This window comes from Amyelois transitella, chromosome 15, assembly GCF_032362555.1.
Source record: "Amyelois transitella isolate CPQ chromosome 15, ilAmyTran1.1, whole genome shotgun sequence".
Classification (NCBI taxonomy): domain Eukaryota; kingdom Metazoa; phylum Arthropoda; class Insecta; order Lepidoptera; family Pyralidae; genus Amyelois; species Amyelois transitella.
In genome coordinates, this window is record NC_083518.1 from 6,208,782 (window position 1) to 6,352,960 (window position 144,179).

At 33.9% G+C, this 144,179-nt stretch overlaps 9 protein-coding genes across 15 annotated transcripts; 3 read left to right on the forward strand and 6 right to left on the reverse strand.

Moving 5' to 3' along the window:
* The first annotated feature begins 5,078 nt into the window (after nucleotides 1-5,078).
* LOC106138060 (activating transcription factor 3) lies at nucleotides 5,079-53,352 on the forward strand. The gene is made up of 6 exons (XM_060948043.1): nucleotides 5,079-5,579; nucleotides 39,607-40,095; nucleotides 42,857-42,946; nucleotides 45,746-45,901; nucleotides 48,126-48,284; nucleotides 48,898-53,352. The coding sequence occupies exons 2-6, from the start codon at nucleotides 39,820-39,822 to the stop codon at nucleotides 49,417-49,419; spliced, it is 1,203 nt and encodes a 400-aa protein (XP_060804026.1). The 5' UTR covers nucleotides 5,079-5,579; nucleotides 39,607-39,819; the 3' UTR covers nucleotides 49,420-53,352.
* A 163-nt stretch (nucleotides 53,353-53,515) lies between these two features.
* On the reverse strand, nucleotides 53,516-63,499 carry LOC106138059 (histone acetyltransferase Tip60). 7 transcript variants are annotated; one of them, XR_009657159.1, is made up of 14 exons: nucleotides 63,369-63,499; nucleotides 63,165-63,291; nucleotides 62,010-62,162; nucleotides 61,053-61,196; nucleotides 60,202-60,359; nucleotides 59,171-59,368; nucleotides 58,610-58,693; nucleotides 58,176-58,377; nucleotides 57,796-57,918; nucleotides 57,310-57,472; nucleotides 56,803-56,911; nucleotides 56,305-56,408; nucleotides 55,699-55,791; nucleotides 53,516-54,308 (listed from the first exon to the last, which is right to left on the reverse strand). XR_009657159.1 is itself a non-coding variant. In XM_060948041.1 (14 exons), the coding sequence occupies exons 1-13, from the start codon at nucleotides 63,411-63,413 to the stop codon at nucleotides 55,785-55,787; spliced, it is 1,593 nt and encodes a 530-aa protein (XP_060804024.1). In that variant the 5' UTR covers nucleotides 63,414-63,499; the 3' UTR covers nucleotides 53,516-54,308; nucleotides 55,739-55,784. The 7 variants fall into 7 exon arrangements, 6 of the variants coding, with proteins under 6 accessions (XP_060804024.1, XP_060804021.1, XP_060804025.1 ...); XM_060948041.1 differs by having other exon boundaries at nucleotides 55,739-55,791; nucleotides 62,034-62,162; XM_060948038.1 differs by having other exon boundaries at nucleotides 55,739-55,791; nucleotides 56,305-56,396.
* Nucleotides 63,500-71,419: 7,920 nt separating this feature from the next.
* On the forward strand, nucleotides 71,420-73,381 carry LOC106140547 (mitochondrial import inner membrane translocase subunit Tim9). Its single transcript, XM_013342147.2, has 3 exons — nucleotides 71,420-71,635; nucleotides 72,374-72,469; nucleotides 73,168-73,381. Exons 1-3 carry the CDS (start codon nucleotides 71,591-71,593, stop codon nucleotides 73,297-73,299), a joined length of 273 nt encoding a protein of 90 aa, XP_013197601.1. The 5' UTR covers nucleotides 71,420-71,590; the 3' UTR covers nucleotides 73,300-73,381.
* A 190-nt stretch (nucleotides 73,382-73,571) lies between these two features.
* Nucleotides 73,572-76,246, reverse strand: LOC106138057 (uncharacterized). Its single transcript, XM_013339070.2, has 4 exons — nucleotides 75,170-76,246; nucleotides 74,858-74,902; nucleotides 74,574-74,713; nucleotides 73,572-74,246 (listed from the first exon to the last, which is right to left on the reverse strand). The coding sequence occupies exons 2-4, from the start codon at nucleotides 74,883-74,885 to the stop codon at nucleotides 73,701-73,703; spliced, it is 714 nt and encodes a 237-aa protein (XP_013194524.1). The 5' UTR covers nucleotides 74,886-74,902; nucleotides 75,170-76,246; the 3' UTR covers nucleotides 73,572-73,700.
* A 316-nt stretch (nucleotides 76,247-76,562) lies between these two features.
* Nucleotides 76,563-79,245, reverse strand: LOC106141678 (UDP-glucosyltransferase 2). Its single transcript, XM_060948222.1, has 4 exons — nucleotides 78,045-79,245; nucleotides 77,578-77,800; nucleotides 77,110-77,326; nucleotides 76,563-76,849 (listed from the first exon to the last, which is right to left on the reverse strand). Exons 1-4 carry the CDS (start codon nucleotides 78,924-78,926, stop codon nucleotides 76,579-76,581), a joined length of 1,593 nt encoding a protein of 530 aa, XP_060804205.1. The 5' UTR covers nucleotides 78,927-79,245; the 3' UTR covers nucleotides 76,563-76,578.
* A 1,646-nt stretch (nucleotides 79,246-80,891) lies between these two features.
* On the reverse strand, nucleotides 80,892-83,622 carry LOC106141728 (UDP-glycosyltransferase UGT5-like). Its single transcript, XM_060948251.1, has 4 exons — nucleotides 82,703-83,622; nucleotides 82,065-82,287; nucleotides 81,627-81,843; nucleotides 80,892-81,168 (listed from the first exon to the last, which is right to left on the reverse strand). The coding sequence occupies exons 1-4, from the start codon at nucleotides 83,522-83,524 to the stop codon at nucleotides 80,910-80,912; spliced, it is 1,521 nt and encodes a 506-aa protein (XP_060804234.1). The 5' UTR covers nucleotides 83,525-83,622; the 3' UTR covers nucleotides 80,892-80,909.
* Nucleotides 83,623-84,809: 1,187 nt separating this feature from the next.
* LOC106141729 (UDP-glucosyltransferase 2-like) lies at nucleotides 84,810-88,484 on the reverse strand. Its single transcript, XM_060948084.1, has 4 exons — nucleotides 87,411-88,484; nucleotides 86,455-86,674; nucleotides 85,767-85,983; nucleotides 84,810-85,431 (listed from the first exon to the last, which is right to left on the reverse strand). The coding sequence occupies exons 1-4, from the start codon at nucleotides 88,230-88,232 to the stop codon at nucleotides 85,113-85,115; spliced, it is 1,578 nt and encodes a 525-aa protein (XP_060804067.1). The 5' UTR covers nucleotides 88,233-88,484; the 3' UTR covers nucleotides 84,810-85,112.
* A 4,934-nt stretch (nucleotides 88,485-93,418) lies between these two features.
* LOC106138061 (brachyurin) lies at nucleotides 93,419-95,957 on the forward strand. Its single transcript, XM_013339078.2, has 5 exons — nucleotides 93,419-93,673; nucleotides 94,014-94,281; nucleotides 94,780-94,878; nucleotides 95,176-95,369; nucleotides 95,691-95,957. The coding sequence occupies exons 1-5, from the start codon at nucleotides 93,461-93,463 to the stop codon at nucleotides 95,790-95,792; spliced, it is 876 nt and encodes a 291-aa protein (XP_013194532.2). The 5' UTR covers nucleotides 93,419-93,460; the 3' UTR covers nucleotides 95,793-95,957.
* Nucleotides 95,958-130,684: 34,727 nt separating this feature from the next.
* Nucleotides 130,685-131,485, reverse strand: LOC106138058 (tyrosine-protein phosphatase non-receptor type 23). Its single transcript, XM_013339071.2, has one exon. It carries the CDS (start codon nucleotides 131,483-131,485, stop codon nucleotides 130,685-130,687), a length of 801 nt encoding a protein of 266 aa, XP_013194525.2.
* Nucleotides 131,486-144,179: the final 12,694 nt, after the last annotated feature.

Here is a 144,179-nt window from a genome sequence, read left to right on the forward strand (position 1 = left end):
GTGTATATGTGCTAATCTCTGTACCTACGGATTGTGTTTCTATTTGAAATGTTGGAAAAATGGTTTTCTGAGGAAGGTTTATATCTATAAATACTGCTTTTGCGAAGCCGGAATGTGTCGCTAATGTAAAAATAAAATAAAAGCGTTGCTTTTGGAGCAAAGTCTATAATATAATAAAACGAAACGGATGATAAGCAAACCTGTGAAGCGTAAATGATCGTAAAATTTATTGATCATAACACTTTAATAAAGCAGTTATTTTCACTAATTAAACAATATATGTCATTAATTTTAATTATTGTGGTTCTCGGCATTTTAGAATAGAGCAATTTCCCATGGATGTCGTAATAAGCGACTAAGGGAATAAGCATAAACATGTAGGCAACTAAAAACTTACATGCTGGAAAAGCATATGTCGACTGCTTATTTTCTTAAAAGTATATAAACTTTAGATTGTTCTTTCAGACAATAGCAGTCTAGAATAATCCATCTTTACAAGACTACTGGATCTCTCTGGAGCAGACATATAGACGTGATAATATGTATAGTAATAATTAAACTAAACCACTAAGTTCAGTTACACGGAGCATCGGTGGTCGAATCGGTAAGGTTAAAATGCGAGATGCGCAGAAGGATTGTGAGATGGATGCAGCTATGGAGATCTATCCCCTGATGTGCCATTGGGATACACTAGCGGACAGTTTCCCACATCTGCCAAACTATTGCCAGGGCTTTACAAGATTTGGGTCTATTATTATAAGGTAAAACACTGAAGAAAATATTTCCATCTCTTTCCCATAGCTGTTGTAAAAGGCGACTATGTGATAGGCTTACAAACTTGGGATTCTTTTTTAGGCGATGGGTTAGCAACCTGTCACTTTTTGAATCTCAATTCTATCATTAAAAAAAATAGCTGAACGTGGCCATTCAGCCTTTTCAAGACTGTTGGCTCTGTCTACCCCGCAAGGGATATAGACGCGACCATATGTATGTATGTAGAAAATATTTCGTAGCATATTTTCTTTATTTACCTACAGAAATCGTATCCAGAACGTAAAAATATTATTAAGGCTCTACACCGCTACGGTCGTAGCGGGCAGTCGTAGCACGTTCATCAGCCGAGTAAGATATCAAAGGGTAGGTTGTCCCGTTCGAATTGTTCAAATACATATATTATACTGTACTAACTTTCAGGCCCTTCTCCGTACTCCACACTATATACAATATACATACATATATTGGTTTAGTAGTTTTGACGTAAATGTAAGTTTTTTTATTAAAAAAAAAAGAATAATCATTTAACACCCAGGCCAAAGTGAAAACCTCTATTCCATAATGACCTCACCGAGAATCAAATCCTACAGTCGTTTCTAGATAAAAGAACACAACCGCTACGAAATTTAGAAGCCCTATAGAATTCTAATTAATTTATTATTTTTAATAAATATTAATTATTTTTATCGACTTAAAAATAGGGGAGCTTCTCAATTCGACCGTATTTTTTTTCTGCATTAATATTTTTCATATTTATAACTTACTAGCTTTTAACCGCAGCTTCGCCCGCGTGATTTTAGCGCCACCTACACGCGCGGATTTAGCACCAACTACAAAAAATACTACATTCATAAATCCCACGGGTCCTATAGATTCTACCACGATGAAAAGTACCTTTATCCTTTTACAGATTCCTAATTATATGTACGAAGATTAGTTCAGTTGTTAATGCGTGACGAGACAACAACAAACAAATAAACTCACATGTATAGTGAGTTATTATAATATTGGTTTTTTTAAACTCAAACTCAAAAAGTTATTAGTTATTTTAAACCGACCGAATTTGGATAACTTCTAGATTGTTTTTCGAAGTAAGTGACATAAGTTCTTTATCGAATTTATCAGTAATGTATTAAGGTATTCATATCTTAAAGTAGGTACTAATAGGATACCAACGTATGTTAAGTACCTTATCATATTAATAAGAACTAATATTTATTCTTAATTCAAATTGTCTTTAAGTAACGCCATAGACTAAAAGATTGGTAATAGTAAATGTTTCTTTATTGCTTTCATAGTGTGCATATATTGTTTTTATTATTGCGAGCATAAATTTTATTTTTTGTAATTGTAAAAAAGGACATCGATGATTATAAAGCTATATAATGTCATTTTCAGTTACTGTATAAATAATTGGTTGCAGAAACATACAAAGAAAATACATAAATTTGTAAATCATTTCAAAATTCAGAACAACTCAAGCGCATTTTCTATAACATGTTGCAAGATACTCGTGTATGTATATACTATTTTTTACCTTATCGTCCATGTTTTCGTAACTTAGTCTTTATATCTTGTATATTTTTATGATATTAGCATTAAAGTCAAATGTTATCACAATACAAGACTGACTCATTTTATCGGATACTGTTTAATGCATTACTCGTATAATTACGATCTACAAATAGGCTTATATTTATTTATTTAGCTCACACTACAAGATCTTTAGTCACTTATAAAAAATATGTTATTAAAAAAAACAATGAAAAATACCTATAAATGGCAGACAGAACCAATTGTAAAAAACAAACATACCGTACTAACCCCAGGTAAAGATAAGAAGCAGAGGAAGAAGTATAAATACAAATGAAAATATAATTTTAAAAGACCATACGAAGTTGATTAGTTAATCAATTTGTCTTAAAAAGTTTGTTTTTCTCAGTAATTTAAATATAGTACTAAATTCACGTAACCAAGAAAAATAATATTCATTAATTATTTTAAAAATAGATATTGTTTCGTATTTCATCTGTGGTTGTACATTTCCTTTTTTGAAAGCTGAGGGCGCCGTCGGGAAAATGTTTGGTCGGAAGTGCCTTTCGTAATTTTCGCCGACGTACGGAAAAAGATGCGCTAGCACACTCGTGCTTCGAACGCTTCCCACAGTTACCATTGAAACTTTCAATAACCATTTGTTTTAAATGATTCTGGACAGAGTTGTGCGTGTGATATATCTTCAATTACCCGGAGGCCTCCGTGAGGAACTAGGAAATCTGGCGTGCAGTGGAAAGGTGAGTCTTACTCAAATTTCATTGAGCATTTGTCCGACCCGGCAACTACGTTATATACTCTCCTTTCTCTCCTTTTTAAATACAGTCCATTCGATATCCTACAGATATTTATAATAATTATCTTTCACTATTATTTGAATCTCAAATATTGACATATCATATAAATATTGATATATAATACAAGCCAAAAAGCTGAGCGTGGCCTATAAGTATTTTTAAGACGTTTGGCTCTGTCTACCCCGTAAGGGATAGACGTGACTATATGTATATACGTATAATACTACACTTTTTTACAATTATACACTAAGTATTTCATCTGCAATATAAAAAGGAAAAGTTTTTAACTTAAAAAAGTTTTTTGAGCATGAAAGGTGTAAAAATAGAAGTTAAATCCTACGTCCTTCTTTCTATCTATAACATTGGTTATGTAACCAAACCAGATAATTGGTTTAATTTAATAGTAGGAGTGGGCCCTACAAAACTAATGAATATTTTATATGGATAGATAATTTTTGATGGAATTCAGATACAGAGCATCTAGGTCAATAAAATTATCTGCGACAGCAAGAATATAGCGTTTGAATGAAATGATTTAGTATGACAGGAACATTTAACATCAATTTTCAAATTTCAAACAGAATAAAAAATGAGATTAAAAAACTAACTTGAGATTAAAAACTAGCTTTTGTGTTATGACTGAAGTATATTTTCCAGAGTGCATTGAAAATGCCTTTCAGTCTACATGTTATCAGGCTCAATTTTAGAATTTTTGGGTCTTGACAAGAACGAACTTTCTAGAAGGACCTCGTTGTAAGTTAGCTTTTGGCTAATTGTCTTTTATTTATTTCTAAAATACTGCTTTGCTAAAAATAATACCATTTCTCTTAATTTTTTATTCTATACGATATAAAACAGTAATTTCGTATGTGAAGTTAATAAATTTGAGAGTAATTATCACTTCAATTTATACCATCAAGTGTAGTATACTTATGTAGTTGAATATTTTTTGGCGATTTGAAAAATTAATGTGAATCAAGTAATACAGCGTATATCTGAGTATGAGGTAGGTTCACTGTGAAAACTTTTCAGAATAATTTCATTATTATATTATCATTTAAATGCTAACTAGCAAACCCGGTGCTTAGAAGTGCTGAAAATGTAACTAGAAATACGACGTATCAGAGATATGTTTATCTATCGTATTTTTACTAAGACTTAATTGAATATGTTAATACTCCTAATCCATTAAGTCGGCAAAACACGTTTTTTGGTGCGGTTGCTACGGTTCGCCGGCGCGCAGATCACGGAACTTCGCAAGGGCGCTTCACTGCTCTGTTCACCAAAGAAATATCCACTCTTACAAAACAAAACATTTTGCATTAATTATAATTATTAAGATCCCTTACTAGCCATGAGTGTTCAGATTAAAATAATACTTACGAGTATGACAACATACTTATAACTTATAATTGTACTTAGTTAGGTACACACTATTATTTCTACCTACTTACATATTTTTGACCTATTCGTTACCTATTTATATCTTATCCACATAAATCAAAACATTATCTTATATCAAGTTGTATCCAGTTATTCAATTGAACACTTGCTATGTAACGACCGTTTGATTAAAATTCGCGCCAAGTTTAACTACGTTGCTCGTTTTTTAACTATATCTACAGCGATGCTAATCTATTCATCCGGAGACCCACTATATTGCTGATATTCGTATTATTTGATTATGCCTACTACTTTTATCAAAGATTCAATCTGTCAAGATTTCATATCAATTGTATTTTATCGAAAACTTTCAGTTAATCGCGAATTGAATGCCTTCTGGCCGGCAATCTATCAATGGAGTCTTGGCGAATAGGAAAGCAGTATCACGTGATGACGATGATGTATGATTGGTGGAAGGTAACGCGATATTCTATTTTTAGCGGTCAGAATATGCGCGCGCCGGGTTTCCATGTGTGCGTTCCGCGTCGACGGCAAGCCGGTACGGCGGGCGTGTGTGCGTGTGTTGTCGAGGCGCGCGCAGTGTTTACCGCGCGGCTCTCTGGCCGGCAGCGCTCGCATTCACGTGTTTGTCGTGCGAAATCGAGTTTTCCGGCGGCTGTCGAGCTGCATTAACGTCCCATGGTGTTTTCCTTCCAGTTTATTGGTGCTAATTCGTGCCGGATAACGATAACATTCGGGGGCCAGGCCGTTTTTAAGCGTACATTCGGCGCGGCTCATAAAAATTATAGGTGTTTTTGGCGGATGCGATGAATAAATTTTGCAAATCGAGTCGTAGTGTCGAAAAGGCTTGTGAGAGCTATGTTTTGATCCGCCGGCGTTTGGTGGATGTGCCGGGTGTTGCGGACGCGGTCTGCCTTGCGGTGCTTATCTTGATCTCTGTGAAACTCCGGTTGTGCAGGCTGATCGCGCAGTGGGCGCTCGTGCCTGGCGACCACACTAATATCACCAAGGACCTTTTGGAGAAGCGCTTTTCTGAAGCGAACGTATGCTAAGGTAAAATTTGGTTGTCCTTGGCTTGCGACTGCGCAAAGTTGGTCCGCAACTGTCTTCGCTCTTCACATGTCACTGCTAATTGATCATCTTATTAACTTCAGAATGTTTTACTCTTAAGTGCTTTCTGTCACGTGAATGCTTTCAGTGTTTTCTTTCCTAATCGTCTATAATGTTCCACATCTTTCAGTATAATTTCATTTTCGTTTTCTTATTAACTGTAACTAAACTAGTTTCCTGAAAATCTGTTGTGCAGCTGTAGCCGGTAATAACTCTCATAGTTTATGATACCTATATTGTCACACCATAAATATTTGGGGCGCAATTTATTACGTTCCAGAACTTGGCTCTGTCTCAATTTCAGACAATAGGGCTATTTAGTTTTTGTCTATAACATCCTTTGAGAACCTACGCATATGATGCCTTGATATCGCTCTGAGATTCATGTATCTTAGTTTCTGCATCTGACAGTTCATTAGTACTGAAATGGTCTACTTTCTTCTTAATCATTTTTTGGGTTATCATATCAATCCAACCTACCGATCGGGTAGTTATGTCTTTATTTGAATGAGTGAGTGTCTGATAATATAGTTGTTATGTGAATTAATCCAAATTCTTCATTTTAAATGATAACCAGAAACAATACGAAATGTTATATGGTAATAAATAAAACATCAAATATAGCTTTTTTTCATTGTAGTTAGTTCCTTTCCTTAATAACATCAAATGTTAATAAAACTGTTGATAAAACTTTTCAATATGATAGATCATCCAGTTCTTCAATTAAATAATTGGTTTTTATTATTAAAAAGTTAATTTCAATCCATTTTGCTTGTTTTGATTTATAACTTTATGAAATACCTACATAAAACTAGGTTATACGGCTACATTTAAAAATATTTTCAAAAAACGTTGCTTATGCGATTACGACCTTAACGTGATATTTTACTGTTATGTTTATAAAGTACGGATACTATACATTTTTTAATATTAAATACTAGTAAGATTAACATCGTTTAAAACTATATTTACATTTTAAAATAATATTTACAACGCATAATTTACAAAGCAAATAAATTAAAACATAATCTTAATGATTTTGATAATATTCTCAATTACTAAATTGTTTTGAAAAAAAAGCCTTACAATAATGTTGCTTTCGTCTACTGGCTATATATGGATATTAATGTTGAACCACTTTGAGATTTAAGGCTTGATTTAACGGGAGAACGCCTACGATAGTAACTTTTTATTATTAAAGGAGAATTATATCGATCGTAGAGCAATTTAAAAGCCATTCTTATCAATTTCTCACTGAATCTTAAACTTTTGATTGCCTTGATGAATAAGCATTAAAAGCGTAGAAACTTTTTTATGTTAAGTTATATAAAAATGTAAATTGTGCGTCTTTGTCAAATATAGCCTTAAGCCTTAAAGCTAATAGTCAGGAATACATGATGCAAGTAACAAGCCGTGAAAACTTGGCAATGTTTCTATGGTTGGCTGCTCGCCCGACTCCTACCAAAAAATTAAGCTAGTTCAAAAGATAAAAAAAACATATGAAAATTACAAATTCGTATTATGTAAATTACTCAACATACAAATATAATAACGCATTACGGAATTGAATATGAATGGGCTGCCGCCTACATGTAGCGTGGTTTTTAAACACAACCGGACAAAAATAATCGTTTTAACAGTGCACCGAGCGACCTCGGTCTCGATAGAGGTCACTTGATAAACTCGTTCGGAGACGATTCGAAAGAAAAGAAAAAGTCTGCAAACTACTCGAAAAAACACAAGTGATCACGATGTGACAAGTTGATGAAAATTTTTCGATGGTTTGCAGTATTTTTAATTATTATTATCACCACTGATTTTTGTGTATAAGTCTGAAATTGAAATGTGAAAATAAATGAACGAAAACTTGATGCCATATGTGATAACTTTTTGTTGGAGAAACAAAATATATTAATAAAAGCACTGATGCATATGTTGAATATATACAATTCGGAGCAATAATTAATGTTTCTGAAGAGCACGTATATAACAGACTTAGAGTGCACACATCCGCGATAAGAAGCATTCAGCAGCACCGCACACGACTCCACAAGGCCTCCACACAACTGAATGGATGTTAATTAGTATGTTTGTTTTAACACTTCCACGTTCGTGTATACGCCTGCATACCGCCACAGTCTGTTACACTGTTCTGCATAACAAATCCTTACAATTAAAGTCGCCGATTAGACACAAATAAATTGGACAATTGAAATGTTTTCCCAAACAAAAGTAAAACCATTACGCGTATCTACGTAAGTTTAAGTTTCAGAGGAATAAGGACAATATAGTATACGACATACAGTTTCCTTTACTTCACACATACATATATGCGTTTGGTTAGAGCGGTCGTGAGAATAATATGTTCAAACTTTTGTTATTTTTTATAGAAACTACAGCACTTAATCACTTCCTACAGCTCAAAGGGCGGAAGTCATGCGTTTACAGAAATAATAAATTAACGCATTTGGTGTTTCAAAATGAAGTTCTTTAGTGCCCTTGACAGAAGGTCAATTGGGCGTCTACATTTGGAAGGAACTCATTGCGACACGCATCTTAACATTAACTAACCACTGTTTGTTTTTTTTTACTGTGTGTTCGGTAATTTTCGAGTGCTTGTGGAACATTTGAAGTAGGCATCGAAGGACAACATCGGCGCCTACGCATGGATTCGCACACAATGCAAAGATGGCAGCTCAATTGGTTTTTGTTGATTCTGACCCTAAGCCTAAATTTAAAGGCTACAAATCTTACACAACATGAACTTTTGAAAATTCTAGTACTTAATAAAATAGCTTCAATAAAATATTGATAACGTTGTATTACTTTCTAGATATTATACCTTTTAATTGGCAATTGGAGTTTAATATCATCTTTAAATTATCTTTGAACGTAATGTACTTTGGTATTTCCCACGTATCTAGGTAATTAAAATATCAGTAAGACGTCTACATTCCAGCAGTATCAAACAAAAGATGAAATATTTAAGGTATGTCGAACATACTCATGTCATGTTTCTCAAATTCATTGTTTGAATTATTTTTAACACATATTCTTGGAAGCGCAATTCAAAGGTACTAACAAATATAAAAACTACGCTTGATAATGTGATTGATCAATAAAACAATAACAAATTATTTGTATACCTTAATGCGAAATATTGGTTAATTTATTCATCTACACAACAAAGTCATCATTATTCTCTGCCCAAATAAAAATTTTAAGACTGAAAATGTTTTAAAGATTTTCAAACATAGGTACTTTCTACAAATGGCTAATGATGAGTAACGAAACAAGATTTATTGGTGATAATAGTAATCCGAAGAGTTTATTTTATCGGGTGTAAGAAAGAATTTCCGCAAAGACAGCAAAAAACTAAATTTGCAGAAAACTTTGTCGTTACCTAGCGCACATGCGTTAAGTTTATATATGTATAAAAGATATCCATACAATATATGTATAGCGAAGTAAACGGACTCTCGGATAATGCTGTTTACCGACGTTCAAAGCCAATATTTGAGATCTCACAAACGGGTCAGGCGGAGACGCTGGACGGCCATTTGCAACTGCAAATTTTCCGAGATAAAAATAATCTAGGGGAGTTTTATCAAGATTAAGTGATAAAGATACGACTAATGAATTAGTGCGCAGCTTTAAAACGAAGGCTAATGAAAGACATCCCTAATGGGATCTTATTGTGTGTGTGTATGCTTGTGTATGTACCTATTATTTGTTAATAAAATTAAAATTGAGGTAGTGTGTAGAATACAAGGTACTCGTATATACTGTGATTCTCATTAGTTTTGATAAGCAAGTACTTATTGAGTCCAAGCCTAAAATAAGAACTCTAAAGTATAGAGTTCTAACACTGGATCTAGTTTAATAAATCTTTAGAATTTCTTTCTGTCACCTTTCATTTTCAAAAAAAACATTCATTGAAATCGATGGAATTTCACCTGTCTTATATACATATATGGCCACACCCCCAGCAAGGTATAGATGGAATAAAAACATTCCTTTATCGATAAAAATACGACAAATCTAGATTGCCTTATACGTGATCTGATGACAATCGATCACTTACGATTATAATCGTGTACATAACATATCTAATCGGAATTGTCTGTGTGTATATCTGATTTTATCACTTAGTTTTGAATAAACAAATTTCAACTTAATTTCTTACAAATCTTATGAGAGCTTAGTTTTTATGATTTTTTTTATATAAATAAATATATGGGTTGGTGAGTAAAGTAATGAATGTTATATTGGTGTTAAAAAATATTGAAATCATTCAATCAGCATGTTCTGTAACTACTGACGGCGTAATTATTTGATTGGCAGCCTAAAACTAGGTACTTGAACCGGGTTCAATCTCCGAGCGAAAAAATAATTGAGCTGTTAGTCGTCAATGCTTCAGTGGGCTGTTTTTATGTATGATACAATTATAGTTTTAGGTGGTATGGTAAAACAACTTGATAGAAGTTGTACTCCCTTATAACAACGCTGTTTTTATGTATCGTGTATGCTAGAGCTAGTTGTTCATGGTATGCTAAAACAACATTAAACTTTGACTCGCGCGCAACCTGAACAGTCAATGTAGACCAAAATTCTCACCTTCACAGCTAAATCATTAGAACATTATATGCTGAATGGTTTGGAAAATATTTTTCCTTTAGGTTGATAGCCTGACTCCAAGCAACTTTGAAAATTGTAATTAGTACTTAGTGTTCATCTTTTGCAACAGTCTATGTTGCTTCTAGTTGTTCTGCTCGTCATTGTGTGACTATAATGATAATGTTAAAATTATGCGAAAAACAGTGTTCACTTGGACGAAGTCTCGGGCAGATGCTGGTAGTGACCTGAGTCTGCGCAGTAATCAGGTTACAGGTCGAGCGAGGAATGCGCGCTTCTTATTGACGCGTTCAATGTAGTGCAATCCATTAGCCTTGTTCGCTATTTAGAGGATTCCTGTCAAATTGTTTATAACAGTCATTAAATAGAATTATATTATGTTATAAATAACTCTTTGTGTTTCGGTTACCCATTGCTAAACTTTATTTCATTTCTATAACAGAAGTTCTCAGGTACTAGAGGTATATCTAAAGATGGTTCGGTAAGACTATATAGATGCCTGTCAAAATACTTTACTATAATAGATAAGAGAGAGAGTTACATATCAACAATAGCCTAAAGATTTTTTTTATAATAACAATGGCCCATATATGTTTCACCCAAATTTTTTAAAGATGTAATGAAGTTTAAGAGGGGAATACCCGAAATATCTAAAAGTGGGGTACAAATTTATCACTTTTGGACGTCTGCTTCATTATCATATTATAAACATTATTGTACGTATTTTCAAGTTTTTTATTTATGTGGTGCTAAATTAAACGGTTTAACGAAAAAAACTTATATATCAAGAGGTTTAACTAAAGCCTATTGATAAGATTTCGTGTGATATAGGTAATATTTAGCATTTCGAATGACCTTGTGTTCCCAAAATTAATATTAACGACTTTGTACACGAGTTAGGTAATTGAACAGTCAAATTACGTTTATTTAAATTTATACGCAGTAGACATCGGTACCTATACTATGCAAAACATTATGTTGTTGTCATGTGTAGTTTAATTTAAATGGCCAAATAGATATCGTAAGAGGTCCTTCCAATTTGCATGTTCCTTTGCACAAGGTTAATTGCTCCTAACAGCATAGGCCTGACCCCGTAGGCAATTCGGCAATTCACTAAATCGCAGGCTATTTCATCAGCTCTCAAGGTCGAGAGATGCATCGTCTGAACTAGGTCGAATGATAACTGCATATCAGGTGCCTTATGTAAGGTTCCAATAGGAGCGAATTTCGTGTGTTAATTTAAGCGATAAACCTTCTCTGTATAAAGTCGTTAATTCTGTAATTATCGTCTCGTCTACACATCAAACACACCGCCTGACGCGGCGACAAACACGCACTGTACCGCCGTCCATGATAGAATGGCCTAATGATGTTTGCTCCTGTTTAGGGCTCCCATTATTTATAGCGTGTAAAGTGATTTATAAAATGATAATGCAACAGGTAAGCGAAAAATAATTTTATATGGACAGGTTTCGCGACGTGGACAAGTTGAATATGTTAGACGGAGATTTATGTAAGCACTTGAACTATTAAAGCTGCATTCAGTTCAAGAGTTTATGGGCAATTTACTTGGTTATTACAAGTCATTCTAATTGAATTAATTTTGTTATTAAAAATAAATAATAATATGCAATCGTAGATTATGTTGGTATTGAATATATGCATTTCATACGTTTATTACGATGCCATTACGATGCATTCAATATAATTCTATAGTGAAAGAGATATGTAGTAAAAACTAATGACGGTAAATAGTTTAAACAAAAAATTGATTAGGAGTAGGTATTTTAGAAGACAAGGTGGTCGGCTCTATCGTAAAAGCTTAAAAACGACACGGAAAATTAGAAATTAACTAGGTTCTTGTAATTGTCAAAACATTCTTAGTTTTACATACATACATACATAAAATCACGCCTCTTTCCCGGAGGGGTAGGCAGAGACTACCTCTTTCCACTTGCCACGATCTCTGCATACTTCTTTCGCTTCGTCCACATTCATAACTCTCTTCATACAAGCTCGGCGGTTTCGGGTACTTTTGACCTGACCCTTTACCAGGACGTCCTTAATTTGATCAAGATACGTTCGTCTAGGTCTTCCCACTCCGACCTTTCCCTCCACACTCTCCTTGTATATCTGCTTAGTCAATCCATTCTTAGTTTTCCTTATAATTTTATGTCCAAGATAATAAATTGACCGACTTTGATGCATCAATTATACATATTTAATTGGAAAGTAACTGGCCGTCGCGTTGATAGTAAAGTAAAGCTCCGCCAAGTGACCGAGGGGTCGAGATAAGGAATGCCAATTGCCAACAATTTGTCGGCAGTATAAACGATTGATAAAGAGCGTGGTGGTCTTACGGTTAAGGTACAGAACAGGACAAAAAAGCGTGATGGGTTCAAATCTCACCGCGGCCATGTATACTTATAATATTTCTGAGTGATGTACATTCGTTTGTTTGCTAAAATTTTGTCATACGCTGAGGGAAAACATCGTAGAGAAACCTGCAAATGATGGCGTGTTACTATGCTACAAATGTTGTGGAGGTAAAACAGAGTAGCTTCATGTGAAATCTGATTAACCAAATCCAGAATCGTGATTATAGGCATTCTCCGGGCTTCGCGGTATATACTGGTGATAAATGTTTGTAGGTACTTATAAATCATCCCATTGTAAATGATATTTAACATAGCTTTTAGCCTAAGCTTCCTGCCCGAGTAATTTTAGTTTTACATGTTAACAATATTTTTATGACCAACATATAAAAATTATCATATTTAAAAAATAGCAAAAACATAAAAACACAATCTCTAAATATTCAATGAATTAAAACCCTTTATTGGAAACATTGTACTACCCATGGTGGTCTTGAACTTGATTAAAACAAATGAATTTATTTTTGTTGAATGAAATTACTTTTAATATACCTGTGTCCCAAATTTCCGAGAAATCATTTTAACGGTCTGGGCGCTGACAATAGTCATGAAAAAATTCCATTTTCAAGTGTATAAAAAAGTCATGATCTTTTTACTGTATGCACACTTCAATTTCAAACCAAGACCTTTTAAATCAGTCTTAGACTTGAATGACGGTTTGACTCTAATAAATCTTAAGTATGTATTTCTAGAAACGTGATAATCGTGTCCAGGTGTGTGATTGAAAACTAAACTTGTCATCAATCGGAATGATTTGACGTGTGGTTAATTTTTATACTTATTGGATTTTTATTGTGAAGGTTATACTAATCACGCATACACAGTGTCCTGTCATACTGTAGAAAGATAGACTGTTTATTGCTTGAAATAATAACTGTTAAAATTAATGAAATTAAAATTGTTTGGACCTATACTTACCTATACCAAAAAGAAGAGTATTTTTACTGTAGTAAAACTACTGAATGAATTTAATTCTATCACTATCTGAATTTCAAATCCGTTAGTAAGCTATGCAGCTGACCGTGGCCTTGTCTTTTCCAGACCAATAGGTTCTGTCTACCTCGTAAAGGATTTAATTATGTCATTGATATTATGTTAGTATACTTAGGGGTATTTTTAAGGATATATATATAATTTGTGCATGTATTAGAAATGGTTGAAATCCGTATTGATTATTAGAAACTTGGGTGCGTCTTATTACATGTAGTATATTGTACATTACTATGGGGTTTTAACATCACTATGAACAATATATTTTTAAAACTTGTAGGTAGAGAGAGCCTCGGGCCACATTTGCTAATGGGAACTTTAAATAGTTAAGAAATAGCGGAAATAGCTAAAGGTTTTCTTGTCTATAAAATAACTGTATTGCTTAATATAATAATAATAAAACATTTCATTTTAAATATACGGTATATTGCTGAAACCAATTCATAATATTAGGTATAGACAGGTAAATAATTAATAAATTTATCATTGAAATTTATTGTATTGTTTGCAAATTAGAGCAAAACTAGTATGAAATTTGACGCAACTTTGAATAATTAGACAACAAATCCTTTATTAATAGACAAAATACGAAATAAAGAAAAAAAATTCAAAGAAAGAAAGAAATAATTTCTCTCAGATCTCTATTCAGGAGTAGGCGGTATAAAACAAAAATTTTATGACCTCAAATTTTCTGAGCCCTACAAATCATTATGGTATGTGGGAGTTACCACGGCTGATAGTTGTATCGAGTGTTGTATAATATGTTATGTTGAACTCACCGTATATATGTTAATGGTATGTTATTGATCACCGCCTTGGCAGGTTAAGGTTAAGATGAGCCTAACCCACTCCTTATCTTATTCAAATTTAAATCTATTCGATATCCGGATATATGACGAGTTTATTAGACGTTGCTTCATAATCTGCTTATTTTTTAATCATAAATTATATTTTAATTTAATTATGTGCGACGTCTTTTTCGTTATTTAAAATCTCGAGTGTTATAATATATGCTATTTTATATTAATAAAGTTTGTGTGTTTTAGTAATTCAAAGTACCTAATATGTAATTACTTTGAAAATGGGCACTTATCAGCGAAATTTGTTTAACATACCCATATAATGATAACCTCTTTGGGGAAAAAGTACCTAAGGTATAAAAACTAATCACGATTACTACAAAACAAAATTTAAATAAATATTTGAGCTTTTATCAGTTGTTGTAATTACTCGAGTTTCTTCACACATAAATTCTACCCATCACATAATATTTGAATGAGGCACGGGATGAATGTGGCCTTGCAGTCTCTTCCAGCTTGTTGGCTCTGTCTACCGCGTAAGGAATCGATACGGTTGAGATATAAAAAACTCCGAGCTAATAAAAATAAGAATCATAGGTGTTTATGAATAAGCAATAAGATATGAATCGGACACCTTATTTTGAAATGATTTTTGTGATTTAATTAAGATAACATATTTTATCTGTACCACTTACACGGTAATTATTACGTCACATTTGGATCATATTCAAATAATCACTATTTAATTGGTTTACATATATTTAATGAGTTATACTTAAGTGATAATAATTTTATAATCAATGTCATCATCTTATGAAAAATCATCGCGGGCTTATCCTGTAACAAATACGAAAAAGATTCAAGTTATGTATTTTTTTATGTAAGTACCTATCTTATGTTCAAAAAATCATAAATTAATAAAAAAAATAACTGGCCCTGTCAAAACAGCGAGGCAGCCTAATTTAATTAGTGTCTCTAGGGCGGCTGCCTCTTTCCATTTCGCTAGTAAGTACATTGTGGCACGCTATTTTCTAACTAATTAACTTCATCAACTAAGTATATATTTTTCGTTTACGCCTATTTACGTTTCAGTCATATTTTATTCTCATTTTATTTATGACTAACTTTTGCGCAGCGCTTCGCTCCCGTGAGAATTTCCAGAAAAAAGTCGCCTATGTTACTCCTGAAGGTATCTCTGTGCCAAATTGCGTCAAAATCAGTTTAGTAGTTTTTGAGTTTTACAAACAAAAATCACAATCTTTTCTCTTTGTTATAGTTATTTGTATGGATTTAAACTTTTTTTTTTTATTAATTGAAGATGGAATTAATTAGACGTATTCTTGTACTTGTGTCATAAAGTGGTCTAACCTAAATTCTGCATTTATACTCTATCGTATTGTCCCAAAGAGTTCTGAGAATTCACAAAGACAGCGCACGCACAGTAATACCTCGCATATTTTATAGCGGCTAATTATACGTTCCAAAACATTAAATCTGTTATCTAATGTTACATAATCATAGTTGTGTACGTCACATTACAAAACTCTGTGTTTCTTAAATGTGGGGTTTTAAAGACTTTAGCTCACACTTTTCATGGAAATAATATCATGATTATGGCAATTTCCGAGGTAATTTAAGAAATCGTCAAAAACTAAATATTGACAATGTAGCGTTTCAAATAGGTATCCCAATTAGTCTCTCTTAAAGTTTTTTTTTTTTTCAAGATTTCATAATATCTCTTTTCACAAGGTTTATTATCTAAGCCAAATAATAGTGCAGTAGTATGACAATTTTTCCTCTTACTACATTGTAGATACTTCTTATAATTTTAAGTTGTAAAAAATATGTATGTATGCACCAGGTGGAACAAAAGTGTATTTCTTGTAAGAAATTTCAAAGTCAGTTTCAAAGAAGTATATGCGTAATCCATTTTCATGATTTTTTTTCTCACGATGTGACCACGGAAAAACGTGTGAAAAATAATTGCTTTTTTTTGTTGCAGGTAAATTAATGTCGACGAACAAAAACATTAAAAAATTGTGATAAAATAACTATGTGAGTATCTGTTGTAAATATACAAGTGTGAAAAGCCTTTCCCTTGTATTAGGAGAAGAATTATAAGTTTTTTGCAAGATAGCAAGAACAAAACAAAATAATTGAATTACCTACTGAAATAAAGCAAGATCTTAGATACCTACTAGTATTCACTTATGCACATATTAAATAAGTAGGTACTATGAACATATACGAATAAGTGGCTTTTAAGAATAATTTTCTTAATCATCTCAGGCATATCAATTTAATTCAAAATCGCTGAACATGAAATATGACATAAGATTCTAAATCTAGATCAAATGTAGTAAATTTTAGAAAACATATCGTATTTGCTGCACCAAGTCGTAATAAAACAAAAATACCTAATGGGCCTTGGCGTTTCGTTTTAGTGTATGTCAGACCAAGCGGCGTGGCTTGTGTGACACCCACTGGGCCCACATCTGTACGAAAACATGACAAAATTCTATCTATGCTAATAATAATGGTATCGTTTGCCTATTTCCTGTGACAAAAACAATAAGAAGAACACTCCCACCTAATTTAAAACATCTTAGTAGGTATCGCTCGTAAGAATATTTCAGAAATAAAGTAGGATTTATACTTTATCAGTAGGTACTATACTTTGATAAGGCATAGGGTTATCTTCCTTCTTTCTTTAACTCAGCGATTAGCCAGAGAGACAGAGACTCAAAGACAGAGAGAGAGGGATGTTAAAGCAGATGCATTGTCAACGGTCTTGAATAGGGGGGCAGACCAGCATTTAAGCAATTTGATCATTATTTTGCCCATCATAATCTTTTTTAACCCTTAGCTCTCATTCGAGTTCATTATATGATTTTCTACTCAATCGATTTATATTTAAGGGAAAATTTTGCTCAGTAGTGTACCTAATGGTGGGTAACAATATTCCGTCTTATCTCGCAATATTTTTTTTATATTAGGACCATTAGTTAGAATAATAATTATATATTTTTTTAACAAGAACCGCCAGAATCATTCTTCTAAAAAAGAATGAAAATACATACCTATTTATTGATTTTTTCTATACTTATTTTGATTAAATTGACAATGTTATAATGTGGTACAGTTTGCTGCGGGCTTTGCTATTATTTAATTCACAAGATGGTTTTTGAAAGAGAGATTGGAGATGTGCCAAAGCTATTGGACCAATATTAGCTGATATATATCACCGACTCTTTCCTATATTTCTATGTGTATGGAAGGTGTATTGGTCTTAGAAACGAGGGCAATGTGTTTCATCAAGATGTCAAATATACTGTAGTGTTATTTCATTTTCATATATAAACACTCATTTTTATATGAAAGTATATCATTCATCTCACAAAAGAAATATGTGCAAGAATATATTCTGTTTATTTTAAAATATAGTAGCTACGCTTCGCGGTTTGCTCTCGAGGAAATTTCGGTAAAAAAATACACTACGTGTTATTCATTTATATTATTTTTTTCCATTCTACTACTTAATTTCATCAAAATTCGTTAAGTAGTTTTTGCGTGAAAGAGTAACGAATACATACACTTCATACACATCCTTACAAACTTAAACATTTATAATATTAGTTGGAAGGATAGGACTTCAAGCATTTTATGCCCTAAATGTAACGTTCTACGTTAATCAGACTTTCGTTTTTGTGAAACGACATTGTTTACGATTGTCTTTTCGTTGCTAAACTATTTAGCTAAACATTTTATTCATCAGCAACATACTATTTTGCATATGCAATGAATTTTTCTCGACCTCCAAAAGCTGCCTAAATTACTGATAAGCAGCTGTCGGAAACTCGTAGTTTAAACGTTTGTTTTGACTCGGGAACCCCATTTAACTAATTATTTACAAAACATCTAATAAATGTCGCATTCAGTGAATTTCAGACGCGGCGAGAGTTATTTTTATAGAGTTGATATATAAATAAAGGTATTAAATTTAACTATAGGTTATTTGATGGTTCAATAAACGAAGCAGGTAGACTTTGGGTGGTCGGTTTTGGCTGGTTTCCAGCGCGAGGTGTGAATTGAGTGTCAGTAGGAATTAATCAATGAAACACGGTGAAATGAGAAATTGGTACGTCAGACACTCGGGTAAGACAGGGGTTTCTTAAATTCTAGGTATATAGAGTCATTTATAATATTGTTGGTGTCCCAACTACAATTTGATCTTTTAGTAATTACAGTTTACAGACATTCAAACATTGGTGCAATTTTATCCACATTAATGCATACTAATATTAAAGTAAAAAGATTTCTATATTTTTATTTCTACTACTTGTAAACTCAAAAAATTCCGAAACGATTTTGGTGAAATTTGGTAGGTACTAAGATAGAATAGACCTTTAAGAATAACATAAGCTACTTATTTCTGGAAATCCCCTCGGAAACGAAGCCCCGCGCAAAAGCTCGTTAGTGGTATAAAGTGAAAACATACCCCTAGTTCAGCTAAAGCCTTGGAATGAAACTGCTAAACTACAAAATCTTCAGTATGTTTTAGAATAGTAACCTGTAAATCAACCTGCCTGTCTGAACGTTGTTAAAACGTAAGCGCTATGAATGCAATCAGAAATAGGTACAATCAGATGATAATGAACCTTTATCATTTAACTTTCAACAGATAAGTTGAAAAAAGAATGCTAATAGTCGACAGATAACCCGCTTTCTGTATACACGGCGGTTGCCAAATGGAAAACATTAAGCCTGTCAATAGTTTGGCACGGCGATGTATGACGAAACAAGCGGATTTCCGCTAAACTGAGACTGGAAGGCATAGAACTGATGGTCAGACAAAATGAATGATTATCAGTCGTCTCCGTGTGAAAACCGCGGGCATTTTGCCAAGAGAAATAGGTCGATTTGTGTTAGGTTCTCCAGGGATTTTTATTTGAAAAACACTGTTTGTAAACTGTTTTACTTGTACTTTATTTATAGCAGCTCCGATTTAAAGTAGCGCAATGCGCTTGCGCTAACTGGTATTGTAAACAAAATTACATTATGGTGGCATAATCCTGAATAGTAGAAAATCACTCTGTATTTTCTTTATTACAATAAATATGCAGCTTTTGTCACATCGCCAATTCCGCAAAGCTTAAACGTTTCACACTACCGTGGGAAATTTTTGTATCACCCCTTAACATGTTTTGGCTATTATAGTCTTGGTTTTAGTCAGACTCATATGTGGTTAACATTCAATAACAACAGATAAAAAACGATGAACGAAAGTTTACACATTATTTTTCATTCATAAGATTACATGCTTACCATTTTTCTAACACTTCAATGTCTTGTTGTACATCAAATATTGAAAATCTATAAAAGAAAAAATTGATTTATATAAGTACCGACTGAATGAGTAACTGACATCATCACAGGATAGATATTGGAATTTTGTTTGTAGGTCTTTTTATGTGGTCTAAGGATGTTGTACCAAATGCGTGTAGCCGCGAGCGTAATTAAGTAATGATTACAAAAACAATAGAGGAAGTGTTATGTAACCCACATTTCTTTATTTATTCTCGTTATAAGAGTGATTTATTGTGACTTTTTGCGACACTGGCTTGTTTATCTTTGTAAAAATAATAGTTTTTTTCACTGGCAAAGTTCCAGGCTTTAAACTAATAATAATGTTAAATATTACGGTATCAGAACTTTCGATGTATCCTCTATACTAACTTATATTAAATTCTATAAAGTGAAATAAAATTTTTGAAAAATAAGCCTCGATCCTGCTTTAAAAATGATAGTCCTCAACCTCTTTAATGAAGCACGATAGTATTTTAAGTAGCAAAAGCCATTTCTAATAAAACTTAAAGTAAGATGCGAAATAATTTAAAAATAACATTAAAACATTATACTAGATGGCGCTATTAAATTTTACAACGCGCTATGGTTTCTTGTCAGCGCATTCTCATAGTGGAGTTATGATCGCTTTAGTAGATTTTGAGGCATTTTTAGAGTCTGCTAATATGTCGAACATATTCGTGAGTTCGTTTACAAAATAAAGAAAAGTAAAACTATTGTCTGTACAACGTACATTTAGTAAAAGCAAAAAGAAAAAAATGTTTGTGTCTGATGTGATTTTTATTAATTTTATAGTATTGCATTATGTGGGTAATAAAAATCAAATGTATATTTCTTCTTTATAATGAGAAATTGTTGCAACACACAGATATATAATTATGATATTATTTTTTACACTCAATCAATAATTGTTAAATATGCAACGCGCTGCATCTTGTTCTATAAACTATAAATAAATAGCAATTGCCTTATGATTGATGTTATACAATAATTTACCCATAAAGCAGTGGAATAATGATACCTATTAAATTTCATGACAAGTATAAAACAAATCCTTACAAACTTTTGGATGTAAATTATAAGTAGGATAGAATTTAAATCGTGGGTCCAATATTATACACCTAACTTTCCTGGTAAACTTATGAAGACAACATATGAAAACTGAAGGATTAAGAACTCTTAAAAAGCCGGCTTAAAAGTAACAAGAATTTCTAAAGAATGCATTGTAAGATATCAAATTTCAAATCTCTCAAGTTGTATTGCTGACAACATTTCGTGCTAACTGAAAGAATTTCAAAGTCTGCAATTTTTTATAATAACAATGCGATTTAAATGAATACACAGTCATGAACTTTTCACCTCGACCTTAAGAGTAGTAGATATACTGTTATATAATATTATAGTATAATAGTTCTTAAGTGTTATTCCTTTTAGAAAATGTATCTAAATATTATTATGTATCGAAAATAATTTAAAGCAAAATAATTATCTTTATATAGGTATTATGTTAATTCAAGACTATTTTTATTTGATACATAAATAAAACCAAGCCTCTTTCCCAGTGGGGTAGGCAGACTATACCTTCCCTGATTTACTATTCGTATTTATGTCAGAAACTTACCATTAACATTATACAAATAGTTGCGCGCCGGGACTTTGCTCCTGTGGAAATTTTCTACCCGTGTAAAAAAAATCATCAAAATCCGTACAGTAGATTTTGCTTGAACGAGTTACAAACACACATACTTACAAACTTTCGCCTTTATAAGATTAGTAAGATGATAGTACCCTTAGCATTTATGACTTTAAAATTCTCGTGAATCTCAAGAATTGAGCAAAATTTAGTTGCTAACTGCGAACATTTCCGTGTGTAGCATTCATTAAAGAGGCAAGTTTCAATTAGCAAGTTCAGTCGTTTGTTCGCCATTACTTCGGAGTTTGCACGATCTGGCGAATTGCAGTCGATATGAACATTCAGGGTCATATGTCGGAAACTAGAAAGTGTACTTCAAGCTTGATAGGAAATAAATTAATATTATTTTTTGAGAAAGATTTCAATAAAAGATCTACAACAAGAAAAAATGTTTTGAAATTCAACATTTGTCAAATAATATAAAGCTAGGTGTCGGTAAAATAAAGAGTGGATCTCTTAGATTAAATTCGGACCAAATAACACGAGGGTTAAGATAGAACGGACATTATTAATATAAAACTCCGTTTAATTAACCATGTATACTTATATACAACAATAACTTTAACATGTGCCGTGTGGTTTCCGGCACTGTAGAATAGAACCACTCCATATCTTTCCCATGGTTATGGGAAAAGGCAACTTAGGGATAATTGTCACTGTTTAAATTTCAATTCCATTATAAAGCCATACAGTTGAACGTGGCCTTTCAGTCTTATTAAGTCTGTTGGCTCTGTTTACCCTGCAAGGGATATAGACGTGACTATGGCACAGTAACAAATGAAACACCTATTCAGAACGAACTAGAAAGAATGCTCGACTACAAGCGTCGTTGTTTAGCTCGAAATATTCATAGATTGTTTGTTTTGAATTAATTAACTCCATTCTCTATTGGAACCCTTTGTTCTATTCGTCGTCTCATTGTGCAGCTAAAACAGCCCGCGTGTTTTCGTCTCGCCTTCAAGGGATTTTGTTTTTTGTTATTAGTTATTCAAATAGTTGTTGTTGAATTTTTACTTGCGATAGTTCTAGGCTTTGTATGTATCTATCTTTTATGTTTTATGTAGATATTTGTCGGAGAGATTTTGTATAATGAAATATAGAGGGAGATTGTCCTTTTTTCTCTCATCTTGAAACATACAATGTTAAACTATATAAGGAAAATAATCAACTGCATTTATTTAAAAAAAAAATGAGAAATCCGGTGAAATTTTAATTGATTTGACTAGTAAAGTATTTATTCTCACGTTCTGGGATGACATTACACTAAATTGACGATTGTTACTTAAGAAGATAAATTATAATATATCAATTATAGGGGTATTAAAGTAATGCGGGAAGTATTTAGTACATTTTGACGCACGCGTGACTGTTTCACCGGAGGTCTCGGGTTTGAATCCCGGCCAGAGCATGATAGGAAACGAACTTACTCCGATTGGCCTGGGTATAGGATGTTTATCTATATATAAGTATTTATTACAAAATATACGTAGTATAGTTAAGTTTTGAACTTACTTCGAGCCTTACTTAATCTATGTAATACATATTAACTTAATTACATATACTTAAATACATATACTTTCTCTTTGAACTATTTTAATTCGTAGTAGATATGTTTGAACAAATATTTACATAGGTACAGAAAATTATTTCTAATGTTGTAAAAAATATAATAGGCAAGCGCGAAAAAATACATCACAAGAGTCATTTGTTTCCACAATACAATGTCACCCGTAGTTAAAACTTATATAAGATTTCCTTGGAAAACATATTGTAAATAAACCTACACAACTCTTTTAATACCAACAAAAAATCACGTTTTTACTCTGACCCGACAACCCACACAATGTTAAACTGAATGAAATCTTTCTTTAAATTTTCTCAACAAATTTACGATGCCAATTTATATAGGTCCGTTACATAACTAGCTTATATTTTAAATTGGTAGCAGACGTGATCAAAGTGTTGACATTTTTTATTTGTTCAGTAATACGAGAACTACTATTTCGTTTAATGGTTTGTAGACCTTTCATGTTTTTGACTACGATGTTTTTATTTACCCAGTAGTTTACGTGATAACTTTTTAAGTTCCTGGTCGTGGTTTTTTTTTTCTGTGAACACCTCCGAAGTTTATTGCTGCACTAGCAGTAGTGACTGATATAAACTTATTTTTTACTTTTAACATTTTAACAATTTTCTATGTAAAAATGTTAACATAAACTGATAGGTGGATTGGATATAATATTAAAAACAATCAAAACCGAGCAATATTCGTGTCGGTCCTGAGATCGGTGTATATTTTGTGGTAATTGTGTATAGACTACAGTAAAAAATGAATTTAAAAATTGGCTTAAACTTTAGGAACCCAGGAAAATAGCACAATAAGGCTCCATAATATACCGAAAAAAGTGTCTTTTCACTAGCATTTATTTTTCTATCTTACTGTACTCTGCAGAGTAGCTAGAATCATTTTGCATTAGCGATAATGTGCTGAAAGTAAGCACATTATCGAATACCTGTAGTTTACTAAAATGGCTATCCAATTAGTAACCAAATCGTGTCCTAAGTGAAATGCAACAGCCTTTTGAAATAAGCCAATCAGCGCTCGTGTGTCTCACACCGAGGCCACGCCCACACTTGATGCGCAAGCGCACCTGACCACGGCCACGGAACACTATCGATAAGGCAAATCTATGAATTACTTGTGCGTATAATTGCATAATTTCGGATTTTGTATTCTATGCAAATTCACTTTCAGTAAACCTTTACGCATTATAATTTAATACGCAATAGTTATTTGATTGATTCTGTGGAGTGATTGCAGTTGGGAAGTACTTACACGAAACATGTTTTTAGATATTTCACATACAAGGTGACATCTATCATATGTTCGTCTATCATAGAAATCTAAAAATGTTTCAACTCTCGTGCAGATTGTGCGTGTTCGACGGTCATAAGTAATTAATATTTACCAAACCGATGAATAAATTAAAACCTTATGAATTAGTGGTATCGCTCGAAACCTATTAATAAGTGTCAAATTCAAAGCACGCCTTAATTTTTCCGTGATCTCCTCATCCGTGAGAAGTATTCTTCGATTAATCAATGGGTAAGGTGACGGCCTTGACAATAATTATTTATTCAATCTCGGTGGAAACACTAGGCGAGTTGAGGCTTTATGCGCAGTTCGAGTTAGATTTTGTTGTTATTCAAAAAGGTGTATTAAAGCAAAATAATCCTATGATTTATGAATTAGAAGTTGACATGATGCATCATAAATTTCATATTTATGTGTGTGTAAGGCGATATTATATAGGTTTACACTTATAGATGAATAAATGTGTAACCATAATCCAATATTTGTAAGATTTTCCCGCAATGATTTCGGAGAACAGACGGGAGTCTCTTCGTGCCTTACACGTTAGGATCACGGCAACAGGTGAACCCTGGGCTTATCTTATCATCTTGAGGTATGGACTGAGGAATAAGGACGCGACCACAACTAACGCCAATATAATGAAAATTAGAGTAGGCTAAATAAATACATTTTCCAGAAATGGCATTAAGTACTTTTCAAAGTTACAAAACATAACATTGTAAATGCATCTCGTCGTTATCCATTGTTGATACTCGTGACCTGGTAATAATCTCGCGTCGACCACGTAGGCGTTCTCTAATGGTTTTCCATTACAATAAGAACATATTTCTCGTGATGATTTGCTTAATAGCCTAACTTGGAAATTGGTCGTTTCATTCTGTAGAGTACGTATACAAAGGATCAAAATGTTCGTCTACATATGTACTTACATACACCGTGCATACATTGCATTCTTGTTTTCCATGAAAGAAAGTCCCGACTAGGCAAAATACATGGCAAAATACCTACTAATAAATTTAATATCCAGTCAATGAACAATACCGCCTGATAACTATTAATGTTTTAAAGTATAATATTATAAGTATTCTATCTTAATATTCGTCTTAGGATATCGTAAAGAGCGACTAAGGGATAGGCTTATAAATATGGGATTCTTCTTTAAGGTGACGGGTTAGCAACCTGTCACTATTTGAATCTCAATACTATCATTAAGCCAAACAGCTGAACGTGGTCATTTAGAGACTGTTGGCTAGGTGTTTGTTATTTTTACGGCTAATGTTAAATACGACGAAAACTATGACCAAGGCTGTGGTGCAATTCACAATAATTTTTTTTATTTACAATAACATGCAGTCATGATTTTTTAAATATAACTTCGACCGCGCTACTTAAAAACCCAGCTTTGAAAGCTAATGGCGTGTGTAATTTAACACCCCGTGTGCCGAGTGCCTATAAATCGTTATAGCCACCACAGCGGCGTCAATGGGCTTCGCTTATGGGTTAAAGCTAACTGGGTCAGTGCGACACCATTGTGAAAAAGAGAAGGAACGTAGTATGTTCCATCCTTAAAATGTGATTTCTATGGTATCACCTGTTTGTAAAAGTCAAGGAAAAGGCTAACGTTTATTTTAGGCATTCAATTCCGAATCTCAATAACTTAAGTTAAGCGTGATGTTTGAATCTTGCGATTATGGGGCCTGTGTCCTCCCTTGTATATATTTTATGTACATACATATATCGAATAATCACTTGAACTTTCGTTAAACCATATACTCGTATCTCACTGTTACCTGTCTGTCGGTAGTACAAAGATGGCTTCGTGGTGGTTAAGATTAAGAATTCTATCACTAGGGCTTGCACTATCAGTTCGTCTCCCACCTACTCAATAAAAAGAAGATAGAATAAACCTAGATGTTATTCCAAGCGATGACGGCCACCACTTCACTAGTATTGTGTATCACAGGCGCAGACAGAGTCGTAAACAGACAAAGTGGCGTATTACTAGAAAATGGCCTCGGCTTATAGGCAGCGGTCATAAATTGTGTGATTGGTTTGAAGGCTGAGAGTTCATTGCAATATATTAAGGTATACATATGTACAAAGTAAAGATTTAAGTATAAGAATTTTATAATAATACCATACATTTGTTTTTTTTTTACAATCTAAACGGGAAGGGAAGCTGTTACTACACATTATGTTTTCCATCGTTGACGTACATACATACGTAAATGACGCCTCTCCGGGAGGGATAGGCAGAGACCACATGTTTCCTCATGCCACAATCCCTGCATACTCCTTTTGCTTTATCCATTTATCGCTTCGTTAACATATATTTTCAATAATTGTTTATGTAAAAACATGTCTATAACTATAGGATCCAATGTTCACATTCTACTTTAGGGGTCAAGTTAGAACTATTTGTATGACTCCATTCGTACTTAATCAGTTTTGATTGACATAAAATAACACTCAAAATGACCGTGTATAAATTTGTATTTGATAATATGTGTGTAATATGTATCGAGGATTGTCCAAAACATATTGAGATACTTATAACAATAAAAATATGTTGGAGTAAATTAATGTTAAGCACATCAGTTTGCAGTTGTCCGTTAATGAACTTATGTAAAAATAGTTGTGTTAAAATGTTAGTTAACTATTCAAGAATTGTTAGAAGTAATAATTAAGATAAAAATGTAATTTTTAAAACTGATCAGTTGTAAATTCATACCTACAACGTTAAATAATTTAACTTTCACCGAAATTCGATTCATCCTTTGATATGAAAGTGAACCTTCAAACTTCTAAAATATATACAAAAACACTATAAACAAAAAATATTTGTATATTTTTGAAACAATTTCCGAAATCATAATTATTCAAACTAAAGAATAACAAAAGAAATCAAGATCAAAAATAAAATTTCACGTATCTGACTGCTTTCGCGTCTAAAATAGTATTTTCCAATGCATTCTCTCTTACTTTATAACAAAATCCGAGGTTTCATCAATTCATTCGATGACATTGCCCGGTCGCCAAGCACGTCCGAAGAGGGCAGACATGATTGGTCATATCTATATAGGTCACATATCTACACGGTTGGCATTAAGCAGTTTCATGTTAAGCCTTAAAATATAGTCGAAAATTCTGGCTCCAGTACCATTAAAATAGTTCCAAACATCATTTGATATCTGGATGTTTTTTGTTGGGAAATTTAACAGGTACCTACTGAAATTTCGATTTTTAAAAGGCGTGGCAATTATTTTTTCATTTCAATTTAGTAATATATCATTAATGTGTTAAACTGGTTGGGTTTTAATTGTGTGCTATATCATGCAACACCCGGTTTTTAACAAAACATTTAGGTATTTAAAATCTTTATTTTTAGAGTTGATGATGATGAATAAAAATCAATTTCACATTATATTAGCTTTGTTTCGTTGAGCTTAAGTTTCATATTACAAATGTTTAGAGTAAAACTAATTGCTACGCGTTTCTGAAGCCGAAAATTCAGTATTAAAATTCCCAAAGAAAAAGTAGGTCGATTTTAATATCGAGCAGAGAGACATCTCAATAAGTGTCGAAACCGGGTGTCTGAAACATTGTATACATTCGAGTCAAATAAATCCATAAATCATGCGTTATAGCAATATTTACATTACCCGGATACCGAAATATCACACGGGCGACATGATTTTTACTTCTTTGTATACTTTCAACAGGCAATTTGTTAAAAGTTGCAACGACAACAAGCTTAATCATATTAAAGTTGTAAATAATAAAACTAAACTATAACTTCCTTATTGACTAATATAATGAACCTCCCGATAAGAGGCGATTTCCCTTAATTACTTCGAGAACGAAAATTGAAGGAATTTTTCTCGTCTCAAGTCTATCATATGTATGACAAAAAGAAACTGTGGATCTTACTGGTACTATCACTTTCTTATTTGTTTAAGCAAACAATTTTTTTGATAGCAAAGGACTATATTTTTTTTTATCAGATATCTGAAACACTGAATTATTTGGTCATGGTAACAAACGAAACAAAAATGCGCTTCATATAAAAAGTACCTTATATTCACGCAACTCATTAAGAGTTGTTAACACATTATAGCATTAGTATGATTTATCGTGACAGTAGAAAATTAGGTCATATTATAATCCCAAAAGAGATGAAAGTAACACATGAACACGCAGGTTTTATTTTTCAAAACAATAAGCATTAAAAGCCTTATTGTTTTATTTTATAGTGAATTAAGGCTTTTTGGAAAAAGATCGTTTTTACAACATATATTTCTATCGTGCGAACGTTTTTTTTTTCAATAGTACCTACGACCGGCATTATGTGCGATATATTACACTTTGGTACTCGCAGTGCTGGTGCCTATTATAGCAGCCACATTTATACTAAAATGTATCTATTTTTATGTCATGGCCTCATATTTTTATTTATTCACTCTGGGATGACATATAATTGTGGTTTTTTAATCTGTGGTCAAGTCGAAGCTGTCTTTTGTTAAGTGTAAATTTTACTTAGAATTCTTTTTTCCATTTGTTCAATAACTTATTTTTACTAACAACTGCAAATTTTTTGAACTTTACTTACTAAAAGTAATAAAACTTTCGTATAAATTACCTAATACTCGTACATAACTACGTTTTCTATGTAATATCTTTATTACATAGAAGCGAAAACTCAATCAAAACAAAATTTGGGAAACAGCTTGACGTAGGAAGATGGCATTTACTCAATGAGTAGGTATATTTACATACCTACGTATTTATATATATTGGAACAATATGTTAGGAATTCACACGGCCACAGAGTTAATTAAATTACGAAATGATATTGGATATTTTTCATATCGAAGTGATGTATTGATATCATTAATTATATGGACGCACGTATCTAAATGTGATACGAGCCAAGATACCATTACGACACTAGCAGCGGATACTACATATATAAAATATTAAATAAACTAGGTAATTAAAGCTAATGAGTATTTATCTTATCAGCATTTAAAAACTTTGGGTAAAATTTATGCATTTTTGAATATAATGTCTTGTCACGGGACTAGATCTTTTTACAGAAATTATGAAAATAAGAGTGACATTTAGGGATTCTTATTTTTTTTAAATGTCATGGGAACTGATTTAACTTTTTGTGGTATTTCCTAAATTATTAATAGATTTATACATTTCTATACAATAAAAAATTAATAAAATTTCACGAAACTATTACATACTCTATAACTAATATACTAACTATTAAATACCAAATTATATTAAAATCTGAAACGAAGATATCATAAACTACACAAAACCGCAGCAACAACAACAAGTTTGTCCCGTTAGACTTTATTCGCAAGGATGGTCCGTTCAGATAACAATACCCATTGCCTTTATGGCTTCACTCACTTATAAAAAAAGGTTTCATAAAATACGTGTACATATACACGTCGTTATACAAAAAAAGCCTTTTTTATATGAGATAAGATTACTGTGTGCACTTTTTTATATGAGATACTTGTGTGTACAAGTGTTGTGTATAACATGAATTTTAAAGTAAAGAAATTAAAGTATTTATTTCACTTGCATTTCTTGCGCAGTCTATTATTGCATTGTACTGTATTCCCAGTATATTGCACATTTTTATATATTGTGTCTTCTCGTAGCGGTCGTAGCCCTCGTAGCGTTCATTTTCGTAGCACAGAATTATTAATGTCACTAAACCAACGTCGTAGCGCCTACGACGTAGAGAATCAATATTTATGATCACTTACATCTAAGTATTACATGTTAGAAAAAGATTATATTTTTTGCACTGATGTAAATTGTATTTATTTAGGTTAAAATTTCTTCAAAAATGTAAGAAATTTTTACGATATGCATACTGTTTTTACCTTTGAGACGTTTAAAGAAAATATCGATGAGGTGCAACTTAATATCGCAAAAAAAAATAACTGGAGAGCGAATGCAACTCGCACAAATCTTTGAAGGCTTGCTGTTGGGAATGTATAAAAGAGAAAGGTGAATGCCTAAAGGTAAGTTAAGTACATGAAATTCCCATAGAACAATGCAGACTCCAGGCATTATTATTTTTGATCTCTGGCTACTTTAAATATAGTCAGGGCAACTCTATATTATATTTATCTCTGCATGTGTAATACGAATTTTGAAGTTCACCATGACAATGGAATGTCGTGAATAATAATGAGGAAAATTAATTAACCGAGTAACCGACACCGGTGTACTTTTGACAAGCGGAACACAAACATATGCTGTTCTTTTATGAAACAGTTTGTTGACCCTATCCTGAAAACTAATGGTGTTAGTAAATCAAAGAGAATTACAAAAAAGACGACGGCCGACGATGTAAATAATATAATTTTGTCGTTGATTAGGTATAATTTTGCACAACAAAGCTTATAAATATAAGCGGGCGTTCGAAGTTATATGTCTGCTTTCGAAAGAAAGCCTTGGAATGGTCAAAGTGGTGACAAAAATATCCGAAAATGAACAAGAAACGGTGCTTATTTTGACACTCTCGAAGATAGGATTGAGAGAATTGTTTGCTTGTTTCGAATATTGAAATCTGAGTAAGAGTCGCCTGATGACAAATCTGAGTAAGCCGAAATACATAAATACTTTATGGCAGTTATAAATTTTTTTTCAAGAATTTCCAAAATTCCTTCGGCAATTCGAAATAGAATTAGCGCATAAAACCTTTTAAAACAATCTATGCTAAATTGAAAATGACAATGGAACCGCTGAAATCAGATTGACGCTCAGTCGGCGAGCAATTAACATTGCGCTTAGAGCGTCCAGGTATTATCATTTTATTGGTTTCCTGTCGTAAAATGAGCGAGGTCGTATAACAAAGTATAGCTATATACCATTATGTATAGTTACTGTGTAGAGTAGATGCAGTTTTCCGCGTACAAAACAGCTGTAGGTGCGGTTTATGGTTGGGCTATTTTAAGGTTATGTCTATGAGTATTAAAATAGGTTTTGTTACTTAATGTTTTACATATATAAACAGAACACAATCTGCTTTTCTTAATCATCATACAATACTGAAAAATATCCTTGATAATGACTTTATAATCAAATACAATTTCATAATCTCATCCATTGCAGAGTATCGTGATTCCTGATTTTGTCATCCAACTGTTTCCATCGGTGTTTTTAACTTATCAAAGATCTGATCCGACAGCGCTTTGGACTACGGCCTCTAGGCCTTTTTCTCTCCAATTTTCCCTTATTCGTTTCACATTAATATCTAACCGCAGAAAAAATTGATTCTCTCTCCTCGACATTCAACTGTTTAAAGGCAAATCGTGATTTGCTAATATTTTGTATACCCGTTTCCCACATTTTTCGGACTTAGCGCTTAAAATGAACAAAAGTACAATTTACAATTCCATTAGCCTTTTTATCTGTAAAATGTTATTCTCAAACCAGTGAGATATTTATGTAAATATATTCATATTATTTAGAGGGACATATAAAGCATCATAAAATTACCATATAGATATTTTTATATGTAAAAATATAGTTATATGATATATCATTCGTGACTGCACATACTTCAAACGCATTATATGTGTACTCATATATATTGAAGGCTAACGCGTTATGTTAGGATTGTTCTCTGCATATAAACTGTTAATAGTTTTAACATTAAAATATTTATAGTTATCTTAACCGAATCGTGGCCACAAACAACTTGACAATGTTATCACTTTAGCTCATCAGTATGTACAATTTTATGGTTTTATTTATAGCTAGCAAGTTTGCATTGGCTTTGTTCGTAATGACAAAAACTACTTTAAAACCATCGGTAGCGAGGATTCTCAATAATTAATTCAATATATTCAGACTACATAACCTTTGCATTACTTTTCATTAACCCTATCAAAATTTTTAAAATAAAAAAGCCATTATTTGTTCATATAGAACCTTTTTCGTTTGTAGATTTTTAATAGTCCTTTACTACCTTATCACAAAAACCCCTTGATAATTTCGTGGGCGTCAAAATCGTACAAGTGATTGAATTGCAAATTTTTCGTCTACAATTTACCAGACGTGAAAAAGAACAATATGTTGCCAAACTTCCTTTGTTCCTTATACGCGGATACACACACACACACATCAACGACGCAACTTGTAAAAATCAAAAGACTAAAATATATCAGAATAGATCGTAACTAAATTATATTTCCCACTTTTTCACAATTATAAACTCACAAAGTAAAAGATGAGAAAATAAAATCAATAAGACACAATTTTAATTTTTTATTTGAATAAGGGTTTGAATAAGGGTTTATTTGAATGTCATTTAGTTTAAAAACACAACCAGTTATTGCTTACCATGCAGTCTGCATGAAAAATTTACTGAGAATTTTATTTCATTTTGCACAATTAACTATATTTTAGTCATAGTATTGTTTACTCTATTCATTTATATTTCTAAGTAAATCATTCATTGATAGAGTCACACGAGTATGTGGGTAGGTATTGCTAATAGTTTATTGAAGCCTCAGCGATAATTTATTCAAGGTTTGTGGCTAGTACGTTTCGTATTAACACGGTTTGCAAAAACCATTGTAAATATTTTCAAGAAAAAAATCTTCATATGTTCAATTTACGATTTGGATAGCGAAAGAATACAGTTATACGCTTATGATATTAGAACAAGTGGATTTTCCAAATTGTGTGTGTTTTCCTTGAAGATAAATTCCACGTAGTTTTTAGTTAGAACTAAAGTTTATTGGTTACCTATATGTAACGCAGTTTAAAATTTAAAGACTAATGAACTAGACAAAATGACTCTAATCGGAGAAACATGCATGAATGTAGACGATAGAAAATAAATAATATGCCATCACTCTGCCTACCTCTACGGCAAAGTGATAAAAAATTTGTGAAATTAATAAAAGTACAATTAAAAATGTTGGATATCCTCTCTTAGTGCATCTCTAGACCACATAAAGAATCTACACGTCAAGATTTAAGACTCTGGGCTATGCGTTGATATGTCAGTCAGTAATTCACTTTCTTCTCTTATAAGTATATTTAAACCTCACGGCAAAATTACTCACTCTTACTTGACAGGTAGGTATGTCCTTTTCAGTTATACTCATTTCCCATTTGTAATACTTACTCGTATTTAAGTATGGATAATATAATAAAGCTGTAACTGGTTGAATTAAAGCCATAAATAATTCCATAGAGCCTCCCAGAGACAGGTTCATAGCGTGGGTACCGTAAAGTATCATAACAGCCGCTCACGATGCGTACGATTTCATAATCTATGGTCGGGATTAAACTTCTCTGTGTGAGTTATTTCGATTCCAACACACCCACCGCCGTCGGCGCAAATTAATTAATGTACAAATTCAACTCTACATCAAATAATCTTGTGTATTCAATAATATTAATATATCTTTTTAGTAACTCCATATGTTATTTTTATATTTTGTAAAGCATATTTAAAAAGATTACGTTTTAAAGCAGTTAATATATGTACGTACGTGTACCTAATTTTGTTAATTTGAACGTATACTCTCCCAACAATTATAAATTTACCTATTGACCTTTGGTGCTTAATAAAGTTTTAAATTAACTAAAATAATATTTGATACTTTTAGCTTAACGTAAAAATTAAAATTACTTTTTGACCATGACAATAAAACATTAAAAGTTTGTTATGGTAAAAATTGAAAACTAAAAAAAAAAATGATTTATTGGGGAGCTTTTAAATACCAAAAAAAATAATATATTATATGTGTAGCTAATAGATATCAAATTTTAATGAAAGTACATATTATATTAACACTTGAAGCGTTCTGTATTCTCGTTATTTTGTACCGACACGCTGAACTGAAATTGTGGCTTGCGGCGCGGCCGATAATTTTTTGTTCGCCGCTGAGTGTCAAGGACAAGCAAATGCTGTTTGTTGCTACGTTGCCGAGCGAGCCTCTTTTCTGCTGCTTTCTACGTTTGAATTTAAAATTATTCTACTATTTTTAGTGAGGCACTCATCGTGTACCATTACTTCTTTGTAAGTACATCGTAAACAAATGAAGTTCGTTAACTTCTTTTTAAAGCGCTTATGATTTTTCAAATCTTATTATTGCTTTCGTAATTATGTAAGATTACGAAAGCAATAATAAGTACATTCTTTGGAAACATAACATAAAACATAGCCTTATTATTTCCGTCATCATTATCTCTTACCTTGTTATATTTTGTAACCTTATTTTTAGTTATTGTTCTATAAAAACTATTTTTTATAAATTGTGTACCAAAACGGCATTGACTTCAATATGTTAATCATTCATTGCATTGCAGTCTGCAATGGAATTCAATAAAAAAAAACCATAAAATATAAATTTTACGTGTCCGCCATTGGCCTTTATACCTAAAAAATAATAAATTATCTCACAATAGCATCTAACTACCGATAATTAAAAGCCTACGCTCAGTTCAAATTTACATTCCCATTTAATCGAGCGTATCAAATTTAAAATTGGATCGTTTACTTTCGCTAAACAAATTCGACAAACAGTTAGACATTTTATAGGTATTAATAACACCCACGAACGCAGCGAAAAGTTTAGTGCAAAAAGAAAATATGCCATGCGACTTACATTTTTCTCAAATTTTGGATTTCTTAATTGAAAATTTGAGTGCGTTCAAGTTTGAATCTAACTGATGGTAAACAGGATGAGGTCTAAGATAAAAGAAGGTCACGTTTCAAATAATGCCTTTTCACACTTGCCATCTTATATCCTAACTAATAGATTTAAAGTATGTAAAAAAGGAACCAATATCTTATAAGTAAATGAAGTTACATCCAGATAGCACTAAATATAAAATCTGTGACAATTAACTGTTTTTATTTTCAAAACAAAATATACACGTGTAAGCTTCGAAATCTAAAAACAGCCAATTGCCATAAAACACAGAAGGAGCAGTATTATTAATAATAGCTACGTAAGGCAACGACCACTTAAGTTTTGACATGCATGCATTGATAAATGAGAACAGTGCTAATCTATCAAGCCGCTTCTAAATGGCTTTGTCAAACAATTAAAAGAAGAATATAAGAGGTTTTTAAAAAGCTAAATATTTTTTACTGAGAATTAAGGCATAAATAGATAACTGCTACTTTAAACCGTAGTTTAAATTAGTCGGACGTAAAGTGTAAAATACCTCTAAGAATTAGGATAGAAGTCAAGTAATTAAATCAATTAATACCTACCAACGATTAAATTAGCAACTTTTGCTGCAAAAGCAGAAAACTATTACTAACTGCTACAAACATATGATAATTAAATTTTGCCTTTGTATTTGCAAGTATTCAGTTTATTTATTCAATAATTGTTTAAAAAATAAGTAACATTTTAAGAATTGTGTCTCAATTTTTTAATATGTTCTTGGGTTTTACCCCTCTTCTTCCTCCTGGCGTTAGGCCTAGAGATACATCCTCTGAAGAGAGGAGCTGGAGCGCCTTTTGACCACGATCAGGTGGCAATCGACCAGGTTTAGGTGAGTCAGGTTTTTATACGAAGCGGCACCTTTGGAGAGAAACCTAACCCAAATTGGACCTCTCTCTAAAAGGAATTCCCAGTTAAACTTTTAGCTTAAATGAATAAATAAAAAAGTAAAAAAAATGTTTTAACCTGTTATTGTTGTCTACAGCTGGGCAAAAATTTTAATATATCTCTGGTACTAGCCTCGTTAAATTTATAAAATGCTTTTGATGTCTTGATGTCGGCTACACATTCTGACCTAGGGGAATAATAATCGAAATATGTTAAACCTTATTATTCCAAAAAATATCGAAGAGGCAAAAGGGACCTGTTGTACATGCGTAACAATTGTATAACTATAAAACGTCTAACAAATTGTCTATGATACCTATTTATACTATCAGATTATCGTGTTGTATTTGACAGTATAATTAATGGCTTGTTTCTATTCACCTTCGCACAGGCAATAGTGTAGCTATTGTTCAGCTGGGCTATGGCCATTTAAGGTGTGTTTCTGAATGAGAATGCAAACCGCAGAACAGGTTAACTTCTATCTGGCTGTATACCTACAGATGAATTCAAAATATGTTTTATATATTTTTTTACATATTTAAATGTTCTAAAAATTAAAACACGCCGATGAATTAGAAGGTACTTACCTACATTTTTGACAAAACGTAAAATTGCATACATTAGGTACTGGGTTATTGTCTCTGAATCTGTGATCAATGACAAAGAAGAAAAGACGCTTTTGCTCAGTCATAAGACAGTAAAGTACCCTGACAAAAATGTTAACTTAAATAAGTGTACTTAAAATAACTTAAAACATTTTAAATCAATACGATATTGTTATTTATTATAGGTACTTATACTTTTTATTTTTTGTAGTTCATTTTTTGCGGTCTCATTCTGAACAACGTCTTTAATTTTTCTTTTTATTATGAGTTATTAATATTAGTGGTTTCCGCTCTATACTAATGGACTCTGCATTGTTTTAATTTAGAACAGCTGTTAAAAAAATACGTCCTTGGTAAAGAGCCACAATGAATAAACATGATGCATTCAGATGTACTTACATACATATTTACATATAATGACGTCTATATCCCTTGCGGGGTAGAAAGAGCTAACCGTCTTAAAAAGACTAAAAAGCCACGATCAGCTTTTCGGTTTAAGATGGAATTAAGATTAAAATACTGACAGGTTGCTACCCCATCGTTTACAAGAATTCAATTCAGAGTCGAACAATAGTCTAGGGTATAACCATTACCATAACATTACGAAATAAGGTTAATTAGTATTGCTTCAAAGCGCCAATCGATATAATCAACTCCGTAGATTCTAAACTTGGTCGTATACTATAGTAATAAAGAGACAAAATGCAATTAACTTGACACGCATTATAAGTCCGTGGCGCGCGGCGGGCGCGGTCGCAACTAGGTCACCCATTTCTCGGGACAAAGAGATGTACAAAACTACACTTTCCTGCGATTCAGACCTTTATAAGCACATACTGAGTACAAATTTACCCTAATACTGGCTCCCCTTTTTCTACGTCTTACGAATTCCCCTATCGAGATTTAAGTAGTTAAAAAGTTTGCTATATAACCATTTATATCGAAATAACATACCCGAAACTACGCAGTTGTAGTTTTATTTCCCATCGAAATCATTTGGGTTCTACAAATGTATTCGATTGTATTTATTTTTAATTGAATAGTTAGTATTTCAATACGGGTGAAACTAAAGTTTAAAACAATTTTTGATTTTTATTTTCTAAAGGATTGCTGGAAGCTGAAAAACTATTTTTGGAGAGCCACATCTTTCTCTTACCAAAAAAACTAAACGGGAATGCTATATGTTGAGAGATTATGATTTAAGTACCTAGTGCAATACAATTAATATCACCTTATAGATAACCGTAAGAAGGCAGTGATATAAAACCTATCGGTGAACATACATCTTTCAAGACCTAATCTCAAGCCTACGCAGAATTGAGCGGATACATTTATTTCTTTTCCCTTTTTTGTTAACGGACGTCCTACTGCCTACTTGCTGGATTTGCATATGCACCTCAGCCTACGCGGTCAACAATCTCATTTTTAAGTTTATTATAAACAAACTTGTATTAAAATAAAATGATAATTTTATCTATGAAATAAAACGATGAGTCGTTTTGTAAAAAATTTATACAATATCATTATGGAAAAACTCTTCGTGACAGGAAAAGGGATGGGAAAAGGCCTCGTGGTCTCAGCCCAATGCATTTGTCTCATCAGATCAGCACCACTGTAGATTCCACTGTCCAGAACGCCCTCCGCACCGCCAGAGACTGAGATAGATAGATGGAAGATCGTGCGAGAAAAAGTGATAAAGAAAAGTGGTTAGGACCGTTAACATTGAGCGAAGGAGGGTACAAGGAGGAGGTATATCCTAATTAAAAAGAACTCCTATAGTTTCCTCTGCTTAATAATAAAATATCACATACAATAATAACAATGAGAACTTTTGGAAGTTCATCCTTTTTTCCTCCAGTAAGAAAATTTAACTTAAAGAACCAAAGCCAAATGGACATACCCACATCAGATGGAAATGAATTTTCCGCATACACTTTCTAATGAGGCGCGGCAGTCAGTAAAACAGCATAAAATCTTTGGCAACTCGTCCAGCTGTTTGCACAGATGTTTGATTTACTCACCAAACAACGAGAGCTACCGACTCATTGGATATTTAACATTGCGTAACATTTGTCTTATGTTTTTTACATTACGCTTTTAGAGCATCTTGACAAACATTAAACATGAGGCGTTTATCCCGTCTCGTTGTTTAACATCTAAGAATAGGTACCTAAGGCTGACCTTGTCAGATTGTAGTCACCTAAGCGCATTTTGTGGTTTGGTAGTAAATTTTCCTCAGAATCCGCGAGCTGAATAAGCAAAACCGTCGCAACTAGGTTACTCCGGCTCAGTGCTTTATTGTATTTACGTGCCACAGATATGAGATATACAGATATACGGCCCGGGTCAAGGCGACGGACAGCTTTCGACTCCACTCACTGTATAAGGAGCCAAAAGAATTAGCTCCTGTTTCGATCGAATGAATTGTCATTGTCATGCATGTTTACCGCTCATAAAATTAAGCCACCTAATTTCCACATAATGTTGTCTGATCCCGACATCGTCTAGAAGCTTGTTTAATTTGTTAATCCGTACATGTCCTTGTCCGGCCAGCGCTAATCCGCACGAAGCAACATGCTGCGAACAATAGCTGAGCTGAGGCGTCGCGTCACGCGGAAGAGCGTTAAAATGTGTCGTAAAAAGCGCGTAGTATCGACTTTATGGCTCGTATTCAATTGGGGCCCGTAAAAAAGCGTTTTATTGGAGTCGCATCCTGGCTGCGAGGTCGCGATGCCCAGATAGCTCTAATTAAAAACTCGCTGCGTGCACTGTTGCGAAAGCGGGGCCGCGCGTACAAACCATTGCGGCATTATCTGCCCTTTTGTAGCTAATTTGCCAGATTTTATGAACACACAAAAACGACTTGTTGCAACCGTTAAGTCCTTTTTATTCATCCATCGTAACATTACTTAGTGGTTTATATGTATATTGACCCAGATTTCTCTCTTGTTACAGGACTAAACTGAAGTGAAACGAACGTTACCCGTGAAGACTTCTAGCATAGGAACCTTATGTGCCATTCGAAACCAGATTACCACAAGCAGTGATATTTAGTCTTATCTAGTGATAGTGAGTAACCGTGATAAACTAGTAATAGGTGTTAAAGCCGTTAGTTTTAGTGTTGAACGTAACCAAAAAGAAGCGAAGCTGGCTCCTTACAAGGATATAATGAACTCATCCAGCATGAGTTCGACGGTGCCTACGATTAAGTGCGAGGATAGTTCTCCGTCGCCGTCTGCGCCGGTGGGGACGGACGGAGAGGCGGGCACTGGGGCATACAACCTGAGCGTGAACGTGAACCTGAACGCAGCCATGATCAACCTCCTGAGCGTGGAAACACCCAACACCACCACGCTTCACACGCCTGAGATCGTTAACGACGTTATCACCATGACCAATCCTCTCGACCAGTATAACTACAATGAGAAAAATTCCAGTTTCAAGGTGAGCATCTGATTACAATTCGCGTTCACATATTTTTTTAATGTAGCAGTTGAAAGTAAATTGTCTTGAAAGTTAATTTTGTCAAAACGTTACCATCCCCTGGCGACAAAACCCGGTTACACTCTCACTTCTCTGAGTCAGATTTTTACATGAAGCTACTCGTTTATTCTAACCCGTATTGGATCATGGTTTCGGGACAAGTAGCTTAGAAAAGCAGATTTCCTTACGATGCTTTCCCTTACCGTAAGAGCATCGGTTAGCACACAAACTAATATAAATAACTCACAAAAGTTATTCGTACATGGCTGAGAAGCGATTTAAACCTGTGCTTCTAAGCACATTGCCGATTTGACCATAGACATCTTCAATTTTGGCAGAACGTTAACTGATATCATACGGGTCTTTGACATAAACAGAAAGAGTAATCAGGCTTAAACCCAGAACGCCTACGAGTTGGATCGCCAAGTCATCCCCGTGACCACATAAAATACATACATACCATCACGCCTGTTTCCCATTGGGGTAGGCAGAGACTATGGATAGCCATTTGCTACGATTCTTATCCTCCTGCTTCCTCCACACTCATTACTCTTTTCCGTGACCACATTATGCGGTGTTATTAGAAACGCATCCTGTTTCAATGAGCTGAAGCCATCAGCATGCGAAGTCTAGCTTAGTCCTTAGGTCACAACCACGGTTGCGGTGCCAAGAATGCAAAATAAGTAAGGGCCATCTCACACGAAGAGCTTTATATCTTTAATATATAATATCTAAAAATAGCTTAACGTCTTTTTGATAATGGGGATTAAAGATAAGAGGGTGAGAAATGGAAGTAATAATGGGGTAATATATAAATAAAAATAATATATTTATAAATAAATTAAAATTTATTCATGATTAAAATTTATATCTAGGAATTTGTAGGTACATCGCGATTCCAAGGGCTAATTTAGATTACTGTCTATGAATATTCATAGACAGTAATCTAAATTAGCCCTTGCCTCTAAATTCTTATTACAGGGATCCCTGTAATAAGAATTTGAGAGAAAATAACTATTGATAACATTTAGGATTATCATAGGTACTGATATAAAATAGCATTTAATTCCAAAGATTCACATCGTGCCATATATTTTGTTTTTAAATACTTGATTCAACAACGTTTTATAACTTATGTTACAACGACGTCAAATGAAATTGAGCTAAACGTATCAATTTAATGCCCAATTTATCTTGACATCACGTAGCTTCTATGTACAAAACATTATCTTCAGTAAGGGCTATGTGTAGGGAAACCACAGACATAGATTTAGGAAGACCCTGCGGGTGTTCTTACTTCTCGTACCATAGATCGTGGAAAAAGAGTGACGAATAAATCTCTTTTCCAACGGTTTAATCCGATGATAATCTGTTGTGATCGGTATTAACAGAAGCAAGCGAATGTTTTATCATACTGTAGGAAGATTTACTAAACAAGTGCTAACAAAAATTTCGACACTCTCACACGAAGAATGAACTTGTGGTATCTAGCTAGATTTATATCTGTGGGTAAAACCCAAACCTAATATCTTTTGAACAGTTGCCAAGTGTCAAGTAACACGTAATGTCACGTGACGAACCATCGCTGCCCCATTATAAACATTGTATAACAACGTGGCGCCTATTCCCCATGAGGTCAGGCACCTTATATTATACACTTATTTACACTGTTCTAGACTCAATGGCGCCTTTCTGCTATCGAGTAATCTATATTTAGTTATCGCTACAGGTAATTATTTGCAGTGTAGATTATCTTAGCATCAACTATGTCATTTTATGAATGAGTTTTATTACTATGTGAATGCTGGAATTCAGAGCGGAACGTGACAATGAGGCAATACATAAAATCATTATCACGTCTTATTCGAATGCGGATAGGCAGAGCCCGTGGATTGTAACTAATATAAACACAAGGAATCTTTGTGTTCTGTGGTAACGATCCTTAGGGCTGTTCCCGTCTAGGTATATCGTATCGTAGATAACTAGTACCCAATCTATCCTTAATACTAAATCTTTTCATTGCATCTTCCAACATTTCTTTCTCCATTTTGTCCGGTTACGACACATTTCATACTTGTTTTTCGTGTCAAGCTTGAAGAAAATGTCCATAAGATTGTACTTGTAACGTGACAAAGGACTATAGGATTTGTAGATTTTTTTGATTATAGGATTTGTAGATTGCGGTGTTGAAGATATTTTTCCTGATTCTTTATTATGTTTATACAAAATTTTACAACATGGCCACCTAATTAAACTCGTGACCCGGAAGGATGTCCAACTATTGTTTCTCGCAGCACAAGCGCCGGAGTGGAAAGTGGTCCATTACTGCTGTATCCGGTAGGCGTTGATTATTGTGCGTATGCGCACGTGAGCCTTTTCCTATACATGTGTAGTTGTAATGAGTTCTGAGTCCGAACATTACTATATTTACCAAAGCTTATCGCTTTTAAGCTGTTATTTTAAAAGTTTGTGTGTTTTTTTATTTTATTTATTACACATGCACAAATTGCACACATATTCATTCACACTATTGACTGGAAACAACACATTCTACGTTTGTTTAATTTTTCATATTTGACTGAAACGTTTAGCCGCCGGAACTAAAAACATATGTGAGCCTAGAAATATTTCAACCAGAGATATAAATATACTTAGAAATATCTTTAACTTTTCTCAGTTATTGAGTAGAATTGAAGAAGACTCATTGGTTGGATGTTTTCAGAGCATGAGCGGAAATGACTCCAACTCCTCGATGTCCAATGGCTCTTCAGCCACTTCACCAGCCTCTGGCACTCCACCAAGCATACAAAAGGTTAGTACAATTTATAATTTCATTTAATACTTACTTTCGCGCGGGCGCTTTTAGTAATTACTCCTGAAGGTCTAAATTTCATCAAAATCGAATAATCGTGAGAAGCAAAAATAAAAAAGTTCATTAATAGTATGTACCTATATGATACAATAACTTCAGATTTTGTAAAATCTATAAAAACACCGTAGAAATTCAATGTTTTACATAACATGTATTTTCACCTTATGAAAAAGATGAAGTCCCTGGTCCGAATACAAATTTAAATTATGACAGAAAATTACAAACGAATAAGTACAGCGCAGATAATTAAGTGCAAAAATGTAGTTTATATACACCTGTGCTACAAGCTTATCTCTCTTATCTCACTTGTAGAATTGACTCAAAGATAACGTGTGGCGAGTGCATTGTACTTAAAAGGTATGCAACACGAAACGTTCAGCTTAGTGACAAAGATTTGCATGCCTTTACGTATCTACTGAAAAAGTAAACAAAGTAAACAACGACAAACAATTGACACGTCCTTTTGTTAAAAACAATATATAAAATAATTTGCAGCCATGAGAAGCAAAAGCAAAAGGAAATATCAATTTTCATAATGAATTAATTTTTTTATTTAATAATATTTATTTCAGGAAATTAATTTTCAATTAAAAGACGTACTAATATTGTTTATCGTTGTTTTAATACCTAAAGAAATGTCTCTTTACAAATAAAATTTAACATTACCTATTGAATTCGGTTGCCCATAATATGGTCATTCTGGGAAATTTTTTTCCTTGTAGCATTTCATCGTCCACAAACAAACAATAGAGATCTTTATGCTATTCAATCAGCAAATTTAAATAAATGCAGCATCATATAATGGAGTTTGTAGTCAATTTGCAACCTCATATCAAATTACAACCGAAGAATGTCATGAATAATAATGAGGATTTTGCAAATATATTCCATAAGAAAGAGTCTATGAGTAAGCAACAGGTTGTACATAAAATGACACTCCTCTGAATAACAAGACTATAAACAAGAGAAAGCCGACTTATATGACCCATCAACAATTGGTAAAATATTTTATATCTAAACTTACTAGCTAAACTTCAAGTTACTATACGATACTAGGTACCAATATCTGCCAATGTTATATACACCTCAGTGTACTCATAACACAACAAATGAGAAACGGGCCCAATCGCCCTCAAGAAAAAGACGTGATAGTACATTAAACTTTAATCTTGAATTTGTAGCTGAAATAAAAACAGGTTTTTTGACCACATCCACTTGCCGACACTTCTATCATTTAAAATTATGAACTTCCGATACCTAACAGAATAGAGACTAGACTTTTTCCTTCTACTATTCATTACAATAACCATTCTGTGAATAAGGCACACTTGATAGACAATGGGCGGACATGTATGATGTGGGAAAAAATCCTTCACATAGTGGCAAGCTAGCAGGTGTTTTAAAAGAACAGGCTGCAATTTCCGTAACCATTCATGCTTAATTGGTTCACAAGATAATTCCGTGTATTCCTAAAACTACTCGTAGAAGTACAAAATTACCACCGACGCAATACCAAATATAAGGATTTTGCTTATAACAAAACTTAATGAAGAGACAAAGTGACCTGAAGATTGAAATAGTTCTTATTACACCATCTGACAATGTAGGTATACTATCAAGTTTTCAAAGTGTGTTTATTTATGCATAAGTCAGCCGCTGTTGCATGCTCAGGGTTTGAGTTGCAAGGTCCCAGGAACGATACCAAGTCGGGTCATGATGAAAAACGATCATTTTTATTAGCATCCTCTTACTCCAGTTTCGAACTTACTTTGGAGCTAGCTCAATCGTTGGAATTTGCTCGTCCTTTTTTAAGTTTATAAATATATAAGTAGGTATTCAACGATTGATAATTACAGTTGCAAGATTTCTCGTGTCAATAAATGACAATGTGATGATTGAAATTAAACTAATTATTAACATAATTAAAATCAATCATAATAATCCTGTTCTCGCATTCCATTGTTTAATTTTTTGCAATGTAAGTAATGATATAGAATCACAATGATCGCAATTATTCATGCGTATTCAATTAAAGTTAAGAGCAATAAAATGATTTACCTACTTACCTTGAGTGTGGTGATCATTAAAGATGAAGACCATGAATCATTTGATAAAGCATTACATGAAAGATTAACTCACGATTGTGTATAAATTCTTCACCATAGTTGGATAAAGGCATAGTTTAATAAATAAGCATTTATCTTAATTATACCGTCATTCAATAGTATGAGGTACCTAGTAAATTTATTTGTTTTATTGAGTACGTTTACCTCTATAATTTCAAAACATTAAATTAAATAGATGGTTTAAAGCAAAAGTGTAGCAATATAATAATACAAGTAATTTTTAAAGATATTCACAGACAGTCATGTAAAAGTTTACAAACACAAATATTAAAATGCATAAAAATATTTAACATTAAAAATATTCGCAAATCTTTATGGAATCAGTGTCGAAGTCTTGTTATGTTGACAAATTGAAATGAGAATTCTTAAAAAGGAGAAACTAGGTAATTCAAAAATATTTCAGTTATATTTTGTTAACCAACTCTTATTTTGTACCACTTTTATTGCATATAAATTTTCATTTATTCATTTAAAAGATATATACTTTAAGAGAGAAAACATATAACATATAAAACATTCTAATATAAGTCTATCTTTCAGTCAGTTTTTGCACTAGTTCTCTCTTATACATTCTCGCGACTTTTATTCTACATAATGCTTTTCATTTTTTCAGACTTGCTCGGAGCTGATCAAGGCCGGCTTAAAGTTGTCTATAGAGTCGAAGCGCAAGATGTCTGGCAGTGACACCGACATGGGCATCAAGAGGATGAAGAAGGAAGAGAGTGATGAGGACTACGACAGCAGTCATACGGTCACCAAAAGTGAAGGGGTGAGTGTAATTCATACATACATACATATGGTCACTTCTATATCCCTTGCGGGGTAGACAGAGCCAACAGTCTTGGAAAGACTGAATGGCCACGTTCAGCTATTTTGCCTTAATGATAGAATTGAGATTCAAATAGTGAAAGGTTGCTAGCCCATCGCCTAAAAGAGGAATCCCATGTTTATAAGCCTATCCCTTAGTCGCCTTTTACGACATCTATGGGAAAGAGATGGAGTGGTCCTATTCTCTTTAGTAATGGTGCCGGGAACCACACGGCACGTGAGTGTAATTCTACTATAAGATATTGTTATAGGCGACTATCCTGAGAAGATTGCAACAAAAACTGTGCCGTATGGTTCGTGGAACTTTAGAATGGGACCACGCTACCTGTTTCCCATGGATGTCGTTAAAGGCAACTTAAAGAATAGGCATATTTACATAGTGTAGCTCTTACTATGACTCAGTATGGATTAGGTTCCATGATCATGGCTTAAGGCGTACCCCAGAGAGTTAAGGATTGAACCGGAGGTGGAAAAAGTGAAACAACAAGTCTTATGACGCATTACTGTCAGGCAGAAATATAATATAAAAAACTTAAGGTTAAGTCATATCTAGATATTCGGACAGATGGAAACGGAATTTTGCTCGATATGCAAGTGGAGTTCCAATATTATATTCGATTTATAAACATACGACTGTATTTACTGACTTTCTTAGTAATATCGTGCAATATCTGAGCCCGGCCAAGTAGATCTAGGACACTCGCTCACAAAGTCGTTAAAATGTTAATCTCAACACTTCTCCCAGATAGGTTTAGGTATTCATGAGTATTTTATCTACTCGACTTGTTTTTAAATTTTATAACAAATATAAGAACTTACAAAAAACGTGAGAAAATACATCATAAACATGTGTATGTTTATTATATAACACAGTTCAGTAATGTGTTACCATGATTAAGACAAGAGTCACCCCGAGCAATAAGGTATCAGGCTTTCGTACTTTTGGATCGTGTTTATTTAACTGAACCACACCAAGGTATTAAACAGGGTATTATAAGTAATACTTGGTTCACCGAGCTGTGCTTGGTGGATGTCACAAAACAAAAATCAAATCCCACCAAAAAAAAAAAAATATATATATATATATATATATATATATATATATGTATCATATATACCTACATATATTGCTCGTTTAATAGTACAGGATATAGATGATTTTTGCATTGGGAACTTGAGTGCGTTTCACCACAATCTGCCTAATGGTTAGTTGGTGGTACCACAAGATCAAATAATGACTGTTCATTCTATTACGGAAAAGTTGTTTAGAACTATTAACCCACGGACACCCTTTAAGGCTTTGTACTCAATTCGTGAGGATCTTGTACTAACTATAAAAGTGCATGAAAACAATTCTTGGCAACGACATACTTAAATTCAACAGTTATTATACTTCGTATTTAGCTTATAAATGGCCGTAATAAAATTTACTACTTATTTCTAAGGTAAAGACAAAGTAGGAGCAACATTGTATGTGGTCCAGCTTTTATGGACCCACGTAAATTATAATTCAACGGCTTGATTGAAGTTTTATAGCCAGCAGGCAACGCATTGCAAATGCTGTGCGGATCGTGACTTTACTTCCTGATAAAAGTTATGGCAATGAGAAATCGCTCCGTGTGAATAATAATTTGGATAATCGGAACTCAGTAAATCAGCATATTTTATACAGAGCCCGAAGCAATTTGATCTAAGGGCAGCAAACAGAAGAAATTATATTGAAATAATCAGTCCATAATTCAACACTTCATTTTCCTTTCATAACGTTAATTAATTATTTTGTTAGTAGACTTTGATTAAAATTTTAACCGGGGTTTCTCTACTACAGTTATTTTATTATACGAGTACACTTTGCAAGAAGACGTGACAATCACTTTTGTGACATATTTGTTTAAAATGAAGCTAACTAAATGATAAAACACGTTTTGTGAACCTGCGTACAAGCATCAGTAATATTTATTTACCTAGGTACTCCCAGCTTACATGAATATTAGTATTCGTACCTATTTTACAGTCCCAAGTTAATTAGCAAAGGGTAAATTTTTTTTTTCATTTCTTCGTCAGACAGCTCCAATAATGCGCCCACAACAGTCCGCCCTAAACTGTGTCAATCTATATAGTAATAATAAATTCTTTCTTTAACTTAGTAATATATTTCTTTACAGTTAACACCAGAGGACGAAGAGCGGAGACGGCGGCGAAGAGAACGGAACAAGATAGCAGCCACTAAATGCAGGCTGAAGAAGCGGGAGAGAACCGTCAACCTGGTCACGGAGAGCGAGGTCTTGGAGACGCAGAACATCGAGCTCAAGGCACAACTAAAGGTTAGCCTTACCCATTGATTCCAAACAAATACAAATTATTTTTAATTTCTTATTTGAAAGTGATGGAAAAATGGGTCGTTCGATGCATTTTTAATTCTGATATTATTTGCTTTGAGAGAGTTATTGGATTTGAATCTCAGTGCGACCATGCACCTGTTAATGTCTGTTTGTCTGCTGTTCAGAATTTCGTACAAGTTAATGTTCCTACGGTAAAGGAAAATATCTTGAGGAACCTTGCATTTTCAAGCAACTTAATGCTATAAGTGTAGCCATCATTTATGTAACCCTTCGTAAAAATGCTTATAAAAAGTAACCATCTACGGTGTCAGTCTTACTTAAATGGTGAAGAATAAAGGCCCATCAAAAACAAGTGTTGAAATTACTCCTTAACTTCTTAATAACTGCACTTTGCTGCATCTTCTGATAGCTGTAATGACGTTCGACAATAATGGAATCGTAATTACACCTTGCAGACAATGTTCAAGCCGATCATTATCTGTCTCATTATGGTTAATGAGGATCTTAAAGTTAATGTTTCAACAATACATATTTCACGCCTTCAACGACACTTTTTTGTATCGATCAGCCAATTAACTACGCTTGGTATTTGCAGGAATTGGAAGTCCAAAAGCGGCAACTGGTGGACATGCTGTCGCTTCACGCGCCGTCATGCGTCAAGAACAATAATTCTAACGCGAGGCAATCTCCCACTACCTCCTACAACATGCTTCGGCCGTACGACTCGCCTTCAACATTCCCGGCTAACTTTGAAGCCCAGTCGCCTTACATCAGACCAGAATCAGCCAACGTGCTCGCTTCTAGCTACACATGCGTCATTCCTGTTAATAACGAGTATATGGACACCATGACTTCCCTTGAAACGATCTGTGGACAATCCCAACAATTAGACGTGGACTACACAAGACCTGACAGCGTTCTCAGCCTACCTCCAAATTCTGAGGGCAATTACGTCACAACAGATGGGTATCTCCCTAAATCGACCAATCTAATCGTCCCATTGGACGCAGAACAAGAATATTACGAGGAGGTAAACTACCATCCGCAGTGCAATACCTACCCGGTCTCAGACGCGCAAAACAAGCTTAACGGCCTAAACGACAGATGCCTTGTCTAGTTAAGTACAGATGTTTATAATTTTCGGCGGGTCCAAAATTTATTTTCGACAAGTATACGTATATTTAGCATTGGAGTTAAAAATAATTCGAAATAGAGTACCGTTGATTACAAGTTTTCTTCAACTGTCTTTGTGATAAAACAATGTAGGAATAAGGTATCGTTAAATCGCTTGGTGTTACCCTTGAATAGATTATATTGCCAGATAAATGCGGCGGGGATTTATTTCGAAACGAAATCGTATGTCTACTGTGTAGAACAGCATCGTATAATGTGGTAGGTACCTACAATACCTGACGGGTACAAGAACTGGAACGATACATTTTAACAATATACAATTTTTTAAACACATATATTCCTTTCTGAAAATTTTTATCATTGTTTAAGTATATATATATTTATATCACGGTTTTTATTTTTCTGATGTTTTAAAATCATCTTTAATCAATGTGCAGTAACAGGTGCAACTGTAAAACAGTTCGTTAGGTAGGTATATCACATAATATTTTATTATTATTTAGATTTTAAATGTCTAACATAATTTACCATGTTCGTTTTATTTTAAAAGTTCTTTAATTTTGCTTTGATCTGTTAATGTATTGTGGTTTCAATATAAGATCTGATATGTGTAAGTTGCGTTGCTTATCTTTTTAAAATCGGTGTCAAATCAATACACGAGTACACTACCCGGAATATAAGTCAAATGAAAATGGCGTTGGCCTACTGCTACTACTAGTACAGTCAATAACATAATTAGGTTCTAAACCGCCTTGTCTATGTAAGTGTAATTTCATTTCACTGCGTATGCGCATAGGTGCAAACTTGGTGCCGGGCTACTGCATTCGTCAAGTCTCTAGTCTATGTTTGTGACATCGTTGTGAAATAAGGCATAAAAGACATTAAAATATCTTAATACATCACATCATATATATTCCAGTACAATATTAGAGTAAAACAATACCTCCTGTTGAAATTCCGAAAATATATTTATGTTACAAATATTATATTCACAGATAATTATGTAATATACATCATGTTACAAATGTTTAATATAAAATAGTTTTAGATGCTTTAACTCCGATCAAGACGTGATAAAAAATACTTAGATTTTAAATTAAGATAGAATAGGTAAGTTAATAAAGGCAAAATAATCACATACTTCAGATACGAATATGGTCACATAATCTGATTAAACAATTTAATTAAAAAATACATGTTTGCCGATAAATGACAACGGAATGTATGCGTGAGAGGCGTCTTCTAAGTAAAGGAACACATATGAAAAATGAGTATATTGAAAATCATAATACATAAAAATATTAAGTATATCATCAATCAGAAAAAAATTATGTGGCCTTAAATCATTTCACAACTTATTTAAATATTATAAGTTACATTCATCATAATATTAAGTAAGTAAAGTTTTGTTACTTGGTTGTTATTATTATAAATCATTAATGGACTAATAATATGTGTTTAGTTGTATCACGAACTTATCTGAGTTACTGGGGATTTTTTTATTTGCGATTAAAAAATGAGATGTCCTATCTTTTTATGAGAGAAATGACGGCAAATAGCTAAGAACGCATAATATACTTTGCATAATAACTGGAGTTGGACATTATGCAATAATATAAGGCGCACAATATTTTAGGAATCTTTAAAGTCATTCACGCTAATTCAGAGTTTCTGGATATATATTAAGTTTTTAAAATGAAAGTTTTTAGATTATTTATTTAGTCAAACCTTATGGCCGACTAAATAAATAATCTAAAAACTTCTTATCATCAGTTCGGTATTTCAACATGTCATTTTTTTTTTAATGTAAAGTTAATGAGGAGTTATACACGGTCCTCTTTTACCTTCGTAAAGTAGCTCAGATAAAGATAAGCAGATTATACAAGACAGTGCTTTCTGCGTACCAGTGATCCTAGTCTACGTGCGCCTAAAGGGCGAATGTCAGTCGAGTGAGCATTTATTTTTATATTGTTGACACCATGTTATTGAAAAGAATCTAATACATAAGCATAATAAGGGCCGACACTACTGATATACTTAACCTTGATTTATTATTTTTTTAAATATGTATATAGCCATTTCGTATGATTATGATATCATATCTCCCAAATTGTGACTGAAAATTAATAGCTCCTTTCTGCGGAGAAGTTTTTACTACCAAATTCAGAACTATGGCTTTACATGCCAAACAGAATTACTACGGAAATTTATTTTAAATATTCTACAATGAGTTTCTTTTAAAAATAAAAACTATTTCATTACAAAGTTGGAACAATATCACAAAGTAATTGTGACCTTCTCTGAAGTGAAAAACACCTGTATTAGAAGTCCTACGAATCATAACTTTGCAAACGAAATCAGATTATCAAAATATCAAGTGTATTGGCTCTTAAACATGTTATACGTGGTGAAAATTATTCGGAATAGATATCTATTGTGTAATGAAGTGTTGAGTCTCTATATGTTAATTTCTATTTTTCCTTCCTGTATTGCCATGGACCTCGACATATTATTGTGAAAACATGCTGGACATTTCAGCTAGTGAATTTTTCAAGTATGTATGTACTAAGTTCATGGCGTTCGATTCGCTTTGAAGATTGAATGTACCGTCACAGTAATCTTAAATTTAAGATTAACTTTTGAAGGTATTGTTATGGTATACTTTGCATAAAGATGAGCTAGTTTCCTTGAGAAGTTTAATCCAATATAGTCCATGAAGATTTGTACCTACATTTTATTTTTAATTTAAAAATGATATCTTTTTTTTTTATATATCCATCTTTAGTTTGTAAAAAAATAACTTTTTTAAAGTTGTAGGACTTAATGACTAAACTTCTCTTTTCTATTCCTGTTTTCTTCTTCCAATATTGGTAAGTTGTGATAGTACATTACTATTACTTTGGTTGTAAGTTAAAACCTGCTAGTATTACAATTAGTTTATCAATCGTTGTTATATTATAAGATTGGTTATTATTATGTCTGTAATATATATATAATATAAACATTTCGTTTTGATATTATTGTCATTTTTATTCATATTATTGTTAAAACTTTCTTAACAATCTTGAATGTATTTAATTAAGGCGAATTTATGTAAATAGATTTTAGAAGGCCTCTATTCTGTTATAAGGCTTTAATATAATACTAAAGTTATATTTTGTGTAAACTTGATACCCTTTTAAATGTTTATAATTCTGACAATTGTCACAAACAGATCTACACTTATAGATTTATCATTGTTGATTATTTCACCAAACTTTTTGCAATAAACGTCAAAAATAATATTTGCTTTATCTGAATTTTATAATTATTTTATGAATTGTTACCGAATAGATTACCAATACATATATAATAGATATGACATAAGTAATTGTTCTAATTTATGATAAATTATATTTTAAAGCACCAAGAATTCTAAAGGAAAATATTTTATTCTGTTACTAAATTAACACAGAAATCGAATTTTAGAAAGGCGTTAAGATAAAAAAAATCTCATTTCCGTCATCTTATAGATGAAAAAATGTTTGTTTGTTTCACTCAAATGACTTATAATATACATTAAAGTGTATAAAATTGATGCAAAATAATTAATAATCGCATATTATATTGTTTAGGTAATTTTGAAACGTATCTATTCAGTTGAAGATTGAACCTTTTTTTTACATACATTAGATTTTTCGGCACAAGATTACTTTGATCCGACGCTTTATGAAATGAAAACGATCTCCTTTATACCTAAATGTAATATGTAACTTATATTCAGGTGCTCATAGATTAAATGTCTATACTCGATGCCTTACACAATGAAATGCCTTATGTGTCGTGAACATCATTTGTACCTGCTTATAAATATATTTTCACAGTCAAAGCAAAATTATCGCGCTTATGAATGAAAAAATAAATTATATATTGCATATTTTTCATCTTTTATTTCATACCGACTCCTTAAGTATTTACAGATAAATGTTGGACGTTGAAAAGAAAAACATGTTTATAAATTAAAGGAAATAGAAATAAAAGTATTTTTATAAGATGATATTATTTATTATATCACAAAATGAGTCTTACATTACAAAATGTACTAAACACTCCTTAAAGAGCATATTTAAACTAAAACACATGAGCCTAATAACAAGGCTACAATTTACAACAACATTTCAAAGTAATAATCACACACCCATCAGTAAACGACGCATTCAACGAGAAAAGACTTATTAAAAAATCTTTAATAATTTGCAAATTGAGATGAAAAAGAGCGGATCAAAAATAAAAAGTGAATGAGGACCAGATATACTAGGTTTTCTACTTTAAAAGCCTTCATATGTTATTTATTTAAAAAAAGGTTGTATACAAGGGAAGTAAAAATAAGCGCTTTTACATTGAAACGCGTTTGATGAGCAAATATAGTATGACAATTAAACAATAAAATAACTACTTTCATATTGAATTATTACAGAATACATTCTGTTTAACATAAAATCTACATCAGTCACTGTTTTACTTTTTTTCTCTGTAAGTACTAGAATTCTAAGGCAACTGAATCAATGAAGAGGTAGACTAAAATACTTTTGTTATGTCATCATGCATACTCTAAACAAAGTCAGCACGAGATTTGTTAGTTTCTTTGTGAAATGGTTTTAATATTCCGGCTTATACTGTCTTCTTAACCGCATTTGTAAACACTATTAATTTTAAATAGAAGGTCAAGTGATCAAAAAAATAATAGTTTATTATTTTGACAATAAAAATAGTTACACCAGGAAACTAATTTTTAAAGTTAATTTGAATGTTAATTAGTACAAAAAGATCTGTTATCAACACGTTGACTAGAGCGTTGTTGTACTGCATCATCAGGGCTTTACATTGTTTTACCTGAAAATGATTAAAAATTTTTAATGATTTCATAAGGCGACACCATATCCCCAATACGAAAATAGCGTACCACTTTGTTATAGAACTAATGAAAATCAAAATGAAAACATCTGAAAGAGGTTGCTTCGAACTAATGCAATTTAAATAACGATTTTCCAAAATATGTTATAAAAGACGGCATCAGTACATTCACATCATTACATGTTATTTTTTTGGTAAATTTTTTAGAACAGACGATTTAATTTTCCAAATAATAATAATGGGTCGTGTATTATTAATATACCTTAAGTAAGTACCTCTTTCCGACTGTGTAGTCTATGTAGTCAATGTTTAAATCAAAAGTGCTTTAACTTAAGGTAAAAAAATGTTTGATAAAAATATTTGATAAAGTTAGTAATTCCCCATTTAAGTAATACCTAAGTTAGTAGTATAATAGGTTTAAATATTAAACGTATATAAGACAGTTGTGATATTACCATAAAAACGTTTTATCTATTTGAGTTGGTCCAAAGCTTTGGACAATGACTACGTATCAAATCATACCAACTGTCTTATAAAGATTTAAATGTGTGCAATGAAAATATTTTAGCAATCTTCAATGTTAATGACATGTTTAACTTACATAAAACAGTCAACATTCCAAAATTATTCTATTTTTATCAAATGGCTTTACATTATTTTTAAATGACTAATATGTATTTTTTCTTTGTAATACATATATTTTTATATTACTGAATGAATAGGTAACGTTGCTAAATCATATCAACATTTTGCATATTTACTAAAATACGAAATTTAAATATTTATACGCACGTATCGTACCTTTATTTTATTGAGCTAATGCCCCCGGATAATGTTCACGCATGACAAGGAAACAAACGCCGCTTTATATGCTGGAAACACTGCTCAGGCGTTACATATAAATTGAATATGTACAATATCGCATCGTCATTGTGTCTCTACGTTTATTAGACTACTTATTCTTATATATCATCTCATAATAATACGGCTCCTGTAAATTTGACTGTTACTCCAGTTTCCAAGGGTGAACAGTTTTTATTTATCTATTTCCCCAACCCCTTAGTAGTTAGGACAATATAGGGAAGTAGTGCAAACTTATACAGATCATTATAACATGATTCGAATCGAACAAGACAAAATAAAGGTACGTGCGCGTTTAATACCCGTATTATTTATAAATAATAAAATGCGACGCGAAAGTTGAAAATCAGTTACATTGTATTCAATCAAGATCATATTTTCATTGCTTATTATCAATAGAAACTGAAACATCTACGCCACGTTAGCCGTAATAGCAACGAAAAAAGTGTGAGTGAGATGGAAAAGCAAACAAATTATATAATGAAAGAAGAAGGCAGATGAAACGTACAGCACATAGGAGTTAGATACAAAAAATAAATACTGCATACGTTTCGTGGCCTGTTAGGTAGGTCGCGTCTCCGAAACGTTGCCACTTCAAACACTGGCGACAAAAGAAACAAATATCCTTAGATATTTTGCTTAGAGAAACCTTGTTATTTGAGTTTCTCGTTGTCAATGAACCAAATTAAAAACTTTTTTGCTTTTTTTCTTTGATAGTATTTCTTTGAGTTTTCAATTACTAGTGTGAAAAATTATTGACACTTGTTACTTTGAATTCTCTCAAAAAAATGTCCCACTTGTTTACAAACATATGACAATTAGGCAAAATTTTATACAACATAGTTTCCTTATTCATTTCGAAAGAGATCGTAGAGAGATTTTGTATAGAAATTGGTTTCTGCATTAAAAATAAGAATATAAATACCCTTTACTGCACAAAAATGTTTTATCATTATGCCTCGTTTATTTGCTGAAAGATATTCTTTTGTCTGATTCTTTATAAATTTAAAGAGTCAAATGAAACAAAATTTTCTATTATATTACACAGTGTTAATCAAACTAGTGATGATGTCAGAAAAATGATAAAACTAAACAATTTAGAAGATGAACTTACCATTTAGAGCGTTTGGACCAATCTTTTGGCGTCCAGTGTAGACATTTTGGGTCTATTCGTAACGTCCTTTTCTCCATAGCTTTCTCGTGTTGCTGTATTAGTTCCTTCAACAAATAGAAGAATATCAAATCAAGAAGACCAAATGGGTGTAAGACTCGCCTGTACGCTCAAGTTTTTATTTAATTTAAAATCAAATAGTAAGAGTGTTTGACTTACTTATATTTTATATATCTTGTCTTAGATTATTTTAAAATGTTCTGTTTAATAAATCTATATTTTATTTTTAAATCTAGAATAAATATTACCAGTCTTTTATTGAGCAATAAACCATTTACTTTAAAATGAAGAAACGGATTTTTTTCTTTTTTAAGGTCTTGAAAAATATGAAATTTGGTTAATTCATGTTGATAATTTAGATACAGTAAAATTTTACTCCACTAAAAGTACTAAACTTGAACGCACAGGGAGTCTTAAACTAAGTAATTTAATTGATCTTACCTTATTGACCGATATGATGTACTGGCCCTTATAATAGTTTATAAGGTTGAGGTTCTGTAAGGTGCTTATTACATCTTCTTTCTTTATGCTGGTCAGTTCGCAGATTTCACTAAAAAAAAAAAACATAGAATAATAAATAAATAATAATAAATTATGACAACACTTTATTTTTCTTATTATTATCTTAAAATTTTCTTTAATGTTGCTGGATGACGTAGTTAATGAATTGTACCGACATGTCAAATCTGGAGTTTTTTAAGTAGTATGTCACATGCAAAAAACACAAATATTACGTTTTTATCTGTTACGGGGTAGACAGAGGCATCAGACTCGAATAAACTGAAAAGATAATGATGAAACTCATATTCAGATATTGACAGATTGCTAACCCGTCGAAGAAGATTCCCTAGTTTTTTTTTCTTTCTTATACGTAATAACAATCTGAAATAGCTCAGAACTATGGGCACAATCTAAAATTAAAAGGATCTGAACGAAATGAGATCTCACTTGATAGTAATGATGGGCTTCTCGTTGTCGCCGACAGGTTTGCTGTGCATGAGGATGTCCAGTATCGTCTGCGCCCAGTAGCTCCTGTACGAGAGCAACCCAAGGTCCGACAGCGGCTTCTCTGGCGATCCAGTTTTGCCCTCGAATTTGGATAGTTCATAGCCTGAAAAAAATACACATCACGTATATTTAATTTAATAAAGCGAGCTGTATACCTCGCGGGCAGACAAAACCGACAGTTTTACAAAGACTGAACACGTTCAGCTGTATTGCTTAATGATGGAATCGACATTCAAATAGTGACAGGTCGCTAGCTTATAGCGTACAAGAAGAATACAAAGTTTATTAGCCTTTCCCTTAGTCACTTCTACGGCATCCACAGGATACATATGGATAGTGCCAGGTACCAAAATTGATTCAGAATCTTTGTATATTACCCGCTTCAAACATATAAACTCACTAAGGTACTTGAATAAATATACTTACTGAATTCTATGAGCAGCTTTCCATACCCTTTCCTTTGGTATGGCGGTAAAGTTAAAATACATGCTACATTGTAGTCTTCTGTACTCTCTTTTTCTTTCGAAAAATAACCCACTATGTGAAAACCTGTAAAAAGGAAGCGAAAAGGATATTGAATACACTTAAAAATTAATTAATTTTATAATTAGACTGAGAAGTATAGAATGCTACACACTATCCTTAAGACCTAGATTCGGTGCAGCCAATGCGGAAAACATTTCTTTTAGACTGAACTACATCTAGGATGTTTATCTACATTGCTTTTGTTATAAAAAGTATCGTTAAACATACTTCTATCTAGACATATATACATATATAAAAAATTCAAACTATGAACCCCTTACCTCTAGAATCAAATTCAGTCATAACATAAAACAGGAACGGGTCGGTGTCGTAGTACAACGTCTTGTGGTCCAAGAACAGTTTGGCGAGTAAACACAGGTTTTGGGCGTAACATTTATTTTTGCGTCCGTCGATTTCGAAGAATGATATACTGCCTTTACGATATATTTCGTTGCCGGGCGGATGTTTTAGTTTGCATTTTATCTGAAAACATGCAGGTATAGTTAATTAAGGTGAAGTTTAACTGATTAAGGCTTGAAAAATAAACTTTAGTTGGTTATTTTCAAAATGTGGACATTGATTACTATGCTTTGGGGCCCAGAGACCCGGAGACGCTATGTTGCTAATCTCCTATCAAAGACGAAAGTTCACGGTATCTTGAGCCTAGCCTATGTTTAGCAGTGAGTAAATATGATTTATAGATACTAGGACTTACCAAATGTCTTTCTAAACACTTTTTACTCTTTCTATATTTCAGACAAAATTCACAAATGTAGATGCAGGGCAGATTCACCATTTCCTGGAATAAAAACACTCGTGTTAAAATACATTATAATAGAAAGGGTAATTACGATTACAAGCTTATTTATTTCATAGTATCAGTCTAAAACAAAAGAAATTATAATAACAGGGAATATCACGATATTCTCTACGGAATGTAGATGAAGCGCATGAGTAATCCTCTAGTAACCTCCTAGCCTACTTTTTCTGATTCTGATCTAAAATGTAAGTGTTGTCGGCCTCTGCGGCGCAGCGGTAATGCGGTTGTCTGTGACACCGGAAGTTCCGGGTTCGAATCCCGTCTAGTGCATGATGAGAAACTAACTATTTCGATGACCTGGGTCTTACAGGTTTATCTATATAAGTATTTGTCATGAAATATAGTATCGTTGAGTTAGTATGTCGTAACACAAGTTTCGAATTTACTTTAAGGCTAACTTAATCTGTATAGTAAGTCCTGTATATATTTATTTATTAAATTTATGATTTCCATTACCTGAGGATATGGCGCAAAATACCACGGCCGTATTCTATGCCGTCCCAGTTCAATCATCTCTATATTCTTCATCCTGGTGACCAAATCGTCATGTCCATGAGCCAACATGCTTCCGGATTGCCGCGGTCGAGTGGTGGGGGTCGCCGCCCCGCTTGCCGCTTCGCCCTCCGCCGCTTCCAAAGATGGTAACACATCAGGCTGTTGATGTAATAATTGCAAATTGAAATAATTACAATACCTACCACAAAATTACAAATTCAAATAATTAACAATAATTTTTTAAATCAATTATTGATAATCATAAAATCATAATACATATACAAAATTAATGGTCCAAAAATAAAAATCAATCGGAAAAATGAAGAGGGAGTTGCACTTGCATTGTATTGAGACAACCTTTTTTTTTAACTGATGACCAAAGTTAGTTAGACCGAAACTATGGGCACATGCCATTTGTTCTTCCTTAGCCATACTATCAAATATACAAATATTCCCTGTTTGTCCATTAAAATCCATTGAGTAGTTTAGAAGTTATTCTCCTTCTCCTGGATTTAGCCCCGGTTGCATTCTCTTCGCTCTGGAGAGAACCCCAAGGTATGCCCTTGACCATGGATCCTGGATTGGGTGACACAGGTTTTTACACGAAGCGACTCCCATCTGACCTCTACAACCTTTGCAGGGAAACCTAACCTCCAGTTGCCTGAATGTGCAGGTATACTCGCGATGTTTTCTCTCATCGTTAGAGCATTAGTAATATTCTTCTATGGTTTAGGAGTTATTATTTATGTACTCAAAAACTACTCGACGTATTTGGATTATTAAAAACGTTCAAATTGTTCAAATATTTTTATCGCAGGAAAAAATATCACTGTTTCGCTTTTTATTATGACGTGAAATGGGACAGTGTTAGTTTTTCGCGCGATAAATACGGCGTGGCGTGTCCAATGATAAGGGGGCAGGAGCTAGTGGTTAGAGGCTTCTTACTATAGGAATAGCCAGTTTTAATATTTAAATAAAGAATGTCCACTCACATCATTATCCAGCGAGTTGGCCTTCCGTTTCCTGTTCATCTTTTTCTGCAGCGCGGCGGCCAATACAGCGCCGCCATTGACCAATGACGACGTGTCATGGCCGAGGGTGGGGCTCGCCGGCCGCGATATCAGCTGCCGGGGCTCCCCTGGCAGGCTCACTGTCACATTCAAATTGAGAATGGAATGGTTTCAGCACAGATTACAATTACATATTAATCATTGCGATCTTGGGAGTAGATTTGTTAATTCTGATTCTCTGGTGAAAATTTTACAAAAGTTGGTACTTATCTCAAAGAGACAAGTTTCAATTGAGCAGTTATACCTACATATATTAATTCCCGACATAAATAAATCTGTGAAATGGTTCAGTAAATCAGTTTAAATCATTATTTAGAAGTCATGACTACGAAAAAGATCATGAGAGATTCCCATTACCATTATAACACCCGAGTATACAGGTTTGTTTGATGTTACAACCCACTCTTTAACCATGAAATCCCACTAGTAGTACTAACTTACTGTTAAAATATTAAGCTATTTATTTTGTTTATAGGTACCTAAGTAAAAAGCATCTAAAAAGCATGGTAAATAAAATTAAGTATACTGCGAAACATATTTTTACATAAATTCACCAAAATAAAGGAAGTACCAGTGCAAAAATAATCTCAGGAATGATATTGTTTTCAATTATAAATAACGGTTTGTATTGTTGTAAAAATGTGAAGCTGTGGGTAAAAAGTAGCTTATAAAACTCAAAGAATATTTACAACCAATTCCATACTGATGGATTCAACAAACATATTAATGGATATAAAATAAGTCAAGCAAAAAAAATAAGTGAATGAACATACCATGTGCTGATTTTTGAGCAGAACCATTGAGTGCATTGGTGGGGTGGATCTTTTCAGGTATTTTTGGGGGGGTCGGGTGGCTCGCGTTAGTGGCTTTATGGCTATTGCTACTAGGCCTCACAGTGTCATTGCTGACACTTTCATCTGCCAACAAAACACCATAATCAATATTACTATATGAAAAAATTTATTTCAAACAAAAATATAAAGGCATCAATCATGTTTTAATCGAGCCCAATGTATATTTTTGTTACATTTATTAGGTGTGTAGTATGTTATGTTATATTCTAAGTCTGAAAAAACATTATATTGTCTAATACCTGTGATAGGTATAGATGTATTAAAAAGAACATACATTGTTTCAAGTTTAAATCCAGGCAACAAAACATTCCAACAAAAGTACATAGGTTTATAACATTGGCATTTTATTTATGGAATTTAGCTGGCTGATGCATAAAATAGTAATATTTAAATACAATTCATTGATATGAAGAGGCTGCCTTTATTAAATATACAAAAGTCCATTAAAATTTAAAATGACTTTTGTATATTTTTGTGAAGGACACTCAATGAGTCATTTACAGAGAAATGCAGAGTTAAGTAACCATTTGGTTACTTCCCCCTTAATATCAATGGGTTGTCAAACTCAAATACATGCAAAAATTATGAAGATCACTACACCACTAAAACCAAGTTTAAGATATCATGATAGCTATAAAAGATATAACTATTATAAAATAAAAATGACTGATTTCAATTTCTAAAGTATATCAACTAAAGCCGAAAAAAAAACCTTTACCATCAGAGTAAAAATTTTGAACTGATCCATCAAAAATAGATAAATTAAGCTTTTGTAAGAAAAAATACTTAAAATAAAACATTTAAAATACTTTGTCACAGTAAAATCTTCATAAGGAAAAAGCGCAAAGAAAAAAATATTTAGCAAAACACACATACTAATAAAATTAGGCATGACGCCACCTCCTGATCCAATATGGGTCTTCTTCGGAGTGGTTGTGCCTCCCGTGGGAGCTCCATCTCTCCTGGGAAACTGCACCTTGCGTGTGTCCAGCCATGACTCACCAACCCATTCATCCAGACGCTTGTTAACTGAAAATAATATGTTAATTTTAACATAATCTGCAATTGTAAAATGACATTTTATTAAAATTATCCGATCCAAACTTTGAAACAGAATTTGGACAAAATTTGAATAGAACAAAATCTCTGTCCACGGACAGAGAACACTAACAGTTTTCCTTCTGTGACATACCAATAGTGTATTCATATGGTGTGATAGTTTCAGTACTGCGCACCCTTTGCTACAATAGCTCCGACGAGACGACACTTAGAAAAAAAGTTTCATGCCCTATTAAGCCCTATTTTTTATGATGCCAGGGCTTAGATATGACCAAAACCATCCCTTAAGGTCATATGAACTTTTTCGCTGCGGGTTATAATTTCAGAGAAAATCATCAATCAGAATCAGTTATATCTTAAGGACTTAGAAAGTAGCTGTCGGCAAAAGGACAGCTAGGGGTGCAGGGGGCAAAGGCCCCCCGAAATTAAAAAAAACCCCTGGGACACAAACTCAACTGTGTCAGTTAGATTAGGTTAGGCTATGAACCACACAAAGCAGCGAGCCCTTAACGAAAAAATGAGTATAACTCCGAAAATATCGCATGCAGCGCAAAAGTTCATATGACATTAAGGGATGCTTTTGGTCATACCTAAGCCCTGGCATCATAAAAAATAGGGCTTAATAGGGCAAAAAACATCGACAAAATTTTTTAAGTCCCAAAAAAGTGCGCACCCTTTCCGACACTCTTGACCATACATTTTTATATTTCAATTTGAACATGTGTATTGTAGTAATTGAACAAAAAATCCTATATTGATTGATGTGACCATCGAGCGATCAACCAAAACAAACCTATTTCAGATTATTTAGTCAAAAAGGAAATAAAAGCATCTATTAAGATTATTTAGGCAATTAGGAAATAAAAGCAGTTTTATTGTAACATTCCAAACAAAGGTCCATTGTGAATGGCAAGACTTAATAAGCCAACGTATTATATGAAGCAAATTCCACCCAATAAAATAGATACTCACAATCAACATAGTGAACATAATATCCTCGTTGTCCGCGTATTTCTTTGATGCTTATAATTTCTGCAAGTGGCCAGTCATCGCCTCCTTGCATACGCACAGGCAAGCGACATCCTTCCACCAACGCTGTCTGGAGGGATAACAAACACAATTTACATAATGGAATTTTGTTTTAAATCACTACATATTTTTGCATATTATATTTACCGCTGAATCACAAAATGTAGATAACTCATCGTCGATTTCGTTCATTTCAATAAATAAAGGATTTTCTTCTAAAATATTATATTTTCACACCCAAACAGGGCCACAGTCTTGAAAACACTGACCAACTGGCCACGTCACAAATTAACTAAATAGAGATTAGTAGGAATGTGAAAAAAATATCGATTATGAATATAATCGATTAATAATCGATTTTTTATAATCATGTAATAAATGCACTCCGACATTACGTTTGGTCTTCGGGCTTGGTGTTAATGTAATATCATAGCTCCATAATATTACATTAACACCATCTGTGCAATCTTTCTGTGCTATTAAAACAGTTTAGATGATTCATTAAATCAAACATTCACTAGACGGAGTTAGTCGATGTATTTTACCGACATTCGGTTAATATGTAATTCATTATTCGTTGTTGAAACTTAATTTTTCAAACATGATTGTTTTAAAACTTTAATTTGTGTTAATTATATAAGAACTTACTGTTACTAACTTATTGATATAATTTATATGGCGTTTATTATGACATTAATTAAAAATTAGGAAAACAATTTATCAATATAATAAAATCGATTATTTTCTTAATAAAAATCGATTATTTATTAATCGATTTTGCATACTTAAGGAATAAACCGATTAAATAAAAATCGATTTTTATCAGCAATGTCACATCCGTAATAGAAGTACGTATCAAACCGACCAGAGTTACCAACTCTTAAAAATATTTATCCCTAAACTTAAGTCAAAACCCCCTTAAATTGCCTCAAATTTTTGAAAACGCCCCTAAAGGTATATTAAATAAAAATAATGATAAAAATTATCTAATTTATATCCATTTCTTCTGAAGAGTCCGCATTTTTAAAATCATTTTAATGACATTACATAAACTTAATATTTTTGAAGATGGATTAAATGAAGAGCATGGTCCACTACTCCGTTTGAAAGCGGTACTGCCGATACTAGTCATTAAAGAGTAGTTAAATATGATAACACTAGATGTCATTCAGTCCGAAGTCATTAGTTTGTTAAAAAAATATATTTAAATGACTATTATTGGATTGAAAAGTTTTATTATATTCAGAATTACAGAATATTATATGTGCACAAAACCCCTAAATATCTTAACTCCGCGCCCTGTAAGAAAATCCCATCGGTCTCATCCCACTCATTTACCCCCTAGATTTAGGGGGAAAACCCCTAAGTTGGAAACCGTGTCGACATGTGCCAAACAAAATTTCTAGACATTATGCCCACTTACCCAGCTATTGCTGCTCGCGCATTGGTCTACCGCAACATTAGATGATGTTTGGTTTTTTAAATTGCTTTTTATTGCTCAAGCAAGAGATACTGATTTTGCAGGCTTACTATACCTACCTTCATAATCTTATTTAAAATATTTATTGCACAATAGTTAGTACATAATTCTTGAATCTTTGTTTATAAATCAAGCCATCAAATCAAATAAAAAATAAAAGTAAAATTTTTATACCATAAACATGTTATTAACGTTCAATTAAATTTTTAAAACGCTTTGCGCTGGAATCAGGACAACTAAAAATTGTCCCCAATATGTAACTGTTTATCAAAATAAAGCCGTTAGAAATAAGATTTTTTTGATAAAACCTCTTTATTTATTATACTGTATAAAAAATTGCCAATTGCATGGGAATTTTAATGGCAATTTACTGGAAATTTTCGGATAGATTATAAATATTGAATAATTTATAATTTCAGTATCAAGGCTGATAAACATAATATGTGAATACAACATATTCGACTTAAATTAGTAGAATAATTAGTCAATATTCCCAGTCCCTGGCAATGTTCCCAGGAACGGTACATCACTAATTGCAGCGCTTTGGGGGATTGATTTATTTACAAAAAAAAGTAAACTTATTTCGAACTAGGGTATATTTAACTACATCCATATCAAATTTAATCACAAATGGTCCAGTGGTTTATTTATTTATTTAAATTTCATTGCACAAAATACACATGTATAGCACAATTGGCGGACTTAATGCTAGAAGCATTATCTACCAGTCAACCAATGGGTCTGACAGAGAATTTTATGTGGGGTCAAACTAAGTAAAGAAAGAAAGAAAGAAAGAAAGAAAAATCTTTATTTGGCGCAAGATGTAACATAACATTTTCATTCATAAACAGAGATAAAAATAAAAAAAAATACATGATGCGACCAAAAGGGTTTCCACTCAGCATATGCATGTGTATGATGAGGTTACACAATGCGCTGATTTTCAGTGGAACCTAGTACGGAGGCTTTGCCATTCAATATGAAGGATACATATTAAAAATATCAACACAAAATAACAAGAAGACAGCAGTGCTAGGGAGTTAATATATGTTGAGTATGAGCGTGAGTGTAACTATGTTCTTATTGTTGAAGCAAAGTAGACAAAAGGTAGGCAGAAGGAAACTACAGAAAAATGCAAAGGGTATGTAAAGGTTTGCTGTTATGTGTTGGATTGAGATTGTAGTAAGTGACTTTTCAGTTTATCTTTGAAGTGTGCAGTTACGCACAGGTGGCGGAAGATTGTTCCAACACTTCGTAGCAGCGTATCGGAAGCTGCCACGAAAAGCAGCTGTATTGTGTTGTGGAAATATTAACCGAGTTGCAGTCCTCATTAGACATTGTGGGAACTGTAATGTAGTAAATATATTTATACCTTCACAAAGTATAAAATAAAATAATTATAATATACATACATAAAAACTGCAATAAATAAACAATATACTTAAATATATAGGTGCAGCGATTACCCTCGCGACTCAAGAGAAACCCGTATACTCGTGATTTGAAACCAGAACGACTTGGGGATGTTCTAATGGACTCGGGAAGTTAATTCCACAGCCTAACAGCTTTAACGGCGAAAGAATTGGAGGCAAAACCTGTACTTCAATCTTAACTACGCGCGCGAAGCTATACGGTCACGTTGTGTGTAGTATCCGTAGAGGGATAACAATGTCCTCGAAAGTGGTGAAATGTGCTAGCTGTAACGTTGTAATTAACGAAGTCCTTTCGTTTATGGATCACAAAAAGTCGGTTATGGATGACGAAAGCATAATAAATATCTATGTTAGTGCTTTTTCGGAAAGTGACATTGTAACGGCTAAAAACTTACTATTTGAATCCGTACCGGTTTCAAAACGTAAGATAATCCGTAAAAAGGATGCTCAAAAGAAAGAAGCCAAGGCAAGAAAAGACTTAGATGACATCATCTGTTTTTAAGATACACTAATTCGGAAGAAATCCCTATTTTTGTGGCCAGAGATCTGGAGAAACTGCCCCCTGTGCTATTCGATCATGTTGATGTCACGAGAATATCAAAAGACATTGTCAAAATGCAACAGGATATTAGTCACATCAAAAAAGACTATGTGACTTATACCAGCTACAAGAAATACAGTCTGAAGTGGAAATATTGAAAAATACGTCGGTTACAAATAACTATGGGTGTTATTTAAATGAAAGACGCGGGGCTCATCTGCAAGACAGTTTCGAGTGTCACAGTGGCCCCATGGGATTGCCGCCTATAAATATTAGTGACAATAATCAACCCGATCTATCATTTAAAGGACCTACGTATCGAGATATCGGTCAAGATTTATATTCATTGGAGGCTACGAATAATAATACATTGGAGGGTAGACGTTCGTCACCGCACAGTAAAATAATGCGACGAGAGTCAGAACAGCTACGATGACGCATCCCGAACAGATAACCACCCTGCTACTACCTGCGCCGCCGCCGCTTATGACTAATGTTAAAAGCGCGATACCCACAGCCGCCTCGAGTGTGACTCAGACTAAGGCGTTCGCACAAATAGCTGGCGATAAGAGGGATTGGAAAAATAATGATTCGAATGAAGAGTGGAAGATACAGGTTCATAGGAAAAGACTACGTAATCGTTTTATCGGTAATAGAGGGAAAGCCAGCTTAGAGCCTGGGAATAATTTTAAGGCAGCTGAAATTAAAATTCCTTTGTATATTTATAATGTGGCGAAGGGAGTGTCCGTGTGTGATATCACTTCATACATAAAGAAAATATGTGACATCGATGTTAGTGTAGAATTAATGAATATGAAATAGCAAAGGGTTATGAATCATTTAAAATATTTGTACCCAAACATAAATTGGATTTATTTATGTCGGATGACTTCTGGCCTGAAGGTATTGCCTATAGAAGATTTATCGACTTTAGGTACCGAGAAAGAGGAAAAGCCGTAAAGGCCGGGGCTAGTCAATAAATTTCAAAATGAATAGTAACGTCAAATTAATAAGTTACAACTGTAAAAACGTTGTTAGATCTGTGGAGTGTGTGCGTAGCCTGTGCCGCTCGGCAGACTTGGTGGCGTCGCAGGAAACGTGGTTACTTCCACACGACCTGGCATTTCTGGGGTCAATTGATAGTGACTTCGGTTTCACGGGCACCTCCGCTGTTGACACGTCGTCGGCTGGTGTTCTACGAGGCAGGGCTTACGGAGGTGTGGCCATACTCTGGAGGAAGGCCGCGTTTCCCATGGTAACAGTGGTGAAGTGCAACAGTGTTAGGCTAGCGGCTATTAAGATCAATCTCAATGATAGTTCGGTCATCATTTTCTCAGTGTACATGCCTACAGATTGTGATAAAAATTTAGTAGAATTTACTGAGTGTTTAAGTGAGATGTCCGCTATTATTGAAAGTCATAATGTGGAGTCAGTGATTATGCTTGGCGACTACAATGCACACCCTGGCGAGTCCTTTGATACGGAACTTTTATCCTTTTGTTCAGAACAATTGTGGTCGTGTGTGGACAGAGAACTATTACCAACGAATAGTCATACGTTTGTGAGTGATGTGCATGGGAGTTTGCGATGGGTCGATCATTGTGTTGTTACAAGTGCAGCGCGGCCCACTGTACTCTCGGTATCTGTATTATATGATACTAGCTGTGCCCGCGACTTCGTCCGCGTGGAATAGTTATTTGTCAGGCGGTCACGCGTATTAGAAAGAACGCTGGTTCGCCGTATTAAATGTTTCGCTGCAAATTGCTTATAACGACTATATCTCAAAACCTATTCGTCTGATTTATATACTGTAAATGGCAATTTTAGTCTACATGAAAAGCCGAAAGTAATAAACATATTTATTTGGATAAGGATTAATACTGAATTAAAGAAAATTGGTTTCAAAATAACTTATGTTTATAATGAAAAAATAATCTTAAAAAATGAACATAAAAGTGGTTATTGTAAGTAAACCTTAAGAGATAGATATTTGCTTTTGCGGACTTGTTTGTGGCAAAAAATGAGTACTTCACATCTTTAGTACATTGTTTTACTATATCTTTGTTGGTTTGCGCAGCGTTCGCGTGGAAAGCTCGCAGATGGCCGACTCATTCAACTTTCACCTGCATTGTTGACGTTTCCCGTAAGAAATCCGGAATAAAATGTAGCCTATAGGCTTCCTCGATAAATAGACTATCTAACAGTGAAAGAATTATTCAAATCGGTTTAGTAGTTTCTGAGATTAGCGCGTTTAAACAAACAAACAAACAAACAAAACAAACTCTTCAGCTTTATAATATTAGTATAGATATATTGGTCAGATCATTATCCTGTATTAGTAGTGTGTGATTTTCTTAATTTTTTGAGTCCTAAACTAGTAGCTTCCAATAATTGTTTAAATAAAATTGTTTGGGGAGATAGAGATAGTGATCAAATCTCAAAATATAACACTGAATATCACTCGAAATTAAAAATGATAAATTTTCCACACAAGTACTCGGCATGTTGTGATTCCGTTTGTGGTGATCCATATCACAGAGCTCTTGTGGATAAAATGTATGATGATATTGTATGTATGCAATCGGAAGCCGCTAAATGTATTTACAATGTGCGAAGAAGGAGAGGTAGATATATTCCTGGGTGGAATAAACATGTTCGCAATGCTCACGAGAAGGCTCGGCTGAGTTTCCTTATGTGGTCATTTCACGGTAAACCTACTTCTGGCCATATTTACAATGATATGCGTAAAAATAGAAATACGTTTAAGTCCAAACTAAAATGGTGCCAAAACAATCAGCAGCAAATAAAAATGAATATCATTGCTGAGCACCACAAAAACAAAAAGTTTGGTCAATTTTGGAAGGCCACCAACAAAATGAAACATAAGTCGAGTCTTCCTGCGAGTGTGGGTGGTTTTCACGAGCCTCGTGAGATTGCTAACATGTTTCAACAACACTTTAAGGTGGAATCGCCTCTGGGATCAGCAGTGCGGCTGGTGTCCTGTTGAGTCCATCTAGCGGGGCTATGAAAAAACTATTGAATGTATGTGAATCCTACGCTGAGGCCCAGGGACTCAACTACAATGTGAAAAAAAGTGAATTTATGATATTTAGACCGGATTAAAACATACAAATATCCAAAAATTCATGCTTTGTGGTAGTTCTTTGATAAAAGTGGATAGATTCAAATATTTGGGTCACTGGGTCACGGAAGATCTAAGGGACAATCTGGACATTGAGAGAGAGCGGAGGTCGTTGTCAGTTCGTTGTAACATGTTGGCTCCCAGATTAGCTAAATGTACTGATGAAGTCAAAGTCACGCTTTTTAAAGCCTTTTGTCAGTCTTTTTACACATGCAGTCTGTGGGTCAATTTTACACAGGGAGCTTACAACGATATCCGAGTGCAGTACAACAACGCGTTCCGGGCACTGATGGGACTGCCGCGCTACTGCAGCGCCTCGGCAATGTTTGCAGAGGCTCATGTAGATGGGTTCGCGGCCATCATGAGGAAGCGTTGCGCCTCACACCTAAGGCGCATGCGCGACAGTCCCAATAGTATTCTGTGTGCGTTTGCCAACAGGTGGGACTCGCCAATGCTAGCTCGCTGGATTAAGCTGCACGCAGTCATTTCATAGATTGCTTGCAGCTGCTCCAGCGGGACGGCTCGTTTGTTTATTTTTGCCTTTTTGTGTATATTACTAACACTTGTTTTTAAGGTGTATTTTATTGTTACTAACACATATGGATTTTTAATCTGAAATAAATGAATTATTATTATTATGTTTCTCCTCTTAGATTTCACGGGTCTATACACCCCGGATTTTTGAGAGGCTTGCGTGGGGATATAAATCCAACAAGTAGAGGCCCTTTGGAGAAGTTGATGTTATGTTGTTCTCCTGCCAAAACCCGTTCCCGGGCATATCAATAGATGATATGTCCATGAACAGGTTTCGGCAGGAGGTGGAGCTATTACAAAATAAGGAAAAGGATTATGGGTTATGGAGTTGACGTTTGGATGGATTTAAACTGGGCTATTGCTGGAGAAGTTCGGACACCAGCTATAATCATGAATACGTGACTATTATGTGGCAGGTGGTGACTCGCCACTCACTAAATGGGCCCCTCAAATCAGTCACCATGATAAGCAACAAAGGGGCAACATCGGCGTGGGTGGCTAAGGATGTCGAGAGGTGAGACTGCGGGGCGTGAAATCATGGTAATCCAGTCAGGCACCCCCGGCGTTATGACATTTTACACTTCCATCCTTCGAGGGTATAGCTCTCGCGACTCCACTCTGACCGGCCGGTTAAAGCAAGCCAGAGATAGGGATCCTGTCCCTCATCGGTTTCCACTCCGACCTTGGCGAAGGAAGATCGGAGGCGAGGAACAGGGGCCTCCCCTGGGAGCACTCAGGTCCGTGGGGTCGCTACTCCCCAACAGCTCGCCACAAGCTGCCCTGCGGAGACTGATTGCACTGGGAAGGTGACCCAGGGGGCGATGGGGTCGTCACGTCCCGACGCCTTATTATTATTATTAACAATCTTAACTCACTCATCTATCGATAAAATATCATCAACTAAACGAGCAAGTGAACATCTTTAGTCCGCCATGTTTGTCACCTTTTGTTTATATAGGTATGTAGGAAAAGTACATTCTTAAGGCACTTCCATAGGATAGTTCTTCAGCTCAGAGTACGCGAGCATCAAGCTGTCACTGTCAAAGCGAAAACTGTCAATGGCATTCAGGTTTGATTGACATTGTTTGATCAAATTAAGATAAAAAATAACCTCAAATTTTAAAAATTTCCTTACTGCTTGGATTAAATTTAATTTTCTGTTTTATAGTTAAAAAATTCCCATATTCTATAATAATCATAAAGACACCGCTCTAAAATCCACTAGATTTTGCATAAACAATGGCGACCCCTGGAGAAATGAGTGAAGCTGACCAAATCAAAACCGTGCGTTTTTTATTGTCCGCGTTTTGTATAAAACTGCCATTTAATTTTAAGAATTCATTTATATAGTCACGTATCCCTTGCGTGGTAGACAGAGCCAACAGCCCTGTAGAGACTGATAGGCCATGTTCAGCTGTTTGGCTTTGTGATAGAATTGAGGACTTGTCTTAGTATTTACCCCAACTTTCCTTTTCTTGGGAGAGTGAACCATCGACCGTCTATGACTTAGAGCAATGTTGAAAATTATAGGTTTACTTAAACTTTTGCTTCTAAACTTCTACTGCTTATTCAAAAACTTTCACTAATTGCTGTGAAGTTTCAGTGCTACCTACAACATATATTTTTTTTAATTTATTGAGCTTTAAAGGTACAATAGGTGGAATTAATGCTTATTGTATTCTTTACCAGACTCAACCTTTAGAAATTAGCAAAGAGATAATCATCAACTTTACCTAAGACTCTGAATCGGACCTAAAAGATGTAGAGAACATACATACATACATAAAATCACGTCTTTTACCTGGAGGAGTAGGCAGAGACTGCATATATATACTATATAGAAAACATAAGACATGCCTATTCGAAGTTTGTAAAAAACTACAGAAATATAAAAACTGTTCATGAACAGGATAATTGATTAGATTTATTGACAAATGATGCTTATACAATTTACTTTTTTAAAATGTGTGGTCCTCAGTTGTTTAAGAGTATCTTTCTAAATTGTTTTTGTTTGTTTTTCAGTTCAAAGATTTCCTTGTACAGTACAACAAGTTATCAGAGCTGTGTTTCAATGATTGTGTACATGATTTCACATCGAGGACACTACGATCTTCAGAAGTGAGTACTGAGGTTTTGCACAAAAAGCTTTAGCATGATTCGAACCCGACCATGCTATCTTTTACCACACTCACCATCTTGCCTTTCATCATGTCTTTATTGCCCTTCTATCCATCTTCCTTATACATCTAAATTCATCTTTTAAGTAATTTTTTTTCCAAATTTTCTACACAGTATATAGGTACCTACCTGACTATTAAGGTTTTAGAATTACTTAAACTTTTGCTTCTAAACTTCTACTGCTTATTCAAAAACCTTCACTAATTGCTGTGAAGTTTCAGTGCTATAACATATTTATTTGTTAAAAATTTTATTGATCTTTAAAGGTACAATAGGTGGAATTAATGCTTGTATTCTTTACCAGACTCAACCTTTAGAAATTAGCAAAGAGATAAATATTCTGGTGTCAATTTAAGAGTAAGAAAAATGATGCAATTTTGCATGCACCACCTATGACTTCAACTTGCTTACCATCAGACAGGTTGAGGTCAAATACACTTGAATATCAAATTTAAAATGAACATGAACACTAGATAATTGCTTTAATAGAAACACTTAAGAATTCGACCATTCACCTTCTTTTTCACGGATGTCGTAAAAGGCATCTAAGGGATAAGCTAATTTATATATAAAGGTGTAATTATATGTATGTATGGATTTGCAATTTTGTGTATATAATTTTCTCGTCATTTTTTCAGGAAAAGTGCACATTAAATTGCATGGAAAAATACTTACGGACAAATCAGAGAGTTTCACAGAGGTTCCACGAGTTCCAGATGATTGCCAATGAGAATATGTTAGCGCTCACGCAAAAATCTAATCCGAGCTAAGTTTAAACAATACCTATGTGTATTTATTTTATTTGTTAGAGCTGCCATATTATTTTTTGGCAAATAAATTGTTGTATAGATCTTTTTGTGTTTGATTCATTGTATAAAAAGTAAATAGGCTATTGAGGTTGACTATTATAGTTTGTTGTTGACCGATTTGAATGTCAAACCATACAGTTAAGCATTGTCTTCAATCTTGGAAACGGTTGGGTATGTCGTATCTGTCTACCATATTAGAAATATAGACAATAATAGTATGAATGTATCTAAAAAGGGAGGGAAGATAAATGTGTGTTTTAAAAAACAGAAGATTTCACAAGTCCTTCATAGTAATAAAGTCAAGGTTGGGTGAAGTATTTTATTAACTGAGGTCACTTGATTGGAAACTGCACTTATGTTTCTCATGGCATTATTTCGTATTTCTTATAAACAAGAGGCGGCCAGCAGGGTCCCACATCAGCGCGCATGCAAATCATACTCTTTTTCGGACACGGTTTGAAGCATCTCTGTTCCGGTGGCGAGAAATCCAACACAAATGATGACTGAGAACTGGTATAATCGAAATGATAGTCGTTGAACTTGGCTTCCACGCTGAACTTTATACTTTTCCCACTAGGTTCGCTGTCGTCGGTATTCAGCACATATTTGAGAGGGTAGGGGCCATATGGAGCGTTGCTCATGTTGGAGGGCTTAGTGCAAATGCTGTATTGGCCGCCATGTCTGATGATTCTAATTAGAGGTTGTCCGACAACTGGTGGCTTGCAACAAGATGGGGATGAAGGGCAGAGTGCGACACATTTGGGCGGAGCACAGCAGGGCTTCGAGCATGGTGGTCGAGAGCAGGTTGAAGAGCATGGGCCGCATTCACCGGCTTTCATACAGTTATGCTGTTCTATCCGTCTGAGGACTGGACAAGAGATGTGACCAGGCCGCCAACCACATCTCAACTGAAACATGATAAATAAAAGAGAGCGTTTAGAATTTTTTGAAGTTTTGTTTGAAAAGAGACAAGAACTTATCAGAAGATGAGTTAACAGCCGGATGTTAGTTATAAGCTTATTATATTTGATAGTCATGACTGAGCTACTTGTACCATTCTGAGTGTTTCAGATAAAATCATAATTGCCGATACGTGGGAATAGTGCGTTGTTGCTATCGTGTTTACTTTCTCTAACAACATACCCTGCAAAGTATCTTTAGTGTATTGGTTTGTATTACCTAGTGACTCCTCATCCTCTAGTGAAGATATTTATCTTTTTAAATTTAGAACTAACCTGATGTTCCGGAGCGTCTTTGGCTGTGTAATGCCATCCCATGTGTTTGGGTACTGGGCCCGGTTTCACGTCGGACTTGTACAAACATCTGTGCCTGGGGAGGTCGCAACGGCCTAGACAGCTCGATGATGACTTATTTGCTGTAAATTATGATAGCAGTTTCAAAATAAAGCGGTTGTTGAGGAATTTTAGGAAAATTCATTACGTTTAAAACTATGCTCATTTAATTTTTCAAAAGGAGTGAATGTGTTATTTGGTACAATGGTACATGTTTTTTTTAATACCTTTTCCACCACTGCTACAACATGCCATATTTGAAGGTTGATGGTCTGTAAATTTAAAGATTGTTATATTAATAATTGAATATTAAACGCAAGTAATATAAAAAGCCCAAAACCTATGAAAGAGAGACAGTTACCATGTCGTTGTACCTACATATGGATTTCATGACTGTGTTGATACTGTGGATCTAGGTACACTTACTTATACTGACAGGAATAGCATCTATCATCTCCTACTATCCAAATTGGCGAGTAAGCACTACGAAAAAGAAAATCGAAGTGGAAAAATTATTTTTGATATCACAATGTACTTACTGTCTGGTTCTTGAAAAGTGCTGAATGTGTTTTTTTAAGACATTTTCACAATTGTCATATGGCCCGGAGAAATGTGGGAATCTGGTCTACATTGGTGTTAAATCCCAAAGGAACTCGCCAGCGGTGATGAGCCGCATGACATCTGTGAAGTGAAATGCTCGATGATGGTTGTTATTCTGTCAAATCATTTGTAATGTTTTGTTTCGTGTAGCCAGTATTTTAGATTTAAGTTCAAGCTGATTGAGATGTTACTGACCTTTTTTGATACATAAAATCACTTCTCTTTCTCGGAGGAGTAGGCAGAGAAATACATCTTTTCACTTGCCACGATCCTGCACAGGTACCTACTTCTTTCGCTTCTTCAGACTTGCAATCTCGTCGTACTCTTGACCTGAACTATTATTGCCAGAACGTCCCCGATTTGATCAAGGCCTGTTCGTCTAGGCCTTCCCAATCCAAAGTTTCCATTCATTCACTCTTCTTGTATATTTGCTTAGTCAACTTGCTTTTGTTCATCTTCTCCCCATGACCAAACCATCTAAGCATTCCCTGATTTGACAACTGTTACTAAACTTCAAAGGTAGTGATTTTTTGTATCAAGCATACTTACTTTGCCCGGCTGGATATGTTGTCCAGAAACTTTTTCTAGTTTCTCTCTCTTTCTCTATCTCTCTCATGTTAGCGCGTTTTTAGTTGCAACCTCAACCGCTTTTGGCCCCTTGATCCATTTTCCCACATTTTTCTCTCCACTTTGTCCAATTTTTGGTATCGCATTTAGTTTTTAGCAACTTAGAACATTCTTCAGTTTGTATAAGTTGTTAAAAAATGTTTGTTAAAATATGTTTATTAAAACATTAAGATTGGCTTATGCTCTTTTTGTTTCTATTTAAAAAAAAATTGAATACTTTTATTGAACAGGAATTATAAATATGAATATTTTTGAATCTATCGTGTTATGCCGCCGTATTTAAACTTAAACATTTAAGTCAATAACCGCCGGATACTTTTTGTTGGGTGCGAGTCAATGTATCTTTAGTCCAAGGTTAACCGTCTCTTTTGGAAACGAGAATGTTAAAATTGGGCACTTGCTTTTTGATATGAATAAATATTTTAATTTAATTTTATTTCTTTTTATATTATTAGCTTTCAAGATATGGGTTTCTATTTTTTCCCATTTTACGAAAATTATAAGTTTAATGTATCTACTGTATATTTGACTGATGCTAGAATTTATAAAAAGTACATTGATAAGTATTTAAATAATATTAAAAAAAAAAAATCTACAGTGGATAAAACAAACTAAAAAAATACATACACTAGTTTATATTTTAAAACATTTTCATACCTAATTTTTATAAAATAGATATAAAAAAAAAAAAACTATGGGCTACAAACAATATTGGATTAATTTAATTTTTCTTTATATTCTTGGCATCGACTACTTTCTTCGTTCTGCAACACAAGATCCATACAGCAATAACCGGCAACATTGCTATCAATGTTAGGATCGTGTAGACATCTAGATTGATGTATTGATAGAAAGGCACGTCCGCCGCGGCTGTCCTAAAAGTGAATTTAGAATGCTTTGCCGCAAACTCAGTCCAGAATACAGCCGTGTCCAAAGGAGACAGAGGTCGTTCGTGCCAAGCTTTTGAAAGGCGATTAACGTTTTCACGAAATCTAAAAAAAAGGGTGATATAATTATAAGCCGTGTTTTTTTAAAAGCCGTGTGTTTTTGCTTTAAGTGTGCAAGGCTAAGATCATAAATTAAACCAAGTTTTATCCTAATAATTAAGTCTGACAAATGATGTAGTTTGTGCTTAATCTTGAAATGAAATTAGTTAAACATTCGGCTTCTGCGATGATTTTTTTTGTTAAAGCTTGTCGTAAATTTAACCCTTTAAGACACCAACATAAAAGCTATGATAAAATCAACTCACTCCGGATCCAACACTTTCTTAAATGCAGCTAATAAATTCTCTTTGGTGAGTTCTGTGACTTGTAATTGGACGCCAAGTCCACTTTCTTCAATTGATGCTGCGTTTGCAGGTTGATCTCCCATTATAGGCATAGCGACCATAGGTACTCCGTAGTGAATGGCTTCTGTTGTCCCACCCATGCCAGCATGAGACATGAATGCTAATGTTTTTCGATGAGCTGCAATATGGTTGGTTATATTTAAGTAAGACTAGAAAAGTAAGTTAATGTAGTTTTGCAAAAGTCACATAAAATCTTAACTGTTATAAAACTCACTGTAAGCCTGCACGAGGTGCTTAACAAAAAAATCACAAAATCTTGGACAACATAAATATAATAATAATTCATGCCACATAGTGATTGAAGATTATCACTTTTTCGTACTGTACTGTTTTTAATTTTTGTTTTCTAAAGGAAGGAAATATACAAACCTAATATGTCGACTTGCGGTAACCACTTCGCAACATACAATTTATTTTTGTCGGCTACCAACGTGTCACTTTCCCACTTCCATATAAATTTTTGTGGTAATTTTGCCATGGCCCCCAATATAGCTTGAATCTGTGTTTCTGACATCGATGAACTCTTCACAACCGACCCAAAACTAATATAAATTACACCGTGCTCGGAGCTTTGGATGAATTTTTCTAAATCCTGAAATTTGTAGATACGAATTATAAAGCATGCATTAAATGAATTGGGACGAGAATTATTGACGTATCGGTTCTAGTAACGAAGCTAAAATAAATAAGCCATCATTCCTTTTATCAAGGTCTAATGTAAGTTTTTTTTTTAATATTTTACTAATCATGTAAGTATGAAAAATTTTAGAATTAATTCATTGTTGTTATTACGAGTACACAAATTTTGATGCTTTGCAGATTGAAAGCTTACTTACCGCAGGCAACTGTTTTGCTTTAGATACATGATATCCACCGACCTCTATGACGTTGGCTGGAAACAACCTTGACCCAGTCAACATGAAATTGTGACTGACCAACAGGAACTTGATCTCTCGAGCTAGAGTTTCCAAAGGTGGTATGTCATCGAAATACTTCGCTAGAGTAATTTCATTACTCCTTTGGGTGCGAAGGTAATAAAGTGACCGGAATCCAATGTCGAATAAAGTTCTTTCAACTCTTTGATAGAGGGAAGGCTTTGTCCCACCTTCAAGGAAATGGAAAGGAACATACGCCGGGTTGTACGGAATTCCTAATCGCTGGTAATGCCAAGGCATCAGAATATGAGCTACTGTTCCGACAACCGGAGCTCCTAATTTGTATGCTATACCTAAAGCACAGTCACTATTGAATTGTTCTAAAACAACTACATCAAACTTAGTTTTTTCTTTAATTAGTCTTTGCACTTCCTGGTTCGCCAACATAGCTTCGCAGTTTTCTATTCCAGTATCTGTTAAGTAATAAAGCATACCAAGTATAGTTAAGTAAGACCTTTCTACAGGCACACTATCTTCAATGGGGCTAGCACTTTTAGCCAGACTTATGTCCTTGTAATTATTAGGAGCATCCTTTTCAGGGAAGTGAGAAATCACAGTTACATTATGCCCTCTGTTTGCTAATTCTTGCAAATAAACTTTGAACACGATGAAATGACTTTTTCCTTGGTATGGGAATATTCCTAGTATATTAAGTGCTTGGCTAGTAGTTATTATTCCGAACAAAATGAAAAACGTAAACTTCATTTTGATTGATCGCGTAATGGTCGCGGCGAGTTGCCCGCTTCGTATGAATACCGGCAAGTGACTGCGGTGCGGTGGCATTGGGTTTTGTAAAATCTCGGTAGAGGCTTGTTGATACTATTTTAACTTCGTCAGTTTTTGATTTAATTAGGTATATCGTAAATGATAATAATATGATAGCACGTAGGTAGATAGGCCTATCTATGATGGCTGTAATGGTCATTCGGAGAGGTACTAGGTAAATCATAAAATAGGTGTATGGTAGACAGATACGTATGTACTGCAAGCCGGTGTCGTAAGTGGAATATTACATGAGTGAGCATTTTTTGATTGGGTGTTTATGAGAAGATAATATATATTGGTGGAAGAATATATTATGAAACTAGCTTCCGCCCGCGATTCCGTCCGCGCGGATGTTCGGTCTTCGCGTGGTTTTGCCCCAAATGCGGCTAGGCCTATAATAATTAAGGAGATCCTCTATTGAGCTACTGCTGTTGAGCTCGCGTTCTGTAGTAAGTATTTTTTTCATAGTAATTCCGACCTTGTCATGTAGCAGTAAATTACTGACAGTGACGAAAAGTTTGCAAAAATAAAAAGTAATCGTGACAATGCGACAGAAAGTTAATTGTGAGCTTCAGCTTCAGCAATGTTGTATATACATTGTAAGTGAGCTCGTCCGGTATATGAACATGAAGATTTCTTATTTTTATTACGTATATTTCCAGGATAAAAAGTATCCCATTTTATGCCCAGGATAATAAGATATAATTATACACAAGTTTCATCGAAATCGAACCGTTAGTTTTCACGTGATGCCTGAACATACAGACAGAGAGAGACAAAAATTTTTTTAATCACATATTTGGGTTTGGTATCGATCCAGTAACACCCTCTGCTATTTATTTTGTCAATATTTTCAATGTACAGAATTGACCCTTCTACAGATTTATGTTTTAAATATTTAAGAATTGTATTGCGGCCCCTGTCATTTGTAGCTTTTAAAACGATTTTAATATCTACGATTGGGACATGTAACGATTAGAGAGTATAATTTAGTGTTATTGGTGTAAATAATTCTTTGATTAATCATAATAATAAATAGTTAAAATGATTGAATACTCCTTTAGGAATTATGTCATGAGAACTTTTGTTTTGTAAAACTGTTGCTTTTGCTCATGCTATAAGTAAAGGCACTATGTTTAATGACATACATACCTATACTATACCTATACATATAATTACATTATGTACCCTTACGGGGTTGACAGTTTTGACTGGTTTTCCACGCGGTGGACATTGGGCAGTATTGATAAAACTTTTAAAATTGTTTTGTTGGTACGGCATTGTAGCGGGAGCGATGATCGCTCCCGCTACAGAATATTACATAGAATATTAAAACTTATTTCTATTCGTTACGTAATTTATTTCTATTCGCGAAACGAACAGTCAAGATTTGGAATTTCCTTTCTGCGTCTCTATTTTACGATGAGCTTTTCAATACCTATACAGGCAGTATTTGAACTTGCATGTGCCACCTTAGACCTCATCTTGCTCACCATCAGGCAAATGTGTTCAAACCTACCTTCTTATAATATAACCAGAAAAGTAAAAGATTCAAGATCCACATGCTACTTTATACACGTTAGTTCACTTGTCTCAAATTGTATGTAAATATTATACATATCACCTTACCATTCATGACACCGATATTAGATTTAACATCTACGAGTACATTTTTTTTGGTAACGCTCTAGTTATTTGTATTGAATTTTAAATAGTCCAAGTACATATATTTCGTAACCGTAATAAATATAAATTATAAACCTACTCGTATTGATAATTTTACAGTTGATGGGGTGGTTAGTTTATTGAAATTGATGAGCCAGCGACTTGTCATTATCAGTATCTCAATTCCATCAAAGCCATCGTGGCCGCTGTCGTTTCCAAACACAGACTTAATATTTGTATGTACTTACGTATTAATTTTATTTGCTGATTTCATTAATACTTCGTCCTGAAAACTATGGTTAAAATGAATAGTCCAAAAACAGATTTGTTCTAAATTTATTCTCTTTTAGATTTAATGACATTGCCCTTACATAAAGTTGTTTTGACTATATACTTCGATACAACAAACACACTTAAAAATACAAACAAAATATCAAGACATAAAAATTGGTAATACGGCACGTCAGCAGACCTGGATCGAAGGTTCAAGTTTTGGTTTCGAGCTGCAAACTCTGTCCAGAATATGGCGGAGTCCATGGCGGAAAGAGGACGGTCATGCCAGACCCGTGATATCCTCTTGACGTTTTCTCTGAATCTGAGGAAAAATATATTGCATGAACAAAGATTAAAGAAGATAAAGAAGATTTATCGTCTCGATCTGATCGGGGATCGACTCCGGGACCTTGTCTTTTTTAAACGCATGTGTACAGATTTTTGCAGACCATAATGATTTTGAAATTGACTTACGAGTATTTATAAGTACTTAGTTTCACTGTGCTCTTTACTAAAATGTCTTGTGATTATTATTTTTATCACCTTTAGAACGTTTCATTTTACAGCTACAATATTCTAACGGAATCCAATTAACATTCTGACTGTGCGCCGTAAATGCCTTTTATAGACAGTGGACATCTTAGGCCAAATACTTGAAGAATTTTAAACCTATCCTTTATCTGGTGCTATTGATACATAAATAGAATACCTAAGCCTTATAGACGGTGAATTTTAGTAAATTAATTTTGACTAGGTACACAAAAAATAACTGTTACTTACTTTGGATCCAGCACTGTCTTAAATTTCTCCAACAATAGCTCTTTAGTGACATCTCTAATTTGGATCTGTACTCCCAGCCCGCTCTCTTCAACGGCTGCGGCGTTGGCAGGCTGGTCTCCGAAGACTGGCATGCCGACCATGGGAACTCCATGGTGTATAGCTTCTGTGGTGCTCATCATACCACAGTGAGAGTAGAAAGCTAGTACACCGGGATGAGCTAGAATATGACAAACATTGGTTGTACTATACAGTTCTTTATGTTTGCTTTGCGCTTTTCAACATTAGTAATTACTTAGTCGAGTTTATCCTGTTTTCCGAGATGGTTAAAATTGGTTAAATATTGTCATAAAAATAAAATCTTGGGTAATCTCACGGGGAAGCTTTAGTTATTGCAATCTGTGCCCTACTAATAAATTTACTATTCCTTGAAAAACTCACCTAATATATCATTTTGAGGCAGCCATTTAGATGAGTAAATATTTTTTGGGTTTCCAGGTAAAGTGCCTTCTTCCCATTTCCAAATTATTCTCTGTGGTAATTCAGATACTGTGTCAATGATAATCTGTATTAGAGATGCTGGAGTTGAGGAGGCTCTTAACATAGATCCGAAGCTTATGAAGATTACCCCGTGTTTTGATTCTTCAATAAACTTTTTAAGATCCTAAAATTCAGAAAAAGTTTATTGGCAAACTAAGTTCTAAAACAGCTTGAAATTTGCATGGTGAGAGTTGATAATCTGGGCCGTGGATTTTTATATTTTATTAGATTGGCAGATTGCATGAATTAAAATCCTGATATTCAAGCACAGACAAAATTAAAAGATTGCGTAATATTACTAATGTATTATTTTCTTCTCCACTCAGAAGATACACAAGCAATACGTTAAGACATTATGATAATGAATAAACAGATAATGTTTTGTCTACTTATAAGTGATTTTATCGTACTATTTATAACATTTGGTTAATGTCCACTAATAAGAATGATCTAACTGTGATCTCTTACTCTTTAAATTAACCTCTAATAATATTCCTCTCAATCATATAACCTCTCATATAGATTAGGTAGGTACTTACTTCTTGCAAAGGTTTCGGTTCAGCAACATGATAACCACCAACTTCTATTAAATTTGATGGAAGTAAATGAGAACCAGTGAGACCTAAACTCTGATAAACAAGGGTTACTTTTATTTCACGAGCCAATTCTTCCAAAGGGGGAACAGCGCCAATGTATTCTTCAATTGTTTTTTGATCTATTCTTTGACAAAAATATTTATACAACAAATTGTAATATAGGTAGAATACAGATCTTTCTAGTCTCTGAAAAAAGTTTGGTTTAGTTCCACCTTCTAAGAATAAGAATTGTACGAATGAGGGGTTGAAATTGATACCCATTCTTTGATAATGCCAGGGAAGAATCATATGTGATGTTATCCCGACGACAGGAGCTCTAAGTTTGTAAGCCAAACCCAGACCACAATCAGTGTTGAACTCTTCTATAACCACAACATCAAAATTAGCTTTTGACTTCACCAAATTCTGCACATTTTCATTCGATAACATCAGTTTGCAATTACCGGTGCCAGTATTCACTAAGAATAAGCTAATGTCTATGATAGATTTGTACGATCGGTTAATTGTAAATACATTCTGCAATATTTTGGATTTTCCTGCCAAACTAATGTCGTGATAATTTGTTCCATTGAAACTGTCAGGGAAATGGGATATCACTGTAACATTATGTCCTCTTCTCACTAATTCGTGAAGGTACGGCTGGAATCCTATGAAATGGCTTTTTCCTTCGAAGGGTAAAACGACTAATATGTTAAGAGTATTCACTGGTTTAGATATTAATACCACGGAGATAACGAATAGAATAGTTTTCACGATAGTGCGCATTTTGTGTCCGTATTGTGGCACAATTGAACACAAACTGGCGATGCGTTCACTTGAAGAGCCGCCGTGCTCCGCGACAAAGTCTAACAAGCATGACCGTATCGTACAATAGATATAGGTACCTCATTACAAAGTAAAGCAGAAGTGATATGATATTACCTAACTAGCTATTGCCTGCAGCTTCACCCGCGACGACGTAACCTGTGGAAACTACAATTAATCAGATCCATAATAGAATTATAGGTAGGTAGTTAATTCTCTATCATTAAGCCCCTGAAAGTGACCTATCAGTCTTTCAAGACTCCTGTATACCCCGCAAGGGATATGAATAAATTATCTATAGTATTCTCTTCCCATTCCAAATTTATATAGTGATTATATTGCAACGATATCAAACTGTTTAATGGTTTTGAAGTAGTGCTTGAAGTAATGAAATAGATGAATGAAATGAAAAAGAGTTTTTTAACTGACTCCAAAATATATGTAATCCACCTGTGAAAACCGCTTTCAAATCCATTTATTAGTTTCAAGTTTTAACGAACTAGACAGCAGACTGACAAAAATGCAAGAATTGATTTTTGGTACCTGTTACTTTTCTTTAATCACTGCACTCGATTTTTTACGATTAGAATTTGTATGGTGCAATCGAAAATATGATAACTTATCTAAATGAATTGAGGCTAATAAATTTGGTAAAATTATTTAAGGCGATGGGCTAGCAATCTGTTACTATTTGAATCTCAATACTATTATGAAGCCATACAGCCGAACGTGGCCTTTCAGTCTTTGCGAGTGGGTAGGTTCAGCCTACACTTTAAGGAATAAAAACGTAATTACATTTATGTAAATGACAGGACACACAGTCGAAAATGTTACGTAGTTCAAGGAAAATTTACTCTTTGAACTTGATAAAACCCAAAAAATGTGAAACACACCATATACCTATATATTTAATAAACATATGACGTGAAAAGGCAGTTAAGGAATTCTTTTGTCTTTTAGCAGTAAACGATTAAGATCTTTTATCATAAAATATGATAATTTTAAAGATACCTACTTAGTATTACATTATCCATTACTTTGATGAGTTCAAAGAATACTGATAGGTATTTATACAGTTATATAATTTCCAAACAAGTCATAGCTTATTATATATTATCTATACGAGTAGGTATTGAATCATTAGCTTTTGCTCAAAGCTATTATACTATGCTTCTATCTACATCTTCAAGACTATACAAAACCCTTGGTAGGCCCAAAAAAAAAACACTTTAATATACAAAATATTCTATATTAAGTTAACTAACAATAAATAAATACAACAAAGTAAGGAAGTTAAGAAGGTAATCATATATAGTATATTATTCCCACTTCTATGATAGTAAGTCACAAGCTTCTTAATACTACGCTCTTCGAACACAGTCAAGTCGAGATTCTTCTTAAGTCATCACTAAGCATAACAGAAGGCTGTGTTGGCCATTTTCAAAATGTTTTATGCTCTGTGAATTTCATGACCACGAGTGAAAATTCTCTTTAATTTCATTTCGCACCATTTTATACCTCTAAAAAGTTTTTCCCGATTTTTATTACTTCAGTAAAATTTAACTTTTTTAGTCCTTCTCTCTTCAGCGACCCTAGTTTGAATTTCTGGTTCGGAATGGCAACACCAACAACAGCAAGCGGATAATATTTTGTAAACTACAAAACCTAGGATGTAGACTACTAATGCTACAAAAGCCAACACATCAAGTTGTAGCTGTTGGTATAAGGGCAGTTTCACAGATGTCGCCTGTAAGTTGGGGGCGCCTTGGTACCGGGCTACGTACTCTGTCCAATAGATGGCGCTTTCTACCGGCGACATTGGACGGTCATGCCATAGTCTGGAGTTAACTTTTGCTTTGCGTTGCATTCTGAAATATAATTAAAACTTATAATTTAACTCCTGAATTTACAAAACATCATTTACATTGTATATTTTGAAGTGCCGTGTGGTTTCCGGCACCAATAAAAAAAAAAGAATAGGACCACTCCATCTCGTTCCCATAGATGTTGTGAAAGGCGACTAAGGGATAGGCTTATAAACTTGGGATGCTTCTTCTAGGCAATGGGCTATCAACTTGTCACTATTTTAATCTCAATTCTGTCATTAAGCTAAACGTGGATTATATTTATGTATGTATTTTAATTTTGTGTATAGATAAAGTAATATCCAATGTTATGCACAATTTCGGAAATATGTACCAACCTTGGGTCTAAAACTTCATTGATTGCGTCTAATAGGAATTCTTTCTTCAAATCTTGGTATGAAACTATAGTTGCCATTCCAGCATCGGCCAAAGTTGCTGCATTTCCATACTGGTCTCCGAAGAGTGGTATAGCTACCACTGGAATACCTGCGTCTACTGCTTCAATTGTACTTAGTATTCCAGCATGTGAGATGAAGGCTTTAACGTTGTCATGACCTGAAATGATTGTAAGATCTGATTGATTGAAGAATTTGATTAAGAATAACAACAAAGATTAAACTAGAGCAAGCAGGTTTTCTTGTATTGTGAAATACTACTTCGAACTCGGGACAATATGATCGAGACAAGCGCATTTTTTTGTGAAACATTTATGAAAAAAAGGTGACATCATGTATAAGTAGGTAGATTCGTGACTAATTATACTAATATGGTGTTAAGATAGGTATGAAAGTAAATTTGATCGACTCTGGCGATAATTGCTATGTGGGCTAAAGGAACCTCATTTTTTGTAATAAGTACAATAAACTTCAATGTTATAATAATTTCATATGCACTTCACAAACATTCCAAAATTCATAATTATTTACCAACGTGCCAAGTAAGTAGTAAATGCATATCAAATAACAAGTATCTACTTCTCAATTAGATATCAGGTGTGAAGTGCCTATAAAAGTATAGATTACTTACGTAATATGTCGTACTGCGGGAACCATCTCATCGTCATGACATTCCTCGGGAAATCCACGTTCCCTCCGTCCCATTTCCATAAGATTCTTAGCGGCAATTTGCTGAACGTGGCCAACAGTTCATTCAATTTCTCTCGCGGCAACGTCGAGTCTTTCACCGTTGAGCCTAAGTTGACGTAAATCACCCCATGTTCCGCTTCATTTATGAATCTCTCGATTTCCTGTAATGTTAAATCGAGAATTCAATAAATTTTGAACATTCTTAAATGGATGGTTTGGTTGAATGTGACGGAAATATTTCTGGTTGAAATAAAAAAAATATTTTTTATTTTTGTATAAATAAAGACTAAGTATGCACACAGATAATTATTCAAGTAATAAATAGAGAGATGCACGAAAATTTAAAATAAATCATGAAATTGATAATCAAAAATAACATGATTGCGCAGAAAATATAATTGGTAGGACAAGCGTAACATGCATTTTAGCTCTCTATAAAAATGACAATATACATTTTAAATAGTTTTTCTGATGAAGATTGGCATAAAAACATAGGAATTCTTGGCACACGAGTCCAAATTTATGATCGAAGCGGTGGGCATTGCGTCATTTGCAACTTAAATAATGACGTAACGCCTTACTTCATTCTAGTACAAATAAAATGTTCTTAAAACTAAATAAGTATAGCAATAAATGCATTTGAGATACAGAAATATTGATACTTCAAATTAATTGCATTGATAGGGATTTAATGATAGGTACTCAGTAAATGATATACCTAAAGCAGTCAAGCCAAATAACCATTAATATGTCAATACAGTACAATGCCCAGAGCATGCATAAATACTTAGTTAAGTATCCATTGTGTTGGGTCTCTCTCGGAATATCAAATATTGAAGTATCGTGACTTTTAATTAGTTGCACAGACAGAACAGTTCAGAACCTTGGAATACCTACCGTCGGTATAATTTTCGGTGGTCTGACATGAATTCCACCAATGTCAACAACGTTATCTGGGCGCGCAACACCGCCAAACAGTGACTGATGTGTGTTTACAAACACTAGACTTGCGTTCGACGCTATACTTTCCAAGGTCGGCAGTTCATCCCCAAGGAACTTGTACAAATACACGTGATCCGTCACTTGGGAGCCGACGTAGTACACCCAATTAGTTATGTGATACAATACATAGCTCTTCAGTCGCTCGAAAAACCAAGGCTCTCTTCCATAGGGCAGACCGGCTTGTGTTACGTACGCCGAGTTGAAACTGATACCTAGCCTGTTATACTGCCACGGCTGGATCGGCTGAGGGTTGAACGTGATATATGGGGCACTCAAATTCGCGGCCAATGCCAGGCCGCAGTCACTGTTATACGATTCCACAAGAATCACGTCGAAACGAGGTCGCGTTCTTATCATATGCAGGACGTGATGGTTGTTCATAAGCGTTTTGCAGTCGTCGTTGCCGCTTTTTGTAGCGACAAGCGTCTCGAACGGCAGCCGCGATATTTCATTCACTACAACTGATTCGAAAGATAATCCCTTGTACACTTGTTTGTCACTTAACAATACTTCTTTATAGGAGGCTGGTGCATCTGGTAGCTGGAAATGGCTGATGAGAGTCACTTCATGGTTTCGATTGGCTAACTCACGGAACAGTCCTCGGTATGTGAGATAGTTGTTTCGATCGAGGGAGGGGAATATACCGAGGATTCTGTAACAGTTGCCGGCGACGATGATCGCGATGAATGTAAGTGTGAAAAGCGTGTGTTTTGCCATAACTGATGCGAACGCGTTCGATTTGTTGCACAGTTAGTTGGTTACTAGGGCGTAAATGGAAGCCGGCTCGCGTGGTTGTCTAATAATAGGTAGATATGAGGTAATCGTGACGCCGTAGTTATTTCGTCAGAACCAGAAATATTAGGTGACTGCGCGCGGCCATCTTCAAGGCCCCGACTAGACGTGCTTCATCGTCGAACAAACTATTTTTACTGAGCCCAAACATGCTTTCCAATTAACATTTATCGATTCCTTCCGTTTATTGTGTGACCTTATTTTGGTAGTTATTCTGGATGTCATATCGTTGCTTTGATTACAAACATTTATCTACGGCCTTGGATTTATCACGTGCTTTTTCAGTATACGTAATTCTATCGCCGATTAATTACGATAACACAAAGTAAATATTCTCCTGTTTGTTTTTCTTAACATATTATGTAGCTATTTTGTTTATTTTTGATCGACTTCAGAAAAGGATTTGCATTTTACTACTTAAGTATTTACTGGAAATTCAATGTAAAATGTTTATATACCTACTGGTGATTTTTTTTACCAAAAATATGAATGAGTAGTAGGTACTTTGTACAGTTTCCATATATGGGGTAATTACTCAGAGATAGTAATTGGTACTAGGTACATAAATAATGATACATAAATGCTATATTATAATGTTCGTGGTACAAGTGTAAATACGAAACGTAATAAATACCAATAAAAGTTCATGGGAAAGTAAATAAATAAATGTTCACATCATATCTTTTTTATTTACGAGTAAATTAACAATAAATATCTGATTGCCTCTGTGCCAAAGTAAGCATGATTTTTTCGTCAAAATTTAAGGTCCGGGGTTCCATCTCCGATCACGTCTAGAAGAACACCTACTCATTGTGAGTTAGGTAGATTAATCTGTGTATTTTTCTTATTTAGAATATTAATTTGTAATTAAAATACTTCACTAAAATTAAGAGGAATTGTTATCAATCGACATAGCAAAGAGGTTCTCAGTTCGATTCGGGAATCGAGCCTAAGTCTATTCCAAAAATTACAATATTTATTTCAGGCCGCTATAAATAATGAAACAATATCACATCGAAAATAAAAATACGATGATTCACGTAACGAGCATCGTTTGTAGCAATCCTACGAATGTTGGTGAAAAATGGATAAAGTTATCAATTCTGAGAAGGGAATAATTGAGAGGGGATGCAATCGAGATATGATGGATCTCACCTCCCGACCCATCGAACGCTCAAAGGGTAAATCTATATTTAAGTGCTTCGGAGTTCTTGTAATTACATTTTTATGTTGTAGGAAAGGGAGCTAATGCCTTACAAATTCGAATATAATAGACAGCGAGAGATCTTTTTTAAAGAGATTTTCGCGAAACCGTTTGTTAATCAGTGCAGGCATATCGCTTTTGTATCCACGTTATCTTTATGTACTGAGATTGTTTTGTATTAATTTTATAATTAATGGTTGTGATAAGTGGTTATCGAATATCGTTATACAAAAATACTATGCGGTTGAAATTTTCCTTTTTAAGTTTTGTTCATCGTCTGGAATCAGGGATAGTTCTTCTGTTAGTTAAGAAGCTTTGAAATTAACAAAAATAAATATAAAACAGAAAGTTAAGTGACACACCTGACATACTTACTGCAAAAAGTTTAAGGAACACTTACATAACTCCGGTGGCATTTTTTGTATGATTTCTGAATGTCGCTGAATGTTGCCTTTTAAACCGAAATATCATAAATTTGACACAATACTCATTTTGTTTGTTTTGATTCCAATAAGCAGGTACATAGCTTTCGTTAGCATCATTAGTTAAGGGTTTCTTTACATATAAACAATGGATAAAAGACCATAATCCTTGCTGATCCGTTCGATCGAATGGCGTGTTGTGATCATAGGGTTAGACGACAGACAAAGAAAATTTTCGATTGAAATATAAATGCCTTGTGGTTTCCGGCACTTAAGAATAAAATTTCTCATAGATATCGTAAATGCATAGTAGGTACAGGCATAGTAAATGAAGTAGATTGCACAAACTTTGTTTTTAAATATGTTCGTCGTATAAAATGTATATATATATGTACACACAATCATGCATAAAATGACATCCAGAGGGAGCCCTCTGGGAAAGAGATGTCATTTTATGCATGATATTGATGATATGAGATTTTATGCACAGCCTACATCTTTCCACTAAAACATAAATAAGTAATATAACATTTATGTAATTAACATAAACTCGTAGTATATAATTATAGTAATTAAACCACTTTCTAATGGTCTCCCGTTTGCATTATCTCTTAACTAAAAACAGAGAATTTGTCATAATATAAGATATTTAAAACACGAAAATAACAATTTAACTTTTCGTTTCTACTACTAATATTAAAAATGCGAAAGTTTGGATGTGTGTATGTTTGTTACTCTTTCACTCAAAATCTACTGGACGGATTGATGAAATTTGGTACACGGGTAGAACCTAACCTGAAATTACATTATAATTTTTATACCGAAATTCCTACAGGAGCGAAACCCCGGGGCGCAGCTAGTTAGGCCAATAAAGATGTTTGAGATGTGTGCAAGAACGTTGAGATGACTACAGATAAAGCAAAATGGAAGTTGCGTGACCACGTCTTGCGCTCTGATAATGGTAGGCGTAGGTAATAATGATATTTTTCTATTACCTGGCTTAGTTGTGGTGAAATAAAGATACAATTCTATTAATACCTATGTTGTAGAAAAACCTACTTATCCGGAAAAGAAAATTAAAATACAAGTTAATCAATAAATTGAAAGATTGTATATTGTATTTGTGGTCATAAAACGTGGTCCAGGGCTTCTCAGGGTCATAACGAGGACATTCTGGAATGATGATGAATTAAAAAAATTAAAGAAATGTGTTAGCAAAATTACAGAAATGTGTTAGCTGACTGACACCCCTACCCGAAACCTTACGACAGTGTCTCGCCGCGGTGACAAAGTCCGCTCGCATGCCAAACACAACAATGTGAAACAATTGTCATTTACATACATAGATATAGGTAAAAATGATCACGTTCCTTGTGGGGTAGCCAAAGCCAACAGTCTTGAAAAGACTGAAAGCCCGCGTTCAGCTATATGGCTTTATGATGAAATTGATTGCATACATACACACTCACATAACACGTCTCAATCATTCCTTTGATTGACTTTTGGAATCTGCATGACTGCTGAAGCAGCTAGCATACAATTCGTTACCAGCCCCCGTAGCATCGCGGCAAAACTATCGCTGTTTCGCTTTTTATTATGATGTCACACGTGATAGCGATAGTTATTCGCGCGATAAAGCGGCGTCGCGCTTGCCATGCTACGGTGGCAGATCGTGGAAGCTTGCAAAAGATAAACGAAGAACAAACAATGGAATTTTTTTTTAATTAATGCTTCTTGAGGTAAGTTAATTATAAATTTATATTCAGGGAACTAAAAAAGGAATTGTTGCTTGGAGCACTTGACAATACCTGTCACTTAGAAAGCAAAGCCGCCGCCCAGATCCCCAAAAATCGAAATCAACGAGCATAATCGAAACCCCTGAATAACAATCCAAAACATTCGTGCTTGCAGTAAATTTTAAGAACGGCAATAAAACAGAGCATAACAAAGACGGGCCGAATGGAATTGTCCCTGTAGACGAATTTACGTGGCAAGCAAAAGTGCATATAAACTACGACAGGCGTGCCCCGGCATCCGCTGTTTGCTTCATGAAAATGCAACTAGTAAGTGTGACTACGCTTAGTTCTATTTTTCTCGGCTCTTTGGAATAGCACACAGTGAAGAGACCAGAAGGTAAGGAATTGTTATGTTGGTATGACAGTGTAAGTTAGTATGATAATAGCAGAAAACTTTGTAAATATAAATATTATCATTATGTGCATGAAGACTTAAAGACCTTGATAGAAAAGATTGAAACATAAACCAACGTGTTTTTCTATAAAAAATATCGTGTCATAATAAAAGTGATAATGTTTTGGGCAATCATTCCTCATCATTAATAATCATTTATTATTTACAGTAACTGGTTGCAACTGGGAACACAAAGATGAGAAAAAAACCAGACCTTCTGTTTGGACTTATGTTGTGGTTGATATTTTACTTACTAATGCTATGTCGTGACGTTTAAGGATGGAGACATCTGTAGATAGTAGTACAATGCAGCTCGATTCTTTTTCTGTTCATGAAATAAGTTTTATTATACAAATGTTATTTACTCCTATTTTAATCGTATAATCGTTTCAAGAATTGGTTTTGTTAGCTTTATAATGTATACTTTTACGTATAACAATTTAATCCTGTATATATCATGACAAATTTTACGACTACTTTAACACGTATTGTGTTACATACTCGTAAAATGGTTTTCTTATGACAAAATCTGGCAAATTTTAACAATTTTGTTCAGTATTTAAAGGAATTTCGAATATAAAATATAAACGTACCTTCTTAAAAACACATTGAAAATAACTTTAGTTTTTATTAGTACGAGTAGAATAAATATTTAATGGTGCCTCAATATTCTATTCTAATTGATACAGATCTTGCACACTAACGATGAAGTGATTTGCCCACTGTCATGTTTCCGTTGAATGCAAACTTTATTTAGATTTATAATTACCCGATAGTCTGATATTCAGATGGAGGCCAATTTTAGGATCATGTTAAAATTGATACTAACGGAAACAATTAACACCATCCAACAACATTGTCGGTTACGCTTTCACAGCTTAACTGTTTGGTTTACCATTTTTTGACCAACGTTATATACGTTCATAAAATTTTCACCGAAATAGTAAATTAGTCGTGGGTTCTGGAAATTTCTAATGTAAGTTATAAGGTATTTTTTATGTGTATACCTAAATTAGTTTAAACTATGAATAAAGAGGCATGAAGAAAACCCTAAACAATTACCAATAACAAACATGGAATGAAACTTGAACTTTACATTTAGATTACTTTTGACGTGTCATTAAATTCTCATGTTATATTTTGAAATCAAAATTGATTGCAGACATCACGGATAAAAGTAATTAGAAATCTTTTAATCGGACTTAAGATTAACTTTGAATCAATCAATGAACATTCATTGTAATACGTAGATAACCTAGATTAGATACGTATTAGTTAGTATATAATGATCGAGTTAAAACCAATTTCCATACTGACGTGTAAGATTTTTGACAATTATGAAGTTGTTGGTAGTTGGTTTGGTCCTCGCCTTAGCTGCGGCTAGCTATGCTGAAGTCAGTTCTATTGAAGAACTCAGTGTTTTCAACTACCACAGCAGGGTAGGAATTCGGGAAGCAGCTAGGATCAAGAAGCTAGAAGAAGACACCGCCACTTTAGATCAGAGAATTATCGGAGGTTCAATTACCGACATCTCCTCTGTTCCGTATCAGGTAAGATGTTATTTAGTTTACGTAATTGTTTTAATTATAAATAAGAGTAGGATTTGCGCAGAAATATGAATAATGAGACCAAATTTAATTGAGCAATTGTAAGTCGATCCGCTTAAGTTTCGGTCCAACACATCAAAAATTTAGTTGAGAGGGACTAATAGTCATGAAAGTCACTTCCTTAACAAAATCTTTTACTAAGCAACAAAGAAGAAATACTTTTATCTTACGCGATTATTGAACAAATATGGACTTTACCGTTGTGTTGGATCCATATATATTTATTCAGAGTGCACTCTGTCATAAACTGATACAACATGCTACAAAACGATTTACTTTACAGGTCGGATTAGTAATTCAAATCCTCTGGATCTTAACGTCAGTATGTGGTGGTTCGCTTATCAGTAGTAACCGTGTTGTCACTGCAGCCCATTGCTATAGCGATGGCACTATCACCGCTCAGAGTTTCACTGCAGTTCTTGGATCCAACACTCTGTTCTCTGGTGGCGTCCGTATCGTGACCAACGATATAGCTGTTCATCCCCAGTGGAATCCTGATACCGCTGCCAATGATATTGCTGTGCTTCGGATTAGCAGCGTTACCTTTAACAGTAAATATTTTCAATATTATAAAACCTGGTTTTTATAAAATTATTGGTTGCAGTGTTGGTGTAACTGTAGATTGTGATGCTGATCTAAGTGTGCTGTCCTTACAAACAAACTAAAGTATTTGCAAACCCTTCTAAGGCCACATTTGAAATACCAAAATTCTGAAAAAAATATTGACAAAAAGGCAGAACACATAAAAATGCCTAAAAAAAAGTCTCGTAGATCCAATTTAGAGAACTTAATAAATTTGTAAAAGTGATAGACTTTTAATAGTGATTAAAAACATATATCAGATTGAAGACGCGGTAGCAGTGGATAAGGATAGGAAAGCACATTGTAAATTGTGTGTAGCAAATCAATTAAATAAATTATATAAATATCCATCTTAGGCGGAACCCAGGCTCCGAAGAACGTGCAACTGGAACCTCTTGGGAGAGAGATGGCAAAAAAATTGGAGTATATAATATTTGAATATGTGAAAACAAGAATTAATATTTCAGATGTGATCCAACCAATTGCTTTGCCCAGCGGTGCCGAGGTTAGCAATCTTTTCGTCGACGAAGTTGCACTTGCATCAGGATTCGGAATTACATCTGACGGTAAGTCACAGCTATTATCAACAACAATTAAAAAAAAGCTTTATACTTACATTCTTTTAAACAATTAAGTCATTATTATTAGACATGCCAGTTTGAAAGGCCGTGGAAGAAATTTAAATGTAATGAGTTTATGATAACTCGCTTAATAAAGTCGTCTATAGTTCTAAGACCTTAATCCTATTCGAACCATTATTTTTTATTAAAAATAAAAGAAACCATAGTGAAAAGCTAGTGCTCCATAAAAAAGATCACCATTTTATTGCATTGTCCAGAAACAAATTTAAATGTGTATTGCAGGAGGTAGCATCGGTGTGACCCAGCGCCTCAGCTCTGTCGATCTGACCGTGATAACAAACGCCGCCTGTGCCGCAGTGTTCGGACCTTTCGTACACTCTTCCAATGTCTGCACCAGTGGTGTTGGAGGCATCAGTACATGCTCTGGTGATTCTGGCGGTCCCCTAGCTGCTCTTAGTGGCGGCAGAAGAGTTTTGGTGAGTATAATTTCTCTGTCTGGAAAGTCTCTAATATTCTAAGGATCTAAATCAAATGTGATAAAGCCACCGATTGATCTTGTTATTAGCAAAATGCTTTCATGATTGATTATTATGATACTCGTATATTGATAACTAGGTAGGTACCTATACATACACGTACTATTATTGTGGGCTAATCGGATTAACATATTTTTTTATACAGATACATTTCACGGTGTTGAACAAAATCGTCAGGTGTAACACAATCCTAGCTGAAGTTGTACTGCATCTCATTTCTGTCGTATGGATATTTTCAAGTGATTTTTCTTTTATTTTCAGATCGGTGTGACTTCCTATGGAGCTGCCGCTGGATGCTCGCTTGGCTTCCCCGCGGCTTTCGCCCGTGTCACATCATACGTGTCTTGGGTCCAAGCTCAATAATTTCAAAATAAGTATTAAAGTTGTAGTTTAAACTTTTTGAAGCCATTTCTGAAAAGTTAACCCACCTGGAGCTTTGGCGAACTCCAGGTTCTTTCCCGCCAAAGTGCAACTGAAACGAACATCGAAAGGTATAGTGAATTTAATAAAAACAAGTTAATAATTTAAGTTTTGTTTTCTTAAATATTGTGCCCTGAAGTAAGAAGAGAATACCTACAACAACTATCTTACTATAATTTGATGATTTCAAAAGGCAAACGTGGACTACACAAGTTGTACAATCTCCTTAAAATTGCTGAGTCATTGTAAAATAGTAATAATAAGTAGTGTACAAAGTACTTTGACTGGCTCAAAAAGTACCCATCTTGCTTAGGTGGTACTAACAAACTTAATTTCGATTTATTTATAAATCCATATAGGTATTTCTTAGAAATCAATTCGGAAGGAAAAGAAATTATTAAAAGAAAGCGCAAAATCTTGGGATTCACATTAACCACACAACCAAAGAAACGGGAATTAACCTCTTTTTTAATGCATTTCAAGCCTTAACAGTAAGACCTACCTACATCCTTCTGCGAGCTGGTTTTGCGTGTGGTAGGAACTCAAGGGGCGTATAATGACTCTTTGCTATTATAAAGACTTTTTACCGCTTTTACTACTGAAATGATTTCCTTTGCTCTCCCTTCGAGCAGAAAAGTGCCTTTGAGCTTGTTTTAATGGTTTATTTTTTAATTGTCTCAAATGTGTTTATGAATAAAGTGGAGGGGTCTTATTTCGGTTGTAGGTACATGTTTTCTGTCCGTACTTTCAAAATTCTTAAAAAACTATTTAAGTATTTACCGTCCCTTATTGGTATTAAATATTAATAAATAGTAGGCTCACGCCTGTGCCTGTGTTATAATGAAATAATCCGTTTATTTCTGTTCCCGCGGGAACGGCAAATTCTCTCTTATTCACCTCTAGACTTAAAGAATCAACATGCCTAAATTTCATATCTATTCATATGATAGGTTTGGCCTGTGTCAGTCTGTGATCGATCACTTTTTGTCCTCTTTTATATCTTACTAGCTGTGCCCGCGACTTTGTCCGCGTGGAATAGTTATTTTGGGCATCATTAAAGCCCTCAAGAATGAATAATTCTCCCCGTTTTTTTCAAATATTCAATTATTTCTTTGCTCCTTATAGTTGCAGCGTGTTATACTTATAGCTTATATCATTTCGCGATAAATGGTCTATTCAACGCAAAAAGAATTTTTCAATTCGAACCAGTAGTTCTTCAGATAAGCACGTTCAAACAAACAAACTCTTCAGCTTTATAATATTAGTATAGATAAGGTTTCTTTATATAAGTACTCTGTTCTTCATTTTTATAAATAGACAACAGTATTCGTTATATAGCATATCTGAGGCCAGTTAACCCTAAAGTAACTTGATCATAGAGATTGAAAGAAAACGGCGTCTAAAATAGAATACATTTTTTATGTGCAAATCGCTACAAAAACGTAGAGGATAAAAGATTCCTTAGACCGCGTAATCAGACAGTTTCCCGATGTAAGGTGGTCGTATCCCTGTCGTACTTGTTTCGATTGTGGGAATGAGAGACGATAGAAGTGCAACGATTTTATTTTTAACTAGCTTTCCGCCCGCGGCTTCGCCCACGTGTAATTCGGTTATATATAGCGTTTTTTAATGATCTCGACAGTACAGACAGTTGAAGTATAGTAGTTAGGAGTTGAAAGAAAATTCTTACGAAGTTATACGTACATGTGAGGCTATTAGGTTGACCTGATAATAAAAAGTAAATCTCATTAACGTTAAGAATTTAGGTGAAAATGGATGCGGACAAATTTCGTAGCTGTTTGTATGGGTAGTGTTAACACAAAATAGGGATTTAAAGGCGTGATGTTATTAATGTTATGCATGTATGTACATAATTATGTATGTTATTATGTATGTTAAAGAGACGACTGAAAGTTGTCATACAAAGTCTTTTTTTTAAGGATGGGAAATCATCAAATGACCTCTCCCGCTCTGGGTGGAACGGAAGGGAGTGTCAGACTTTTACTGACTAAAACCCACCTCGTTCCTTCAGTTGCCCTTTGCGTTCCGGGGCCACGGTATCTCGTTAGAACTTTCCCGCAGCCCCGGCTCAGTTTATCCCGTTTCCCCCCCTTGGGGGTTGACATTTCAAAAATCCCTTCTTAGTGCTCACTTATGTTACTAAAGGAACCTCTGTTCAAAATCTCAGACTCCTATACCGAGCGGTTTCGGCTGTGCGTTAATAAATCAGTCACCCAATCGCACCCCCTAAATCACGATTGGAGGGTAGTTTGAAAAAACTTATAATGTCAAACATATTTACTTGCCTATGTACGTGTTCATGCCAAGTTTCAAGTTTATAAACCCAAGGAATAAGATTTTTATTAGAAACGTTTTTACCCCTTTTCCCCCCCTTGGGGGTTGAATTTCCAAAAATCCTTTCTTAGTGCTCCCCTACTTATCCCAAGGAACCTACATTCCAAATTTCAGCTGTCTACGACCAGTAGTTTCGACTGTGCGTTGTCTGTCAGTCAGTCACTCAGTAACGGAAGTTTTATATATATAGATTTAGGTAAATTTAGGTACTAAATTGAATAAAAATACAAATGATCACTCCTCTTGTCTTAATCCCGGTGACATCTTCACTTCTTTGGTGAGAACCCCGGGGTGCGTCTTTTGACCATGGCCCTGGACTGGGTAAGTTACACTTCCGTCTGACCTCTGCAACATTTGTGGGGAAACTAGCCCCATATTGGGTGACAGTATATGTTGCACTTGATGAATGTGTCTAAAGCGATGTGCCGGTAACCACACGGCACATCTCTTTGACCATGTCAACACGCCCAGCCACGGAAAGCCGAATGGCTATGCAATCGAACTCCAAAAAACCACACGGTGTCAACGCACACCGTATTTGTTCCGGGCTGTTTATTTATTACACTTCTTTTAAGTACATGAAGCGGTTGATCACCATGATTGACCTATCAACAAATTAAATACTTTTTAATAATAAATAAGCTGCAGTTTTGTTCCGTTAATATCATCTTTCGAACACATTTTCCGTTCATATTTTCTAATTATTTCATTTTAAATAAAAAATAAAATTAAACAATTCAACTCCATAGATCTCATGTCGGACAAAAGACTTAAGGAGAACACTGAATTTTCTACTCTTGTAACAAATCCACGTCAGGCCACTGGCGATAATCCAAGAGTTTGTGTTCCATCACAAGTGTGTCCTTACTATCTCACGCCGCACTACATTTTATTTAAGGAACTTTGTATTTGATAAGATAAGAAAGCATGTAAAATATCTGCCTACCCCTCCGGGAAAGAGGCGTGAGTTTATGTATGTATGTATGTATATCTGTCAATGTAGAGAGATTTAAGTTGAATGTAATAAACTCTAGATCGATTCGTTTCCTTGGTTTTAGCGGTTTCATCCTTATCTTAGGAGAAAGGTGCGGGTCGCTTTTTTGGCCATGATTCTGGATTGGATAAGTGGGTTTATACATGGAACAACTCCCATTAAATCGTCGCAATCGCAATATATGCAGAATCTATCCTATTTTAGATTTACCTTATGTATGGTAACAGCTGCACTAGATGAATGTGCCTATTCCTTTAGTCGTCTTTTTGATGTCATAATATCGGAATGACATGGAGTTGTCCTATTCTTAAGTGTCAAAAACCACACAGCACGTCAATAAAGTGCCCTGAATACCTTTTTTTTTTCTTTTTTTTTCTACTTATTTTATTGCTTCATCCACATTCTTCAGTGTTTAGAGTACCTATTCGATTTTATCAAAGTACGTTCGTTTTGGCTTTCCCTTTACAACATCCCATTCACACGACAATCCAAACACAATTTTCTAGGAAACTTAACATCCCAGAATGAGATAAATGGAACTTAATAGTTAAATAGTAAAGCAAAACTGTTTTGTTTTCAAAAGCAGTGAGAATGATGTTAACTCGTAACAATATCAGTTAATTATTGGATGAAATTGTTTGGCGCAGATAATTTGCATTCATATTATTGCGGTTGATTTTAGTTAATTAATTTCATGATGATTCAAATATTTAAAAAGTACTACATTAACATATAATTTGTAAAGTGCTGCAATATATATGGCTACATACATACATATGGTCACGTCTATATCCCTTGCGGGGTAGACAGAGCCAACAGTCTTGAAAAGACTGAATGGCCACGTTCAGCTATTTGGCTTAATGATAGAATTGAGATTCAAATAGTGACAGGTTGCTAGCCCATCGCCTAAAATAGAATCCCAAGTTTGCAAACCTATCCCTTAGTCGCCTTTTACGATATCCATGGGAAAGAGATGGAGTAGTTCTATTCTTTTTGTATTGGTGCCGGGAACCACACGGCTTTTATATGGCTTTTGGTGTATAATCTGATAATAGATAATTGAAAAGTAAGGAGATGAAGTCTACTATCTCATACGCATTACACGGCACAGTGCATTCAACGTTGGAATATACATTTCTAATATATGGAAAACCATATGAACCTTTTTGTATTTTATTGTAATATTTCTGCACGAAAAACAAGCTTTCGAAAAGAATAAATGCGACAATATTTTTCATATGAAATGCAGCAAAAAATATTTTTTGCAAATACATAAATCATGCACCAAATTTTTCACAAAAGTTAGTTACCATACCATTTCTTTATCTGGACAGCTACCACATTCATAAAAAATCTATTTATTAAAAGTTTTTTTTTAACATTACCTAATACAAACCAAATTTTGTTTAATTTTTATCTGTTTTAAGATATAAATATTTAGAAATAAATATGTTATATTAGTAAGTACTTGCTTAATCGATTTTTTTTAAACTCATAGTAAGGTATCAAATAGTATAAATAAAAATAATTTTGCTATGATCAGGCATCAGACTATTGATTCGTATTAGTAGTTTATAAGCTACATCATCACAGAGGCCCGGGAGCTTAAATAGCGATCAAAAGATATACAAAACTACATCAGTTTATAAATTTCTAAATACAACGTAAGTACTGTGCCGTGTGGTTCCCGGCACCAATACAAAAAAGAATAGGACCACTCCATCTCTTTCCCATGGATGTCGTAAAAGGCGACTAAGGGATAGGCTTACAAACTTGAGATTCTTTTTTTAGGCGATAGGCTAGCAACTTGTCACTATTCGAATCTCAATTCTATCTTAAAGCCAAATAGCTGAACGTGGCCTATCAGTCCGCTCAGGACTGTTGGCTCTGTCTACCCCGCAAGGGATATAGACGTGATTATATGTATGTATGTATGTATGTACGTAAGTACTTGACCAATTGGAAAAGTAGAAAGAAAAACTTCAATGCAATAATAATTTATTCAACAACTCATCCTAACTCAAAATGAAATGTTGAGCGGTACACGATCCCAACTAGTATTGTCAACTATTTCCGAAAAATAAAGCGCTAAAAACGCGCTACATTTTCAAGAAACTCGAGATTTGCGCTTTTATAGTAATAACACCAAAATCGTCTTCTTTTTAACCGACTTGTGTCGGATATATAAGGAGGTTTTCTAACTAAAAACCTCCAAAATTCCATAATAATATTGATTGTTATTAATTTTTGATTAATTGAAATTAATAACAAGGAAAAGCGTTAGATTACTGAAAAAATGAACGCTAGACGCTTTGCTCAAAACAATGCTAGATTTCGCGCCATAAGCATAAAGTTAGCAACACTGATCCCGACTAAACTCTTCGCAACGGCCACCAACTCTGCACTCGTCTCGCAATCACTGCAGCATTTTATTACTTTTCCATTTCCACTGGGGTTTCAATTTCCTTTCTCATAATTAATAGCCTTTCAGTCGCTTGACGTTTTCTATTCCCGCAACAGAACTAGTGATCAATTTGTGTATCATCCGCCGCATTGGGTTAACTTTGAGGCGAGTTTTCAATCAGTTGTTGAGATAATATTGTTGTTTTACAAGTTTATTAACGGTGTATTTGTATAAACATAGTACAATAATCATAATAACACACATTGTCTTTACAGCAAAACAAATCAAATAAGTATCTATATTTTAGTAAAATAACGATATAATTTATAGTGTCTTAATTCCTAATCAAACGTTTGTACTTAGACTAAAGAAATTAACTTCACTTACGATTAGAAAAACAAATATAACGTGACCTTAATTCTGATTTATAAGTATACAAATATATATTATATTCCAAGAGACTTCCAATTTTCTTCATATTTTTATATAACAAAAACAAATGGAACAATTCTGCCTACACCCTTTGAAGATACCAACATTACAATGTCAAAAAGAAATACTTCTAAGGACACGTCGTTATAATATGGAGCACGTAATTTTTAACGAACACAACTTGCATATTATCAATAATGGCTACATTTCAGAATATTGAACATCAACTTCTTAATGAGGGCAAGGAAATTTGTACATGAGTGGAGGAACTTAAGAATCGTGTAAAGTTCCGGCGTCATTAAAAGTTTGGACTCTGAGATTTGTGCCAACACTAATTAGCCAGACACTTCTGGAACGAGGTATAATTTAAAAAAATTAAACATGTTGTCTCTTTCTTTGTCTATGTATATGTTAAAATATACTCTCAGTTTTGGGTGGGAATAAATAAATGCAGGTTGACTAAAGATATATGAAAAGTGTGAAAGGGTTGTCAAAGGGTAAGCCCAAGACTAACGTACTTTGATCAAATCGGAGTTGTTGTGGCAAAAGGTCAGGTTGAGAATACTTTAAGCCGTGTTCACAAGCCCAAAAAGAAAGTAGCTCCATAGCTAATTGGGAACTATTTATATGATCCACTCATATCTTTCTAGGGGCTACTTTCTTGTTGTACACTTCTAAACCGAAAAGAGTGAAAAATGTGAAAAGATGTTTTCTCTGCCTACCCCGGACACTGTGCAGTAATTTGCCAAGATTCACTCGACAGTCGACACTAGCCTTCTGAATGTATGTATGTAGTGTGTTTTTGGTCTTTAGTCATGTCTGAATATATCTAGGTATCATTATATGAAGCTGTAAGTTATGTTAGTTAACATTGATCAAAATTTTGTGACAGATATAAACTTCTTACCACATTTAAGTGAAAGGCTTAACCTTTCACTTCTGGCTGCCCTGTTAGAGATAAAGATGTGTGGTGTATATTTTATTTATTTTAACAGATGTCACAAATGTAGATTCTGATTGAGGTATACCTAAGTTATTATATTATTATTACTGAAATGAAGTCCGAAGTCTATTTCAAACTTTAAATGAGCAATGAGCCTCTCCGGGACAACTTATTCATTTAAAGAGACAGATGACAACTTTGTTTCGTTAAAAACTACAGAAAAATCTAAAAGCTTCAATCCCATATTTTTACATTACATTTTCGAACTATAGTTTTTTTAATCCCTTAAATCATTATGGTGTATTATAAGCCAAGGTATACAATAAAAGCTTTAAATGTATGAAGAATTTTAATTAACTTTATACTTACATTACCTTTATCCATACTTCTTAAAATTTCAATGCGAAAGTTTAAATACCTGCATGATACGTACGCAATCTCAACTAAACAACTAATTATTGTGATGAAATTTTGTATGAGTAAAGTAAATTATTAAACGTAAGCTAATTTAAGTAAGGAATTTCCACTAGCGGTTTGGGGTGTTCATTGTCTGTCAATCAGTAACAGAAGAGTTAAGGTATAGATTACTACAATAAATATCAAACTATTATTACGGTTACCTAATAGGTACATCACGCGCGTTGCTTTAGTCTTGACATATATAATACTCGTAGCAATTAATATGAAGCTCGTTAACTATATGACAAGTTAATTAGTATACATCTAAGACCATTACGTTTTACATCAAAGAGGTTCGAAATATACACGTGACATGATTCTTTTACTTCACTTCTTCAATAAACACAATAATACTCCTTGTTAGTACCGTGTGGTTTCCGGCAAATTACAATTGGACCACTCCCCTCTTTCCCATGGATGTAGTAAAAGGCGACTCAGGGATAGGCTAATAAACTTGCCTAAAGCGGATATGAATCTGCACAGTGGCACTTTTGTTTTACCCATAAGGTACTTTATAACTAATGCCACAGTTCCTTTATTGTTTGCAGGCTGACTGGAAAACATCCCTTCATGGGATAAGTCCGCCATTACAATTGATTAATTCTTTTAAAACAATATTCTATTTCTTGTATCTGTGTAAATTTCTGTGTAATGAAGATATTAAAAACAAATTATAGGTAATTAAATTGTATTACAATATTTTAGTACTTTAGTTATTAGCAAGTAATGTTTAGTAGACGCCGTATCCGCCTTTTACTGGCTATATCAGATAAATGTAGTAAAGATTTATTTTACTTATTAATAAATTTCATAAAAATGTTGCGGTATTGAAATTTATTTAAATGTATGCCGTGTGGTTACTTTAGTTAGAATAAATAGGACTTCTTTATCTCTTTTCCATGGATGCGACAAAGGGATATGCTAATTATGTTGGGATTCTTCTTTTAGGCGATGAGCTAGCAATCTGTTACTATTTTAATCTCAATTCTATCACTAAACCATAAAGCTTAACGAGGCCTTTCAGTCTTTGTGAGACTGTTTATTTTGTCAACCCCGTAAGGGATAAAGATGTCATTATATGAATGTATGTAAATTCATTTTATACCCTCCATATTGTATAGTCAGAATGAGTGGAATATCAGGGTAGATTTTTTCGATTTGAACCGACACTCGCGAAGTTTCAATTAGAGCAGAGAACCGATTAATCCGGATTTGCTCACCAAAGGACATTGCCAACATTTTTACGGATTTCGCAGACCTTGTTATTTGGTTTTTTTAATTTTACGAGTATGTGCTGCCTTATAAAGGAACGTTCACGTGGCGTTGGCGTATCGATTGCTCGGTGTCAGTCTTTGGCTACGATAAGAAATGGGTAAGTACCTAATAACTTTGTCCCGCTTAATCTCCGTGAACAAGGGAAGTTTTCTGTTTGACCCAATGGTTGACTGGTAGAAAATCTTTGTATTGAGAAGGCAACTTATGTAATTTGTATTGTAATCTTTATTGCTTCTTGTGTTCAGCAAAGTGTATATGTGTTATGAATAATGATTATCTAGGCCACGGGAATTTATCTAAGTAAAGCTGAAGATCTTTCCATATATTGTATAACAAGCTAAATATCAATTTTAGGATTCCATAATTTCGCCACAAACCGTCGAGTTAATTGACTAGGAACGTATTACTTTGATTTACAACCCTTTATAATAAGTTTTCCCCCGCAGAGTTGCCGCAGCCCAATTTAAATCTTAACTTTTAGTTAAACTTCGCCATATCTTCTCTGGAGATTTAGATTACGAAATAATTGAAGTAGCTGCCGCACAAACTCCGTCAAACATACATTGTATGTTGGAATTATATTAAAAGTGGTACTTACCAGCTTTGACACTTTAACGTATTACGATATTGGATATAGCAATTTAAGATGTGGAAACTTTTTAAGGGAGCCCTAATCTACCATTTGAAATCAAGTTGAATACGTTAATAGAGAATATTAATTATTAAACAACATTTTTTATTTATGTGCTTTTACAATTTTGCCAGTAAAACTAAAGATTGATTTATAACGAAAGGAAGATATGAAAATTTCTAATTTTTTTTAGAAGGAAACCAAAGCAAATAAAATCGTTTGAAAATAGAACAATTCCAGAATAAGACCGCTTAAAAAAGGTCGCCGGAGTCAGAAGTTTCCACTAAATTCTTAACTTGGCCAACAAATCCGCAGATAGCCGTGTTTTATATGGGTCAGGTCCGAGCACTCGTCTGATAAGTGTCGCTTCCACGGAAACAGTTTACCGACACTTGCTTCTGAAATATTACGGATTCGAGTGCGAAACTCGGTTATTTCTGGGAGATATTTTCTTATACATACTATACTAGTTGTGGCTCGTGCGTGGAGGCTTCGCTGCCGTATAAATTTAGGATAAAAAGTACCTTATATGATATTACAGGTTATACTCGTATTCTACCCGTGTATTAAGCTTCATTAAAATACTTCAAGTAACAAACACATGTACATGTACATTAGTTTGTATACTAACCGATGCTTATACGGTGAAGGAAAACAACGTGATTAAGTCTGCACAATCAGGCGACTGGATGTGAAACAATGATCGATCCGATACAGGTTAGGTTTACCTGCAAAGGTTGCGGAGGTCAGATAGGAGTGGTTTCGTGTAAAAACATGACTCACCCATTCCAGGGTCCATAGCCAAAGGCATACCCTGGGCTTCTCTCCAGAGTGGCGACGATGCAAAAGGGACTAAAGCCAGGACGAAGAAGTGTCAAACACATATCCTCCCACACATTCTTTCAACCTTTTGAATTTATAATGTCCGAAGTAGGATTCGAACCAGTGCTTGGGCAGCGTCGCACTTTTTATTCGGGCATCTCTACAGTTTGTCCAATGACGCTTTCGTTTAACAGTTTATCGACACTTGCTGCGAAATTTTTAAATTCTGGCAAATATTGTTTACGGCGTAAATGCCTAAAAGAAGAATCCCAAGTTTATAAGCCTATACCTTAATCGCCTTTTACGATATCCACGGGAAAGACATGGAGTGGCCCTATCCTGTTTTATTTCAGTGCCGGAAATCACACTGCACTGATACAGAGAAATTATACTTATAACAATAGTAAATTAAATAACGAGTACAGTTCAAATTTTGCTATTGTGAGTATTTTGTTTCCTGATGACATGGTATTAACATCAACCAAAAACCTGGTAACATTCATTACATGAAGCAAAAAAATTCTGTTCCCACCTAGTATACAATTTTAAATATTCTACAGACCATTTCAAGTTTGCAAATAGGTTTTTCGGCGGTCTTTTTTCAGGGAACAACACGTGGGCGGATTCGTGTAGCTTGGTCTATTCCAAACATGTCATGGTGTGTTTACAACGTCCGAGTGTGAACATTTATCGGCCTCGCTTGACGTAGGCTAGGAGCTAGTGAATAAAACTTATTCAAATGTACCCATTACTGAAAAAACAAAAAAAAAAATATAATCACGTCTCTATCCCTTTCGGAATAGACTTGGCCCACAGTTCCAAAAAGACTGAAAGGCCGAAATCGTTCAGCTACATGTTAAATGATAAAAATAGAGTTTTGGATAATTTTCTAAAATATTTCAATATTAACGTACTAACGTCCTTTTTACTAATCTAAACAATTAACGTTATTCCTATTATTCTTTTAGTTAAAATATACTTAGATCTTTAATTAAACGACCTACTGCATCGCTAGCCTCGGCCTCTGATGTATGACGTTATTTCCTTCCCTATTCTAGCAGAATTTTCGATATTATAATAATTTTACGACAAAATTATTTTCCATGCAAACGACATAGCTCTTGGGCTAAATCTTTTTGTTCAGTTTTGTTAGAGCAGGTAAAACTCGCGGTGCAGCGTCCAGCAGTAACTCACTAGCGCCATGACATGCAAACGCCAAAATCACAAATTAAAATGAATAAAAACAGTTATATCGTTTATCTCTGCCATATTCAGTGGAATCGCGCCAAGTGTGATTTCGCTAAGCAAATCAACTTGTTTTGTAAAGGCGATTTTAGTTTCAGTGTTTGTTATTTTTGTATTTTTTGAAATCACAAAATGAAATATTACCTTATATTCACATATTTAGACGTAAAGCAACATATATATGTTGTTATTTTTTGCTATTTTGCTATGCTTTGTATTTGCCTGCAAATTCTGCAATCAAGTTTTATTTGATGTGCACTAGTTTAAAGTTTTTTACGCCTATTATCTAATAGAGGGGTTATATTCTCATCTTTTTGGAAACAAATTAGATATTTTTCTGCATTCTAGATATTTTTCACAGCACCACAGTGCTTGAGTAATCACATTTCGTGTTATCCTTTTATAGCAACGTCGCGTAGGCCGACAAAACATTGTGATTTAGGTACGTAGTATTGTCAAAAAACGGTACTCCACTCTAAACAAAGGAATGAGAATTAAATGGGATTTACTAAGACAGGGGAAGAGCTCTTTATTGTTTATTTTATTTGAAAACTCGGACGAAGGAAGCATGAAAATATAAAGTAGCCTTTCGTCCGTATGATTTTGCTGTGGAAATCTTAAAATATTTTTAGTAAGAAATGTTAGTATCGTTCTATCTTCTGGCATCAAAGCACATCTCAGTTATATCACTGAGGTTCAATTATAAAATATAAAAAAAAAATACATTAAAACAACAGCTAGTTAATAATCAGCAATATGTTTCTTGAAATGCCAACAGAAAATCATCAGAAACACGCTTCCTAAAAATATACTGTGAATTTTGAAACTGTTATTATAGCTTCAAGTCTTAAGTCTGCGCTATATACCTTATATTCATAGGAACCTACTAACATACCGTGTAAATAATGTTTAACAACAAACCTTTCAGGTGCTTAAAGCATTGTAGAGGTAAGACAATGTAACCTATTTATAAGTGATTTGTATGAAATATAATTCAGTATTAACTCATCATTCGGTCTATCAATTAGTCTCCTAACACACCACCTTTACATGGCGACCCTGCCATATTTGGTGTCGGTTTGGCACGTGTAGTTTCGGATTTCGTCTCGGTGCTACAGTGCAAGGCTACTAAGTACAGAATGGGCAGTGCAAATTTTGTTCTCTATCTGTCGACGTGTGAAGTGGATATTAAAAATCGTCATAATGGGCGCATCTCAAACTAAAGAGGAAATAATTTTGGCGCAAAATGCAGCTGGTGGTGGAGCTTTAAATCAAGCCACGATAGAGCGACATATGGGCTTAACAAATATTATGCTCAGTGTAATTTTTGTTATACTATTTGTCGGAGTGTGCATGGTCATATACCATTTTTACAAAAGATGCCACAGAAAGTGGATTAGAGAGGAGATAAGGCAAACAAATAAGAGAGAGTCATTCCTGATGAGGTCATGGCGTGGACGACGTGAGGCAGATAAGGTCGAGCAGGTCTAAGACGCAAAATGCGGAAATAGTGCAATACAATACAAGTGTCGGCATAAAAAGTGAAAGTGAAGTGATAAAAATAAATAAAAAATAAATAAATAAGGACCTTTTAAGAAATGAATTCAATCATAAAAGAAGAGAAAGAACATTACTTATAATAAATATCTAACAAAATAAAGTGCAGTGTAGAGGGTAACGCGATGAGGCTCCGTGTATGGATGGACGATAAGTAAACACTAGTTAAGGGTAAGCTCTTATATTTGATTGTTATGGCTCAATTGATTCATGATATATATAAGGAATTATTATGTATACGTACTTATTTAATAAAAATAGGACCTTCTAAACGAATAGGAGAAACTATTGAAAAGAAATTAAGAGAAGCTGAACAGATAAAATTAAAATATGAGCAGGTATTAGAGGAGATAAATGAGAAGTTGAATGATTTAACAAGTGAGGATTACGAATTATTGTGTAAACATTGTACTTTATTTGAAGATTTATTTAAAGAAATAGAAAGTTTGTGTAAAATTGATAGAAAGATAGTTACAATGGAGAAATTTAACCATAAAGTTGCTTTGGGTTTATTACCTGTTATGAATGATGATGAAAATAACACAAAACACCTCATTGACACTATTGAGTATTATGCAGAAACACTAGATAGTGAATCACAGAAAAAATTAATAACTTTTGTATTGAGGAGTAGGTTGTCAGAAAGTGCAAAATTACTTTTAAATGATAAATATGACACTATTGCCGATTTAGTACTTGCGATGAGATCGTGCTTGTTAGCTAAAAAATCAGCAACAGCGATACAGAAACAATTATTATCGTTAAAACAGAATGAGATGTCGATTGTAGATTATGGAAAAGAACTTTCAGAGATGTTTGTCAATCTTACAATTTCGCAATCACAAGGAGATTCGGAAAAGTATAAAGCTTTAAAAAGTATAAACGAAAATCAAGCTATTCGACAGTTTGCTGAAGGATTGCGAAATCGTAGGATTTCCACTATTATTTTAGCACAGAAATTTACATCCTTAAAGGATGCAGTTCAAGCAGCGGTAGAGGAGGATGTCGCATCACCATCGACTTCCAACAATATTATGACAATGAGGAATTATCGTAATAATGGTAATCGTAATTTTAGAGGCCGTGGTAACTACAATAGAGGTCCGAGAGTATATCGAGGTAAGTACACCCAGTATAATCATATGCAACAGGGGTCTAGCGGTCAACGAGGAGGAAACCAAGGTGCGAGAGTGTGGCGCAATAGAGGTGGTCGTGATAATAGTTATAGAGGTTCGACTCCTCGCCGAAATTTTGGACGAAACTATCGAGGTAGGACAAACAACTATAATCATCAAGTTCATATGATTTCACGTGATGACGTAGAAGGAAAGGTTGATACGAATTCTAATATTCAGTTTTTTCGTGACTAAACATCAAATATTGGCTAGTAACAATACTTGTCATGTAACATTACATTTGTCTAACAACTGCGCATATTCTTGGTTAGTCGACACCGGCGCTTCTATATCGGCTATAAAGTATAAACATGTCAGAGAGCAAAATATTCCACTCCAAAAAGAGCACATAGAGATAGACGGCATAGGTGGTAGAGTTAGAGCAATTGGATACGTTTGTTTACAGTTATTCATACCATCTATGAAGAACAGTGTTACTCAGAAATTTTATGTATTCGATTCTTTACCTTGTAGGGCGAATGGAATAATTGGACAAGACTTTTTGAATAAATATAGAGCGACACTGGATTTTAAAAATAAATCGCTACAATTATATTCAAACGAAAATAAACAGATAGTCATGCCCTTAACAACTAATCAGTGTTCGTTTAATATTCCTTCCAGATGTGAGACTATACATTATATTGATACAGAGTTGACGGAAGAAAGTGTTGTATGTTCTTCTGAAATTTGTGATGGCATTTATATAGCTAGTGCATTAGTAAAACCTGAGAACGGTAAAATCCCTATACAAATTTTAAATACCACAGAAAAGAACTTGACATTAAGTGAAATAAAACCTATAGTTCACAAAGCTAGTGATTATCAAAGTTGTGCTTTTGGAAAATGTAATAAAAATGCTGATCGGGCCCGAAGGTTATTAATGGAATTAAAGTTGGATTATCTTAATATGGAAGAGCAAAAGTCTATTGAAAATATATGTGTGAAATATGCAGACATATTTTATTTACCTTCTGATAAATTATCAACAACTAATATTTATGAACATAGCATACACCTTAAACAAAATACTGAACCGATTTTCGTGAAACCGTACAGATTACCACATTCACAAAAAGATGAAATTAAAAAACAAATAGATAAAATGCTTAGTGAAGGTATTATAGAACCCTGTCAAAGTGAGTGGTCTAGTCCAATATTATTGGTTCCTAAAAAATTAGATTCCACAGGTGAGAAAAAGTGGAGGTTGGTAGTAGATTATAGGAAAATTAATAATGTTATTAAGGAAGATAAGTTTCCCCTTCCAAATATTCATGAAATATTAGATTCGTTATCGGGTTGTGTATATTATACACATTTAGATCTTCACCAAGGATATTACAATGTAAGCTTAGAAAAAAGTAGCCGAAAATATACTGCGTTCTGTTCAGGTCAGTTTCAAATGACTAGGATGCCTATGGGTCTAAAAACTAGTCCTAGCTCATTTTCCAGGATGATGAATATAGCTATGGCAGGTCTTACGTATGAAAAATGTATGGTGTATCAAGATGATTTAATATGTATGGGACGAGATTTAGAAAGTCACAATAAAAACTTACAGGACATTTTTCAGCGACTCCGAGAAGTGAACCTTAAATTGAATCCAAATAAATGTGAATTTTTGAAAAAAGATATTTTATATTTAGGTCATGTAGTTTCGGCAGCTGGTGTTTTACCAGACCCAGAAAAAATTAAAATAGTTCAAAATTATCATGTTCCAAAAACAACAGATGAGGCAAAAAGATTTGTAGCATTTGTTAACTATTATCGGCGATTTGTTCCAAATTTTGCTGAAAAGGCTCATCCATTAAATCAATTATGCAGGAAAAATGTAACATTTGTGTGGGATGATGCTTGTCAAAAATCATTTGAAACTCTTAAAAATGCAATAATTTCTCACCCTGTATTACAATATCCCAATTTATCTCAGGAAAATACATTTATAATTCAGACAGACGCATCGGGATATGCTATAGGTGCAGTTTTAAATAACAACGATGGCAGGCCAGTAGCCTATGCAAGTAGGAGTCTTAACAAAGCGGAAAAGAACTATCCAACTATTGAAAAAGAGTTATTAGCAATAGTTTGGGCCGTAAAACATTTTCGCCCATACTTATACGGTCGGAAATTTATTATACAAACAGATCATAAACCGCTTGTCTATCTGTTTAATATGAAGGATCCGTCTAGTAGATTGATGAAGTTCAGAATGGCTTTGGAAGAGTATGATTTTGTGATAGAGTATATAAGAGGAGCTGATAATGCAGCTGCAGATGCATTGTCTCGCTTATGTATATCATCGGATGAATTGAAGGAGATGAATGAACAAATGGTGAATGTTATGACACGGGCACAGAAAAGACGTGAGAATGAGAAAAATAAAGATACTGGGAATAATATGGTACCTACTGACGATTGGACTGATCACCCGAGAGTCATAGAAACACATATTAAACCCAAGAGATCTATAGAGTTAAGATTTGCGAGTGTTACAGACATGCAATTTTTAAGAAGAATGAGATATAAGAGTAGTAAAACGAACACATTATTATATGTTGAAGAGAAAAAATGTATTTTTATTAATCCAGATTCTCAATCACAAATTTCGTCAGGCGAATTTGCGAGAGAACTGTGTGTTTTATGTAAAAGTAATGACATAAGTGAAGTATGTTTTATTAAGAAGAAGAATTATTGTTTATTTATTGAGAAATTAGTAAGCGCTATAAAAGACATAAAGAATTGGTCCGGACCACGTTTGTGTGTTTTAAATGATATAAAAAGGATAGAAGATAAAGATGAAAAACGAATTATTTTAAATGATTTCCACCTTTTGCCTACAAGTGGCCATGCAGGCGTTAGAAGGATGTTCACAAATATTAAAAAATATTACTATTGGCCAGGGCTTGAAAATGACGTAAAGGAATTCGTAAAACGTTGTGATAAGTGTCAGAGAATGAAGCATTCTTCACATTATATAAAAGAGCCCATGGTAGTGACGACAACTGCTAATTCAGCGTTCGAAAAAATTTTCCTTGATACTGTAGGACCTATAGATAGGGATGAAAACAATTATTCATATATAATCACGATTCAGTGTGAATTAACAAAATATGTTGAAGCGTATCCTATGGTAACAAAAAGTAGTGTTGAAATAGCTCAAAAGTTCGTAAATAATTTTATATTGAGGTATGGCATTCCCAAGGTGATAGCCACAGATAGAGGAACAGAGTTTTTATCATCAATATTCAAAGAGGTTTGTAAACTTATGAATATAGACCAGTTGCAGTCAACAGCCTATCATCATCAGACACTGGGTAGCTTGGAAAACACTCACAAGGGTTTAGGTAATTATCTACGTATCCAATGTGAAAAACATCCTGAGATTTGGAGTACATGGTTACCATTTTGGTGTTTTTCACACAACACTTCCGTTCACAGTGAGACTAAGTTTACACCGTTTGAGCTCGTATTCGGTAAGAGATGTGTTTTACCGTCAAACCTCACAAAGGATTACGTAGACCCATTGTATAATGTAGATAGCTATCCCTTAGAATTAAGATACAGGATACAAACTTCTCAGAAAGAAGCGCGGGATAATTTAATATTAAGTAAAAATAGAAGGAAGGAAAAATATGATCGAAATAGCAATTCTATTATTTATAAAGAAAACGATCTTATTTTATTAAAGAACGAAACAGGTAATAAACTCCAAAGTATTTATTCTGGCCCTTATAAGGTTGTAAAGGAAATTCCTCCAAATGTTGAAATTATAAAAAATAATAAAATAGATATAGTACATAAAAATAGAACTAAACTTTATCATGAGCCTACAGAGATGAGTAACAGTCAGAATGATTCATAAAATACTTAGTGATTGCATTGTATAAAGAATGTGTCAGGTCAGCGAAAGTTATTTTTAGCCTGTACTTGTATTGTAGAGCATAGTTTGTGTATTGGGTACGTGTAGTAAGATATAACTTTAAGTAAAAATAAAAGGAAATATTACCCATTTATACTTTTATTAGTATTATAATTAAAAGAACATAAGTAACATTTTTATTTTATTTTCTTTGTTATAGAAAATCAACCATATGATTTAACAAGTACTTAGAAATATTTGCAATTGCATTGTATACTGTAATGTCGTATAAGCTTAATCTATTTTTAGCCTGCACTTGTAACATTAGTGTTGTTTTTTTTTAAAAAAAAAAAAAAAAAGAGTTCCATTAATAAAATAAATAAGTAACTATAACAAAATATTATGTAAAAAAAAAAAAAAAAAAAAAAAAAAAAAAAAAAAAAAAAAAAAATATGTCAATAATTAATATTAACTAATTTTAATTCTTGTACCAAACCGTGCACGGTACCTACAAATAAGTAGTTTTAATACAGTGGATTGTAAACTTCTATTAATTCATATTTCGATAAAATTAAAATAAAACTGTATTTTATTTTAATTTCTCCTGCGAGGGAGATGTAGAGGTAAGACAATGTAACCCTATTTATAAGTGATTTGTATGAAATATAATTCAGTATTAACTCATCATTCGGTCTATCAATTAGTCTCCTAACACACCACCTTTACAGCATATTGACGTAGTATTTTTCAGTAATTTTGTAATTAACTTGCATCTTGTGACATTGAAAAATAGAAATGCAATGCTTTTATATTCATTTTCGTAATATCCACTGACTGTCAGGTTAAATGCTGTAAAATTATGATAAAAAGAATATAAACCACCAATTAGATACACGGTAGTGACAGTAAAACCCTAAGCGCTTGTTGAAGCCTCAGACTAAAACTTTAAAAGATGAGCTTTTTCAGACTTTCACCCTTACACTGTGATCTTTCAGTCTGATAATTTTTCAAACGCTCAAGAGCTAATTTAAGTCGAGAGGCTTAGTTAAATAAGAAATGACTGCGCAGAAATTATTACTAAATTGAGACTCGACGACTTGAAAAATCTCGAGTTTGCACCTGACTCCACTGAAGCGAATTCGCAACTTGTTCATTTGAGTACTTGTATATTTCAGTACTTGTAATTGAAAAACGTTTGAGTTACTGCGAGCATCAGTTGTAACATTTTTTGAATTAAAAAAGTGAGGTGCTACAAAGAATTGTTGCTTTAATTGAATTCTTGAGTAGATTTTTAATCTAAAAACCCTTTAGCTCGAGATAGTACGTGATATACATATATATTATAATTATGCAATAATAATATATTATAATGATATATAATGATGTCATAGTGTATTTATTTAGTCGTAGGTAAAAACTTGTTTTAATAGGGTAGGCTCAAAAAATTAACAGCGTAGTTACAATTCAAACAAAATCTTTTCAAGTTATTATCGAGGCAATTTTTTGAGTGCTTTTGCTTGTGCGTTTAATGTTTTCGCCCTACACTATCATTACATTAAAAAAAAAATTTTTTTCCCTTTTCTACTTCGCTACTTACGCCTATTACATCAGACATGGATGGCGCAAGTCTAGTAATAAATGAAACTGGGTTTTAGTCAAATAGGAGGCAATCCACGCACCCATATGTTACAGTTAAATATTGAAACCGGTCCGATCTGTCTTTGTCGGGAGCCCCTGTTCCCTCAGATAAATGAGCCGCGTAATTAAAGTAGTTAACACCAGGTGTCTCTGCCATTACCTAAGCTTGATGTAGCTAGTATTAGGTTTAAGCCTTTATAATATCTAAGCCTTTACATGGTCTTAGCTTGAATAATACATGAAACCTATCAATAGCAGTTTAAATAATAACTTGCAAATTATTTCATTTCAAATAATTTAATTATATCTACTTAAATTTAAATGAAGCATATTGGTGATAATGACATAATATCGAATAACAACTAGGAAGTGTTAAGTTTTCTACTATGCAAACATGTAATAAAACGCAGAAGCGGTCGTATGTATATAAGACCAACAGAAGCCAAAAACGTGATTTTTAGAATTTATGTCTATCATATGTTCGTAGTCGCATCACGCAAAAATTATTGCTCCGATTTTATTGTGGTTTTCTCAGATGTCTACTACTTCCTCTTTAACGGGGCCGAACGAATCGCGTACATATATTATTTGCTATACTACGATTCAGAATTTAAATATAACTCTAATCAATTCCCATAGGCGGTCGACAGAGGTCCAAGGGCTAAGGTTCATCCGAGATTCATTTTGATTACGGCGGGATTTGCTGTAAGATCCGTGGGACGCGTCACATGCGACAGGGGCTTGTTAATCTACTAAGACCGGCTGAAGGACCATTACTTAATTAAATAAATAGGTGTTTTAATTGATATTGCTCGTCAGATTTTAGGTGTAGGTTTTATATAGATATCGATGTTTTTAAGAGAAAAATTGTGTTGCTTTATTCAGACTAGTGTGAATTTAGTTTTTGCAAATTTGGGCCTAATATGAGCTAACTTGGGGATATTTCCCTTCATTCTTGCTTATAGGCGGAGTGTCTCTTTTATTTTTAGGGAAGGCGCAACAAGAGTAGAAAAAAGAAGGGAAATATAATAAGTGAAGATAATTGTTATGGCGGTAGATAAGAATTCTTTTAGTCTAAATTAATACCACTCTTATTACCAATGCAATAAATTTTGAGAACTTTTTCTTACCAAAGACAAATAATCTTCAATTATCTGCACTTTTGTTTATAAGTATTTAACTAAGACTTTTATTGCTTTTATCAAGTTCCTAATTTATAAGCTAACTAGCTGACCCGCGCAACTTCGTTTGCGTGTATCCCGCTACTTCGACAAATACAGTCAACGCACCAACACATATTGGATACTAATTTTCAATTCACAATAACTTCTCTTTCCCTTAACCGCGTTTAAAATATTAAAATGTTTTTTGGTTTCTGTGACTCTTCTTTGATCGCCCCCCCTATCAGTTTTTGGAAAAAATATTTAAGTAATGTACAGATTTTTTTTTGTCTTATATGTATAGATCAAAGTCGTAGTACCTACTTTTTAATATTATTTATTTTTTATGTACCGTTTTTTTATATTTTTTGTTTTTTTTTATGTACTTACCTACTTTTGTTATATACATCTAACTATTATTTTCTTGTTTACTTTTTAAATTATTTATAGGGACGCTGCCCCCGCCGCCGCGGCCGGCCCGTACCGTGCCGCAATACTAATATCGTGATATCTCCTAAACTATATGTCTAAATAACACACTGTAAACTGCAAAAATAATCTAAATTAAATGCTCGTGATGATGAACTTACTTATTTTGATAAGGATATATGTATTATTGGTTATATCACCAGTTAAACATCACCCAACGAATTAAATGTTTTTTTAATACAGAAAAGTAGTTTTTGTGACTTAAATAAAAAAGCTGGATATATGTCATCGCGGACTTTTTTGTAGAACTAATAAAGACCAATGTTTTTGCTATACATTGTTCTTACTTGTATCCAACGGTATAAGCGGCGCACGCACAAATGCAATCTTCAATTAGATTTTTTTTCTGACTTCTTGGACATAAATCGCTATAACTCAGCTAATATAGTTTCAATGTATTTCAATTATATATAAAAACCTGTCGGAGAAAATACTCTTTCTATTAGTGAAAACCGCATCAAAATCCGTTGCGTAGTTTTAAAGTTTTATGCATACGAAGGGACTACAGACAAAATGGGCGACTTTGTTTTATACTATGTAGTGATACTCTACGATGGGAGGGAAAGAGAGAGACTTACCGTGGTATTCAAAGATTAAAGTGATGAAAGAGATAGGGTTATTTGCAAAGTCATTGCTCTCATAAAGGAGCAGGAACAAAGGACACGAGCGCCAAAGTCACGATCGACTCATAATTCCGGGACGTGTACGGGATGCAGTTGCCGCAAAAACTTTAATTGTTCCCGCCATATGACGGTGTAAATTAGGATTTTTTAGCTTATATTGTTACATGGAAAACGTGTGTTGAATAATATTACATTGCTTTTCGGATTACAGTTTTTATTACACCTCATGACCGTCATGTTATTCGCCATCCTAAGGAATCGTAAGTTTTGTTATAAATAACGAACATTACTTCCATTGGACATACTCTTACAACTATACTTCCATATAAACATTTCCTTTGAATCCCAATTTCATAAGCCAATCCCTTAGTCACCTTTTACGACATCCATGGAAAAGAGTAGAATGGTCCATTTATTTATTTTCTACTAGTGCCGGGAACCACACGGCATATATTATAGGTGTCTATATGATATTTCAGCTGACTAAGACGTAGAAACAAACGTAAACTCCTGACATGAGGGAGTACTGAAAATGAATCCTTTGCATGGTTGCGGAAGACGCAATTTCATATCATCATCACGATATTCTTCTATTTTTGGAACACTTCACAAAGAATTTCATGAATCTGTCCATATTGGGTCCATTTTGAATCACTCGCACGTTGACCTATTATTAATTTTTTATCAAAAGCAAGCAGAATACTTAATAATCGGTAGATCGAAAACTATCACAGTTACGATTCTGGTACAGAAAGCTTTTACGGGAATTATCGGATATATATTTTTCTATCTTACAGTTTATCACTCGTTAACGACCTCAAATGGTGCAATATCGAGGTGTACCGTGTAACAAGAAAACAATTTAACGATGGGGTAGTTTGAACAAAACATAGTTTATGAAGAGGCAAAGCTCTTGTGAATTCCTATTACCGATCCGATAAAATAGACAAAGTATTTATAAGTCTGACTGTGATGACAGTAGTCATATCATAACAGTAACGTTCAGTTACAGAGAAGGAATAGTAAACAGTATGGGGTAGATTCTCCTGCAAAGATCGCGGAGGTTATACGGAAGTGACTTCCTGTAAAAACCAGACATACCCAATCCAGGATAGTGGTTATAAGCGGAACCTGGATTCTAGAGATATGAGATTACTTTCAATTCCTAAGAAAACAATATTAAATTAACAAATAAATTAAGCAGGTGTTAAGTTTTATTTCAGAAAATTAATTAAGTTATACCCTTACGTCATTTTTCTTCTACATTTGCGGTATTTTGTTCAACGGACATGCTCTGCCCATCGCAAAAACAAGCTGGGAATGTGACAGCTGACCATGCATCCACAGGGCCGCAGCTAGGGCCAGGGTTCGGCATAAAAGGGAATGGTGTAATTAGTATTAGCGATGACTACATAAATATATAATGAAAAGAAGAAAATGAAAACATTTATTAAAACAAAATTAATTTATTAAATACTGGAACTGAAAAAGTATTATTACGATAGAGATAAAATATTATTGACATATAGGCGTTTATAGGGATACTTTTTAATATTTGCTTTCCATACTCAAAAATAGTATCCACTAAATATGTAAGTTCATAATTGTATACTTATGACCACCAGATGGCGACAATGGCGGTTTTACAGCATAAAATCAGTTTCTAATCTGATCAGAGCATTATATTAAAAGGATCTGACTCTCATAATACAGGGAAACGTACCATGGATGTCAGAGTAATAATTATTTCTATAACAAATGCATGATCCGTCACTTAAAATCATACTGAATAGTGCTATGTAAAGTAGGACAGCAACATTGCTATTTTATTTCCGGTTACAAAAATAAAGATTGGAAAGGTTTAAAATAAGCCATCAAGCGATTTAAGACTATACAGTGACTGAAGAAGAACCAAAAATATCTCAATGAAGTTGTACTCGTTTGTTTCACATGTACAATTTTAATTTTGGAAAAACGTATTAAGTTTTCAGTATTATTAATTTTAATCAAATTTTACGGCTCTTAAGCACATTAAAATTTAAATGTTTTCCCCTGTTACCCCGAACTGCCGATTTAAAGTCGTTTTTCACTGTAAAATGTAGAGTGCAATGACCGATGTTAACATGAGTAATTAAGGGGTCGCTCCCTAGATTCGGGAAACATTTTTGGAAGTTTCTCTACGCCCAAGGCTAACTCCGTGCCTGAGTTGGTCCCCAACGACGGGGATTAATGGCTGAAGCAATTAAAGTAGTAAACAGCAGGTGCAGTAAGACTGCGGTGCCCTGTGGACGAAAAACAGTGTGGGAACGGAAATACTCCTTACTACCCAGATTGGATACGTACGGCTTATTAAGATGACCGACATACTTGCAATTTATTGGAATTTTAATAAAAACATCCAAACTGTTGTGATTAAAAAAAGATTGTTGACAAAGGCAAGAAAAGGTTCTGATATTAGCGTAAAACAGTTCTTCTTTTACTTTCTATTATTAGTTGATGTATGCCTGTAATAAGTAATCGTACAAGTTGCCCGTATTTAGTAAATTTATTTCAAACTCTTTATTATTACGTACTTCCAGTTGCAGCTGTTTTTCTATCATGGACATTAGCATAACATTTTATATTAAGAACAGAAATTTTATTAGTATTCATTTATTATATTTCAATATTTAGTTTAATTGACACAATCGTGGCCTTGGCTTGTTGGCTCTGTCTACCCCGCAAGGGATAAAGACGTGATTATATGTATGTATGACACAATAGTATAATGTTTTGTATTTTTAGCAATCGTGTGTCTCAGTTCATAAGAAAGTAAATGAGTAAACGGAACTAGTCGGATAATTCCGCCGGGTTCCGAACAGTCGGCGTGATACTGTTTGTGCAAGGAAATAATCTCTTAGAGTAAACAGGCAATGCACTTTATTTGAACCGCAGTGGACGTGCACAGACTATATTTGCAGTGTTAAGTTCTATACGACCTACTTGGCACATCGGAAACTTGTTTGTTCCAAATAAAAATGTTTGTTTGTATTCCTTGATGTACCAAATTAGATTTTTTTTATAAAAATTGATTATTTCTGATATCATTTTGATTTTTATAACAAGTAGGTACAAAATATCTTTATTTTTTTTTTAATTATAATAATAATAACTTTATTTACACACAGAGATAAAATTACAAAAAGTTGTGATTAATCATAGCCAGTTGCTTCTCTTTTCATGCAAATTGTAAAAGTCAATCAAGGGACAGGCAAATAAATTTTTAGGTGAAGGGTTAACCTGTCACTTTTTGAATATTAAGCCATGCAGCTGAATGTGAAAGGTAACACACCAAAGGTAGTCTTTTCGAGTTTGTTAGCTGGTTTTCATGTTAGGGATAAAGAAGTGATTATACGTTTGTATGTATGTTTTCATTATGCAATAAAGTGTTTTATATATCCATCTATTTATGTCAAATATAAACAAAGGTGTAGGTATTAAAACGGCACAATTCTTTCACATGTTTGCCATCAAAAGGCGCTCCCATTATAAACATTCAAAGGCAACCTTTGCAAATGAATAGAAATAATTACCGTTCGTCCATTTCATTTGATCTCCTTAGGTAATTAATTAACGACCCTTATTACGCTTATATAAATATTGACCCAAGAATCCCCATTCATATCTATGGACGAAAATTTTGGTACATAAATGATGACTTTTAGTTAATTGAACAATAGAAAAATATATATACATACATAAGACGCCTTTAGCTCTTACGGGAAAGATACAACTAGTAACCAAACAACACATTTAGATTGAACTGTTATAATGTCAAAATTTAAATTTGTGAGCCTTTCTTTTGATTGACTTTTACAACTAGCAAATCTTTTTTTTCTACGTTTCCAAATCAGCATGGAAGAAAAAATATATATATTTGGAAAAATTAGGTGATAAAGAGAGAATAAAACATAAACGTAATAAAACATAAACGTAAATAATTGACCTGACTTTCTTTTTTTCTAAGATTTTCCTCCACATCTCTTAAACTAATAGATAGTATACATTCCTGTAAAATTAATAACCGCTTATAATTCTATGACAAAACATGGTGTAAGGTAACCCCGGCGAATATCCGGACCGGCTAATTTCCCTGTTATCATCCGGATTACGTCCGTTCACAACCGGGCCGGGTCGTGACCACATACCTGAGGCGAAATTCTTTACTGACACGGTATAACGTCTTGCAGAATTCGGGTCATATTTGATCCGGATAATATTGTCATTGACGTATTGTTTCTTTCTTTTTCTCTCTCTAAGTCTGCGTATTTTGTTTTTTTTTTGGGATTTATTTCTAAGGTATAGATAACATGCTTGTATTTATCATAGACATTACTGTGATAAAAATTTTTTCCAAACAAAATTATTTAATCGATTTAATGTCTCCTTATAAACATCCAGGTGCTTCTAGTATTTTCCATGTACATATTACTTAAAAGTTTTGTCCTTTAGTTTTCTCATAAATCATTCATGAATACATTTTTTTATCCTGTCACAGAAATATCGCTTGTAAAATTATGTCGTTTATGTATAAAAAAAATGCGATTGCGGCGGAAATCAGGGTCAGATGGCAGTTTCGCATGGATTCTGATCGCAGGTGGAGACCTTGAAACAAGATATTAAAAAGATTTGCGACAATATTTCCCCTTAGAATTAAATTGTAACCTTTCCTTCCTTTTAGAATGACCACTAAACTTCTTTATGTCTTCCCAATAAAAACTGGACATTGGGGAGTTAATTTTTCGCCCAGCACCGCACGTCCACACGGACTTATGAGGCGATCGCGTCCTGCGGCCACTTGCAATAAAATCGTCGTGGTGATCATTACTTTAGCTTTGACTTGTATATACATTTCTATTATGGTAAAATACATATATATAATCACGTCTATATCCCTTGCGGGGTAGACAGAGCCAACAGGCCTGAAAATTATTACAGGTCATTACAGTTATTGTTTGTTGAAAATATTCTGTTGTGTAGTAACATACCATTACTTGCCTGGTCTAGCATGTGTCTTACCAAATCACTTAGGTTTACTGTGCACTTCTCTATGGCGAGTTGTAGTGTTATGATCTTCAAAAAACTATCTTACTACAACCTAAGAATCCTATTGCAGAGAGTTATATTTGCTTTTTTTCACAAGATATACTTACTATGATCAGTATTACGGTTATCAGAGAGAATGATGCGAGGTCTATGCCATGTACGTTATTACTAAGTAGAAGTATGTAGATATTCTCAAAAAAGTACAAATATATACATCAATACTCTTTTCCTCGCAAAAAGCCCTCTCATATCCTAAAACAGCTTTCCTTTTGTGTCTAAATTTTACTTAAAGAGTAAATATCCGGGACTCGTAAACAATTCAACAACATCCCTTGGAGTAGTTCAGTAATGAAGTTGGACAGTTACGCTCGGTTTACGGCCTACGTTTATTTTATAGGCACTAAACTCGACTCTAAACGATTCTGTTGAGTTACGGCAGCGAGATCTGTTTTGTTTTTCTTCAATTATCGCGTCCCTTTAATCGCATCTTTATTTGATTAATATTGACAACTGTCTTTCAAAAAGAAAGAACAAGCTGTACTTTGATGATCTAGATAAGGTTAGAAATAATCTTCCTCGCCCGCCATATTTTTGAAGTGTCTGTTTAGTTATGTAGAGGTTTTGTCTACTCACATATGATTCGTTGTTCTTTCCCGTAGGGGTGAGCAGATTACATCTTTTATTAGCCGTAATCCTATAGCGATCTCAATATGGGACAATTAAGGATATTTTTGTGGAAAGTTTTTTAATTACCGTAACTAGTTACTAGATATTACTCATCCGAAAGAGTGCCGTTTAATTTCCGGAACTTTACAAAAGGACCACTCCAAACCTTTCCCATGGATGTCGTAAAATGTCACGAAGGAATTGGCTCATGAACTTGGGATTTCTCTTATAGGTGTTGGGCTAGCAATCACTTTATAAATCTCAATTACATCATAAAGCGATAGAGCTGAACGTAACCTTTCAGTCGTTTCAAGACTGTTGGTTCTGTTTACCCCGCAAGGGCATAGACGCGACTATATGTGTATGTATGTCTATAGAAATATAATGCTTATTGGTCTTAAAACTGTCATAGCATCCCCCTTACTAAAACAGCATAAATACATATAGTCACATCTTTATTCCTACGAGATTCCTTGCAGGGTAGGCAGAACGAACAGTCTGGAAAAGATACTTATACTTGCAGCTGTTAGGCTTATTGATAAAATTGAGATTTAAAAAACGAATCGAAAGTAATAAGCTTAGTCGACTTTTACGACATCCATGGGAAAGAGATGGAATGGTCCTATTCTTTTTGTTTTGGTGTCGGGAACCACACGACATAAATGTTGATTTAATAAGGCTTTTTGGTTGTGTGACACCAATGGGCTTTGACGAGAGAGTGGGACATGAAGTGACACTTTTCATCATACTTTTATAATAACATAATATCGCAGTGTAAATCAACGTTTCCTTTGCAACTTTGCATTTATTTTATGGCCATATCGATCTCAGTCTTGCAGCTACATTATTATTCCTGGAGAAAACCGCGTCTTGGTCGACCCGGGACAACCCCTGGGGACTCCGCAGACTATCCTGGACACGATACTAAGTTATAATCATGTTTCATACCCATCATGGCATTCTAGACGATAGGGTTTGTGAAAACTGAAACAGGTTAAGTTAAGAAAATAGGTATTTTTGTCTTAATATGTTGTAAAATTTCCTTTGATCATACCTTTGACATAAGTATATTTCAACCCCAACTAATACTAAACTATATAAATGCGAAAGAGATTCTGTTTGTTTGTTACGTTTACACTTTATATTCTGAACAAATATTCTAGATATTTCACGTAGGTATACAATAATTAGGAGTCTGGATAAGGACCTAAAACTTTTATCCCGGTATATAAATGGTTCCTTGGGATTTTCGAAAAAACCCGTATTCTTTTGTAGGTGGCGTTTAATTCGCATGGGGGGAGCTGCGGGTAAAAGCTAGTAACAAATAAATTCCAAAAGACTTAAATTTTATTCACTATATTTATAGTGAATAAAATTTAAGTTTTTTTTTTATTGGAATTCAGCCGATACTTTTTTGTGTTCTGTGTGAGTTTTTCTAAAAATGTTTCTATTTTTATTTAGTCTTTTAGTGGTATGTTTGTTATTTTTGTAGAGTAAAATTCGACAATGAATTGTGGTACATTTGGAATGTTTTTACGAATGACATGTGTTTTTATGAACCTAAAATTTTGTCCACTCTCGTCAATTTCAGTATCTGCAAATATGGAGTTAATAATGTGTATAATAATCTTTAGCACTGCACTTAAAAATTTAAACAAATACGTTAACTTAAGTAGCATTGAACCACGACTTTGCACTTCGAAATCCCTTATTTTTATTCCCTCATTGTTTTCTTTTTTTAAATCTTTTTCTAAACTTTTACGTCTACCTCAAAAGTGATCCAGAAATGGCCAGAAATATCAGCTATGCGTTAACATTTAGTTTCCTCCCCTTCTCATATCTCCCTCATTTATCAGGGCTTTACAAATTTTATTCCTCGTATTTTCCGAAACAAAATCAACCGTTGAAGAGTCGCCAATTGCTGTTTGCCGTATTGGTGCAGTCCGATCCGTGATCTGCAGTCGAATGCATCGAAAAGGATGCACAATGCATACAAAGTGTGCCGAGGCTTCGCTGAGCCGTGATTTTTCCTTCCTCCCGTATATCCTGCAGCAATCCAGATGCTGGAGTAAAGGAAGTGACAAGGACTGATTCATTCGGAGATTTGAATTGTAAACGTGATTCAATTTTGGCGTTTACTTTTTTGTTTGTTAGTTATTGGATTTGTGGTTGAGGTTTTTTACACGCGTTTTGGAATTTCAGTTTTTAATTTGCTTTACAAATGTGATTGAACTGATGCGGGTTGGCGGTTGTGATTTAGTGAGAATGGGTCCGCGTGTGTGTCTTGTAATCAAGAGCTTTATTGACATCTTTTGCAACTTTTCAACATTTAGATTTCGATCATAGGCGGCTCATCAGGAAGGTTGCGGAGCCGAAATGATAAAAAGATATTTCGTTTATTATATTGGTACATTGCATAGTCATATTTTGAAACAAAAGAAAAATTATAAGAAATTATGTTCAAAACCTTCCACAATACACACAGCACATACACATACTCCCACATGTATTATGTTTAACTGGTTTATAAACGAACACTGCCTGTATTTCTCGGTATTTTTTTTCATTACCAACTTCAAAAGAGCACAATAACAAAAGCTTAAAAAAAATCTAAGGAACGAAATACCGAGAAAATGTCTAAACGAATAAGGTTACCTTAAGCCATTTATTAAAGTACCTGGAATCCATCATTTAATTCGTTTAGAGCCAGTTATAGCTCAGTATTAGTTTATAGATTGCCCTACTTTCGCTCACTGGGAAAGATTGCCTCTTCTATTTCATTCTGTAGCAGTCGCATTTAGATTTCCATTTCCGAGTGTAATTAAATAGACGAACTTTATTGAGCACTCTGCGTACTACAATCTTCTGATTTTTTTTTAAATCCCATTATCGTTTAGACACAAATAAAAAGCTCCGGGAATGTTGCGCTGTAACCGATCTGTTTGGATGCGTATTTACAAAGGTTTAATTAACTTTGTTTTGAAAACAGTAATGGATATTCTTAATATTAAAACCTTTACGTTTTGTCGACTGTGAATAAAATTTATTTCAATTTTCATGTTAGTCAACAGCGAAAAGTACCTAATAATTATCTATTATTTTAGGTAAACTTTTTACTTCATAAAAGTCATTTATATAAAATAAAGGTTTCAATACAGTAAAGCGATCGTAGCATTAGCTTACCATTATTTTCTTCCCTCTATTGATTACTTGTATTATTCCTATTTATGAAATAATTTTTGATCGCCATCATTTATAAATTACATTCATTCATATAATCACGATTATATCCCTTGCGAGGTAGAGAGAGCCAGTAGTCTCACAAAGACTGAAAGGTCACGTTTAGCTAATTCAAATAGTGACAGGTTGCTTTCCCATCACCTTAAAGAAGAATTCCAAGTTTTTTAGGTATTTAGGAACATTTAGAATTATATACTTAATGTTACTTTTAAAGTCATCTTGGACAGTCAATATATAATTTTGAAATAAAATTCAATTTGTTATAGTAATTTTTTACAAGTATAAAAAATAAATGACGCGAATTTCTGATTTCTGACTTTTTCATAAAAACGCAGTTATGTTTCTTTTTTACTGCTGTACACCTTTGTACCAAATATAAAAAAAATTGTCCAATTAAAATATTAACATCACCAGCCTGTGTCCATATTCAAGCAAAAATGTCATATTGTTTTCAATTTTAAGTTGCCTGAGGCCGATTTATTTGGAATTCATACATATGCAATATGTAAATACAAAATGTAATATTTGCTACCTATTTTATTTGATTATATTAAATTACCTTCCATTTAGATCAATTTGACTAGCTTTGCTGGTCAAACATTCGTCTGTATAAATCGTGTTAACGTATAAAACAAAAAAAAAAATATCGTAAAAATATGTAAAAGAAATGATTTATAATTGTGAATGAAGGTACACAGTTGTGTAGTGCTTTCATGATGACATTAAATGGAACTTATATATTTCTATTGTAGTGAACTTACACGAACGTATTACTGTGAAGAGGATTCATGACCTTAGTCCAAAATTATTGGAAGTTTAATTAAAGATTAGGGATTTTGCTTTAATAATCAAATCACTCAACTCGACACTTATCAATTCTTGTTTATCAAAATAAAGCCTTACTAAAATTACTATGGGCCTGAAAAATACCCAATGACTTCAAGTTCTAAAACAGCAAATGATAACACATAAGTGCACTTTCGTAATTATAATAGTTTGAATGTATGTGCAATCTTACACAGCCGAGTACCTAAGTATGCGTGGCATTTGAACTATTTAGATAATTTCGTAAATTGTTAACGGTCGCGTGAAACAAGACAATAGTTTTAATTGTCGAGTTAATAGATCGTGACTATTGTTGGTTAACACATATATATTTTGGTAAAAGAGGGGCGTTATTTGCATTTTCGCCTTAGTACGAAAGGGGTTTAGTTTCAAATATTATTTCAGAGGTAAAGATGTTCCCGTAATAATTATATACCCATGGATTTAAAAATTGATGTAGTTACAAACATGCTGTAAAAATTAAAAAAAGGCCCGCATGTTGCATATATTTTAAAAGTTTCTAATTGTCATGATATTTAGCTAAAACGAAAATTGACTGAATGAAAAATATCATAAACTATTTTGTACAATCATACTCGTACGTAAGCCGTAATAATAAAAGTCTAACGCGATCGACATTCGATGGCAAATTGTACGCAACAGCCTTTCAACGGGATTGCATCACTGCCATTGTTTCTGAGGCGGCTAACAATACAATTATTGAAATATTGTTCGACTTTATTAGATAAAACATTAACATGATTTCGACATATTCTGTTACAAAGAAACTATCAAAAACTAAGGGTTTTGGATTTATAGAAACCGAAAGAGAGTTAAGCATAAGAAATCCTGACTAGACGTCATGAAAGATGAAAGTCAATGGTCATATAACTGAGGATGTCGAGGTCCGTGTATTAGAGAAATAGAGTATAGAAGAAACAGATAGTCTTAAAACTCTTATGTTGGATGCAGGCAGATGATTGAATATCTTTTAAATGCTGAGAAATGATAATTTAATCGAGAATATGCTTGATAATTAGAGAGAAAGAGATAAGAATAAGGGTATAAAATTAAAGCTAAAACCGAACAAGTAGACCAGACATAAACATTACGTTTGACCTTTTGTAATCGAATGTTATTGTATCTAGGTATGCCTGTGTGCAAAACAATATAATATAAGTAAGGGATAATGGTACTATTTTGATTGAATTTATTATCTCGACATCTAATTATGTAATGACATTGAAATTTACATGGATGTCAAAGAAGGCGAATTAAGGACAAAAGCACGATCGATATGTATACTTACTTAAATTTTCAAGGCACTGATATTAAGAACTATTATACTTTGGCTACTTTTTTACAGCATACTATCATCTTCCTCTTCTTTCTGAGGAGGCGACCGGGAGCCACCTATGACTACGATGCTGAAGGGGCATGAAGTCAGTCAGTTTAAACCTTTTTAACCGACTTCAAAAAATGGGGAGGTTCTTAATTTAACCGTAATCTTCACCGCATGTTTAGATATTTAGTTTAGGAGACGATGCAAGTTCTCTCTTTTATGAGGATCTTGTGGTCCGCCTTTGAAAACAATGCTTTTAGGAAGTTAAAAGATGGGAAAGATTCATACCTTAGATAAGAATGGGAAGTCGAATATAAATTATATTCACTAACTTAAGAATTAATCTTAATGTCTAAATAAGATATGAGGTTATTTTTAAAATCAGCCTGTATAGTTGTAAAATATTGGTGCTACCTTGAAGAAAAAAATTGCAACACATTAACTACGTCTTAATATATAATATTAACATTACCTTGTTACATCTTGTTTAATGTATAATATTATATAAATCTAGTTCTAAGGTAATTTAAGAAATCGACAATGTCCAAAATGTAAATTTAATCAAATGATAGTGACATTCAAACAGTTTCAAATTAATATGCGTTTGAGCATTATTGAAATAATTGAACTTTTTTAATTGTATTTATCACATTCTTAATACGTAGCGAAGTAATTTCTTAATAAAATATGACAATTTTTTATATGTGTTTGGGTAAGATGTTATAGGTAGAATATAGGGCAAGTAAGAATTGTTATTGATATCACAATTTTGATCTAAAAATATTTAAATATTTATATTTGTATTTACAACATATATTCTAGGATATTTATAACCACAGCTTTGCTGGCAAAATTTCCCTGTGACAGTGAATTTTAAAATTCGTGACAACCTTACTTATTCAAGTCAATAATTCGCCAAATCAGATTCATTCGTATGTTAAATCGGGACGTTGTTTGCATTCCAATATTTAGACCCTCATTAAGCTTTATTGTCGTCGGGCGATAGAATAAGCAACTGATTACTCGTACAGATAAATATTTGTGTATTGCAGCCGCATTTGGCATATCGTCGAAGGTAAAAGGAAAGAGGGCGTGGCAGGGCCGCACCGGTTGTTCGATAGGTATCCTTGTGGTAGCATTGAGGTGATCTAGTTACTCGCCGGTGTAAGTTGCAGAATGCGGACGCAGCCCACACCTTGCAGCATTCATGACAAGCAGGAAGTAATCTGGCGCAAGTTTTTTTAACTACATTGACATTTACGCCTATTTTATTGGGTGATATTTTTTTACTTATCAATTAATCGGGGTCGTAATAAATATACATCTGTACTTTAATTCCATTGATTGGACTTAAAATTTATTAGCTAATTCTAAATTTATTTACAAGTTTCGTCAAATAACTTCGAACCGCAGACCCTCCTCAACATAGTAACAAAAACGTTCAACACATGTATACCTGTCCATTAACTCACAATATCACAGCGAACAACAAATAAGAAATGCTTTGCGACCGAGAACGCATCGCGGCCGCCTCGGTGACTCGGCGAATTGCTAATTGATGCGTTTTTTTGATGTTTTACGGCCTTTACAAATCGCCGGGCCCTTATACTATTGACTTAAACTTTGTGGAAAGAGTAGGTGTAACCGTCAGGCGCTCTGTTCAGGCTAAATTTGCCTGGAGGGAAGAAACGGGACGGAGGGGGCGTTGTGGCGTCGTAGTACTGTTGGCGGGCCACTGGTTGCGGCGCGGTGTATTGTTGAGATTGAACTCCACTGTATTGTGCTTGTTGCACTCCAGGGTAGATGTTGTTGGGTTGGTACTGAGGCTGGGGCTGTGGCTGAGGCTGGTACTGAGGCTGGGGTTGGGGCTGATACTGTGGTTGCGGTTGGTATTGCTGCTGAGGCGCGACGTAGTTCTCCTGCTCGTATAACTCCGGGTGGTACTGTCCATCATCTTCATTAGGTTTTCCTCCATAATTGCGAACGGGAGCAGGTGCCGTATATTGTTGAGGTGCAGTGTACTGGTTCGCTTTGTAATCCGGAGAGTTGTATCGCGGGTCGGGCGTGTAACCAGGAGTGGGCGCGACGGGTTGGGGAGCGGTAGGAATGTGATCACCGATGGCTTGGAATCCGTTCTTTCCGGCGATATAGTTCACTGTTTTTCTTTGTCCAGTGGGGTCGATGTAGGAGTAGCTCCCCCTCCGGTTACCGTCAGCGTCGGTTTCTTCTTTGAAGTCGATGCCGTCCTCCTGTTGGTAGGCGGCTCCGAAAGCTCCATTTCCGTTGAGGTAGCGTGCTTCCTGAACGATGGCGGCCGTTTTTGGGTCTCCGGCATATTTAGGGACACGTCTGGCGCCCTCCTGGTTTTGGCACGTCGCGATCGCGATCACAAAGGAAATAATAGCGAGCCTGTACATTTTGCTTTTGAAAATGTGCACTGCCCGCGTGAAAGTAACAAAGTGTGTCGTTGCGGGCGGGTGAACTCATTTTATACGGACAGTAGAGGCCTTGGCGGGTATTGGAAGGGCCTGCGGGCTCGACCGCGAATTGTACATAGTTCATAATACTCGGGATATATGAGGAGTGATCGAGGAAGTGACATTCAGTGACGAGTGCAGGTGTCGTCCTTTGATAGGATCGAGATCAAAGATGAATAAATAAAATGAATTTTAATGATGAAGGAAGTAGAGCATGTGTTCATGGATCAGATCATTTTTAAGCACTGTAGTTGTTGGTTTTGATAAGTCATTAAAATTTTAATAAGTCATGAAGAGTATAATGTTAAAATACCATGTAGGTACTATTAGAATAATATTTCTTCACAATCAAATCATCAAATCGTTGGAAAAATTATGCTGTTTGAACAATGTAACAATTAAAATTTTGCAATTAGTAACTATTTCATTACTCATTACTAACTGTGTCGCATCATTTTATGAGAAACTTAAGCAGTAACTTAGTATGCGACATGAGTGTGAATTCTTTTGTTGTCGTTAGATTACTACTGTAATACTACTTGTAATCCTGTTATCTACACATTGCGTGCGGTTCCCACGCGATATTTCTTGTAAGTTAATTTACTGGTATTATCTCCATTTCTTTATACACTGCTTTGATATAAAATAGCGAGTTCTTAGAAGTAGTCGTTTTTAAACTAAATAAATTAATTACAGAAGACATATGTATATTATAAATGAGATGCTTAATTATATTTGACCAAAGTACGCTCGCTGCTTCGCTTGCGTAAAACGTAAAATCTGCTCTTTGTGTATCCCTTACTCACAAAAGGAAACTACATGCCAAATGTCTAATCTCTAGCCAATGTTTGGGCTGGGCGTTGATACATCAGTCAGTTAAACAATGTATATTCTCTTATCCAAAAAATTTTTTTTAAATATGTGAAATTATATCAGCAAAATTGATAAGGACAAAAAATTGTCTTTCAAATTGATCATTAACCTTGCCAGTGACAGTGTAAGTGACAAGACTTTTTATTGCATTTTGAAGAAGCTTTTTCTCTGTTCTTATCATTTTGTAGTTTCATTTTGTTTCCTAATGCCTTCATTAGCAAGTAATGCAATGCAAAGCGATTGAATCACACGTGGTTTATTGTTCGATATGTTCTGTGACATAAAGTTTCAATCCGTGGGATATTTTATTTAAATTAATTGAAGTAAGCAAATGTTTTGAAATGAGCATCACAAAACGCAAAATAAAATATTGTTTATTTGCTATTTGGAAAGAAAGTTTCATGGACTGTCTATCCTTAAGCATTGAATCTAAATGTTAAAGAATTTGGTACAGGGATAGACTTATTTGGGAATAGCTGGAGGTATGTTTATAACCTACAGGTTGTTCTAAAGTATAAGCTTTTTTACTATATAGGTTTAAGTATAGGTTATAATAGAGTCATATATACCATCTGGCCCCTTTCCCGGATTGAAGACAGATACTTTAATTTTTATTCTGTGCCTCGATCACCGCATAATTATTTATTTTATTTTATTTTATTTTATTTTATTTTATTTTATTTTATTTTATTTTATTTTATTTTATTTTATTTTATTTTATTTTATTTTATTTTATTTTATTTTATTTTATTTTATTTTATTTTATTTTATTTTATTTTATTTTATTTTATTTTATTTTATTTTATTTTATTTTATTTTATTTTATTTTATTTTATTTTATTTTATTTTATTTTATTTTATTTTATTTTATTTTATTTTATTTTATTTTATTTTATTTTATTTTATTTTATTTTATTTTATTTTATTTTATTTTATTTTATTTTATTTTATTTTATTTTATTTTATTTTATTTTATTTTATTTTATTTTATTTTATTTTATTTTATTTTATTTTATTTTATTTTATTTTATTTTATTTTATTTTATTTTATTTTATTTTATTTTATTTTATTTTATTTTATTTTATTTTATTTTATTTTATTTTATTTTATTTTATTTTATTTTATTTTATTTTATTTTATTTTATTTTATTTTATTTTATTTTATTTTATTTTATTTTATTTTATTTTATTTTATTTTATTTTATTTTATTTTATTTTATTTTATTTTATTTTATTTTATTTTATTTTATTTTATTTTATTTTATTTTATTTTATTTTATTATCTTAGGAAGACCAACAGCAACAAACAACAACATAATAGTAAATAAGAATAGTTACACTGAAGCCAATTATGGGTCCTCACAAATAGAAACGGTATTATGTTAACAAATAAGTTGAACATTATTTTTGCTTCGTACACTATCAATCGTTTCATGCAGGCTAATCGATTGAAGGTACCTACTCCTTACTTAAATCAATATAGAAATACTCACGAAAACTACAGTTTATCCTCATACTACTTTAGGTATGGTCTAGGACTAACAATGCCGATGCAAAACATGCACGTGGAGATTGACCTTGCTTAAGTAATAACTTATGTAAGTGGCACAATGTAACTCAGTACAAATTAAATGATAATGACCAGCAAGTATTAATTTCATTATATAAATAAATAACATTAGAGCAATGGAATCTTAACCTTGAAAACTCTGGTTTAAGGTGCGATTCTTGTCTTTATTAACTTGAGAGCATCGTTGGCCAAATTGTTCAGATACCTGAATAAGCGTTCACTGGTTCCAGTACTAGCGGGACCGTGTACCAATGACGAGGTTCTGAGTACTAACCGACACTCTTTGCACATTCAAGCAACTGGATCTGTAACCAAGTAGCCATGATACCAGCTTGGATAAGTTCTCGTGCAACTATTTGCGGAGGCGAGAGCAGTGACTTCATATAATTGGATTAGGTACCCAATTCAGGTTGACTGAGGTACCTTATCCACGATCATAGACGAAAGCGTACCCCGGGGTCATTTCCAGAAAGAAGGAGCCAGGAGGAAGAAGACACGAAAGGTACTGTCAAACTTTCTTATTGTTTGACAAAAAGATAAATATTTTAATTATTTAATTTATATAGTAGGCGTCTTTAAATAAAGGAAAGCTTAATAACTTAGATCTATCATAAATCATCTAAGATTTATAACCACGTCCAAATTGTAAACAAGCTTATTTTTCAGCTTGTCCATATGTACAATTTTCTTATTGTATTAATATTTTATGGGCTAATGAATGCTCATACGTCAAGAATGGGTGTCTGGTAAAGGTCGCTGGCTGCCCGCAATCAAGGCTGCGTCGGCGCAAAGAATGCTACAGTTTTTTTTGTCAATAAGTTCATGGCAAGTTAAAGAAAATCAGACTCATTGTTATTTTTATTGTAAAGGGCTATCTTTAGCTTCAGTTTTTTGCCACGGAATCCCAAAGAATATTAAAAATTTGGAAGTAAACCCTTTATATAATATTTTGCATAACCTTGGATAAGTATTTTCTGTCTGATCTTTAGCGAGTATGAATCACTCGTGTGAATTTAGTTTTTGAGTTGAACGTAATTTTTGAATCCTATATTTTACCTTAAGTCATCGCGATAAGTACATGAAGTATTTATTTCAATTAAATCTGCCATCAGTAGTATTACAACAAACATACAATAATCAACCATGCGCTGTATGTGGCCTTTCAATCTTTTCCAGACTGTTTACTCTATCTACCCCGTAATAGACATAGACGTGATTATATGTATACATGTATGTATTCATAGTAATTATTTGTAGTTATGCTGAAGTATCTTTAAGTTAATTTTCAGCTAAACAAACATAGTGAGAAGTTTACTTTTCTTCCCAGATAGTAAACGTCAAACAAGTGGCGAGGGAATATGTCGTTACGTATGCGTTTTTATTAAGAAAGGTCGAAAAAATTGACATGAGAATTTCCGATACTAAAGCTGGTATACAACTTTCTATCAAGAAATACGAACAGACATATTTTTTGACTGATATCACCAACGAACTTGAAAATGCTTCGATTATTATGTTTAATGTCACGGAAATTCAACCAGGAATCGGAAGAAGGTTGTTACACATATGAATCAATATTATCATACATTCATTGCGTTTCGGATAGAACTTATAATAATTTCACATAGCTCATCATTATTATGAAAGCTCGAGGTCCATTAAATTATTGTACCAAATTGATTCGTTAATTCTATAAAAATTGCTTCAGACAGGCAGTCATTTTTTGTCATCCATAGTCATATTATGATTCAACTCTTTGAATAAAATCAAATAATTAACATATATTTTCGAAAAATGGCGGGATAATTTTGATTAATATCCCAGATAAAAGCTAGGTTTATTTAAATAATTACATAAATGTGAGATATATAAACACATTGCTAAGTAAAATAAATGAAAATTCCTTAACAATAAAATATGTAAACTTAGGGAATCATTCTCGAACAACTTTATCTTAGTCACGTATCGGATTTTCTAACCCACACTGTAACTAGCAGGTACCTGAATAACCAACAAGATTCATTTGAGTTCCGTGAAAGCCTTTTGCTATAAAACCAAGTGTTATTTTACGTCTCAGCGTAATAAGTTTTTGCGAATATACTCTTCTTACCCAGCACTGGAAACCATTTCGTCTTGATTACTTAGAACGCTCAACTTAGGCTTACGTGGTTTTATGACATACAATACAGACAATGCTAAAATGTTACATTCGCGTATATTTACCTACTACTAGTCTTTGCCTGTTGCTTTGCTTCAGAAATTTTGTACAAGACTTAAAACTCAATTATAAGTCCGTGGTATATAAGCGGGTTCTCTATTAAAAACTGTTTCTCTTAGTGCGCAGTTACGTGCTACTTACGCGATAGATGAACGATGAAATAATGTGAATTGCGTGAAATTGTAGGTTTCATTTTTTATAATATTATCTTCGGGGCAAAAGTATGTCAGTTTGGGGATTTATTCTTTAAATATAAATCGGAGCAGTATAAAATACCTATAATGCAATATCCAACAGTAAGACAATAGCTGCATGTTGTTGAATCTACGCAATCTTTTCTTCATTCTTAGCTCCTTGACCTAAGTAAAATAAAGTTCATTGTGAGACATTCATTTTTGTGTCGAAAATAAACATATCAAAACCTGTTAGACATTTTCAATGGCGACAAACATGAAATAAAATTGTGTTAAAAGTGTAATTTCGTATCTCAGAATACTTGCAATAATCGTGCTACAACAATTTCCATTTTTGTTTGTTTTACCCTCTACTGTATAACTGTAGTGTTTTGTAGTCTAGCAGGCGCGTCAGGGTCGCCATGTAGTGAAGGAGCCAACTGAATGATACTACGCTTGGTGTTTAACTTTTAATTTATTATTACAAATACAAACTAACATTAATTTAATCAAATTCCATCTAGTAGATTTTGCGTTAACAAGTCATAAACAAACATCCTTTCAAACTTTTGCATTTCTTGTATTAGTCGGATAGGATTATTTGAATTAAAGAACGGACACACACGCAATTTTATCTCCGTGACAAAGTCCACACAAGAACAAGAAAAGCAACTCCCCTTATTGTTTGTGCTAGAACAACTGCGAATAGAGATTAATTTATTACGTCTAAGAAAACATGGAACGCGGAGAGCTCTCTATTAAGGCGGCGGGCGGGGTATAACGATTAATTATGATTTCTTTCGAGGACGGACGACTGGGGCTCTTATTACGTGTCTAGCGTACAATGAACTTATATATAGAATTAAAAATATTTATCTTAAGCATATAATTTCATACTATAAACAACTAGACCCACCATTCCACTGAGAAGTGTCCGAAACATACTCGTACAAAATCGTCCGTCCGAAAAAAAAAATCAATAGTTATTGCTGATCTTTTACTTATAGATCTGATTATAAACTTTCACAAACAAAAAAAATGTCGCCAAGAAGAACTTTTAACTAGATTGACTGAAATTTTTCAATTAAATTGTATAGAAAGTATTGCTCTACTTACGTACGTATCTATACTGTCATTAAGGACAAAGGCAACAAAACACGTAATAGCAACAGGGCGGTATATCTCGAGCTGTCCACAGACCGTCATCGTCATTTCTTTTAATTACTTTTTTCTCAGTCGAGCCTCAAGACTAATGCAGCCTAATTGTCTATCCATTCAATGTACTGGTTACTCTAAAAGCGCAATTAATTTAAATGAGGACTGACTTGAAGGACGGACGTTTTCAGGTATTTTTCTTGCGTTATTTTAGGAAATGGTGTCAAGTTTGGATGAGCAGCGGTAGATTTTCTTCTTTTTAATATACAATTTTTATTTTCAGTTCGTAATTAAAGTACACCTTATTTTAAATATAAAAAGGAAGGTTTTTTTTGTACAGAAAAATAAAAACATGGTCGGTAAAAATTTCAATCAGAATAGTTCTGAGCACTTGTATTTATTCATTGTGCCATTTATTTCTCACGTAATAATAAACAATATACAAAACTGAGTACTGAACTAATCTATCTTTTGCATCGTATTATTTTTTATGGAGTGTTTATACGATACAATCATCACGCCTTTCCCGGACTAGGCCGAGAATGCATTTCCCACTTGCCATGCCACTGCATTATTATATATTGATTAATTCGTGTTAGGTCGTTGGTTTAGAATTGATTTAACGTTTTAAAAGAACTAATAATATATAGCTGAGAAAGAATTACTACATGAAGTAGTAATTGCTTTTATCCGTCTATAGATCATAACTATACATAATACACTCTCTCTACTACCTGCTCTTCGCAATCGTCATATAATTTTATCGAATATTATTAACGAAAACCTCATTAATGTACGAAACGATCGTTCAATACGCGCTTACTATAACTGCGTTACTGCACAATATTTTAAAATAAATAATCTGCACTGATAATCTCAAAATATCGTTTATCGCATCGTGGTTTATTGTCGGGCAATTTTTCGCTTGTCCGATGGGAGTTACCCAATATATAAATTAAGTGTACACTGAGCAAGTGCGGTTTAAGGAGTTATGAGGCGAGTCAATAATTCAACCAGTTGCTAATGTTTCCAATAGTAATCCACTTTGATAATTGATAGATGACATTGAAACCACAAACTAAAGCCAGGCATTTATATAATGGTAAAAAATGATATGAGTTATTTTTCGTACATTCATTATGTTTAAAGTAGTATGTAATTTATATTTGTGTACTGTATATCTGAAATGTTATGTTATAATAGTAAATCCTGTTCTTTCATTTGTTTGATTTTGGCATCATTTGACATACATGTAATTTTCTTCTAATGTGATATTTATTTTGTTAGGTGATTTGTTAATTAATACCATTTAAATACTACAGGTATAAAGGCGCCTACCTATATTTTATGATTGAGGACATTTTGTCATTTTACAATGATCCGTGGTTACCAAGCGATCGTTGAGTAGCGCCGTACATAAGTTATTGTTAATTTATATCTTTTATTTACGGAAACTATTCTATATGCTAGTTAACTAGTCCAGTATGAGTCGGGATCAGATACTCGTAATATGGACTCGTGTTTCATTCCGAATATTGCCTATTTATTTCGTTCGAGAATTGAGCTTTCTCATTTATATTTATCAAAGGGTTTATTTTTTTGATCAACTGGTCAATTTACCCACTTAGTCTTTTCTTCGCTTGGGTAAGTTATTGACTTAGTTTTATGTTTGTTAGTTATGCAACCTCTTTTTTATGTTTCATAAATAATTTTTGTTTTAGACTGCGCTACCGTGGGTATATAAAATTGGTTAGGTATATTCGTCACGATATTTTTGTTTTCTGTAATGAATCAATTTCTGACATGAATAAATGAATTAAAGGTATGAATAAAACATACAATACTGTTTTACAGAGTAGCTTAAGACTAGTCATTGGGTCGCCGGTCTTCAGTCTGTGGTGTCATGGCGATTTATGTAATGAACATCTTCCAAGAATGCTGGCCAGAACGGGGTCAGCGGCGTACCCCGAGAGGCTCATTTAGAATTAAAATGAGACGCGTGAGGAATACCGCCTGCGTTTGAAATCTTGACACGTTTTGCTTTACTTTGAATAAGATTTTATGATGCTGATTGTGTACTTATATTAGTTAGTTACCATGCGTTGGTTTATTGTTTTTCACCTAACGATAAAAAAAACGTAAGGGTGTTGTAAGTTTGACGTATCTATGGTATTGTCATGCTCAAATGAATGAGTTACTTTTGATGTATTTTATTTTTAAAACAAATAATATTAACCTAGAATAAATAGAATATCTTTATTGATATTCTCCTATTTTGGCTTACATATCATCCGATATAGGGATTTAGTTGGCATACAAAAATTTTAGCTTCATTTTTTAATAACGTACCCACATTGCATGCCGTTTGTTGGGTATTTTATTTCGATTTGGTCACGGCAAACAAATATTTGATATCAGGGATACCTGCTTGTCTGCGGTTTTGGGTGTTTAGTTAGTATGTTTTAAAAATCCCGTTAAATGCAGGAATTTGGGGAACCCCTCTTAGTTTTCTTAACCTAGCGGTTGCGCTGTGCATTGAAATGCCAGTCAATCAGGGCCTTATAATTATCGAGTTGTAATGCCTTTACCTTAATTGACTTAACCAAAGTGTACGGCAAGAGAAAGTACGTAAGCAGCCCACCCAGGTACTTCCTACATTCTGAAAAAAATGTGAGTAATCAGTAGTATTTTGTTTATGCTATCAAAGAATTCCGAGCAAACCATTTAAAGTCATAGAATTGGTAGGAACAAGAATAGATAACAAATGAAAGTATAATGTTGAACACACAATAAATAAAATAAAATAAAATAAAAATTGTTTATTTCAGATAGCCACGGATCCATATCAATGTTAGTAAACTTAGTCTAGATTTGTTAGTAACATGGCACGATAAGAAATACTAAAACATAAAAATAAAATAAAATAAAATAAAATAAAATAAAATAAAATAAAATATAAAATAAAATAAAATGGAGAGTGATCAGATCGGCTCATTTCTTTCACAGATCACCCTCCTCACAAAAACAGCCCACAACGGAGAGGAGAACCTGTCTGCCAACGTCTTCAAAATGCTATTGGGACTGTCCCGTATTCTAAAAATTAGCGACGAGGTCTTCTTGCGCATAATAGCCGCAAAGCTATCGACTTGGTATTCCGCGAACATACCTGAGGCGCTACAGAAACGAGGCAATCCCAGCATCATCCTGAAAACGTTATTGTATAGAACACGCAGTGCGTCCATCGCCTTTTGGGTACAGCCCACCCACAGACTTCCCGTGTACATATTCTGACAGTATGATTTGAACAGCGTGATCTTGACATCTTCAGTACAACGAGAGAATCTGCGGATCAGCATATTCCCCCTCACCGCTAGCGCCCTGCGTTCTCTATCAATGTCCTCATCATCTTTAAGGTCCTCAGTAACAATGTGTCCCAGGTATTTGAATTTTGTCACGCGTTTTATTTCAACTCCACCGAGAGTGATACTCAATGTGACATTGGGGCGGTTACCGGGGGCCTCAAAGACCATATACTCGGTTTTCCTGACATTATAAATCAGCCCATGATTGGCGGCATAGGTCTGACACACTTCAAGCAGGGTGTTTATCCCCCCCACCGTCGGACTAAGCAGCACCATGTCATCGGCGTAACTAATATTATTTAGATTAACGCCATCCAACCGACATCCGACACGCATGCTGCTCAGCTCAACGATGAGATCGTTGATGTATATGTTAAAGAGCGTGGGAGACGTTAAACCACCCTGTCTCACCCCGCTCTCCAACACATATGGCTCTGAAAATGCACCCGCCCACTTCACAACATTAGATTGATTGGCGTACCAAAATTTAAATATATTTATGATTTCCGCCGGCATACCCCCCTCACTCAGCTTACTCCAGAGCTTGTTGTATGACACAAGGTCAAAAGCCGTCGAGAGGTCAAGGAAACAGCCATACACCTGCGTCCTGCGACTTGTGTAGTATTTGACAGTGTGCTTTAAACTCACAATTGCGCTTTCCGTAGACAGCTTGGTACGAAATCCAAACTGTGCATCGTGAATATCAGCAAACTTCTGTAAAATCGAGTTTAGCACACTGTCAAACACCTTAGCAATGGTTGTTGCTAGCGAAATGGGGCGGTAGTTCCCCTTTACCGAAACGTCACCCGCCCTATTCTTCACAATGGGTATCACAACCGTACAATAATATAATTCACTAATTTGCACTAAACATAATAAAATGTTTAAGCTGGTTAGATAAGAGCCCCATATTCTTTGCGACACGTCGTGTTAATAGCTAGGAGCACGCGATATGGCCTTTACGCACAAATTATATAGAGTTCAAACAACCCACTTAAAAAAGAATATCAGTCAGAATTACATATTAAAGTTCAAAATTTTACTGAAATCATTCTACTTCCGCGTTAGTTCTGGTTACATTCTCCCCTCTCTGGAGCCCGTGGTGCAGTTTTTGACCATGTTCCTGGATTGGGTGCAAGGAGCGACTGCCATTTGACCTCCGCAACCTTTGTAGGGGAATCTAACACATATCGGATCATGGTCATCCAGTTGTCCGAATATGTAGGTTTTGTTCATGATATTTTCCCTCATCGCATGAGCATCGGTTTGCACTCAAACCAACGTAATTTGATTTGAACTTGTGCCTCCGCGCGTATTTACTTTCCGACTGCTTAAACGATCGACTACCAAAATTACTTTTATATATCCTTGATTCTACGGCAAGTGAGCGATGCCCACGTAATATTATTACTGCTTTTTCTGTCCTTTCGGTAATTTATGCTTTACGTGAAACAATTTGTTCTAGATATTCAAAAAAGCGTGTTCCGTGATATGCAAGTTTTAAAATAAATTCGCTTAGACGTATTTTTATTTATTGTATTTTTGAAATTCATTACATATTTGGAAGAATTAATTGCGCTAATTTAAATCATGAGTTACTATGGTACATGGTACATTTTCCGGGAATTTCGTTCTAGCAAAGAACAACTTGAAACTAACAAAAACTTCTAAATATTTTTCATATATAATATATTTATTTCAGGCTTTGTGGCACTACTGCCTTACAATATTATTTTGTATAAAAATATGTATTGGTAAACGATATATCGTTTTAAATCGTTAAATATGTCAATATTTTCAAAAAACACTTTTAACATCAATAAAAATGTGAGTAGAACAATACACCTAATTACTGAGGCGTAACTTTCCAATTATCCCCGACAGGCTGCTTCATAGACAAATTATTCATAGATAACTAATATTCATTGACTATTCAATATTATCTATGCAATATTTTTGGTGATACAAATAAAAAAATTTCACTTTTTTATATAAACAGGTATGTATTCATACCTATTTACCTGGATTGCGCTTTCGAAAGCTACACTTGAAAGTCAAAACAGACAACTCTGTTTTCACGGTTATTTCTATGGATTAGAAATGTTTATCTACGTTTTATTTGGAGTGACCCGGTTTTTTTTATCTAATAATACAAGATACTAGAATATGCCCGCTCTTATAGTAAGGGAAAACATTGTCAAGAAACCTGCAAATTCAGGCAACTGGATGTGTAACCTTGATCGATCCAATACGGGTTAGGTTGCCCTGCAAATGTAGCAGAGGTCAGGTGGGAGTCGTTTCATGTAGGTAATAACCTGACTCACCCAATCCAGGATGGTCGAAGGCATGCCCCAGGCTGCCCTTCAGAATGGTGAGGATGCAACTGGGATTAAGCCAGGAGGAAGAAGACAAGAATGTGCCCGCGGGTCCACCCGCGTGATACAAATATAATTAATTAGTTCATCCCTTAACCTCATACCTAAGCCAATATATGCTTACTAGTTGATGCCCAAGTCTTTGTTCGCGTGGCTGAACGTGCTCTGATGAAACAAAAGAAAATGATATAAATAATTATTATATTTCATCTTCTTCAGCTAAAGACTTTGATATTATATTATATAATTAAGACTAGTTTAGGAATCTTCACTAAAAATATCAATTCTTACTTCTAAGAATTTATATTTTTAGTGAACCAAAAATTCTATTCTTAAACTTAGAATGTTGTTTTCTTGTAGATTCACGAAAAAGAAAGGTTACATGTGGTATCTAAATTCATTTACGTCATAGAGCTACTCTCAAGACGTGAAAGAGATGGCACCAAATATTGATTCAGGGCCCGATACAGAAATGGAATAAATTCGAATATTAATTTCGCATAACAATGCCACCAAACAAATTAAAGTGCCAGATGTCTCCCACAGATTTCTCTCATTTCCATTTATTTGTAAATAGTTGATTTATTTTATATGCTTTTGTCGCGGTGATTTTAATAGATTTTGTTGTGTTATTGTATGGTAATTGGATAAAGGACTGAATGAATTTAATTGAATAAATAAATTTACTCTAGTTGATAATTTTCAAACTCATCATACCCACTTGTTCAATGTTCATAGAACACTTCAAATCTACAGTTCTAGAAATCTTCTAATAACTTAATACTTTGTTAGTTTGTAGAAAACTTCCATAAAATTATTTTAATCTGTAACAGGCAAAACTACGGTTGTTAATTAGTCTGATAAAAAGCTGTAATAACAACGCGAGCGGACGTGAAAATAATTACTT

Coding starts and splice junctions, on each gene's coding strand:
- LOC106140547 (XM_013342147.2), top strand. CDS start 71,591: ATGGCGACCCCTGGAGAAATGAGTGAAGCTGACCAAATCAAAACC. Junction 71,636..72,373: donor AAGCTGACCAAATCAAAACC/GTGCGTTTTTTA, acceptor TTTGTTTTTCAG/TTCAAAGATTTCCTTGTACA. Junction 72,470..73,167: donor GGACACTACGATCTTCAGAA/GTGAGTACTGAG, acceptor TCATTTTTTCAG/GAAAAGTGCACATTAAATTG.
- LOC106138058 (XM_013339071.2), bottom strand. CDS start 131,485: ATGTACAGGCTCGCTATTATTTCCTTTGTGATCGCGATCGCGACGTGC.
- LOC106141729 (XM_060948084.1), bottom strand. CDS start 88,232: ATGGCAAAACACACGCTTTTCACACTTACATTCATCGCGATCATCGTC. Junction 86,675..87,410: donor CACCGAAAATTATACCGACG/GTAGGTATTCCA, acceptor TTAACATTACAG/GAAATCGAGAGATTCATAAA. Junction 85,432..85,766: donor AATGAAGTTTTAGACCCAAG/GTTGGTACATAT, acceptor ATTATATTTCAG/AATGCAACGCAAAGCAAAAG.
- LOC106138061 (XM_013339078.2), top strand. CDS start 93,461: ATGAAGTTGTTGGTAGTTGGTTTGGTCCTCGCCTTAGCTGCGGCTAGC. Junction 94,282..94,779: donor TAGCAGCGTTACCTTTAACA/GTAAATATTTTC, acceptor TTAATATTTCAG/ATGTGATCCAACCAATTGCT. Junction 95,370..95,690: donor GTGGCGGCAGAAGAGTTTTG/GTGAGTATAATT, acceptor TTTTATTTTCAG/ATCGGTGTGACTTCCTATGG.
- LOC106141678 (XM_060948222.1), bottom strand. CDS start 78,926: ATGCCACCGCACCGCAGTCACTTGCCGGTATTCATACGAAGCGGGCAA. Junction 77,801..78,044: donor AAGCAAAACAGTTGCCTGCG/GTAAGTAAGCTT, acceptor TACAAATTTCAG/GATTTAGAAAAATTCATCCA. Junction 76,850..77,109: donor AAGAAAGTGTTGGATCCGGA/GTGAGTTGATTT, acceptor CCTTTTTTTTAG/ATTTCGTGAAAACGTTAATC.
- LOC106141728 (XM_060948251.1), bottom strand. CDS start 83,524: ATGCGCACTATCGTGAAAACTATTCTATTCGTTATCTCCGTGGTATTA. Junction 82,288..82,702: donor AACCGAAACCTTTGCAAGAA/GTAAGTACCTAC, acceptor TCTGAATTTTAG/GATCTTAAAAAGTTTATTGA. Junction 81,844..82,064: donor GCCTCAAAATGATATATTAG/GTGAGTTTTTCA, acceptor GTCATATTCTAG/CTCATCCCGGTGTACTAGCT.
- LOC106138060 (XM_060948043.1), top strand. CDS start 39,820: ATGAACTCATCCAGCATGAGTTCGACGGTGCCTACGATTAAGTGCGAG. Junction 45,902..48,125: donor CGGTCACCAAAAGTGAAGGG/GTGAGTGTAATT, acceptor ATTTCTTTACAG/TTAACACCAGAGGACGAAGA. Junction 48,285..48,897: donor AGCTCAAGGCACAACTAAAG/GTTAGCCTTACC, acceptor TGGTATTTGCAG/GAATTGGAAGTCCAAAAGCG.
- LOC106138059 (XM_060948042.1), bottom strand. CDS start 63,413: ATGAACGAAATCGACGATGAGTTATCTACATTTTGTGATTCAGCG. Junction 58,694..59,170: donor ATTTTGCGCCATATCCTCAG/GTAATGGAAATC, acceptor TTTTTATTCCAG/GAAATGGTGAATCTGCCCTG. Junction 56,409..56,802: donor ACATCATATCGGTCAATAAG/GTAAGATCAATT, acceptor TATTTGTTGAAG/GAACTAATACAGCAACACGA.
- LOC106138057 (XM_013339070.2), bottom strand. CDS start 74,885: ATGGCATGTTGTAGCAGTGGTGGAAAAG. Junction 74,714..74,857: donor TTGTAGCAGTGGTGGAAAAG/GTATTAAAAAAA, acceptor CATAATTTACAG/CAAATAAGTCATCATCGAGC. Junction 74,247..74,573: donor AAGACGCTCCGGAACATCAG/GTTAGTTCTAAA, acceptor ATCATGTTTCAG/TTGAGATGTGGTTGGCGGCC.